The following is a 144,179-nucleotide window of genomic DNA, read 5'->3' on the forward strand; positions in this document are numbered from 1 at the left end:
TTCGGAAATGACTTCATATTAAATATAACTTTAGATATTATTAAAATACATACACACAAAATTATTTTGCATCCAAACTATGTCAACATCTATTATAAAATTTACTTGCATTAAAGTGAACAAATTATGAATCTGGTTTTTTTCTTAAACGAAGCCCTGGATATAATGAAATGTGTTCAGTTTAAATACATGTGTATCTATTATAGAAATCATGCATGACTGTTAATTAAGAAAACAATTGAACATACTTGATATATAGTTGGAAGTTTTAGATAAAATGTTTTAAATAATTTAGAGCCATTAGTATCTTCGTAGGGATCAAAGTGAGTGTCAAATTAGTCTTAAGTAATTCCAAGTAATTAGATTCATGTGTTGACTAGATTTAAATTTAAGCAAAAAAAATGCCTTCTGTGTTGTTAAATACAGTCCCTGAAACGTTCTACTTTCCATTTTTTTTTGTGCGTTCACAGTGCGCTCACCGTGCGTTCACTAGCGCGCCGCTCCGTTCGCACTCACCGTTCACAAAACGCTCACTGTGCGTTCACTTATCGTTCGGTCCGTTTTCATTTATTCTCAATCGGAACTTTAAAATGATAGGGTGGTTCTTTGCTAGTCACAGCAAAATGAGAAAAGAACCCGAGCGAAAAGGTGGAAGGAAACTTACATTAGACATAAAACATCATATTAATAAGATTTTAGTCCGTAGAATTTAATGTCTACATTTCTGAGCAGGCAATGTCCGTTTTTAGTTGTTTTTAATGACTTCAAAAATTAATACCGTTGTGTGTCTTTACATCATCCCTATAAAGAAGTCATTTAATATATGTTTGAAGAAATATGATGCGAATAAATGATAAAATCAAAGTACTGAAGTACTGACTGGATTTGATTTTATCGATTAATATTCATTTTAAAATCAACGACAAGTTACATTGCTTGGCAAGTAGTTTATAAGCTGTCTTTGAATAATGCACATTTTTATAATATGAATTCTCGGACTTTTCCAACCAGAATTTTTAGAAAAACCCCGTATAAATCGTGTTGTGTAATAATTAAAGATAGAATTGATTCCATCAAACTATGTATAAGTAATCGAAATATTCAAAAAATTGTATGGATCCAAGCAATAATGAACTCTAGTCTCGTTTAACCAGATGCTTGGCCGTCTCCGTTAATCTCCAACAAGCTAGAGAATGTGTACACCAGCTCACGTGATAGCTTGATGACGCGACCTCTAAATACAGAATAACATCTGACTATTTTCAAGGTATTCATAAATGAAAGTTATTTAATAACTGTTTTTATGTAAATGAATGAATCATTATTTTACCCATTTTCTGTTATTCCCCGTATTTTACCTCATGTAGTGTGTAACCCTTGATGAGCCCCTATGCATTCCTTGATTTCTGATTGGTCAATAATATCTAGGTATCTTAAGTTATTACATTTTTAGCGTCCTGCATGTAAACACTGCAAAAAGTCGGCGTAGTTTTAAAATACTATCATATTATAATCTTTAATACTCGATCTTTTAATCATAGTCTAAGGATACTCGATACCCGTGCAGAAATCGATTTCGGGCATGGATTAATCCAAGAAGGTAATAATTTGGCATGTGATTAATGTAAGAACTATCTAAGAAAATATTAGTTTAGTTTAAGAAATATTTTATTCAAAAATATACATATAAGTATATAAATGAATCTGGATTGAACAGCAGGCAATAATAGCCTATATTAGTTCTCTCCATCTGAGATTAAGGTATAAATATTTATAATACTAATAGTATATACTTTCCAAAGAATTACATGGACACTTACTAACTTATAAAGAATATAGTAATAAAGGATTTAGATAAATAACAAGATAATGATAAACAAAAAACAAAAGAGGAAATAGAGATATATATACGCATATATAGTACTAGTTATAGTATAATAGGGACAGTAATTAGTTTATGTAAAGTACATTTAGCACAGTGTTACCCATTATTAATTTACATTTTAAAATCTTTTACTGTTTTTTATAAATTGATGAACTTTGATGAACAAAAATTGATATATTTTCTGCTAGAGATAAACAATCATATCCATGTAGTAAAATATTAATATCTTTTGGTATGTCATGATAACTCATGTATCTAAACAGAGTCTCTCTGAGTATTATAAAATTGACAATGAAAGAAAAAATGAAATGAATCTTCATAAGATTACCTACATCTTAAACATTTTCATGATTGTATAAATTATGATTATACAAGTCTGCATTAAGGTTACTTGAAACATTTCTTATCTGGCAATGAAGTATATTTACTTTTCTTTGTCCATGGTTGTATAATTTAGATTTTATTTTATTTACAAGGTTATTGTTTTGCAGGCCTTGCTCAAATTTGGCTACACTTGTTGCAGATTTTAAACTGTTTGGCAAAGTGTTCCATAATTTAACTGTTGAGGGTAAAAAACGATTATAATATGCAACAGTTCTGGTAATTGGAATGTTAAACAAGTTATTATTACGTAATGAATAATTGTGTGAGACTGGGAGACACTGTTCAACAATATCATACACATATTTGGGTGTATAATTATTCAGTATTTTATACATGAGTGTAACCTTGTGTTTTTTCCTTCTATCGCTTAACGAGAAAATATTCTTAGGGGTTGACGCCATGGGCAAAGGTACTCTTCGTTTTTTTATTTATCTATTTGACTACATACATGAGGAATTAATGTTGGAAAGAAGACGTGATTGTGTGATAGTACTGTTTGTAACATTCGCACAAGTCGCTGTCACACAAGTTGCAAAATATTTGAGGAGTTTAGTACAGCCCTAGAATGGATAGCTATTAACAAATTGGGTATTTCTGGGATGGTTTATATATTGGACGAATTTTTTTATATTAGAGAGTTCTAAAACTTTGGCATTATCAAAGTCTAAAGCCTATATCAGTTTGTGATAAGTTTTATCAGTTTGGGGATAGGGGTACCCCTGGCTAATGATTAAACCAAATTCCCCTTACAAGTGATGGATTTTGTAGGAATTACTTTAGATATCCCGAAACAGGAAGCCCGTTTACCTGAGGATAAATTAGTTAAATGCAAAGAGTTGCTTGAAAAGTTCCTAGAAAGGAAAAGATGTTCATTAAAGGAAATGCAGTCCTTGATAGGTGTACTAAATTTTGCCTGTTCGGTTATGCAACCTGGAAGGGCCTTTTTGCGGCGGATGATTAACTTGACTATGCATATATGTAATGTTCAAACACATCTTTTCCTGACCACAGAGGCTAAGGAAGACATGAACATGTGGCTTAGTTTTTTGTCTAATTTTAATGGAAAATGTATTTTCTTGAATGAGGCTTTTCTGTCCAGTTATACTTTAGAGCATTACAATATTTGAGTTATCCCGGTGGCATAAATAAGTTTCTTAAAAGCCAATGCTTCAAGATACATTACATCGAATTTCTCGATTATTTTCAAGAACTAAATCTTGTCAGCAGTGATGATTTGTGCTAAGGTCCAAACACTGTTTCACTTTCGGTTTGCCAGAGAACTGCATAGGAGAGTTGATTGAAATCAACTACCAAAAAGGCAAGAAGAACGTTTTCTTAAATTAATACATTCCTTTTCTCGGGGTGTCAACCTCAACTGTCACACTCCTAAACAGGCATTATTTTCAGGATTTTTGTCGATTTAAAAATGGCGTATGTATGTAGGCAGTTACTGTGAAAATTTTAGGTTACACAATACATGGATAAATGACAACAAAAATATATTTATTGATTCATTTAAGACTTCAGTCGTTTAAAACAGAAGATTTCAATCAACGAACGATTCGATACATATACAAATAGACAAAATTATAAATAAGAAACGGGGCATTGTATTTCTTAACTTTTCACGAGAGGAAAAGGAAAAAAAAATAAGATGAAAAGATATTGTGGCTAAGAATCTTTCAAAAGTGTAGTGACAGCAGAGGTAAAAACAAACAATTATTTTTTAACATTATATAACATTTTACTAAAAGATTTTTTAGCATCGCATTCAGAACTAACTATTAAGGGCTTTATGGTAATTTTATTTATAAAGTATATTTCTACCTAGGGTCAGCAAACGTTATGTAAAAAAAATCGTTTACATTAACACTATCTTCATGTTTGTCCTGTCCCGGAATTAGAATCCCTATCCCGAGGATAATCAAGTTTATAATTGTCATGATTGCTGTATAGTCTGTCTTGATATGTTGTCAGTTTCTAATAAGTGTCAGCAGAAAAAGAACGATTTTTTAAACATTTAATACATGTATGTAGTAAATCATTTTATATCACCATTTTGCCCCTGACGTTAATTATTAACTCTGTACCCAGAAGTCATAAAATGTTATAATTTAAGTATAAAGCTTTATAGTTCTTCTAAATATACTATAGCATTGAATCATGATTTTTAGAAGTATACACTCTCATAACTGCAGCGGTGTGTGCATACAAATTGAGTAACGCGCGTTAGCGCGTTATGAAAATTTGTATGCACACACCGCTGCAGTTATGAGAGTGTATACTTCAAAAAATCATGATTTAATGCTTATATTTACATTTTTTTTTAACTTCTTGCCTTGTCTGCAAATGTGATTCATACCTTAAAATTCCTATCTTATCCTAAGGGTAAGTTAATATTAATGGAAGAGCCACAGTAACAGCCACAAGCGTGAACTTTGATTTTCGCTTGTGACGTTGCAGTTTACAGCGTTCAACGTTTGTGACGTCATAATAAAACTCGTCAATTTGACCTTTGACTACTTATTGCATTTAGAGGCATTTAAACATCACGGAATTTAATGGAAAAACACAGTAGAATGTAAATATAGTCAGTTTCTACTCATTATCAGCACGTGAAAAAAAAGAAGATTTTTTAACATATGCAACAAAACTAAACTAGCATTTTTGCATCAACCTAGAGATAAACCCCTTTCACACATGGAATCTACAATTATGGAATTTACAATTTTGGTAGAAATATTTTAAATATTTTAAAAGAAACGGCCAAGGTGAGTTTTCATTACGAAGTAATAAATGGGCAAAAGTTAACGCGCGACGGGCGTCGCATTAACACGGACGACGACGGTAAAATACGAATTACAATAAGTTATCTGAGTGACTCCAGTGACCTAAAATTGAAATTACTTGATGTACTTTACACCAGTTCCTTAAATTTGAGTGTTTGAAAATTAGATATAATTTCAAATACGTCAGCGTCAATTACAGCTTATAAATTTGTAAAACATTTAAAAATTAGATCTGACTTCTTTAAAAAGAATATAAACGTCACACATTCCTGTATTGATCTAATAATGATATTATATCCTACAAACAGAAGCTCCAACGGACAGTGTATTTCTTTACTCAAATAGAAAAAATAAAGTTGAAATAAAATGACAGTGTTTACAAGTATGAAACTGTATAGATAAGTATGGATTTAGAGAGGTAATGACAAACATAAGACAGGAAGGCAAATACACAGAAATAACAATCAGAGAGTTGATAAACATCAAATTGAATTAAGAGGCGGGAAGAAATAGAGAAACAGAAGAGCAAGGCATTTTTATTGACAGAGAGAGGAAGAGAAATATACATTTACCTTCATTACAGAGTACCCCTGTGAACCATCTGCGCATGTACACGTGAAAGATCCAGCGTTGTTACTGCATGTTCCTCCGTTGTGACAAGGATTGTCCAGACATTCATTGATATCTGAAAGTTAATTATGATTTTTAGCTGTTTATCTCAGCCATAACCTACACTAGAAAAACAATCAAAAAAATACCCAACACAGCAACATCAATACATAAAAATCCATGTAATAGTCCTCGTTCTGAAAGCTGACATGAATTAAAAAAAAACCGCATTATTTCCCTTTAACTCCGACTACCGCAATATTAGTTATGGGTTTTCTGCTTGTCGCTACACACCCCCTATATAAGGCCAAGAGCTCTATTCAACCGTTTTCAGGTATTTCATACACCCGAACACGTTACATTGGACGAAAAGACGTGTAGAAACGCGTGTTGAACAAAATTAATATGACAACCACTAAACTGGCAAGGTATACCCAATGAAAGACGAAACAAAACAGACTGAAACTAAGGCATTGATACTTAAAACACCCTCGATAATTGTAAACCGTTCTCCTGTGTAGTAACTGTTATACCATGCGCAAACCAATGTAGCAGATCGAGCAATGTCAAAAATCGCATGGATTTTAGAAACGGGGCCTTTTTGTAGAAACCGATGGAACGATGTTACGTTTTACTTTAATGGATTAACTATCATTTAGCTATTGTGTTGGATGTAGTGACGCCGGGGTTTTCAAAAGGACGCAGACGTTATGCACTCTGTATGAACGACGTTCGAAGTAAGGGAGCGCATTCTGTGCAAAAAGTACTAATTCTACGGGAGTTCTTTTAAAGAATAAATTAAACTTGTATTTAATTGATTGTTGTTTCCTTTATTCTTAATCACAAACATTTTACTACAATGCGTAGTCCGCGTATTTAGAAGTCCGTGCAACCTGAATGCCTCGATCGGAAAGCAGCCGACCGTATCTTTCTCAACCGGTATATAACCCCGATGGCAGTAGAGGAGCGATCGAAACTAATACTGCGCCCGAATGCTTTTATGAATTCATGTCAGCTTTAAAATATTTCAATTTTTGCAAAAGAGAATTTGGTTTTAAGTTGGATTTGAGAAATTATGCTTATTTTAACGGGAGGGACATTTTAACATTGACAACCTCCACATCTATAAACAAGCTTATTTTGCATTTGATGAAAAAAAAACATAAAAATTTACGCATTTCATTGTCTTTTACCTTCATTACAAATTATCCCGGTCCATCCGGCGTCACATGTACAATTGAATGAGCCGGGTGTGTTCGTACATGTAGCTCCGTTAAGACATGGGTCATTCTGGCACTCATCAGTATCTTGAAATGTATAAAAGGTAAAAAAAAAAAAGAGGGAGATTTATTGTAACCGTATTGTCTCGTTTTAAAGAAAAAGAAACCCTGAAAAAAGTATGGCTGGTAAATAAAAAAATTAAGCCATTTGCATATAAACAAAAAATAAAATGCCTGAACCAGGGTAACATCTCACACCTTTGGCTTGTCAACACACAGAATATGATGTTCTTAGACTGTAACTGGATTTTTTTCCAGACAAGTAATTTTTGTACAATAAATGAAAAATATCCTTTCACTTTCAAAGGATTTTGAATTGATCAACACGAGATTGTTTCAATAAAAGCGGTATATCTAAATTAGAGAGAGGTGAACCATTAACTATAAGTACACCTAAAACCTCAAAACCATTAAGTCGTCGGAAACACGACAGTTTAGTAATGATTTGAGATAAGTTTTAATCATAAAAAATACAGACACAATATACATTTATTGCATGATGGTGAGGAAAATATGAAGCTTTATTCCCCCAAGAAAAATAAGATTTCCCGAGGGCTATGCCCGAGGGAAATATAATTTTTCTGGGGGAATGAATCTTCATATTTTCCTCACCATCATGCAATAAAAGTTTTATTATACCGAACAACAAATGATTATACAACATACGTCGATTTTTGATAGTTTTTCGACAAAAATGTTGTGATTTTTGTTTTTGTTTTTCTGATTTTCTATCTTTGTTTTTATAGATTCAAATCAAAAAAAGTAAAATTTATTTTTGTAGCGTAAAGAGAATTTAAATAAATGATTAAATATTTTTGATTTGATCATATTTGTTAACATCGTATGCTCATATTGGCTTTTTCATACTTTTGGGATGAAAACCCCCCGAGATTTCCGAAAAGGTGAGACATGGTATTTATTCCCCGGGAGACACTACGATTTGTTGCCTGGTCACGTGATTGTCCAGAACTAATCAGATGTCGCGTTATATAGAATAATCATATTGAGGTATAATAAAGTTTATCATTGAGTAAAGATATATCTTCACCATATAAAATACAGCCACGTAGTTTTTATTGAGTTAAGATATATCTTCTATACTTCGCCATAAAGAATACAGACACATAGTTTTATTATGATGCCGTTACCTTGTGACATCAACTTACTGATCTCACACGGTCCTTGAGCTCCTAAGAGTGCTCCATTGTGGCAGTTTTTGTTCTAAAAATAAGAAAAAAACATAATAATTTACAGAAGAACATAACAATATGAACGAATGAGTTCATGACAAATAGAATATTATAAATTGATGATATGGTGACCATATTAAGGGATATACATTAAGCAGAAGCTATTAACAAGTGAAATGGAACTCAGTGGCTTAATTGAGTTTTACTACTATACTAATGTAACTTAGACAAGAAACAATGTAACACAAATCAAATATATTTATTCGTAAATGACATTATTTAAAAAGGCGTAAAATGGGTAAAAAGTTAAATAAAAATCCGTCGAGTAAAATTACATCAAGAATACAATTGAGTTAACTGTAAGAGACAGAAAAACAACTATAGATATCTTTATAATAAATCATCTTAGCTGCAATAATCCATTATTGTGAGAGGTATACACATCCATTAGATGTCCTTGACGCTCAAGTGCGGGAGTGATTTATATTAATTTAATCATAAATAATGACATAGACCTTTGTATTTATTACACAAGCTAAAACAATGTAGCTGTGAAATTTTTAAAAAATATATTAGGAACAGTCCATGTAAAGGTGTTTTTTTTGTGTGCCTCAACATCACGTATTGAATTTGAACGACATATTTATGAATCGAATTAGTCGAACACTCTCCGACAGAGCTCAGAAAACGCCTCCAATGTAATGACATTAACAAATATTAGAATATTTATCATTATACAAAATGGAGTATCTTCCCAGAGTTGAAGAATTCGCTAGGCAATCTTGAAAGTAACACTTATAGTATATTTATCTCCTCGCGCAACTGGTTGTGAAGGGGATATAGCATCACTGCTCTGTGTGTGTGTGTGTGTGTGTGTGTGTGTGTGTGTGTGTGTGTGTGTGTGTGTGTGTGTGTGTGTGTGTGTGTTTGTAAGCACCTGAATACCACTACACGAGTATGAATACACACGTTTTATCCCACTACATTTTTTCTTCCCACTACATGCACCCGTGTAGTGGGAAGTAAAATCGTTCGGAAACGTTATTTCTCATCGTACTTGATTCAAAAAATATAAAATCGTACTATGTTTGGGTTTCCGGTGTGTATGTGGATTTTTTACACGCATCGTGGAGTCCATAAGAGTACTTTACACACTTTCCTCCATTGGATATAAATAGCGCATGCGCAATCGGAACTTCCTACTCGTAGATGGAAATAATTGTTTACAGTAAGTATCATTTTTTCTTCGATATCTAGGGAATTATGTCATTCTATTCCAATAGATAAATCTGGTAAACGACTATAACAAGGTCAGGCATTGTCTTCCCTGTTAAGTTTTTCACTGATAAGAGAACACGAGATCTAATTTTGACATCATGCGAATGCCATATTCATAATCAAAGAAGGGAATGTAACTTATTTAGAATTAAAGTGTGTCTATTTTATTTCAAGATTTATTTAATTATTGAACAGATTATTACTTATATTTTAAGGGATATATCAGTACCTTCTTAGTGGCCGAAATTCGGCCCCATTCCTAATCAGAAATAGGTGATATTTCCTCAATTTAGCGGTATTTTTTCCCAACTGGTTAACACTGAGTCTATATTTAATTCTTTTAAATAAATAATGTGTATTAAAAGCAAAATATGTGATCTTTTAACCTCAATCAGCATAGCTTTTATCATAATGCATGTTTAAAAACATTCTGTAAACATTGCCAACTTTTAATCCTAATTTCCTCTATCTTTCTAAAAATCATAATGCTGTGTTCTGTGGAATCGTTATGCTGTTTCCACATACATGTATTTGATTGATATACCTTTTCAATTGTACAATTTCATTAAAAATACGGATGAATTACGTTACATAATTATATTAATAGAAACATATTGGGATGAGTTTTCTCATGGGGTTAAATTTCAAAATAAATGATATTTACTTAAGCTAATGGTGATTATTTCTTAATATTAGTACGATCTGTGATAAATTTGGGTACAGATAATGATCCAAAAAGATTTAGACGGTTTCCTAAGTGATTAAGTGTACAGATTGATTTTAGAACGTTAAAATGAAAAGTACAGGTTTCCTCATTGGGGTCTAAGTTCAATAGGAAAGGATTTTTACTTAAACTATTGATGATTATTTCTTAACATTAGTATAGTTTAGGATAAATTAGGGTACAAATATTGATTGAAAAAGATTTAGATGGTTTCCTAAGTGAATAAGTATACTGAATTCATAACGTTTAAATTAAAATTATGGGTTTCTTCATGGGAGTCTAAGTTCAATAAGAAAGGATTTTTACTTCAACTAATGGTGATTATTTCTTAGTATTAGTGTAATTTAAGATAAATTAGGGTACACATATTGATTTAAAAAATTTAGGGGGGGGGGGTCCTAAATAAATACTATACTGATTTTAGAACGTTAAAATGAAAATTAAGGGTTTCCTTATGGAAGTCTAAGTTCAATAGGAAAGGATTTTTACTTAAACTAATGATGATTAATTCATAGTACCGGTATTAGTGTAATTTAGGATAAATTAGGGTACAAATATTGATTGAAAAAGATTTAGGGGGTGTCCTAAGTGATCAAGTATACTGATTTTATAACGTTGAAATGAAATGTATGGGTTTCCTCATGGGAGTCTAAATTTAACAGAAAAGGATTTAACCTACACTAATGGTGATTATTTCTTAGTATTAGTGTATTTTAGGATAAATTAGGGTACAAATATTGATTGAAAAAGATTTAGATGGTTTCCTAAGTGATTTAGTATACTGATTTAAGAGCGTTAAAATGAAAATTATTGGTTTCCTCATGGGAGTCTAAGTTCAATAGGAAAGGATTTTTACTTAAACTAATGATGATTATTTCTTAACATTAGTGTAGTTTAGGATAAATTAGTGTACAACTATTGATTGAAAAAGATTTAGATGGTTTCCTAAGTGAATAACAATACTGAATTCATAACGTTTAAATCAAAATTATGGGTTTCTTCATGGGATTCTAAGTTCAATAGGATAGGATTTTTACTTAAACTAATGGCGATTATTTCTTAGTATTAGTGTAATTTAAGATAAATTAGGATACAAATATTGATTGAAAAAATTTAGGGGGGGTTTCCTAAATAAATACTATACTGATTTTAGAACGTTAAAATGAAAATTAAGGGTTTCCTTATGGAAGTCTAAGTTCAAAAGGAAAGGATTTTAACTTAAACTAATGATGATTAATTCATAGTATAAGTGTAATTTAGGATAAATTAGGGTACAAATATTGATTGAAAAAGATTTAGGGGGTGTCCTAAGTAATCAAGTATACTGATTTTATAACGTTAAAATGAAATGTATGGGTTTCCTCATGGGAGTCTAAATTGAACGGAAAAGGATTTAACCTACACTAATGGTGATTATTTCTTAGTATTAGTATAATTTAGGATAAATTAGGGTTCAAATATTGATTGAAAAAGATTTAAGGAGTTTCCTAAGTGATTTAGTATACTGATTTAAGAGCGTTAAAATGAAAAATATAAGTTTCCTCATGGGGGTCTAAGTTCAAAAGGAAAGTATTTTTACTTTAACTAATGATGATTATTTCTTAACATTAGTGTAGTTTAGGATAAATTAGGGTACAAATATTGATTGAAAAGATTTAGATGGTTTCCTAACTAATAACAATACTGAATTCATAACGTTTAAATTAAAATTATGGGTTTCTTCCTGGGATTCTAAGTTCAATAGGAAAGGATTTTTACTTAAACTAATGGCGATTATTTCTTAGTATTAGTGTAATTGAGAATAAATTAAGGTACGAATATTGATTGAAAAAGATTTAAGGGGTTTCCTAAGTGATTTAGTATACTGATTTAAGAGCGTTAAAATGAAAAGTATGAGTTTCCTCATGGGGGTCTAAGTTCAATAGGATAGGATTTTTACTTAAACTAATGATGAATATTTCCTAGTTTTAGTGTAGTTTGGGATAAATTAGGGTACAAATATTGATTGAAGAAGATTTAGGGGGTGTCCTAAGTGATCAAGTATACTGATTTTATAACGTGAAAATGAAAATTATTGGTTTCCTCATGGGAGTCTAAATTTAACAGAAAAGGATTTAACTTACACTAATGGTGATTATTTCTTAGTATTAGTGTAATTTAGGATGAATTAGGGTACAAATATTGATTGAAAAAGATTTAAGGGGTTTCCTAAGTGATTTAGTATACTGATTTAAGAGTGTTAAAATGAAAAATATAAGTTTCCTCATCGGGGTCTACCCAAGTTCAATAGGAGAGGATTTTTACTTAAACTAATGATGATTATTTCTTAACATTAGTGTAGTTTAGGATAAATTAGGGTAAAAATATTGATTGAAAAAGATTTAGACGGTTTCCCAAGTGAATAAGTATACTGAATTCATAACGTTTAAATCAAAATTATGGGTTTCTTCATGGGAGTCTAAGTTCAATAAAAAAGGATTTTTACTTAAACTAATGGTGATTATTTCTTAGTATTAGAGTAATTTAAGATAAATTAGGATACAAATATTGATTTAAAAAATTAAGGGGGGGTTTCCAAAATAAATACTATACTGATTTTAGAACGTTAAAATGAAAATTAAGGGCTTCCTTATGGAAGTCTAAGTTCAATAGGAAAGGATTTTTACTTAAACTAATGATGATTAATTCATAGTTTTAGTGTAATTTAAGAAAAATTAGGGCACAAACATTGATTGAAAAAGATTTAGGGGGTGTCCTAAGTGATCAAGTATACTGATTTTATAACGTTAAAATGAAAATTATGGGTTTCCTCATGGGAGTCTAAATTTAACAGAAAAGGATTTAACTTACACTAATGGCGATTATTTCTTAGTATTAGTGTAATTTAGAATAAATTAAGGTACAAATATTGATTGAAAAAGATTTAAGGGGTTTCCTAAGTGATTTAGTATACTGATTTAAGAGCGTTAAAATGAAAAGTATGAGTTTCCTCATGGGGGTCTAAGTTCAATAGGATAGGATTTTTACTTAAACTAATGATGAATATTTCCTAGTTTTAGTGTAGTTTAGGATAAATAAGGGTACAAATATTGATTGAAAAAGATTTAGGGGGTGTCCTAAGTGATCAAGTATACTGATTTTATAACGTTAAAATGAAAATTATTGGTTTCCTCATGGGAGTCTAAATTTAACAGAAAAGGATTTAACTTACACTAATGGTGATTATTTCTTAGTATTAGTGTAATTTAGGATGAATTAGGGTACAAATATTGATTGAAAAAGATTTAAGGGGTTTCCTAAGTGATTTAGTATACTGATTTAAGAGTGTTACAATGAAAAATATAAGTTTCCTCATCGGGGTCTACCCAAGTTCAATAGGAGAGGATTTTTACTTAAACTAATGATGATTATTTCTTAACATTAGTGTAGTTTAGGATAAATTAGGGTAAAAATATTGATTGAAAAAGATTTAGACGGTTTCCCAAGTGAATAAGTATACTGAATTCATAACGTTTAAATCAAAATTATGGGTTTCTTCATGGGAGTCTAAGTTCAATAAAAAAGGATTTTTACTTAAATTAATGGTTATTATTTCTTAGTATTAGTGTAATTTAAGATAAATTAGGATACAAATATTGATTTAAAAAATTAAGGGGGGGTTTCCAAAATAAATACTATACTGATTTTAGAACGTTAAAATGAAAATTAAGGGCTTCCTTATGGAAGTCTAAGTTCAATAGGAAAGGATTTTTACTTAAACTAATGATGGTTAATTCATAGTTTTAGTGTAATTTAAGATAAATTAGGGCACAAACATTGATTGAAAAAGATTTAGGGGGTGTCCTAAGTGATCAAGTATACTGATTTTATAACGTTAAAATGAAAATTATGGGTTTCCTCATGGGAGTCTAAATTTAACAGAAAAGGATTTAACTTACACTAATGGTGATTATTTCTTAGTATTAGTGTAATTTAAGATAAATTAGGATACAAATATTGATTGAAAAAGATTTAAGGGGTTTCCTAAGTGATTTAGTATACCGGTACTGATTTAAGAGCGTTAAAATGAAAAGTATGAGTTTCCTCATGGGGGTCTAAGTTCAATAGGACAGGATTTTTACTTTAACTAATGATGAATATTTCCTAGTTTTAATGTAGTTTAGGATAAATTAGGGTACAAATATTGATTGAAAAAGATTTAGGGGGTGTCCTAAGTGATCAAGTATACTGATTTTATAACGTTAAAATGAAAATTATTGGTTTCCTCATGGGAGTCTAAATTTAACATAAAAGGATTTAACTTACACTAACGGTGATTATTTCTTAGTATTAGTGTAATTTAGGATGAATTAGGGTACAAATATTGATTGAAAAAGATTTAAGGGGTTTCCTAAGTGATTTAGTATACTGATTTAAGAGTGTTAAAATGAAAAATATAAGTTTCCTCATCAGGGTCTACCCAAGTTCAATAGGAGAGGATTTTTACTTAAACTAATGATGATTATTTCTTAACATTAGTGTAGTTTAGGATAAATTAGGGTAAAAATATTGATTGAAAAAGATTTAGACGGTTTCCCAAGTGAATAAGTATATTGAATTCATAACGTTTAAATCAAAATTATGGGTTTCTTCATTGGAGTCTAAGTTCAATAAAAAAGGATTTTTACTTAAACTAATGGTGATTATTTCTTAGTATTAGTGTAATTTAAGATAAATTAGGATACAAATATTGATTTAAAAAATTAAGGGGGGGGGGGGGGGGGTTTCCAAAATAAATACTATACTGATTTTAGAACGTTAAAATGAAAATTAAGGGCTTCCTTATGGAAGTCTAAGTTCAATAGGAAAGGATTTTTACTTAAACTAATGATGATTAATTCATAGTTTTAGTGTAATTTAAGATAAATTAGGGCACAAACATTGATTGAAAAAGATTTAGGGGGTGTCCTAAGTGATCAAGTATACTGATTTTATAACGTTAAAATGAAAATTATGGGTTTCCTCATGGGAGTCTAAATATAACAGAAAAGGATTTAACTTACACTAATGGTGATTATTTCTTAGTATTAGTGTAATTTAGAATAAATTAAGGTACAAATATTGATTGAAAAAGATTTAAGGGGTTTCCTAAGTGATTTAGTATACTGATTTAAGAGCGTTAAAATGAAAAGTATGAGTTTTCTCATGGGGGTCTAAGTTTAATAGGAAAGGATTTTTACTTAAACTAATGATGATTATTTCCTAGTTTTAGTGTAGTTTAGGATAAATTAGGATACAAATATTGATTGAAGAAGATTTAAGGGGTTTCCTAAGTGAATAAGTATACTGAATTCATAACGTTTATTAATAAATTAAAATTATGGGTTTCCTCATGGGAGTCTAAGTTTAATAGGAAAGAATTTTTATTTATACTAATGATGAATATTTCTTACCATTAGTGTAATTTAGGATAAATTAGAGTACAAATATTGACTGAAGAAAGATTTAAGGGGTTTCCTATGTGAAAACATACTGATTTTAGAACGTTAAAATAAAAAGTATATGGTTTTCCTCAATGGGGTCTAAGTTCAATAGGAAAGAACTTTTACTTAAACTAATGGTGATTATTTCTTAGTGTTAATGTAGTTTAGGATAAATTAGGGTACAAATATTGATTGAGAAAGATTTTAGGGGTTTTCTAAGTGAATAAGCTGTATACTGATTTTAGAACGTTAAAATGAAAATTATGGGTTTCCTCATGGGAGTCCAAGTTCATCAGGAATGGATTTTGACTTAAACCAATGGTTTTTTTTTTTTAGTGTTTATGTAATAAAAAAAGTCATAAAGTATAAAATAGGGAATAAATATTGACTGAAAAATATTTAGGGGGTTTCCGAAGTGAATAAGTATACTGATTTTAGAACGTTGAATGAAAATTATGGGTTTCCTCATGGGAGTCTAAATTTAACAGGAAAGGACTTTACCTAAACTAGTGGTGATAATTTTTTAGTATTAGTGTAATTAAAGATAAATTAGGGTACAAATATTGATTGAAAAAGATTTAAGGGGTTTCCTTTGTGATTAAGTATACTGAGTTTAGAACGTTAAAATGAAAAGTGTGGGTTTCTTCATTGGGGTCTAAGTTCAACAGGAAAGGATTTTTACTTACACTAATGGTTATTTTTTCTTAGTTTTAGTGTAATTTAGATTAATTAGGGTACAAATATTGATTGAAAATGATTTAAGGGGTTTCCTAAGTGATTTAGTTTACTGATTTTATAATGTTAAAATGAAAAGAATGAATTTCCTCATGGGTGTGTAAGTTCAATAGGAAAGGATTTTTACTTAAACTAATGGTAAATATTACATAGTATTTGTGTAATTTAGGATAAATAAGGGTACAAATATTGATTTAAATAAATTTAGGGAGTTTCCTTAGTGATCAAGTATACTGAATTTGTATCGTTAAAATTAAAAGTATAAATTTACTCATGGGGTTCTAAGTTCAACAGGAAAGAATTTTTACTTAAACTAATGGTGAATATTTCTTAGTGTCAATGTAATTTAAGACAAATCAGGGTAGAAGTAAAGATCCAAGAATATTTATGAGGTTTTTGGAGTGAATAAGTAAACTGAATTTTGAACGTTGAAATGAAAAGCATGGGTGTCCTCATGGAGGTCTATTTAGTTCAATAGGAAAGGATTTTTATTTAAACTATAATGGTGATATAGGTTTGTTTTTTTTAATAATCAATTACATGTACATAATGTATACTGATTTTCTCAAGTTAAAAGCAAAAGATATTGGTTTCCTCATGGGGGTCCAATACTTTACAAAAGGATTATTTTATATACTCACGGTGATTATTTCATTGCATTAATGAACTCAACATGTAACCAATATTATTCTTCTTTTTTACATTTTCTTTTAGAGACTCAAAACCAAAAATTTTGTTTGTAAATAGTGACTGATGTGCCTTATGATGTAGATGTTGGATATTGTGCTTTTCCAGGTAATGAACAATTTTTTTCTTACTGTAAACAAACACATGCTTAAGGGAAAAAAAGAAAGAGGGATATAGAAGAGAAAGACGCTTTATTTGTACTTTAGTGTCTATGAGTAATACTTTTACATTTGATCTGAGTGAGCTGAATTAAATTCTTTATATAATTATATATTACTGTATACAATATATATGATTATTAAGAAATTAAGAATGAACAATTAATTGTGAATGATACTATGCATATCTGAAATTTTTCTACATTTTCCTTTAAGAGAAATGGCCCAAAATGGAAAGCATCTGCAGACAATGACTGATATTTTTTTGATGCAGATGTTTAAAAAGATGCTTTTGAAGGTATCAGTATAATTTTTGTTACTTATTGTAAACAACTAACTATTACAAATAATAACAGAAAAAGAAAAATGCTATGTGTGTGTGTGTGCGTGTGAGAGAGAGAAAGAGAGTGAGAGAGAGAGAGAGGGAGAATTAGATTGAAGGGGAGAAATAGTGAGATGACTTAATACAACTAATTTGTATAAATGAAGTAATTTTTCTATTTAGATATTTTACCTGAATGTCACTACATGCGTGTAAATAACTAAATGTGATGTCAGTTTGAAAGAGAGAGAGAGAGAAGTCGATAGACACTAAGTTTGATTTAAAGGAATTAGATTGGAAGGGAGAGAGGAAGAGAGAGAGAGAAGAATTATTGGGAAAAAAATGAAGCATTTTTGCTATTTGGATATAATACATGAATGTCACTACATATGTGTAAATAACTAAATGTAATGTCTATTTGAAAAAAAGTCAGAAAACTTGATAGAAAATAAGAAACAAAGGAATTAGATTGGAAGGGAGAGAGGAAGTGAGAGGACTTAATAAAACTTTTTGTTTTAAGTGAAGCAATTTTTTTCTATGGAGATACTTTACCTGAATGTCACTAAAAGTGTGTAAATAACTAAATGTTATGTCAATTTGAAAAAGAGAGACAGATAACTTAATAGAAAATATGAAAACAGAAATCGGATTGGAAGGGAGAGAAGAAGATAGAGGACATGTTTTTTTGTTCAAATGAAGCAAATTTTTCTTTAAAAATGTTTGCCTGAATGTCACCACATGAGTGTAAATAACTAAATGTGGTGTTAATTTGAGAGAGAGAGAGAGAGAGAGAGAGAGAGAGAGAGAAGTTGAAAGGAAATAAAAGTTGAAGAAATTAGAGTACAGGGATTAAGATAGGAAGTGAGATGGCAAATTTCAACTTTTTGTATAAATAAAGTAATTTTTCTATTTAGATACTTTACCTGAATGTCACTACATGCATGTAAATAACTTAATGTGATGTCAATTTGAGAGAGAGAGAGAGAGAGAGAGAGAGAGAGAGAGAGAGAGAGAGAGAGAGAGAGAGAGAGAGAGAGAGAGAGAATAAGAGAGAAAGAAATCAGTTCGGTAGAGAGAGAGAGAGAGAGGATGTATTAAAACTTTTTATTCAAATGAAGCAATTTTTTTCATTTGACATTTTTAGCTTGAATGTCACTACATGAGTGTAAATTACTAAATGTGATGTCAATTTGAAAGAGAGAGAGAGAGAGGTTGATAGACACTAAGTTAGATTTAAAGGAATTAGATCAAAAGGGAGAGAGGAAGGGAGAGGAATTATTAACATTTTGTTTAAATAAAGCATGTTTTTCAATTTAGATATTTGACCTGAATGTCACTACATGTGTGTAAATAACTAAATGTAATGTCTTTTTGAAAAAAGTCAGAGAAATAGATATAAATTTAGAGATAAAGGAATTAGATCGAACGGGAGAGAGGAAGTGAGAGGACTTATTACAACTTTTTCTTCAAAGGAGGTAATTTTTTGTTGTTAATTGAGATACTTTAACTGAATGTCAGTACATGTGTGTTTATAACTAAATGTAATGTCAATTGGAAAATAGAGAGAGAATTTAATAGAAAATAAGAGAGAAAGAAATCAGTTCGGTAGAAAAAGAGAAAGATAGAGGAAGTATTAAAACTTTTTGTTCAAATGAAGCAATTTTTTCTTTTGAATTTTTTTGCCTGAATATCACTACATGAGTGTAAATTACTAAATGTGATGTTAATATGAGAGAGAGAGAGAGAGAGAGAGAGAGAGAGAGAGAGAGAGAGAGAGAGAGAGAGAGAGATAAGATAAAGAAATCAGAGTGGAGGAAAGATAGTAGGTGAGACTTAATACAACTGTTTTGTATAAATGAAGTATTTTTTCTATTTAGATACTTTACCTGAATGTCACTACACGCGTGTAAATAGCTAAATTTGATGTCAATTTGAGAGAGAATGAGAGAGAGAGAGAGAGAGAGAGAGAGAGAGAGAGACTAAGTTAGATTTAAGGGAATTATATCAAAAGGGAGAGAGGAAGAGAGAGGAATTATTAACATTTTGTTTAAGTAAAACATGTTTTTCAATTTAGATATTTGACCTGAATGTCACTACATGTGTGTAAATAACTAAATGTAATGTCTTTTTGAAAAAAGTCAGAGAAATAGATATAAATTTAGAGATAAAGGAATTAGATCAAAAGGGAGAGAGGAAGTGAGAGGACTTATTACAACTTTTTCTTCAAAGGAGGTAATTTTTTGTTGTTAATTGAGATACTTTTACTGAATGTTAGTACATGTGTGTTTATAACTAAATGTAATGTCAATTGGAAAATAGAGAGATAATTTAATAGAAAATAAGAGAGAAAGAAATCAGTTCGGTAGAAAAAGTGAAAGATAGAGGAAGTATTAAAACTTTTTGTTCAAAAGAAGCAATTTTTTCTATTGAATTTTTTTGCCTGAATGTCACTACATGAGTGTAAATTACTAAATGTGATGTTAATATGAGAGAGAGAGAGAGAGAGAGAGAGAGAGAGAGAGAGAGAGAGAGAGAGAGAGAGAGGAAATATAAGATAAAGAAATCAGAGTGGAGGAAAGATAGTAAGTGAGACTTAATACAACTGTTTTGTATAAATGAAGTATTTTTTCAATTTAGATACTTTACCTGAATGTCACTACATATGTGTAAATAACTAAATTTGATGTCAATTTGAGAGAGAGAGAGAGAGAGAGAGAGAGAGAGAGAGAGAGAGAGAGAGAGAGAGAGAGACTAAGTTAGATTTAAAGGAATTATATCAAAAGGGAGAGAGGAAGAGAGAGGAATTATTAACATTTTGTTTAAGTAAAACATGTTTTTCAATTTAGATATTTGACCTGAATGTCACTACATGAGTGTTAATAACGAAATGTGATGTCTGTTTGAAAAAGTCAGAGAAATTGATAGAAATTAAGAGATAAAATAATTAGATTGAAAGGGAGAGAGGAAGTGAGAGGCCTTTTTACAGCTTTTTCTTCAAAGGAGCTGAGGTAATTTTTTTTTTATTTATTGAGATACTTAACCTGAATTTCACTATGAGTGTAGATAATCAAAAGTAATGTTCATTTAAAAGAGAGAAAGAAGTTGATAGAAAATAAGTTAAAGATAAAGAAATTAAAGCGGAAGAGAGAGAGGAAGTTAGAGGACTTATTAAAACATTTTGTTTAAATCAAGGGATTTTTGTTCTATTGAGATACTTTACCTGAATGTCACTACATGTGTGTAAATAACTAAATGTGATGGCAATTAGAGAGAGAGAGAGAGAGAGAGAGAGAGAGAGAGAGAGAGAGAGAGAGAGAGAGAGAGAGAGAGAGAGCGAGAGAGAGAGAGAGTCAGTGAAATTGAAACAAAGTTAGAGACAAAGACATTTTGCAGAAGGTAGAGAGGGAGTTAGAGGACTTTTAAAAGAAATGTGTTCAAATGAGAGAGAGAGAGAGAGAGAGAGAGAGAGAGAGAGAGAGAGAGAGAGAGAGAGAGAGAGAGATCATGTAGAACATAACCACAGCAGCAATATTTGAACACTTTTATGAAGGTCAATTATACATTTCTAAAAACTTCCTTGTATAACAAAACATAGCCTTTTTTATAAGAGTAAAACAAAGTAAACAAAATATTTTTTTATGTTTATTGTTGTCTTATGCTTTCAGGAAAAATATCCAAGCTAAATGAGGTTTCCTGAGAAAAGTGTTTGTCTCACATGGAAAAGTTATTGTCTAAGATTATACATATTAAGGTAAATGTATAAATTAAATGTTATTTCTTAAAAAGAAATAAGCATGAGAGAGAGAGAGAGAGAGAGAGAGAGAGAGAGAGAGAGAGAGAGAAAATAAATAAATAAAGAGAGATGAATAGAGAGGGGAGAAATAAAAAACAAGAGAAAGAGAATACAGAGAAAACTGCTTTTAGTTTTCATCAATATGAAGTTAATTCATCATTGATACACTTTTCCTGAATGTCACTAGATGTGTGTAAAAAAGGGATAACAGCATTAAACTGAAATAAGGCATTAAAAAAAATTGAGAGACAGGGAAAAGTTAAAATAGACAGAGAGGGAGATAGTGTGTGAATTTAAAGTGTAAAGTGAATTTTAAACTTAATGCCTCTACATGTGTTTTTCATTGATAGTTATGAGAGAGAGAGAGAGAGAGACAGAGAGAGAGAGGAAGACAGAGATACAGAGAGACAGAGAGAGAGAATGAGTAGTGATACCTTTTAGTATTGCATAAAATCTGAAAAAAGTACATTTAAAAGTCTTGCTTTACAGAGATGAAACACATTCTCAGAATTTATATTTTGACAAGTATTTTTGTGTTGCAGCACCAGTGTTCAGACATAGGTTAACTTCCTAGATAGACGATTGAGGACCAGTAGTGTCAACGGAAAAAAATCTACGCCATGAATATTGCTTTAATCAATACTGGTTTAGAAATGATAATGAAACTCTGGTACATTTTTTATTGATCGTGTGGTTTTCATGTATTCTCCCAAAAATGAAGATATGAGAGAATTAATACACTTTTTACGTGTACATGTACGTGTAAATTCAGTAGCATTGAAAGTTTGGTTATACAATGTACATATTTTGCTGTTTTAATGTTCCTAAACGATCATATTGCCTTGTTCATATTAATATTTAAATGTTTTAGTAATACTCAATAAAAAGTCAGAGTCTAATGTAATGTCTTAATTACTTTCATAATCATTGATATTCATTTTAATTTTAATGTATCAACATCACTACGTCAAAAAATACATGCGCGGATCCAAAAAGAATTCAAGGGGGGTCGAACGGTTATTTGAGTTTGTCGGGGGGGGGGGGGGGGGTACGAGGCATATTTTTGGTAATTTTATAATGTAATTTAAAGAAATTTTAATTTTGCAAGGGGGGGGGGGTTCAGACCCCCCTGACCTCCCTCTAGATCCTAGCATGAAATAAGCTTAGCTAATGCATGATCTTGTTTTTGTATATGCCTTGCAATATTATGTAGAAATAATCAATGTGAATTTTTATATCATAATCTGTAATTTCACCATTAAAACTAGTGCTCTACTCAGAAGTTGTGCCGTCATTCTGTCTTTAAATAACCATACAGCTTTGGCTGAAAATGAAAGATGATGGATGCTTGTATATGCGTGTGATATACATGTACATGTAGGTAGAAGGGGCCTGTGATAGTTTTTCTCTTTCAATAACTAAACTGCCACGGTCCATTAGTTGTTCTAATAACAACATTCGGTTTTAGCTATTCAAAAATCAAAAAAATAATTGAAAAACAAATAATTGGGTTTATTCAAAGATTTATAGGTTTGTTACATGCACTTTGAAATATTTCGCACTTTGAAAAAAATTCAAAGTGTGTTACTAGTAGTTTTGGAACCAGTTAAACGCGCTTTTATTTTTTTTTCAAAGTACGTTGATATCGTCGATATTATTAAAAACTGTCCAGAATTTGGTCCAAATAATTGATACTTTTATTGACATACAATAACTGATTGTTTTAACCTTGGTTTGATATTGTTTAGCTCAACGGGATATATTTAAAAAAAAAAAAAGAATCCAATGCATTCTCAGCTTACTTTATAAACAGTTTCTCGATTAGAATTTTTTTCTCATAAGCTTACGTAGTTTGACAATTTACACAAGAACAAATCAGGAGTTTTAAATTATCCAAATATGACATAAACTGCATAGCGTAGCAATTGCCCTTTTCCTTTTTATTGTCTATGCAGCAAAATTAATGTACTTCTTATCTGATACATTGGGCTATGTCAGAAACGTTTACTTCAAGTTGCTGAATATCATACGTTTTGGATAGAAAGATAAGGGGTAGGCAACCTTCTTCCTGAAATCAATTACTAGTAAATGATGCACTGGTAATTGACCTGTATGATTGGTTAACCCACACCCACCCCGTTCTTAAAGACGGTTAATGAGATTTACTAGTGTTAACAATTCATCATACAATCAGCAAATTAGAAATTCAATTCCAGATTTTTCTATTTAAAAACATATTTTTTTTAAAGTGCGTTAAGTGTTTCGATAATAAAAAATGTTGAAGTTCCTTCATAACGCACTTTGAATTTTTTATTCAAACTGCGTTAGCTTAGTCCTAAGTTTAACGCGTTTTATTTTTTTTAAGTGTGTAATTTTCGCAAAGTGCGTTGCCACATACGTTATTTAAAATCCACTATAAATCACAAAACTTGTGTGCTATAATTCTTTAGAAAACTGTACAAAGAATGTATGGTGTATCAAATCATTTGATAATGAGAAGATGGGATAAATAAGTAAAATTAATGTAAGTAGTCAGTTTCATGTGTGTATTTCAAACCTGACAATGTAGTGAGAATCATGTGTGTCTAACTGGTGGGTCACGTGGTCTGATGTAGTGGAGTTCAGGGGAAAACCCAAATTTTTAATATAATGAATTTACGAATTATCAGCCCCCTAGGCTAATAAGAGTAGACAGTCTTTTATAAATTTGCTCAAATTTTTTCTTCACGACCCTTAGAAAATAGTGTAGTGACTCTCTGGTGAGAAGTCATGTGTAGTGAGTTTCATGTCTTTACGAGTATGTGTGTGTGTGTGTGTGTGTGTGTGTGTGTGTGTGTGTGTGTGTGTCCTTTTCAGTATTTTAAGCAAAATTTAAATATAACTCTCGCATGTATATTTATCAATGTTGTACACTTTATTAGCAGGGTGTAAGGACAAACTCTGTCCATTTGCAAGTAATTATGTGAAGAAATAATTTTGTATGTACAACTTTTTTTTTTTTTTTTTTTTTTTTTTTTTTTTTTATTTTACTCTCAAGAAACATAATAAATAAATTCAATACAGTTTTTTTTAAATATTCTTTCACGCATGCTCACTCTCTCACACTCAATCTAATTGGTAGAGGCTGCTTAAATTGAAAAAATACCAAAAGAATTAAACCAAAAAAAAAAAAAACAAAAACAAAAACAAAAAACAAAACAAAAACAAAAACAAAAAAATCATATGGTATCAAAGGTGAACAGAAAAATATAAACTAAAGTGAAATGATCAAAATATTGAAAACAATCTACGCAGCCACTTACCAATACTAGATGCATCCAAAAAACACGTAATTTAATTGTAAAGGACGAACACTCTCTCTCACACTCACATAACTTCCACGCATGTAAACAAACAACACAAAACATTGAACCCGAATGTCAATCGTTGAATCCCGATCCCGAGGTCAAAACCTTACAGTTACTCCGCGTTCAAAACTGAAAAGTTAGCATGGTTAGCGCCGGTGCTTAAGTTTCTCGCTGACATTATCTAGGATGTCGAATTTATGTCTCTTGCCGTCATTATCGAGAGCGAACACTTTACCATTGAAGTGCCATGCTGAGTGGATCCTGGGGTCGTCTTTGAGGTCGCGCATAAGCTTAGCGTTCATCGGGGTTAAATGATCAAACATTATAAAATGTTTTTTGAGCTTGTCCTGCGAACGGTTCTTTATCACCTTGACCTTTGTTTCCGTGTCGCGGAATTTCGCTATCACTGGCCTTGGACCGTCCCTGGCACCTCCTGGGACCCTATGAATCGCAATGACGTCTGCAGGTGCGAGATCAATGTTGATGGTTGATTTCAGTATGTGACATAAGTCATCTCACAGGTTTTCGGTCTGCTTTTCTTCCCATTTCAGAAATTTGATATTATTTTTTTGTGAGTATTGTTGATTTTGGTTAGCTAAAGTTAGTGCATTTTCTGATGTATGTTGAATGTATTTCAGATTGTCCATCATGCTTCTCAGCTCTCGTGCCTGGTTGCTGAACTTTTCCCTAAGAGTTTCGAAGTCGAGATTGAAACCGTCGGAAATATCTTTGACATGGCTTTCATATTCGTTTGTTTGTATGTACAACTTGACATTAAATATTTCCGCTTCACGAAAGAAAACACTTCAAATCAACAACTTTATATTTTATTGGATTTAGGCCTTGTAAAGGTAAGAAACAAATGCTTTATAAAAATGGGGAGTTAGAAAGATGTCCAAAGAGAAAAAACTGAAGTCAGAGTAGAATATTAAGTTTTTTTGAATTGATTCAAAACAAGCAGCCGTTTGAGTCGAATTTTGGACTGTATTTCCCGAATTACTAGAGAAAAGAACAGGTTTATAATTCAGAAGACAATTTGACAAATTTCGTCAAAATTATTAACCGTGGATAACTTTCATGTTTATCACTGTAGGTGTGTTACTCTTTTAAAACAACTGGAGTTAAAATTCGGACATACTTACTCGAATTTTTCCATAAGACATACTTCAAATCGCTTTATCTTAGCTGTGTTTCATATTCATAATGGAACTTAAATTAGCCTATACTTATTGTCTGAATGCCTAATGTATGTCACTGAATAAACCGAATAAAATAACTACCTAAGTTTAAAACATTTATTATGTGTTTTCACTAGTAATGGGAGAATTTGTACAATTACGTTAATGACCCTCTCCCCTTCCATGGATACAATACAGTGTAAATATATATGGTCTCTTTAATTACATCAATAAGTTATCCTAAATAATGTATCCCCCTCCCCACAAAATTTCATTTCGCGAGGGGATGCTCAGCTTTGCAGTGTTCGTGATAAGTTTAAATCAATGAGTTTAGTTGTAGTTCAGACACCAACATACGATACATTGCCATGAAATTTATATTAAAATAAAAACATTTTTTAAAAGAATAGAAGTAGTCACATAAATGCTTTCGATATGCATAAGAGGTCGTTTTCCGAGCTCTGCAGGAAGGCCCAGGAAAGTGCGATTGAACTTTATTGATTTCCCTCAAATAATTCAGTGAAAATTTAGGAGTGTATGTTAAAGGGGCATGGGCACGATTTTGGTCAAATTTTTTTTTATCCGTGCTTAATGTTCACAATGCTTTAGTAAGTCATTTGTATTGGTTGACCAAAATTTGAGTGTCAGTCTTCGTGTTATAAGTGAGATACAGCGCTTACAATTCTTTGCTATGTAAACAAAGCTCTTTTGTTTACATTTTTAATGTTGAAGTGTAAATTCCAGTTTTATACTAAAAATAATGTGTTAAACGTTAGGGAATTTCTATTTATGCTTTAAATGAATAAGAAGATATACAAATCAGTTTGAAAAAAGATTTTTTACTGGTATATTGAACCCATGTAAACAAAAACAGAACACGAGCCTTGTTTACATGACAAAGAATTGTGAGCCCTGTATCTTGCTCATATCTCTACGACGAACTCTCAAGATTCATTTAATCATTAGAAATGCTTTCAAAAAGCATTGTAAATAATAAAAACAGAAAAATAAAATTTGACCGAAATCGTGGCCATGCCCCTTTAAAGGGCATGGTCACAATTTTGGTCAAATTTTATTTTTATGTTTTTATTATATACAATGCTTTAGGAATGCCTTTCTAACGATCAAATGAAATTTGGGTGCCAGTCGATAAGTTTTAAGCAAGATACAGGGCTCACTATTCTTCATCAGCTAAACAAGGCTCGTGTCCAGTAAAAAATATTTTTCAAGCTGATTCTGTATCTTCTCATTCATTTTAAGCATAAAAAATGGTTCCTAAAAATTAACACATTCATTTCAGGACTAAAACTGGAATATTTACTTCAACTTCAAAATGTACAAAGCTTTGTATAGGGAAGAATATTTTAAGCTCTGTAACTCGCTTATAACTCAACAAATGACACTCAAATTTTGATTGCCTATTAAAAATACATTACCGGAGCATTGTAAACGTTAAAATCGAAAAAAATTATTTTTGACCAAAATTTTAAACTTAGTATAGTTTTTCCATTTTTCAAAAATTAGAACGAAAAATTCTTTATACAGAGCATATATATTTTTTTTTACTATGGATTACATTTCAATGGCGGTTGTGATGCCAATAAATTGAATACACTTGATTTTTTCGTGCAAATGTACGCTTACGTTAAACACAATAATACGATATGTATTATATCCAGAGGTAAAGAAAGACACTTATTTATCCCCATTTGGTAAGATTTAGGTTTATTTAATTTATAATTTATCACCCGTTATAATCTTTAAAATATAACATACTGTATTTGGTAACATTGTCTTTTAAGATATAAAAAAACTTACAAGAGATATCATTTCCATTTTTTCTGTCACTCCTTCCCCCTTTCGAACAAGGTTTGACAAGGATATCAAACTTAACCAGTTTGTTTTCCCCTTTAAAACTTATGAGTAAGGTAATAAAAATCATTTGTCAATGAATATTCTTAAATGACCAAAAATTATTTATTTAGTTACTTTACCCTGAAAGAAAATTATTTGTTCAAATTTTGAAGCAGGATTCTGCCTGCTCGTTTAATATTTAAAAAAAAAATGTTACAAGTTCTAAAGTTCGTAAAAAGCTGTACTTACAGTTGTATTTTCGAAAAGTTCACATCGTGTAGTGGTATTTGAAGGGTTTGCGTGTCCACTGCGGAATCGACACGTGTAATAACCGTCAAAGGTACAAAGGTCAAAAGCATTACAAAGTAAACTCATTCCACACTGCAATGCACACTCTACAATAGACGGAATTTCGAGTTTGTGAACCGCGAAAACGCCCAGATCAGTGGTTTCGGAAACATGCCCTTGTTTAATGAAGTACGAAGAAGAAAGTAAATATTGTCCGGAAGAATATATCAATGTTAAACAATGAATACATAAAATCACTGCCAAGAATTTCATTTTAGGTCCTCGTCATCTACATTTACATAATGGCTACTCATACATTGATAAGGTATTTAACATTAACTTAGAATTTATACAACAGTTCAAACATTCATTCGTAAGGATTAACCAATCAGTAAACATTTGCCCTATTCATATCAATATGTTTTAAAAATTTATTATACAAAATCGATGGTCCATTTATTCGCTTTCATTGCTTATGTAAATTCGGTTTCATACAGGACTAATATCAAAGCAAGAAAACAATATCACTTAATATTATAAATCTTTACATACAGGTAATAAGTGAAACAACTTCTTTTTCATTTAATGATAATTTTTTCCCTATACATCCTTAGTATGATGTTTCTACTCAAATTTTAAGTAAGAATTTAAAATATATCTCAATAAACTTAAATATAATATTTTGGCACTGTTAAAACATACACAGACGATCTTTTTTCAGTCTGACATCCTTGAGCTGTTTCTTATCTACTCACGAGTTAGCTTGTAGATACTAGTGATAATAAAAGAGGCATAATTATTTGTATTGGGTTTTTTTCAGCTTCTGACGAACTAATCACAGCCTTGATTATTTCAAAACAACACTGTTATTATTTTTCATCTTGAACTTTTTGTAAAGATGAAAGGATGTTAAGTTATAAGAGGAAGTAAAATATAGATAAACAGTTGAAGTTCGGTTCTATTGTCTATAGAGTATTATTAGTTAGATCGTTGTAATATAAAAACGCTTCCACCTAAATCGACGTATAAAAGTTTCATTCCACCACGTAAATATAGTATAGGGACAAAAAAGTTAAAATTATTTTTATTGGGAACGCCTATGACTGGGGCCGGTGACAACCAGTGTGTAAATATAGGGATGGTGTGATGTCAAAAATAGTAGGTATTAAGACTACTTAAATAGTGTGAAATCATTAGATTTTATGGTGGCTCAATTTTCGTAGAATCAGGGGTACCTCTCATCCACATTAACATCTCCCATGAATTAATAGATTAGGGTTTCAAAGTCATGTCTCTTTACGTTGGTATAAGTTAATACACGAAATGTCGTCCCCATGAACCTGTAATATTTTAGTAATCAACAAAAAAATGGCCCCCATGAATTCAAACGAATCAACAATATCATGGAGAATATGAGCAATACATCCAAAGGATTGATATATCTTCGTATTGAAGACAACGTTGGTGCTAGCTTTCATATTTATCATTGACAAATTATAGCATAAAACTTCTTAAAATACTTGATATCGATTTTTCTGATTATTTATTTTCTGCTAAGATATCAAAGATGAAGTTTTGATATTATTTGCTTCTTACAAAGTTATTAGGCAATATCCAATTGATTTTGTTTTGTTTACAGGTAAACCAAACTAAATTGTTTTGCCTCGGACTAGAATGTCTCGACGTCATTAGATGAATGGCGTTAGGTGGTTGCCTCATAAATTTCTTTACATGGCAAGCGTCAAAATGTAAACGGCAACATGGTGGACGTAACGTTTTTTGAGCTGATTTTTTACACAAACGATCAACCGTACCTTTAATTTTTAAGCCCCAAAATATTTAGAGTGGACCCCCTTTGCCTGTGACGTAATATTATGATCCTACAATAGTATCGAGGTTTGCACAAACAACTGACGAGGAAGGTAAAAAATTAGAGAATTAAGCTATGAATTTAATCGTTTTATATTATCTTTTGTTTGTTTACATATCAAGCTGTAGGTCCTTGACAAAACAAAACACTTATTAGGTTCGTTACTGACTGTTTACAGAAATTTGTGGTGTCGGTAAAGTCCATAGAAGGCTCGGCTCCGCCTCGCCTTCTATGGACTTTACCGACCCCACAAATCTCTGTAAACAGTCAGTAACGAACCTAATAAGTAATAATATATAGTCTATGTTCTACTACATTAGTAACATCCTACTACAGTTTTACACTATATGAATCACGAATTCGTTCGTTTTTAAATGATTGGCTTAGCCTAGCAAAGCGACAATAGTAGCTTACCTGACCGAATAATTTAAAAAAAATAAGTAAATCTACAGAGTATCATAAAATAAGGTCTTTAAGTAAAAAACTAGCGCAATGCTATTTGCGCCATAAAATGCAAGGCGTAAGTTTTATTTTTTCTGCTTTAATTGGACCACGTTTTTTTTTTTTTATACTTTTTGTGATGTAACTTTGATCGTTCTAAATATTTCAGTTATGACAGTTCACTAATTGAAATATCATAATTATCGAAAAGTATTGTTATCGGAACCATTTCAAGATTTACAATCGTACGTTTCATTTTCTTGTCTAAACTATTTAATTGTCAGTGAAATTGTTCTATTTTGAGTGTTAAGGCATAATAAATGTGAGACGTTTACCATGTTTCAAAAGTAAAGTATCTTCTTTATACTCATTCAACAGTCAATATTGCTCATTAGTTCCTTCCTAGCTTTATTTATTTTATCATGAACAACTGTTAGCTTTTGAAAAAAAAGTAAAAGAAAAAAACCCTTAAACTCAACTGCCCCTAATGTTACAATACAAGTGACTCTGTATCGGATCAGATCAGATCTGAGAGGACGCATCATATTTAAACCATCCTGATTAGGTTTGGCTTGATTAAATTGTCGGAAATTGATTTTGGTTTGTGAAACTACTGAATTGGTGAACAATTTATACATTTTTAATCTTAATTCTAGTATAAAACAAAACATCAATAACACACATTTAATTTTTAATATTTCGTGGAAATTTACGATATTGATCCCGATAATTTTGACAAAAGTAGAGCTAAAGTCGTTGTGAAGCAACGAGTATGTTTTCAGCTGCAGATGAGAGTTGAAAAACAAGTTGTAATGAATTAATAACATAAGTGGTTCTACTTTTACAATTAATAAAACGAGCTTATCCTAAAAAGCAAATTGCTTTATGTTAACTACAACAGCGCACGATATTAAATTGAAGACGTAAATAACATGAGGATATAATTACCTAGTATATTATATAAAAGTTCGTTAACTATTGTATGCTGGCTACTTTATAAAATACACCTTAGTACTTTAACTATTTATTTGCACGCATGACTGAGTAGCGTAATGGAGTTAAATCGTGTACTTTTGATTTCTGGGTCTCTTTGGTTTTTTTCCCCATTCAAATTATCTTTCGTATGAGTGACTTCTGTTATATAAACAGCATACATTCCAATAAACGTTTAAAGGTAATAATGTTCAATATAAAAAAACCACAAAGATAGCAAATCTTTTCTGGATGGTCGTGGGCATTGTTGTTCTGTACAACTCTTCTTGTAAAGATACGTACAACTCTTCTTGTAAAGATAAGTACAACTCTTCTTGTAAAGATAAGTACAACTCTTCTTGTAAAGATACGTACAACTCTTCTTGTAAAGATACGTACAACTCTTCTTGTAAAGATAAGTACAACTCTTCTTGTAAAGATAAGTACAACTCTTCTTGTAAAGATACGTACAACTCTTCTTGTAAAGATACGTACAACTCTTCTTGTAAAGATAAGTACAACTCTTCTTGTAAAGATAAGTACAACTCTTCTTGTGAAGATAAGTACAACTCTTCTTGTAAAGATAAGTACAACTCTTCTTGTAAAGATAAGTACAACTCTTCTTGTAAAGATACGTACAACTCTTCTTGTAAAGATAAGTACAACTCTTCTTGTAAAGATACGTACAACTCTTCTTGTAAAGATACGTACAACTCTTCTTGTAAAGATACGTACAACTCTTCTTGTAAAGATACGTACAACTCTTCTTGTAAAGATACGTACAACTCTTCTTGTAAAGATAAGTACAACTCTTCTTGTAAAGATACGTACAACTCTTCTTGTAAAGATAAGTACAACTCCTCTTGTAAAGATAAGTACAACTCTTCTTGTAAAGATACGTACAACTCTTCTTGTAAAGATACGTACAACTCTTCTTGTAAAGATACGTACAACTCTTCTTGTAAAGATACGTAAATCGATAAAGGACAACATTCAAATTCTGGAGTATATTATGTTTTTTGTACTGAATATATGTACATGTAATACTAATTGCTTATTAAGTAATTTCTAAAAAAGATAATAAAAGGTAAATATAATGGTTAATTTGTTTCACACCAGTCCTCCTTAATTTGTCGTTTGATGAATTATAATAAGGCTTTGAAAACTCGTTCTATGCTTTGCTTCCAAGTGCGCTGTTACGATACGTTCATACAAAATAAAATCATAAATAACCGAGGACTTCAAAGAGTAATTGTTTAAAGATTTCTACTGCTTTTTCGGATTCACATGTACTGCTTTCATGAAATTCAAATGCCAGGTTTTAATCAACTTTGACGAGGTCAAGTGTGATACATGCACATTATGAAATATATATATATATATATATATATATATATATATATATATATATATATATATATATATATATATATATATATATATATATTATTTCCCTCGTGTCAAGTGATATAGCAAGTGCCGCATACAAATCAGTTGACATCACTAAAATAACAAGAAATCAGGAAGCTGATGTTAAATACCTTAACATGTACCTTGTTGAACTTCTTAAACAAATTATGATGTTAAATCACTAAGTTCTACATATAATGAAGTGATTTTCTTTATAAAGATATACAAATAAATATGTAATGTGAAAATAACTGCAGAGTGTTCCATTATAGGTTATTTATTGTCCTTCAAGAGCCTTACTTTCACACAAGCAAATTTGTATTGATTAAAATTATTGGACATGTTTCTCTTCAAACATAATTTACTTATCAAATATTCATTTTAATAATCCAATGGATATTGATTACCCATTACGAAATAAATTCATAATGTGAATTACAAGACCCAGTAAAAACATACTAGTACGGTTTACATTATTATTTATCAGTGCACAATTCAAGTTGTTCAAGGTAAAAAAAAAGATTTTCGTGAAATTTGTTTGTATAGAACAATATAATGCTTCTTAATAAATATAAACATAATAAAAATAATAATAAAAATGCGATTTATGTATTGATCAAGGTTTTAAAATATTTGACTTATGTAACAATAGATACATGTGAGATTGATAAAAGACGTAAAAAATTATCTTTAATGTTTGACCTATGTATTAAACGTGCATCAAGTACGATCCCTATGATATTAATACTCTAACTTTCGGTCTTTACATTTAAAGAAACACCAGTTACACATGCCTGTCTGATAGAAAGCTAAATCGCACAAAAACATATTTTTTTTAAATTCAAATTACTACAATGTTTTATGCCTTAAGAAAATGAAGGAAATGTTTAAAGAAAGAACTGAACATAACCATTACAAAGAATTATGCTGATATTTTGTGTATTTGAAAAGAATTGAAAAATAAATACATTACAAAGTATTTCGTACATGTACCTTATAAAAAAATCACTCCGTCACAATGAGAGAGAGATGAGAGAGAGAGAAAGAGAGAGAGAGAGGAAAAAAATGTAATATTAACTGAAAAATATTATATGAGGTAATTAATAGTTTTTCAAGATTTTATGTTTAACCTTAGCAAAGGTAGATCGATTAAAATTGATGAACAGTTAAGTGTTTATTGATTGCACATTATTCAATAAATCAAATCTTTAAAATCTTTAAAATACAAACTCAATATAAAATACAAACTCAAACGGTATTGAAAAGTATTACTCTAAAGTGCGCATTCGCACTGTTCAAGGTTGTATAAACTGTATCTTTCTACAGTACAATGTTGCTATTCCAAATCTTCCGGAGCCCTTGGGTTTTAATTAGCGTCCTTTTGTCGTGTTATTGCAGCTTACAACCGGGCTTCTCTAAACTTCAGCGAGGACACAGACTGGACGGGAAACTGATCCAGTCATTCACAGAACTCAGTTACATGTGATAGAATGTATAACAACACCAGGGTGTAAATCTGTCAACTATTACAAAGGGGCTAACTACTGTGAAATCAATTACGAAAATAAGACGACAGCAGAGACTAGGTACATGGAGAGTGCTGGATGGGTATACAGTGAAAAGGAACACTGGCCAAAGGAAGATGTATTAGAATCCATATTAACTATCTATGCTCTATCCCAAGACAAGATATAAATGCAGCACATTTTTAAATGGCTATTTACTATTTATATGGTCTCTGACAATGCTATCGAATCCTTTTTATATTATTTGAATTTCAAGACAATTATTGTGATTTGTACTTTTTTCCTGATTAATCACTATACCTATTTTGTTTTAAAAATCAGGATTGTATTTTTAATTCTTTTTCTTAAATCTGCAAAAAAATGTAAGTGTTTTAAACAGTGTTTTACTCAAAATGGTTGGCAAACACGCTAAGATATATTTTTGCAAATCATTTGATAAATTTCAATCCCATTTTTATCATTTTTTTCTTCAAAGAAAAACCAGTATTTTGCTTGATTCAAGTGTTTTTGTAGTAAAAAAGAAACTAGTAAGATTACACAATATGATTATATCTGCTATGATAAAAGAGATCGTTAATAAAAATTCGATGCTTTTGTAAATGCGCTTTATAGGCTTAGCATTCTCAAACTTTATATAGTGAAGAAAAACAGTTTAATTAAACATTTAATTCAACTTTAAGTAGGGGTACTATTGCAATGTATGGTTAGGTTTTTAAAAAAGCATTTAATAATATTTTAAAAATAGAACGGAACAGTGATAAATAAATACATTACTCTTTTTTCATATCTTGCATTCCTAATTAAACAGAAATAAACGACACAAGACTAGACAATTGAAACGTTTCTGAGTTTTTCATCACCATGTAATATGTAAATTATATGTTGCGATTGTTTTCATTTGTTCTAGCTTTGTTCGTAAATTATAAGTGTGTAATAGAATGTACCTAAATGTTTATGAAACGTCTTCACTGCAACAGAGAAAAAGAACACCAAAGTAATAAAATGTTACGTTTTACCTTAGTGTTATCTGTACAGTACCGATCAGACCCAACATAGCAGAAAGTAAACTCCAATTAAACACTGGGTTTACTTCTGGGTTAACTCCAGAGTAAACTCCAAGTAAACACAAAAAGTGAATCCCGGGTTTAGTCGACGTTTAATTTGGTGATAGGCTTGGTCTGATCGGTACTGCAGGTTAACATTCAGTTAGAATTATTAATTGACGAGTTACCTTTTTAATGATTACAAAGTGGAGGATAACTGTTTATATTTCTGTTTTATCAAATAGAATAGAAGTGAAAAATACGGCGAGTGTTCGGCTAGTTCCCGAATTATCGCCGATAAGAAAAGTGTCCAATTCGGTACAAACATTGTGATTTTATCGTATTGGGCTTCGACTGCTCTGTTTTAGCAATATAGTGTATCAAATAGCCCATTTTCTAAACCACTGATTTAATTAGAATATATTTAAATTTTGCTGTGTTGTGCGTAACAATAGCCGCATGCGTTGTTCAAAGAAACCCGTCGCTCCATAACGTCAACGTACTAACTAGGTCAAACAATCAGTTCATGTTAATATCATTATACACGTAAAGGGAGTTCCTCCATAACTATCATATTTCATATCTAATAAATTGCACGTTTGATCATTAAAATTTTACTGTGATTTTAAGGGATTGATTCTCTTTTGACATTTAGGAGCTGACTGGAGCTTGTTCGAACTCAACGTGTGAAATCAACCAGACATGTAAACACAAGAGATATTCCGAGGATAAATTCTTTGAATGTGTTTTGTCAGGTAAAACCATCCGGTAACTTGCTTTAATGCAAATAAATACTATCAAAAATCTATATGTTTCATCTACCTTATTGGATTTTCTTATGCATATTGACAAAAACTCGAGTGTCAAAGAAAGCTAATTTTTTTTCAACATAAGAATTCGTCTAAACGAAATTCATACAAGCCCGTTTGTCGACACGTATTATGTTTTAATTGTAAACAAAATACTTTAATACTTCCAAGAATTTAAATTGTTAGACTTAAATATTTATTAAACTAACTGTCAGTTGAAGAAAATAACATAATAAACTAGAGAAATTGACAACATTGTCGTTCCATTTTGTAAAAGTAAAATTTATCCTCTTATCCTAGGTATTGATCATATTAATTTTAGTGTAAAATTTCATTGTTTATTATGTGCCTTTATTCATAAGATTGATTTTCAACACGCCTCGTGTTCTGACGGATACTCCCAGTCTGGTTCAGGTGAATATGATATGTGAGGATGTAAATTATTCATGCTTTAGTATTGAAAAACAGATGGTGTTTTAAATGCATGTAAAAAAAACCAATATTATCAATAATGCAACAAGTAAAATGAAACCGGTTTATTATTTTTTTTCGATATCACGAGTACTGAGCCACGTTTACGGCACCAGCAATGCTAACAGTTTAGAACAACGCATTGAAAGTGTTATTTTGCATGATGTTTGAAAATAGTTATATTTAGCAAACAAATTGATTGACAATTGAAATGTTCCTATGAACATAAAATAAAACACGTACAACTGTGCAAACAACATAACCCACTAAAGCGGGTATAGCATTTTTAAAGGGCTAATTGTTGTTAATGAGAGACATAAACCATTGAAAAAGCAATGCCTTCATACATGTATCTATCGAATATTTCAGTATTTTTTTTCCTGTACTTTTTACAATGTTTTTTTCTTGGAAATGGAATGGAATGGAAATGCGTTCATCCATGCTAGAATCTGCCATGTTTTTACAACCGTTAGCTCAAAAACATACTTCTCAGCAAGGACTTAGGGATGTTGACATATTTTGAACACCGATTAATGGAATCCCTTCGCATTGATCTTGTGATAGACAATTGACCCAGTCAATTGGGTTTTTTATGCCATGAAACGTATATTTTTCTTCTCAGTGACCTGTGAGATCTGTCACTTTTGCCCTGGCTTTAAGGATGACGTGGTCTTCCTCGTATGCCTTCTTATCTTATATCTCTGACCAAGGTTTTCAAAATTGCCTTTAACTTCATTTCCGTTGTATCATTGAATGATTTTTAGTAAACCATCTTCAATAAAGATTGTTTACAGTCAAATAATCATGTACCTGAAGTGGACTACAACAACTGTTAGCTTAAAGTTGTCTTCGAACATTAACTAAATTGTTACGTCGTTCCTACATACAACATTCATATATATTAAATAAAGTACAACTACATTAACTTGTACACATACCCTGACCCTACAGGACTATTCCAGTATTCGACACTACCATATGGAGCAAGTTCTGCCAGTCGGTAATGGATCAGGTGCTGAGAGAAAGTGACTTGCGACTGTAGAAGAGGTGAAAGTGAACTTAAATACGGAATTATTACTAACAATTGTAAAGAAACTGGACAAGATATCAACTGCAAACCTTGAGGAAAAGGAAGAGATGTTCAAGTACTTGATATTACTCCCCCCCCCACATCAAAAGATGAGCTTATTCAAGCTGATGAATATGCATGTATATCACCAATATATCAGAGATTGTAAAATTGATAACATATTTAAAAAAAAGACAGCTTTTTTCATAAACAATGGTGATTGAATTAAGCAATTTTTTAAAAATTAGATTTAGGAATTGACTCCCTATTACTTGCGCCTGCATCTTTTAAAAAGAGTAAATTTATAGTTGTAATTCTTTTATACTAAGGTGAAATCATAAGAGGAGAACATATGAAGTTGTCAGTCAGACAGCTTCTTATTAACATTATAACAATCAACCTGGCCCAGGAGATCAATTTGTAAGGAAAGGAGAAAAACTAGCCTTCTCCAAGTTAAACTTAAATATTGCCTTGAAAGGTAAACAAAGCAAAACAAGAGGCCCATGGGCCACATCGCTCACCTGAGGAACAATAGGTATGATAAAATCCGCTCAATGGAGTCATAATACAAACTATCTGGACAATGTACAATAATTCATATAAATCCTGTATAAATCAAATACATTTTCCCTGGATATTCTTATGTTTATAATCATTAGTCCCTTTTCTAACAGGATGATTTTATTGTCATATCATATGTTGAGTATTGCAGTTCTGAAAAAGATCCCTAACAATAGTTTATATATGGGATATAAACGTACATCAAACTCTGAACCTTCTCGTGAGGCCAAAGAATTGTACTGGGGCCAAAGTCTTAACAATTATAAAGAATCATCTGGCTGATTAGTTTCTGAGAAGAGTTTTAAAGATTTACCTTAAATATTCATATGTTAAACTTTGACCCCCCCCCATTGTGGCCCCACCCTACCCCCGGGGGTCATGATATTCACAACTTTGAATTTACACTACCTGAGAATGCTTCCACACAAGTTCAAGCTTTGCCGGCCAATTAGTTTCTGAGAAGAAGATTTTTAAAGATTTACTGTATATATTCCTATAATAAACTTCGATCCCCCATTGTGGCCCCACCCTACCCACGGGGGTCATGATTTTCACAACTTTGAATTAAAACTACCTGAAAATGCTTCCACACAAGTTCCAGCTTTGCCGGCCAATTAGTTTCTGAGAAGAAGATTTTTAAAGATTTACTGTATATATTCCTATTTTAAACTTCGATCCCCCATTGTGGCCCCACCCTACCCCCGGGGGTAATGATTTTCACAACTTTGAATTTACACTACCTGAGGATGCATCCACACAAGTGTCAGCTTTCCTGGCTGATTAGTTTCTGAGAAGAAGATTTTTAAAGATTTACTGTATATATTCCTATGTAAAACGTCGATCCCCCATTGTGGCTCCACCCTACCCCCGGGGGTCATGATTTTCACAAATTTGAATCTTCACTACGTAAGGATGCATCCACACACGTGTCAGCTTTCCCGGCCGATTAGTTTCTGAGAAGAAGATTTTTAAAGATTTACTTTTTATATTCATATGTTAAACTTTGACCCTCCATTGTGGCCCCACCCTACCCCCAGGGGTCATGATTTTCACATCTTTGAATCTACACTACCTGAGGATGCTTCCACACATGTTTCAGCTTTCCTGGCCGATTAGTTTCTGAGAAGAAGATTTCTATAGATTTACTCTATATATTCATTTGTTCAACTTCGACCCCCCCCCCCCCCCCCCCATTGTGGCCCCATCCTCAGGTGAGCTAAATAGGTTAAGTTTACAATTCAATAAGTTGGTTTCTGGAAGAACAGATTTTGAAAATTTTCGTAATAAATATTGACAATTTTTTTTACTTTTTTAATCTTTAGCTTTTAAGATCTGTGTACAAACATAGACTTGTGAGCAAATCTCTGTATCTTGCTTATAATTCGAAGCTTAACACTCAAATATGGTTAGTACATAGAAATTGTAAACAATTAAACACAAGAAACATGCACTACATGTACAACAAATAAAGAACACAATTTATTTTTTCGAAATGAATCATATATATACATGTATATACCTACATATTTCCGTAAGCGATATCAATCTCTATTTAAACTGAATAAACTAGAGAAAATACCGAGCATCTCAAGAAAACCTATTGCATTGCATGCCGAATTACCGATAGAATGAATTGTATTTCAGTACCCCTACATCAGATTTTGCTTAATTTGCGCAAGTAAACAGTTAACGTAACTGTTTGATTAACCGAAGTCTCTGTTTGATTTGATACGTAAAAATCACGAAATACAGACGATAGTTTCCAGGTTACAAAGCATAATTAATGAAAACGAAACGAAAATCAGAACAAGCTAACACCAACGTCATGTGTGAAAACTGTCAACGCATTGAAATATTTAGCCTCAATTTACTTCACAAAATCGGCACCAATATATTTTTCATGTTTCAAAATTTCCCTTCATACGCGAACTGTTGCACAAGCAAATTCATCATAGTCAGATCGACCCTTTTTCGTATAATGTCATGGCTGCTTAAAACAAAGAACCTCGTTTTAGAAGTATGGAATACGAGTCTTGGTAAAATGGGTATGCAAACCCGGGCCGTGGCAAAATAAATGCCGGGGCAGATCGGCAATCGTCAATTCCAAATCCGCATTATTTTGCAGCAATATCTACAGCGAATACAAATATACTAGTCCATCAAATATCCTGAAAGTTTAATGAGATTGGCAGATTAATAACTGCCAATCTTTTGTTTTGCCCAGGCCAAGTCTTGCCTACCCATTTTACCGAATGCCGAGCCCGAAGCTATTAAACTGATTGAAACACGCCTTTCCTTTATTATTATTTTCGAAATAACTTAGATTTGAAACCAAATTACCCCTTAATTTTTGCAATTTATATTTTCCTTCCCATAATTTATAGGATTTAAAGGATAATTTATGCTACACTACGTTGAATTTGCCTCGGTAGTTAAAAAAAAGATTTTTTTTAAAAATGCACCCCCCCCCCTTTTTCTACAGTTTCAAGGTTTTCTCCGCTTTGAATACAGATCGGACTTTTATTTTTGCAATTTATATTTGCCCTCCCATAAGGATGCTTTGTGCCATATTTGGTTGAAATTAGATAAGCAATTTTAGAGAAGAAGTTCAAAATGTAAACAGTTTACAGACGGACAGACAGACGGACGACGGACAAAATGTGATCAGAATAGCTCACTTGAGCTTCCAGCTCAGGTGAGCTATAAACGATTGCTTGTGTTATTTTTGTTCATATAATAAATTGTTTAAATTGTCCAACAGTTAGATAAGGAAATAAACAAGTGAAAAGCTGTCAATGTGACAGCAAACCGGGTTTTCTTTTATGTAAACTGTATCCATAATCCATGTCAACCCTTATCCAGTGAAATGGAGTACCCTACATGTTTATGCAACATTTTGCAAAAAAATGACTAAGTTCAAAAGCTAGTATTTTTTTCATAAATTATCGGAAATCAAAATCCTAGCAATATGCACACCTCTGATATATGTACAATTGATCTGCAAAAGAACAACTTCCTATCTTGAGAACTGTAGGAGGAGTTATCCGTACAATGAGGGTACCCTATATGCAATATTTTGCCAAAAAATGACTAAGTTCAAAAGCTGGTATTTTTTCATAAATTATCGGAAATCAAAATCCTAGCAATATGCACACCTCTGATATATGTACAATTGATCTGCAAAAGAACAACTTCCTATCTTGAGAACTGTAGGAGGAGTTATCCGTACAATGACGGTATCCTATATGCAATATTTTGCCAAAAAATGACTAAGTTCAAAAGCTGGTATTTTTTCGATAAATTATCGGAAATCAAAATCCTAGCAATATGCACCCCTCTGATATATGTACAATTGATCTGCAAAAGAACAACTTCCTATCTTGAAAACTGTAGGAGGAGTTATCCGTACAATGAGGGTACCCTTTTGGCAGCCGCCCGCCCGCCCGCCCGCCCGCCATTTTAATAACCGGATTTTTCCGTTGGAAAACCCGGTTAAAAATATAGTAGTTTTCATATACTGTAAAACGAAAAAAATTGACGCATACGTATTTTAGCGCAAACGCAAGTGTCAGTACATTAGCGCAATTATATTTTAGCGCATGCATCTTTTCTTTATAAAAGAATACGAAAAAATATTGTTGTTTGATAAACGATCACGCCCAAAATTTAGTTCGGTGTTCACTCAAGCACGTGAACACAACGACTTTAATTTCTATCTCGCATGCACGAGATGCACGAGCTGTCGTTGAGAACAATACACTTACTTTTGTGTAAATCGTCAGTAGATAGATATGAAAACTTCATTTAATGGCGATGATGTGTAATTTTTGTTGGTAAATTCATTTGAATTATCGGACTTTGAATTTAACGTGTCGACTTGGATAACACTAGAAGAGTCCCGAAACTAAAAGTGACATTTACTATGAGTTTCGATCACCATGAGAAAATCTTTTTTCACAGTAATTTTACATTAAAGAAACCCACAAAAATAGGTATCGTCATGTTATATTTATATCCACTAATCAGAGATCAAAGATATTAAGATCAATCATGTATTGTCAGCGTTAACGATCGCCACGCTTAATCACATTTTCACCTCGAGGCGTTAATGGCATGGGGAGAACCCCAATTTTCAAGGTGCTAATGAGAGATATTAAAAAGCAATTAAAACTGAATTAACTAATCCATGTTTAGGCACTTATTACCGATAACCCATACCGTTTACCAACTGTGAAACTTTGGTCAGCAAACAATGCAGACGTTTTCCCTGAAAAGTTAGATCACTCCACCGTCGAAAGGATCACTGACGAACTATTACATTTAAAGACATCAAATACTGTGAATGAGGAAAATATTAAAAAGGTGATGACAAAATTGTGTAAATTATTCATTACAACGGCAGAACAATCTTTTGGGAAAAAACATAGTGCTCCTGTAAATTCCAAGGATAAACCATGGTTTAACTCCAAATGTAAGACAGCAAGGAAGAACTTTCATTTAGCGAAGCGTATGCACAGCCGCAATCAATCTACAGAAAATAAGGCCACCTTAAAGTTAACAAGTAAACATTATAAAGCAGTTTTGGACGAATCCTTAAATACAAAAAGGACTTATCAAATAAACTGCAGAATCTACGTGCGTCGAATACTGGAACATTCTTAACAATTCAAATAAGACAAAAAAAATGTTCTGCGGATATTGATACATTGTAAAAAAAATTTTAAGTATTGAATGAAAATGAAGGCGCTGAAACATGTGATAATATTATTGATCAATCGGATACGGTGAATGAATTACTTAATGGCCCTATCACTAGGGAAGAGATTCTGAATTCAATTAATAGTTTAAAAAACAACAAAGCCCCTGGCTATGACAATGTTATGAACGAACACATTAAAACTACAATGTCGAATTTTTTACCACTGTATGAAAACTTGTTCAACATTATTTTTGATACTGGTATTGTCCCAGAGGAATGGTTAATAGGCATTATTAGACCAATATATAAAAATAAGGGTGACCCATCTAATCCAGAAAATTATAGACCAATCACTTTATTAAGTTGCTTAGGGAAAGTATTTACTAATATTTTAGGAACACGCATTGAACATTTTGCAGATGATATTTCACTTATTAAAGAAAGTCAGGCGGGATTTAGGAAAGGGTTTTCCACACTTGACAATATTCTAGTTTTGCAGTTTTTAACACACACACTGATCAACAGTAAAAAGAAATTATTCTGTGCATTTGTAGATTTCAAACCAGCTTTTGATACAGTATGGAGGGATGGGCTCTGGTACAAACTTCTTAAAAGTGGAATAAATGGTAAATGTTTTACATACATCAAAAACATGTACAAAGGTATAAAATCAAAAATATGTATTAATGGTTTTTCGTCTGATCTTTTTACTTGTAATGTCGGTGTACGACAAGGAGAAAGTTTATTTCCATTCTTGTTTTTCTTGTATATAAATGATCTAGAAGATTACTTGTTAGATAAAAACATAACTGGACTGTCTACAATTACTGAGGAAATTGAAAAGGAACTTTTTTTATATTTAAAAATGTGTATCCTGTTTTATGCAGGCGATACTGTTATTTTAGCTGAGTCTGCAAACGATTTACAGTTTGCCCTTAATGAATTCTATAAATACTGTGATACTTGAAAACTTACTGTTAATATTTGTAAAACAAAAATTGTTGTATTTTCTAAAGGTCGTCAACCCAAATATGTCTTTTCATATAATGGTTTACCTATTGAAATAGTTAAGGAATTTATTTATCTCGGTGTAATTTTCTCAGGAACAGGTTCCTTTTTCAAAGCAAAAAAACGGCTATGTGAGCAAGCACAGAAATCAATGTACGGAGTTATAAGGAAGATAAGAACTTTTAATTTACCTATTGATTGTCAATTAGATTTATTTGATAAAATTGTTGTACCAGTTTTATTGTATGCATGCGAAGCTTGGGGTTATGAAAATATTGAGATTATTGAACGTGTCCATTTAAAATATTTGAAACATACTTAATCTGAAAAGTTGTACACCTAGCTACATGGTATATGGTGAAACTGGACGATTTCCTCTGTATATAACCATTTTTACTAGAATGATATCATTCTGGGCCAACATAATCAATAGCAGTGAAAACAAGTTAAGCAAAATCATATATATGTATTTACGTATTCTTTTTGATAAGGGACAAATATTAAATCCATGGCTATGCTCTTTAAAAAATGTTTTAGATAAATGCGGGCTTTCAAATTTATGATGTGATCATGAATCGTACCATTATAACTCCAGTTGGATTAAGACAACTATTAACCAAAGGTTAAGAGATCAATTTTTACAAAAATGGCATAACGATATTCAGGAATCGACTAAGGGTGTTATATATAGAATTTATAAAACAAATTTTGAATGTGAACGCTACTTACTCTTGTTACCCAGTAAATTAAGAAAAATATTAGTTAAGTTTAGAACTACAAATCATCATCTTCCGGTTGAAATAGGAAGGTGGGGTATTGTTGAAAGAAGTAAACGTTATTGTAATTTGTGTAATTGTAACAAAATTGGTGATGAATTTCATGTTATATTAGAATGCAAGGCATTAAGTAAATTACGAAGTCAATTTTTAGATACATATTACTGTTCTTCTCCTTATACTAAAAAGTTTTATGAAATCATGTCTTCAGTCGATTATATCACATTAAGAAAACTGTGTTTCTTTATTTCAAAAATTAATCATATTGTTCGTTCACCCCACTTACTTTCTTGAACTTTACAACTATATTGTATATATGTAAATATGTTTGTTCTTCTTATGTACCTCTTGTACCATTATATGGTGTTGAGTGAAATAAACTGAACTGAACAAAATTACCTGTGTAATTGTTTAAACAAACATAACCGACAGCATCTGTTATTTAAATGAACACTTCTATATAGCCTAAAAATGGACTGACGTAATTGTTTTGCAACTTGAAGAAATTTAATACATATGGAGAATTGTTGGCGTACTATTAATTTCAGCGCTCAGAGGCAGTTGCGCCAAAGGCGCTAAAATTTGAATTGCGCCATATTTTCTCGTTTTACAGTATATATATATATATATATATATATATATATATATATATATATATATATATATATATATATATATTTATTTATATATATTATAGATTATGGACACAATCTTTTCGCTTTTTGAGTCAGAGGACGCCCTCCGCGATTTGTTCATCAACCCACCCATGTTGAACATGCCGGACACCGCCACAGTAGCAAATGGGATAAGGATTTCCCTTTATAAACTTATAATATTGCATTATATTATTATACGTACAACGTTTGGCATCCTCAGGTCGGGGAGGCGGCAACTACGTCCTACGGGACCCGGCGGAGAGAGCTCCATCTCTTCTATGAGTGTACTAACTTCCGGGGAGACAAAACCATCAATTTCACCCTTAGAAATGATGTGCTATACACCATAAGATGCATTGTCCCGACGAAATGTCTTAATCTATAAATTATAGATTTAGGAAAACTACTGCAATATCTCTTTTTATACAAGTACTTAGTATAACCATTTTTAAAACCATTCAGAAAATTTGTTATAAAATTGGATCAAGCAGCTCTAAACTTTTATTTTTAAGTTTTAAAGGGAACTAATTTTCCTGGTAGCTGCATGCTTTTCTTGAAAGTCATTTCGTTCCACTTCCAATAAAATAATTGTTAAATTCTTCGTTTTTTGGTCTTTCCACAACCTCTTCTTTACTTACTGTGGGTTTTTTTTAATTATTTTTCTCCAGCTCTCTGATTATCTAAATGTCATGCAGATATATATATATATATATATATATATATATATATATATATATATATATATATATATATATATATATATAGTCACATTCAGGAATACACTAATTTAAATCTACACCATCCTGTTCAAAAACTAATTTCCGCCAAATATCGTACAGGCCAAATATAACACGTTTACAGTAATTGTAAAGTTCTGTGTACAAAATGATTTTTATTGCTATTCCTCTGAAACCAGAAAAGTTTTCAGATATCAATTTATATTTACATTTAACTTTTTAGCTCTTTTTTTACAGTTATAATGGAAGATATCAAGAAGTCACTTAATTACTTAGAAACAATTGAGCTTCAGATACTTGGGGGGCTTCACAAACCAAAACAAGGTGATAAAAATGAAGGGGAACATGATATAAAAAAGTTAATAGAAAATGCAAGGCAAACTGTAAATCAATGCAAATTAAATTAGAATCTGTACAAAAATTGATGAACGTTTTGAAAGTTGAGAATGAAAAATTGAGGGAGAAAAATCAACATGTGAAGTCTGAAAAAAATTATCTCGAAGAAGAATTACTAACACTGAAAGAGGAAAAACAAAAATAGAAGTTGTCTTTAACAAGTCCCAGACTATTATGACATCTTTCTTTTCAAATTGTTTGGAGGATGAAATCTTTGCCAAAGATCTATGTAATCACAGTGCAGATGAATCTGATGCTTGTGAGGCAAACGGCGGCGAAGATATTTCTCAAACCCCATCAAAGAAAGTCGGTAGAGAATTAAAATAAGCTAAATTCAGTTCAATGCACCTGTGACATAAGCCTACCGCAGTATATTTTCTTTTTCTTTTATAAAAAAAATTTCAAAAAACTTTTTCGAAGAGAATAAATTTATAACAAAGCTATTTTTTCTATATTAATACGTAGAATATATTTTAAACTTTTGAAAATATACATTTGAATGTTGTTCATATTTGATATGTTCAATCACGTGTCTCAAAAGAGCTGGAGTGAGCATTTAAATAACCTTAATATAGAATTTCAATATTTGTTTGCTTACAAATTAATTAAATGTAACCAGTTATATAATTTGTATATTAAATTACAGTGCTAGCGTGTTTGATTGGTATACGTGTTTAGAGTGGGTGATTATGTACGAGAGTTTAATATATGTAACGTGGACAATGACAAGACTGGACAATAGGGTCACATGACTAACTCTGCATGCAAACTTCCCCGCCAAAATCTTATACCGGACTGGCACTCTCCGCCTAGCCCTTGAACGGGTCAGAACTGTACATTGTATAGCAATATACTTAAGTCTTAGGATTGTTTGTCCCAGTTTATTATGTATTAATAAATATTTAACAACGACCCAAGCTTGGCTTTTTTTACCACTGGCTACAAATGGCGCCCACGTAATTTTCCAACGGACCGGGACAACATCCATTCCATTTTCCTTCAATCCCCAGGGGACGGCTTATCAAGTCCTGAACGAGTAGCAGCTGCATAACAAGGACCGTGGCAGAAGCCTCAGGACCGACAGGAGTCAGGTACTTTCATTCTGAAAATCAGTGTTTGTGTCTGCGATTTGTCTATTATACGTTAACTGTCTTGTCTTGATTGTCTTTCGTTTTTGTTGTCAAAGTCAATCTGTGTACGACTTAACATTCTTATTAGCAAGAACTCCCAGGTTTTTAATTTTAGAACTTCCGGAAACTATAAACAGCTGATCATTTTGTTTGAAGTTTGTTTATTAATCAAATCCTGTTAGTATTAACACTATTCTATTTAGAAATTGTTTAGTTTTTTTGTTAAAGAAAAGGATCTTATTTATCTGTCAATCTATTGATTTATTTTAAAGGTTTAAAATTTTTGTTTACGTATAAAACAAAATACATAGGCCTATATCTGCAGATCTAGATTTTGTTTTTCTAATTTTTTTATTCATTGTGTTTACCGGGACTTGGTAAACGTTTGATGTGTCTCATTTGAAGTAAACTTAAGTATAGATAATCATTCATTTGCCCTTTAAACTATTCCCCTTGCATGAACTTCTACCAATCACACAAATTCGACAATTTTGACAGACATTTAGCAGTTGAGGTGGAACACAAGTGTTATTTTGTTTGAATGTCTGTGTGTGAGTAAATTATTTCATTGAATATTTCTATTATTGACGTGAAACATGCGCTGCGTTTTAATTAAGTGAATTTACAGTGCTTTAAGATATGAGCAGCATATACACCCTTATAGAGGTGGAGGTATAGGTGATGACGTAATTATTAGGGTCTCCTAGAGGGTATTTTTAGAACAGTGCATTTATAGAGGTCGTTTCTGATTGGTTGTTTTAGAGAGGTTGTATTTTAGAGGTGATTTTTCATCACTATTTTTAGTAAAGGTAGCAATATACAGGTCGTGTTCTCATTGGAGGATTGAATATAAAGGTGATGACGTAGTTACTATTGAGGCCGTGTAGAGGGGGACTTTTTAGAACAGTAAATTTATAGAGGTCGTGTTTTCATTGGTTGCTTTTAGAAAGAGAGATTGAATAAACAAATTTAGCGAGCATGCGTAAAAAAGTAGGACGTTTTAGGTTATGACGAAATCATAAGATGATTCTATGGTTTGAGAGCATGCGCTGTAGTATCGATAACGTAAAATAGATGGTATTAAGCAATACGTGAATTTTATTTAGAAAAAATAGATGGATTTGGATGACCTATTTTGAGCAAACAGTGAAAATAAGGTATACTTAGCTGTGCACAGAGAGAGATATTTTATTTAAAAAATACACGGAAAATGCGGTGATGTAGCATGCGCACTTGAACATTAAAAAAGGGTGTATATTAAAAAAAGTTTAGGGTATATTTTAAAGAGTAGTTACAATTTTTTATCATTTTTCAAAATGCCCTTAACACCAAACGAAGCGTCTTCCTCTGCAGTAAACGGACAGGATACTGCTTTTCTAGTCCCTGAGCATGAAGACTGGGATTGGGAAATAGAGATGGATCCCTATCCTACCGGGCGGTTGAGGGAAATCAATGGTCAATTAATATATATGTTCGATCATGATTACGGACAATATATTATTAGCCAAGAAGAAGAAAAAAAAGAAGAAGAGAAGAAAGAAGAAAAAGAGAAGAGAAGAAGAAAAGAAGGAAGAACAGTAGCTTCTTTTGAAGTATAATTCGAATACAGTAGGTAAAAAGGTTTTTTTTTCACCTAATGTACTTTATAATGAAAGACTTTTCTTGACAACCAACAGTTAGTTTTTTCATATGCTTAATCAGTAAGTTTGTGATAATTAACTGTAGGAAGCAAGAATAATGACGGGTATTATAATATGTTTCTATAAAAAAACAAAGTAAAAATATGTTCAATTTTTTTCTTAAAATAACATCAGTATTATAAGAATATGCTTTATATATAGGACATACTCGCTATCATTTGTAATAATGTCTAAAAAAAATAGTGAATGGTATTGCATAAACGTGATGAACTTATACGTATTTTTTACAAAGAATATTTTTAGAAGTGATAAATACAGACATGTATATAAGGCAAAAAAAAATGTTTTATGAGATAAAGGCATTTTTTCATTTCACATCTAGACATCAGTGAAAAGGTAAGTTTTTTTTAATCATGATAAACTACTTAATGATGAGAAAAGAGAGGTAACTCTACAAACTATACATGCACTGCTAAAATTTCCGTTAATCCATTAAATACATGATATCCTCAAGTTCTTCTTCAATGTTATCAAATCTCGACTGAAAGTCTGTTAAGCGTCTTTCAATTTCTTCTTTCTCTTCTTTCAACTCTTCTTGTCTTTGAATCATCTTCAATAAACTATTGTCAATGCAAATCTCCATTTCTTCTTGCTCTTCTGATAATTCCTCTTCTTCTTCATTTCTGTCTTCTTCATCTACTTCTTCCTCATCTCTTATCTGCTCTAGGTCTTCACAAGAAGTACCCGCTTCTTTGGTAGATTTTAAGGGGAGCTTGGGATAACTGTAATTTTATTAAAAGAAGTTTTTTTTAAAAAAAGGAAGGGAGTTACAATGATACATGATTTTATATTTTGTGTTTAAAAATTAGTGAAAATTAAAACAAGGATAAACATTTGGTAGACAAAATGTTTATGCTTTTATTGGAGGAGAATGGTCTAGATTTGTATAAAAAAGTTTTTTTTTCTATTTTTTCTCTACAGTAAATTATTTTTTTTAAATTTGCTTTAAATAAAACACCATACCTGAATGTGAGATGTAGACTGTTATTTTCTGTGAATTGAACCGAAAGACTGCTATTTTCTGTCAAGTTACTTCTAAAAAAAAAAATGAAGAAATGAATATTTAAAAATAAATTAATAGGTTAAATAAAGACAAAAATAAATAAAATAAAATGTGCACAGATGTAAAAGAAAAAAACTACTTACATAATAATTACTTTTTGGAGGGTAAAATGAAATTGTTCAGATCTGGTGAAAAAAATGAACTTGTCCTATCAGATCCGTAAGTTTCGGCGGGGGGATAAGTATGTCAACTTGGCAACACTGGTAAAAAAAATGAGGAAAGTATCCCTTTTTCAGGGAGTCGAGCTGAAATGCTTTTAGCAGTTTCCCGAGGGCCATGGGCAGAAAATTGAACGAGTTCAAGACTCTGATGTTCAGTTTACCGACGTTGAACATCTGAATCTTACTGCCTCTGTAGACGGGCAAATGGTCTGCGAAATCAGGTATTGAATGAGAAAGCAGCCGTCATAAGAAAGGTTGTGGAAGAAGACCGTAAACCCCTTGTGCGTGTCACTGAACATTCAGATCCCCAGATCGTGCAAGGTCTCGAAGACTCGTTCGCGTCTCCCACATGTGTTGGTACAGGGAGGTTTAAGGTACTTCTTGATCTTCTTATCGATCTTGGAACAAGCGGAGCATCGATTTTCCTCCTTGCATTCCGAACATGCGGTCTGACACACAGCAAGAACGAACGAATGTCTGGCTTGCCCGCAGTGTGATTTCTGACAGTGCTGACAGAGGCGACAACTCGCACAGGAGCGGTCTTGACAGCGGACACAGTCAGGGTCGGGTGAGGGAGCGTACCCAAATTAGCACTGCACGATCTCGTCTCGCTTGGAGGATTCGATGTCGGCAAAGATGTATCGTCGTGGCTCTGGCTGGGAGACCGCGTGAGCTCTGGCGTAACAGAGGTGTTCGGGTTCGATATACTGATGACAGGACTTGCACGTGTAATGTCCGCAGCGATGATCTTCTGGCATTCTGTCGGAGATGTGAAAGGTCTGCAGACAAACGGGACACTTGTATGCGGTCTGACAAGGAACGAACCCCTTGTCAGTGAGTGTTTTGTGTCTTTGGTAACACGCCTGGGAGCGACAGGTCCGGTGACATTCGGACAGGGTTCTCGACCCTTGCGGCAGTCATACGACTGACACACGCCACAGTAATTCACGCAGTGGTGACGGTAAGGTTTCTTAAATGGCACGAGACAGTGCTGACAAAAGTAAGAACTGGTGGAAAATCCAGTGATGTTAGGAATGGCGTGAAAGTGCTCCTTGTCGTTTATGTCTTCGTGGTACAGAAAAACTTTCTTGCGTTCTTGATTGTGGTGGGCGCTGATGTACGAAAACTTATCCCCCATACTTGCACTGATGACATATAAGTTTATATTCAGGAATTCTTCCAGGCGAGGGATGCAGGCATAAGTCAAGGGTTCGTCCGCGACAATCCCTAGGGCCTCGCAGACTCGAATCGTCAAGAGGTCTTGTGCCCGCTGATGATTGGCGCGTAGATCGTTATAATACCAGATTGGACACACCCCAAAATGAATGAGCATTTCTCCGGCAGTGAATGTTGGCTGTCGCATCTGGCATTTGCGGAACTCATCTGGATGAGACTTACAGGCGCCGGCGAGGGCAACAAGAGTAGCCCGAACAAGACAGATGTTGTCGTTGTTGTAGATCGCCACAATCGAACGCTTTTTGGCAATCTTAAGAGCCAAAGTCGACATCTTGCGCCCTTTGCCCCCTCGGATAGCTCCTACATCGACCCGACATGAGGAATCAAAAGCCACATCCTCATTACTATTAAGAACGTGGGTCAAGGTTTCCAGCAAGGTGTCCGTATTCATGTTTTCCATTGGACGGAAGGGAACGAACACCGGTAGGTCAAGTCCTTCGTTGTGAATGGCCACACGGACAATATCTCCAGGACGAAGGTCTCTTTTGACTCGATCTATCATTTTCTGGAAGGCTTCCCTGAGAAGGTCGAACACCTCGTTCATTTTGTTCTGCTCACCAAAGAGGCGGTCGTTGAAAGTCAGTTCGTATGAGACTTCTTTGACCCCCATTGTCTTGAGAGCCTTTTCCTTAAGCAGACGGATGTTGAAATCTTCCCTCTCGCCTCCATTTTGCACTGTCGAGTCCCGAGCGAAGGAAGGTCCTGGTAACTCTGTAAAGTCGAAGGTATCCAAGTTTTCTAGAAGTGATTGATCTCCGTGAAACGAGGACTCCGCGATGTCATGAAAGTGGACCGCATCTAGCAAGTCATCACCTTCGGCAAGAGTCACCTCGCTCCAGTCCATGTCTTCCAGATCTGTGAACAGGTCTTGTTCCTGGACATCTGATCTAAAAAAAACAAACAAACAAACATAACATTTCTATTGATTATCTATAAAACTAAATCAGCTGTATAATGAATATTTAAATAAAATATCTAGGATGTAAAAAAAAAAATGATAAGTTGAACTGAAAATTAGCCTGTCACTGAATTAAGTGTACATAAAAATTAGTCTGTGACTGAACTAAACATTTTTTTTTCCCCTCCCATTTCATTTTAGAACAATTTTAATTCTTGTTTTATCTTTAATATGAATTACTTGGTATTATATTTTGGTAGGAAGTTTTATTTATTTAATAATTTTCTTTTTTTGATTATGTGTTTACTATTTTTAATGACAAAAAATACGTGTATTTTTTTTTACATATTTTCATTTTTTTTTAAATAAATTTAAATTTAGGAATTGAAGACCTAATCGATACAACGCAACAAGTACTGTTCTAGTTTGTCGTTGCAAAAAGCACTACTCTAGTCTATTTGGAAAGTCCTAGTCGTTACAGTGCAAAAACCACTGCTTTAGTTCTTTTTAAAAGTCCTAGTCGTTACAGTTCAACAAGCACTGCTCTAGATTTTATTTCATAAAGAACTCGCGTTGTAGTGCAACACAGTGTTACCGATTCTTTTAAAGAAATGATAATGCAGTCAATCTTAAGAAATGTTTCGATTACAAATTTTGCATAAAAAGAAAACGAAATTCTCCGGAGAGGGTAAAAAACTACAAACAAAGAATACAAAATGTAAACAATCTCAATATGAAACAGACACAAAAAATATGACAAGAGTGGGTTTCCATGGTTTTAAATTTTAACACATCTCAAAGAACAGCTTACTCCATCGAAATCATTTCCATGATTTAATAAACAGACATTAAAATAGTGTATCCCTAGCATGTTTGCAGATACAATAATCAATCAATTGCTGCGAACAAAATGAACGACCAAAACAAAGACAGGCAAAACCGCGCCCAATTCTCATCGACTCAATATGACAGTCAAAAAATCATATATGACTAGAAAACGAGTGTTATGCATTGGCCACACATCGTAATAATGAGAAGACACAAGACTTACTACATAGGTGGCTTTAAAGACGATAAAATAAGCAGGGTTCTGGAACCCACGAGGTTGGCACTGATGTCATCGATCACATCCGGAATACAGTCAATAGATGTAAAGTGAAAACCAACAAATCCGGAAAGAATAGTTTCGGGACACTACACAATTTTATATATTTATTTGTTTATTGTTATATATTGAATTATTACAAAGAAAAGTAAAGCCAATGTGTCTAATCGTCATGTGTATCGAATCCTACGCATTACCTTTCGTTGACCAGTACACTCCTTAAAGTGTTCAATATCAAATCTCTCTCTCTCTCTCCCTCTCTCTCTCTCTCTCTCTCTCTCTCTCTCTCTCTCTCTCTCTCTCTCTCTCAGGTAAACAGTAATGATGTTTGTAAGATCTTGAACATTACAAATGCGTATCGACCTGTGTCGTGATCTTAAATAGACTAAACGTTTTTATTCATTATTTTATATATTCATTTATTTATTGAGATATGATGAATTATTACAAAGAGAAGGAAAGACAAAGTGTCTAATCGTCATGTGTATCGAATCCTACGCATTACCTCCCGCTGACCAGAACATTTCTTTATTTGGTCTCTCTCTCTCTCTCTCTCTCTCTCTCTCTCTCTCTCTCTTAATAATTACTACGGTATATGTAGTTTTTCGTAATCCTATTTAATATTTTTCATTAATTATTTATTCATTTGGCGATATAACTGATCATTTCAAAGGAAAGAAAATACGGCCTATGTTTTGTGTCCGAAGTTCGATTGTCTCCCTTTAACCAGTGATTTTACCAGAGGAAAAAGGGGGGGGGGGCAATTATTTCATTTAAATTGATCTAACAATACCTATACATATTTAATTTGCGTGTCTGTTGCATTACTAAATTTTAAAAAATATGTATTATATACGTTCCTACCTTTGTGGTAAGTATTCCTTCTCATGAGTTTTTTCGTGATGATACATGGTTTGATAATCCGAGAAAATCAAGTGACAATATCCACATTGAAACATTTTGAATTTTCTACGGTAATAACGTCTTTACTAGTCAAAGTTTAAGCTCGATATGATATGTACCGGTAACACAGTGATTTTTTTAAACTCATTATTCTTGATTTTTCAATAATGATTGGTGAAAAGCGATCATGTGTAAAAAAACATTGGCTCTACATTTTTTTTCCAAAACCATACATAATCTACTCATGTGTATTAAACATCGTCATTGTATTTTTCCACGTCACAAATTCACTCAAGAAATTATTGAGGCAATTACATAGAATATCGTTTATGAATAACAATAGGGGATCTGGAATACCCGAAGACGCCAATGGAAACTCCCCTCCCCCCCCCCCCAGTCTTTAACTAATAATTTAAAAACTCAATTAATGTTTGTTTAAATAGAAACAAGTTTAAAAAAAAATTAAAGTTGTAAATATTTGATAGAGTTATTGTTTGTGGAAACAGCAACGAGATAAATCAATCATTATATTTGATGAGAAAAAAATCAGAAGTACCCAAGGGCGTCATCGGAAATACCGGACACAATGATAAACGGTATTTGTACACATTGTCTTCTGTACATTTTCGTCCAAGAGATAGTTATATTAAAAAAAATGCCTCTTTTTTCTTAAACGCAAACTTTAATGTTACTTTCTTGAATATATTGAAAACTTTTTTTTCCCAATGTGCTTGGAAATATGAGTCATCACCCCAAAGCAGAATTTTTTTTATTAATCAATCCATTGCTCAGTCTCCAGATTTCTGGAACTATAGATACCAGTTTTTTTTTCTTTCAAGCAATTCAATTGCAATATACACAACTAACAATGCAAACACTTTTAAAAAATATTTATTAATTTTAAAACATGTCCATTTTCTCCTCTGTTAATCTGAAATTAAATCAAACAAAATATTGCTAAATTCAAAGGAAAAAGAATACATTTGATTTATTAGTTTTTTTTTCATTTATGTATTTGAAATATTTGTTTGTTTATTTAAGTTAAGAAATTTATTCAAACAAAACACTGTTAAAGTCATGACAAAAAAAATACATTTTTTTTTTTGAAGTTATATTCAATTTTTTTGTTTGTTAATTTTATCTAAGAAATTTAATCAAAGAAAATACTGTTAAATTCATGACAAAATATTTTTTTTCATTTAATTTTTTTTTAAATTATATTCAAAATATTCATTTGTAAAGTTTATTTCAGTGCATTCATTTTATTTTCAATCATCAATATAGACTTACTTTTCCAATTATTTCTCGGGCTCCTCGGGCTCCTCTTGCTCCATCGCCGCGGTGGAGGTGCTGGCCGAGGCCGTGCTTGTATTTCCCTCAAGAGATCTGAAATTTATTGTACACAAACCTCATCATTAAGTTAGAGAAATTTTTATCTAATTCATTAACATTTATATATATATATTTGTGACAATAATATTCCCATTATATCTATCTTATTTTCAACCTTAAATATAAACTAACCCAAATACAGTGTCATTCCTATGTTAAAAAAAAATAAATTAATATAAACCAAATAAAAAATAATTAAATATAGAATTAACTAGAGCAGAGCTCGTGGCAAAGCCACGAGTAGGTCTTCCGTTGTTGCTGCGAGTTGAAAATGTATGTGATATGGTGTCAATAATTTATAATGACTAAACTTTCAGTTCTGCTTTTGTTATACAAATGTGTTGTGATTGAAAGCCTGTATATAAAACGTGTTTTGAAAAAGAAAGAAAGAAAATGTTATAGGAAAACTATCTGTCGAACACAGTTTATGTAATCGTTTCAAATATTCTTTAAAAAATGAGATGTTTAATGGCGAGTTAAATTTTCAGAGGGTAGCAAGCATTGTTACATGTACTCATGATTCATGTGAGGAATTGTGTTTTTTGGGAGTTGATTTTAATCAACTCTCCTATGCAGTTACTCTAGCATACCGAAACTGAAACTGTGTTTGCACCTAAGCACAAATCATCGCCGCTGACAAGACTTAGTTCTTGAAAATAATGAAGCATTTTTTTAAAGGAAACTTTTTTATAAATACCTTGGAAATAGTCAGATTTTTAATGGTACGAACAATTTGAAGTTTTTTTAGTTGTGTATATTCCTACGCTAGTTCAATATATAGTCTCGTCCAACCATCGGCTGTCTCCTTACATCTCCGGCAAGTAGAGAGTCAGTCTATATTTAGAGGTCGCATCATCAAGCTATCACGTGACCTGGTATCTCTTACTTGTCGGAGATTAACGGAGACAGCCAAGCATCTGGTTGAACGAGACTAGAGTTCATTATTGGTTGGATCCATACAATTTTTGAAATATTTGGAATACCAAAACATAGTTTGATGAAATCAATTCTATTTTAAAATATTACACAACATGATTCATTAGAGGTTTTCTCGAAGTTCTAGACGGAAAAGTTAGAGAATTCATATCATAAAAATGTGCATAATTCAAATGCAGATTATAAACTACTTGCCAAGCAAACAAGCATATCGTTGATTTTAAAATAAATAATATTCGATAAAATCAACTCTCGTCAGTACATCAGTACTTTGATTTAAAAACCGAACCCGCCTACAAAACACGTAACCTTTTCTCTAAGATAACTTCTTTATTTAAAAATATTTTTAAATTTTTGAAAACTATGTGCAAGTTTAGAATTGTTGCGTGATGACAAAATTTACAGACCCTGCAACGTACTACTATACCAAAAAACGTGCGACTTACGTGCGAGAAACGTTTCGTGTAAACCGTTTAGCGTTTCGTGTGATTGTGAAGCGTTTCGTGTAAACCATTTAGCGTTTCGGGCAAAGCGTGTAAATCGTTTCGGACAAAGCGTGCGAGAACCGCGTGAAACATTCATCAGATTTCATTCGGAACTCACTGACACTTCAATTCACTTTCAATTGATGAAAGGGAATATATCCAAGATATCTTCATTGAACAATTTTCACTCATAAAATTTCACAGGAACGAAAACAATTTTCTTACGGAGATTTATAATGGGAAATGTTTACATCTTTTCTCCATTCGGAAGTACTCGGGATACCTCGCGCAATTTTTTAACGTTATCACCTGGGCTTATTAATGGCTGATGCAATGCAAAATCCTCGTAGACTTTCAATATTGGGATGTGTATTGAAACCTGAAGCGGTAGAGGGGGCGTTTCAACACATATAATCTGGACATTTTTTCATATAAGTGGATGAACGTAGTTTGAGCACAAAGGTATTTACTATTATTGAAATATCAAGCAAAAAGTGGTGGAAGAAAAAACTCGGGACATAGTATATCTTATAAATTTATGAAACTTTGAAGTGTTTTGAAATTCTTTAACCAGGGAACAACGATGTCTATATATAGATCAGTAATAGGATAAGGTAATTTCAAACATCGAAGACTGTACGAATATTTAATAAACTGTTTTTATTACAAGTGTTACCGTTAATAATTAAATCAAAGTTTGCCGAATCTTCCTGGAATTAAACATAGGTTGAAAATTTACTATGTATAAAAACTTTCTTCATGGTTCCTCAGTGTGAAACATTCTTTACCTTAGACGTTTTACTTTTCCACTAAGCATCCGCCTCCGTTGCCTTTCCTTTACACTACATCTAAATTCATCATGTTCATAAGTGATTATTCGCTCGCATTTTAAAATATTTAATGTCCGTATTCTCGGACTCCATGCTAGGAAATTTAGTTGAATATAAGCTACGTCATTCTTATTCATGTGCATGTTGTCGACGGCGCGCGGCCAAAGAAATTTTCACAATCGTTCTTTAAAAAGCTTTAAAGTTATACAATATAGGATATACATGTAATTTTTATATACAGACCTTAATTAATTTGTTTGCAAGTTTATAACTAATGATTATTCCTTTATCGGCACCACTTATAATTTACTCAACTCTCTCTCTCTCTCTTTTCTTTCTCTCATTAAAGTCACGAGCGGCAATGTCTTAACTCCGCCCAGCTACGATCTGATTGGACAAAGATCAGTGAAAACATTAGGTAGAAACTTTTCTGGAGTAAACCCCTATTAAACGCTTCAATGTACTTCGCTGTAACTTAAACGATCATGTTTTGATAAGCATGTATATTTTTTTATTTATTTACATCGATAACTCTTACTGAGACCATTCGACTTTGTACAAGCAGCACACATAACCTCGGACATCGGGTGTCTCCTGCACCTGGTTGAACCTGTCAATCAACCTCTGTGTATTTGTTTTCATTGGATGGTCAAGCGTCTCTTTTTTTGTCAATAGCCAATGGAAAATTAATGACTTCAAGGAAATCGGAATCAGTATTTGATGAAGCATACACATTTTATTAACACACAGGGATTTGCTTACAATATACACAGTCATGCAATTACTAGTAATTATTATGGGAATCTTTACGCATGGTACTTAATTCGAACAGATCATAATAATCTATACACTGTACGCCGTTACACATGTACGAAGCGCCGGTAATATATACGAACATTGAGTCAAAAATTTAAATCATTTTTATTTCTTGTTCTATTCAATACAATGTGAAATTACTTTCAGAAAAAAATTCCGAAATACTAATTACAACTTTCTTTTTTGTGTAATCATTTGAATTTTCTGGGTTCATGTATATATATGTACAGAACATACTTATTTACGCGTGAATGATACGACATAGGAAAAAAATAATCGGTTGTTCGTAGAACATTTTTTTCTTACGAATGTGACTAATTTAATTTTAAATATTTTTCAACATTATCAATGTAAATAATATCAGGTGTATTTACTGTTTGTGTTTTTACATCGTAATCTCTGAAACCAATAAAATACTAATGTTAGCAGAAAAATCAAATCCCGCCGAATACTGAAAAACCGATTTCAGTTAGCAATCATACGGATTTTATTTTTGGTATTCACTATTGAGTTACGGTAACTTTTTTTCTGGATGATTTTATTATTTATTATTTTATGTAAAAGCACCATTCCAACAGTTACTCAATTATATAACAATTGATGACCTGGGGCTATATATGTTCCGAGCTGTGTGCGCTGAAGCGACACAAGATTCTCGGTCGCATGTGGCGATTGAATTTACACAGACTGGCCGAATAAACAAACGGGTGGGAAAGTGAAACAAAATGTTACACATGAGAAGAAGCCACCAAAAATGATTTTCGATAGATCTTGATATCGTTTTGACAATTAAAAAAGTCCAGCGCGAGCTCCTGTCAGCGGGGCGGGAGGGGGCAGCAATGAGTTCGCTTCTACAAAGAAACGAACGACCATGTAGAAAAACTACAGAAGTGATTAATATGTGACTGATAGAATCTAATCTAAAGTTGTTTAAAATTCATGTGATTTTATTTTTTTAAATCATCGATTGCCTCAATTCAGGACATTTTTTATCGTGCTAGCACCTACTGCAAACATGTTACATGGAACTTTGATTATAATTTGATTTTTAAACTACCTTGTATGCTATCTATAAATCAATGCTTAATCAACTGTACAAGTATAATGAATTTATCCTTTCATCTTAAACGAATATAATAGTTGAAAACATAATAAAATATAGTTGTGTCCGTGCAAAATATGAAACATGAACGTGCGATAAGGCACATATAGAAGAACACGAACCGACCCCGGATTACTTGTCCACTCGCGCCGGTTCTCCTCAGCCATGTGCGAGGGATGATCATCATTTAAAGGTTTACTATTTGGATGTGTGTGTGTGGGGGGGGGGGGGTTGATTTAAAACATTATTTGTGCAGTTTCTAAAATATTTTACATAAACAAACTAACCATTAATTTATGTCTTACATGTACGATGTTTACGATTTGGAGTAATATCGCTCATTAATATTCATTTACACTCAAATGTTCAATTGAATAAATACAAGATGGACAAACTTTTATAGGAATAAATTAAAACAGTTCCTGTTTTTACGGCTATATTAACTCAAACACGTTCACATGAATGTAAGTGTGCGTCGCGGTGTGAGAATCTTGTGTATTAAATACCCGCTTAATTACCGCTAGGTAGTGCAGCCGTGGCTGATCTCATCGGCCGTTGGCGAAGGATATATTACGTAAAGGTACATGTACAACGCACAGACAGGCACAGTTCAGAACCCAGGAAGATTTGAAAAGTTTGCAGTATAATGACCATACTCTATCAAATCGAAGTTATTTATTTTAAACTTAAAACCCACAATTGATCTGTGTCTATTATTGCTTTAGATTGAGAATGACATTGCTTTTATTAATTAACTGAACGATTTCTTAATTGACACCCAATCGTTTAATCCATAAAAAAATTATGTGTAATCAAAATTAAACGAAACCAATCATCGAGTTCGCGGCTAAATAAACTCATACATGTATATGAGAGACACAGCTCTCGTGTATTAGATAACCGCTGACCGCTACAGCCGCGAGCATGGTGACCGATTTTCTCGGCCGCGGGCGAGGGAGAGCTTACGTAATGGTACACACATACACAGCTCTGATTCAAGGTAGATTTTAAATGCATGGAGTTAATAAATAAAATGTAATGCATACAGTTTTTTAATTCCATATTTTGTGGTTAAATAGAAAAGAAAAAGAATGTTTTGTTTTCCAATTGCCGTTTTTAATGATTGTGCACTATAAGAACTTAACAACAATGACTTAAACTCCTAAAAAAAAAGCATGTACTCCAACAAAAAAAAAAATTCTTATAAATTAATGCCTCCTGTATAAACCAGCATACTTTCTGCGGCAACTTTATGCCAGTTGTACGCACAAAGACTTTCGTTAACTTGTCAAATGAAAACAGGTACATGTCAACATGTAAAGCTTTTTACACTCATACTACACAAATCACTTACAAAATAATATTGTTACGACCTTTATGAGATCCCAACAAACAACTTTTCCAGCGACATCTATATCAAAATCCTAACCGTTTTTGAGTTATTAAGCAAAAACTTTTAGGGGCTATTGGCCCTTAATTTAAGGGGCCAGCCCTTTTTTATTGGTGTCAAATGAAAGCCCTTGATATTCTGCACAACTTTTATTCTACATGTCTTAACAAAATATTTTTCGTTAAAAAGATATAAAGGAAAATATGTCTAATTTTTTGCACTTTTTGGAATCCTGATTTTTGACCCCCTACCTTTTCCTAAATAAGGAACGTAATCCAAAAACAAAAACCGATGTATACAACTTCAATGTCTTTGTTATTCAAATTCGTTGGATTCCCATTCCCTGCTATCATAGTCTCGGAGCCTTTGTCTGGAAACCAAAGGCCCTAAAAATTTTTAAAAGGGGAATAACTCATTAACGGAAAGGGAATTCTAACTTTTATGAATTGATGAAGATAGTGTTTTGTAAAGTCCATTAGCCCTGAAAATTTGAGCAAAAACCGTTCAGAAATGAGCACGATATGAAGCCTCAAAGTTCGCGTCTAGGAAGAAAAAAAAAAAAAAGAAAAATAAGAATAATCTTAACCCGCACAATAATAGAAAGGTCTTCCGTTGGAAACGGAAGACCTTAATAAATAAATGAAAGAAAAAAAAAGAATAAAAATAGACTATCTAATGAAATAATGAATAAATATTTGTTAACAAATAACTGTATTTCATAGTTCTTAATTTACATACACGTAAAAATTTATCTTTAATTTTCTCTTTCTTTTTTTTTTAATGAAATCGTTATTATATAAAATAATTACTCACAGCAGTTGTCTCTCGAAACTAAAATAAAATGATTAAAAGACAGTGTAAAGAAAATGTGAAAAATTGGTTAGATAATGTTATACATAAAAGCATGAATAAATAACGTAAACATCCAAAACCATGACAATTAAAAATAACATAAATATCATACAGTTAGTATTTAATATAACAGATATTCTATGGTGATTAAAAAAGACATACATACCTACTGTTCAGAAGGCAGTAACTCTCCGTGGTTGAACTACGGTAAAAGGAGATAAATTTGAAACTAAAAAAATCTATATATATTTAAATTTAAACTAAATGAAACATGTAAATTTGTTACGTAACTTACTCATTACTCATTGAGATGATTTCGATCTTTTTCCTGTTAAGGTATCCGATGTACAATTGAGCCTGAGAGCTCGGGATTTTACGGGATGAGCTCGGTAGATTACGGAGCTTGAAATAAATTTTCAAAAAGTCGCACTATTTTTGATGTAACATAATAAACAATAAAGAATAAACAATTGATGCATGAAGTCAAGCAATATTTTTTTTCTTAATTTTAAAACGAGTTATTTTAACTTTTCCCCCTTACGCTGACTGTGACGTTGTAGCAGCCTTACGTCATTTGCCGTTGTATAACGTTATTTTTTCCCGCGGCGCTCTTGCAATAACGTGAAGAAAAAAACCCTAATTTATCGAGTAAAGTTTGCAGTGCACAAGTCACGTATTTCGTCGAAAAATACTTAGAAGGTCGTTTTTAATCATTGATTTTGTAGATATTGTAACTGTGCATAACTTGAATTGGCATGGGGGGTAATCTTGTAATTGTATGGCCCTATTCAATTTGTTCAATTTTTGTATACCTAATTTCATTATACATACAGAGTGTTTCGGACCTAACATTGTATAACGGCGTATTTGCTACTAACTATTTTAATAAGTACCATGCATACGGATTTCCTGGTTGAAATGCTTGTACACGTTAATTGTAATTATTGTGTTTAAACATATCCTTGTTATTTTCCGTAAATCAAGTTAACAAGAATAATGAAGTCATATAATAAAATCTCTAATCACTGATTATATTTCTTCTCTCGCATTTCAAATTACATGTGTATGCATGAACGGTACATTTTTCACCCTTCAAATCGCTGGAATCTATATCAATCAAATAATACTATTAGATACTGATTCCGACTGCTTTAAGGTCAATTCGTTTCATTTAGCTGTTTACATAAAAGAGGCGCGTCACCATCCAATAAAATCAAATACTCAAAATTTGATTGACAGCTTCCGCCAGATAGCCGTTGTCCGATGTTATGTGTGGTATTTGTACACAATCTTATCGTGTAAAAAATGCATGTTTATTACAACATCACCGAGTCATTTATGGTTGATTCATATATTGTTATAACTGTGTAAAGCATGTAAATGTATTGTGCATTCCACAATTGTACCGGTACGGAAACATCGTAGTCAGACTTTATCGGCAGTCTCCATTTTAAAATTGACTTAATCTTTTTGGTTGAAAAAGAATACAATTTTGAGTAAAAGATAATACAATGTATACTGTTTTCTACGAGTTAAAGGTTTGGAATGAATTTTAATAAAATATTTCACACGGTTCTCCAACGCTTTGTTCGTAACGCTTTACACATCTGATGTGACCCGCAATTCACCACTTCGTTGTATTAGTAACAATATTTTTTGTGCAAACATTTTGCTGAATGAAAAAAAACCCTCAACAATTTAGATTTTTTATTCTAAAATTACAAATTCTCAATCGTAAAGGAATAGAAATTTCCAAATAACGGGAATATGCGTTGGATTATGAATGCGACGGCTGACGTGGGGTGGGGGGGGGGGGGGGTAAAACATTCTCAAAAAAAAAACAAATAAAAATATTGATAAAGGTACTCAATTTATTTTAAAACTTTATTTTTATTGAAATATGTTTGCAATTTTTATTTGATAAATATTATTAATGTCGATATGATTACACATGTTTTCGTCAAAGAAAAGTAGTATTTTACCGTGCGTGATTTCCCGCGCTAGAGTTACTTCCCCGTTGTGATTAAGGGGGGAAAAAATATCTATTTTTAGAAACTACATACCTTTACCTATCAAATGAGTTCATAGAATATATACCTTACCACGCATCATTATTTGGTCAATTGTACATCGGATACCTTAAATAAAGAAAAATTGTGTGATTATTTGTATTCATTGGAGCAAAAAATTTTTTTTTACATATATAACCATTCAAACATTTAAAAAAAATAACTCTGTGAAAAAAATATTTCAATTTAATAAAAAAGAATCATACTAACGTTGGACGAATCGGCGCATTAGGGGGGGGGTACTCTAAATGAACATGAGAATTAAGGGTAACATTATATTTACTGCATACCACAATGTATAAATTACGAAATCAATATTTAAAAGGATAAAATCAAAATTAATTTACTGACCCAATCGGCTCCGACGGAGTGGAGGGACTAAAGTTAAGAATATATGAAAAAATTAATATAAACGTATATTTCTAAGATCATTTCCTAGAAATTGTGTTTCATTAAATATAAAATGTACTAACAGGTTTCCCCTCCTCTTCTTTGACACCGGTGTGCTATATATGTACGGACAGAATATGAAATGCTATTAATTTTGAGTGAAAGTTGAGTGTAGAATTTATTATTTCTGAACAATAAAACAATTGAATTCGAAACTTTTAATTTTGGGAAAAAGAATACTAACCCTGACGAACATCCCGGTGAGGAGCTGTACGTCCTCTTTCTGGATGCTAGTGGAGTACTTTACATATGGGGGAAAATGATGATCAATTTTATTGTTTTTAAGTGTAAATCATGAAGAAAAATTTGGTTTAAGTAAACAGAACGGAGATTAAAATCAAATACACTGGAGAGTACGTTTTATTTCTAAAAACAACACATCCGACACTTACGAAGAAAGAATTGGAGTGGCACACTGCTCCATACTTAAACCAAAAAAAATATGAAAAGACTAATTTACAAATTCGTTCTACATTCTAAAAAGATATTTTCACACAAAGTTGCTTCATATTTCAAGTTATCCTTAAATTTACTTTTTTACTTTACATTTGTCTGGCTGAAGTTCTCATTGTAATGTGTGTTTTAAAAAACAATGAATCACTTGTAGCTAACTTTTTAAATTAAATCGTGTTATTTTTTTTTCTATTATCAATTACTCACGGACATGGTAGGTCGTCCAAGTCGCTAATCGCTTGCGCGAGATTTCTCATTACTTGACGCACTTCCCTGCAAGTACAGCGACTTAAACTAATATTTAAGAGAAATAAATAATTTTATCGTTATTTTTCTTGTGCGGAATTTTATTTCTGAAACAAAAAAAAATGAAGCAGAAACCATAGGTAAAAAAAATACTTACATTGTCATGTTTTAATCCTTGTGAATATATTCCAAAGACAATTTTATTGAGCGTTTTCTTCGGTTTAATACAGCTTTGAAAATTCACGTGATCATTATAATTTTAAAGAAATTTAGAAAAATATTTTAATATTTTTGTTCATTTTTTTTTGGTAATTATATTTGGTACTCCTGCTGTCAAATTTCGTCGGAATTTGATATATATTATCACTATCTTAAAACTTCATCGTGAGAAAGAGATGACAGAGATCGTTAGGTACTTGTCTCCTTAGAAATTGTCTAAATTACTTTTTGAAAAATGATATGTTTGCAAACATAAAACCGTCAAACACGGCCACTAGGTTAATCACGCGTGACATTAATTCCCTTTCGCACCCTCCCAACTGGTTTTGCCTACAATTATTAACAGGGAATTTCAAACCAAATCAATTGTCGTTAAAATTAAAACAATTCATAAAACTTAAAATTATCGAAAAAGCGACTTTTTGTGTAATCAGTATCCTCATCAGGTACTGAATGACCAAATAAGCAAATGTTGATGGACACAAATGTATGTCATAATGCTCAGACGATATACACAATACAGTGATTGTCTGTATACAGAGTCCAATAAAAATTGGTTATCATCACTTTTTAATTGTTCGGGATCACCCTAACCCGCACTGTTAACGGGTGTTAATGACTGATCAAAATATCACGTGAAAGGGTACACTTTAATTTCATGATTAAAAGTTCAGAATTAGTGCATTTCAGTTTTTCAATAACAATGCTACATAAAAGATCAGATTTTATTATCTCCTTAAAATGCATATTGTGATTCTTTTCTCTGTCTGTATGCTTTTTGGAGGGACATCGGGATGTGATACGTGTAAAATTCATTTTGGCAATTTTGCAACGTGCACGGGTGAGGATGTTTGTCCCCTTTATGCATCATACGTAGAGGTAGAATGTTTCATTCGAAATATAACTACCTTAGTCCCGATCGTACAATTAAGAATTCGGGGTTATTGTACAGTATGTAGATTTATGCCAAGAGACCCAGATCAAAGACATAGTCATGCTGGACTCGACGGAGAAAAACCACAGGTGTAGAGGTAATTATTTTTTTTTTATTTCCTTTACACGGGTCTCTGCGCTCACACTTCTAAGGTTAGACCGATCATAAGAAAACACCGATCGTGAGAAAACTCCGCCCCCTGTCACTTTTATCCAATGAATAAGTACAATTATTTGCCGATAGCATCACCTTTTGTCATTCGCAATGGCTTGCAGATTTTTCAACGGACGGCCTGTTTGCCCTGGTAATAATCTTTAAACATTTTTTTAATCAAAATAAGGGAAGCGGAAAATACACATATCTTTAAAGTTATTAGCTATTGTTAATAATGGGTTGTTTTTTCTCCCGATAGACGACGCAACCACCGCGACGATGCCGGCAATGTGTAAGTATGTGCATGATTGAAGTTATTAATCTTGTTTTATTTTTAATTTGTTGAATATTTTCTCGGGTGCAGATACACCTAGAAATTGATTTTTGTTTTTTGATATTCAATTTTTAGCAGAGACTTCCTCTGTTCAACCCTCCTTAAGTCAACATGTCTCAGACCAGTCGACCGTACAACACACAATTTCAACACGTACATACTCTCAAACTGTCACAGCGACCCCATTTACCAACATTGATTCCACACTTACAATCCATATCAGTACCCCGCATACTTTGACATCAAACATCACTACATCACATCATACGGGCACCGCAGACAGCAGTACACTGTCTACTCGACCCACCATTCTCTGGCCACACAGTGTATAGTACACGCAGACTATTGTGACCGCGTGGATTTAACGGTGCTAGAGAATTCTTCTGGGTCTGCATCGGTCGTGTGCAGTACGAACCGGGTGAGGGAATGTTGGCGTAAAGGGTATAAGGTTGTGGCGCGCTGTAGGCCGTAAGGTAAACATGAAGGGTAGGTTTGCCGTATTCCCGAAGGTCCACCAGTATACAGTTCCAGAGAAATAAACAGGCAATTGATGCAGGATTCCGATTTTATTGGTCGAGACTCAACGAGGGCAACATTACAATAATTTAACAGGCAGACATATTACAAACAAGTCGGATATGGCCAGTAGTGGCCTCCGGACTCAAGGCTCTGCATGGGCGAGTCGGACGTGGCCGATGCTGGCCGCCGTATTCCAGACTGGCGATTGACAATTGTACATAACTATTTATAAGAATCTGAACAATAAGTATAAATTGATGATGACATAAGTAAGCTGAGTGAAAGGTTTACAGATATAAAATAATTAAATAAACTCAATGAGTCTTTGATGTCCACGAAATGAAAAACTGACAATTGCACAATGTTGGTGTAAGAGATTAACAGTCCTTGAGACATGACACTCTGTCTCTTTGAAATCACATTAAGAGTCCGAAAAGTGTCAATCACTAAAAAAATAAGTAACTTTGTAAGAAATAAACTGTGAGAAAATATTACGAAACAGATGTTGAATTTTAAAAGAAAAGTCCAAATTAAAGTTTTAATTAAACAGTGAATTTTGCACGGTGATACTATCATCATTTCTACTTTAATTACTAACATTTTTAATACATCACATTCCGTCAACATCAATACTGATAGTCACATAGAACATACTCCGACGACAGAGGACGTAACAGATACCACCCTGCCAGGTACATGTACAACGATCCACCAGAAAAGAGACAACGACACAATCCGTAAAAAAGTACACAATTTGACAAACTTTACTTCTTCTGGTTGTTGACATTCTTTCCTTTTGTATCAGCATGCGTGTGGTTTTATAAAATCAAGAGAAATCAAAAGAAAGCTAGAGAAAACCTAATGCGTATGTCTGATGACGATAGCTTGGACGCTTATTCGCCGACTAATTCTCATGAAGAAACTTATCTCTGACGAATTTGTTTTTCTGTATTAATTCCATGAAATAAATTGGTTTCAAAATTTTCGCAACGATTTCTTAGATTACAATATTCACAACAAGGAAAGGGTTCAAATCAATCGTCATAATGCTAGATTGCATGTTTTCTTTTCGTACAGTGCATGATTTATAAACTGTTTATTTTTTTTTTTATATCATTACTGCATGAGGTGAAGTTGCATGATCCGGTAGTTCATATTCATGTAAGTAGATGTGTGAGGTATTCTTGTAAAATAAAAAATAAAAAAAAAGGGGGGGGGGGGGGGTGATTAATCAGAGAAATGGCAATATTAGAGAATACAGAATATATAGTGATTTATTTATAAAGAAATAGTCATTTCAAACAATACTTGCATTTAAATAATAAATTAACTCTTAAATTAAAAAATAAAAAGAAGGCACTTACAATATCTTTTTATTAAATTAAAAAAACCCCAAATTTTACTCTTTAAACATTGTTTTATTTGATATATTTTTAGTAACTGAAGCTTATAACATGGGCGTCGTGGCGCTCGCCCATGTAGTGCTGTTGGTCTTGGGGTGCGCACTGCGCGCACTCCTCAAACACTTCCATGTGCAGTGCCGGACCCCATTGCGGAGGCGTCCGCGGACCAAGCAAGAGATGTGCGTACTGGAGGAGGGGTCCCGGATCTTCCAAAAACCCACCAGCGGCGGAGGAGGCCTGAAGGTAAATTATATTTTAATTAAAATTCATTAGATAGTTATATATCTTACTTTCCCACCTGATCATACATTATGTCAATATCAGTAGAAAAGGTACATGTATGATGTTATATTTATGGTTATAAAACATAGAATATATGATTGAATATTGTTTTAGATCGAAGAGGTGGAAATTAGTGAGACAAGTGCCCCGGAGGAGAAGGACGACCCCCCCCCCCACTAGCGCAAACATGCGCTCCCAGAAGTCGTACAGAAAGTACTTTAAACCATTAATATTACAACTTAGTGTCTACGTTAGATTTGTTGGGGAATTTTCTTTTTATTTATTTATTATTTTTTTTGCATATCGGACCCTTGCTAAAAGTAATTCTTCTGATTTTATTTCATTTGATGCTTTCACTATACTACATGTATTATTCTGATTAAATTTTTCAATTTTCTTTTTCAGATTACCAGGGATATGTAGTGTGAACAAATATATATTAGATAACAAAATTTTGAAAAAAAAACCTTTCTTGTTTTGTTTTCATTTAGGAATATTCAAAGGAAACCTAAGTGTAAAAAAGGTCAGATGTTTCAATGATGGGGCTAACTGGTGTGTAAACAGGTTTTAAAATGTGTCAATGATACCATCTCTTCATACGTTAGACACAGATGGATTCGTCAATGAATACCAGGGTAGTATACATTAAAAACGGATATGACAGATTAGTGGGGATCACTGCTGCGTATAAGTTTTTTTTAAACCAAACAGAAAAATGAGTTGTAAACCTATCGCCTCGTCCCCTAGTCTTACCTAAGTACACGGTTGAAAGATTTATTTAAAAAGCCATTAATGGATTCACGGGACTATTTGGAATCCGGTGCAGACAGCTTAAACAATTTTGTGTGATATTGTATAACTTTTATTGCAAATTGTTTAACTAACCGTTTTGAATTAGAATCTACGATGAATGAATAGGTAACATTGTATCTGAGTGGATCTATCGCCCATAATAATTTTGATTTAACGGTGATGATAACAATATAGTTATTTCTATACACCTTTTCAATAGTCATTGCTTGATTGACTCTGAAATGCTTCGATGAATGACCTTGTCTGCTTTGATCTTCGATCCATTGAATATGATCTTCGATACACATTTCAATGTCAAATGTTTTGAGGGGGTTTGAACAATAGGTCTTTTTTATACACCTTTTCAACAGTCATTGCTTGATTGACTCTGAAATGCTTCGATGAATGACCTTGTCTGCTTTGATCTTCGATCCATTGAATATGATCTTCGATCCATTGAATATTACTACCTCTTATCTTCGATCTATTAATTAGCATAACAATATGATCTTCGATCCATTGAATATAATTACCTTTGATCTTCGATCCCTTAATTAACATAACAATAGAAATACCCCCATTAAGTAGGTCAAGGTTGACTTCCATTGTTCTCGAGAACAATAGCTCTATTGTTTTGCCCCCCTATACAGACACCTACTGTAGTATACTACTGACATGTGTTTGCAGAGAAGTATGAGGCAAATACGGAGGTACGGGGAACCAAGAGGAACGGTTCTGTTGTAGAAATGCAAGTTATCAAGATGAATTTGGTACAACATTTTGAAATATATATAAATTTTTCATTGAAATAATTATTGGGGTTTTTTTCAGCACCAGTGTATAAAGACAAGAAGTCGAATAAAAAAATAAAACGTAAAAAATATTGGTTTTAATAACCCCCAATTGAAAACCTTAACAATCAAAGTACTGAAGAACTGACGGGAGTTGATTTTGTCGATGTTTTTTATTTATTTTAAAATCAATAATATGTTATTTTGCATGACAAGTACATGTAGTTTCTAATTTGTATTTGAATTATGCACATTTTTATAATATGATTTTTTGGACTTATATGACCTATATGAATCATGTTAAATGATATTTAAAGATAAAATTAATTCAATCAAACTATGTATCAGTAATAAAACAATTTCTCGAAAATTATATGGATCCAAGTAATATTGAATTCTAGTCTCGTTTAACCAAACGCTCGGTTGACACCGTAAATCTCCGACAAGCAAGAGAGATAATATGCTTGTCGGAGATTTACGGAGACAGCCGAGCGTCGAGTTGAACGAGACTATATTGAACTCTGGCGTAGGAATACATACGACTACAAAAAATATCTAAATTGTTCGTACCATTTAAGACCTGACTATTTTCAATGTATTTATAAATAAGTTTCCTTGAAAAACAATGCTTTAGCATACATTACATCGAGTGTAGCAATTATTTTCAAGAACTAAGTCTTGTCAGCAGCGATGATTTGTGCTGAGGTCCAAACACTGTTTCACTTTCGGTTTGTCTGAGTAACTGCATAGGAGAGTTAATTAAAATCAACTCCCAAAAATGGATTTCGAGCTACCATATCATTACCAGAAATATTCAATACATAAAATTAACTTTCAATCTTGAACAAATCATTTCAGATTCAAGGTGCACAACAGAAAATTTATGTGCTGAAAACATCGGAGAAAAGACAAAAGCCTGGAGATGGGACCGAATATGGAATCACAAATGTGCTGTCAAGCACAACAAATTTCACCATGAGCTGTATGTGTCTTTATAACACCTCGCAAAATTCCAAAACAAAATGCCGATTGCTGTGAGGCTTCAGCCAACGTGACAGTGACAAAAGTATCAGGATAACTAATACTGTAATTACTGATCTTAAAATTATTAAATAGACAAACAAATGAAAATATATCCTGATAAAACTATTTAAACATATAATTTCGTCTTGTACCAACTTAAAAAAGACACATCTGCATATATGCTATATAAGTAAAGTAATGTGTATCAGTAATACAAAATGCACAACATCAGCCGAAGCCGGTTTTTGATAATGTTTGAACTAAACGAACTTTCTGCATGAAAATTTGCTAAGTTTTGTTCATAGATGCAATTATACATTGTCTGTGTATCTGGATGGTTTACAAGCATTAGTATTCTTAAAAATAGTACTTTTAGGGTTTTTTAAGGTAAAATGAGTAGATAAAAATGTGTTTTAAAGTAAGAAGGCAAACTTCTTTGTAAGTTGTTGATAGTTTGCAAAAATATGACACTATTAGTTTGCTTCGGTAATCGTAGAGTCCGTGGCGCAGAAGGTTAGGTCGTTCTACTTTTGAACGTTACATTTTGTTATCGAGTGTTCAAATCCCCGCGACATCGCATTTTGTTTTCTTCAGTAGCATTTTAAATTTATTTCTTCCTTTAATATATTTGGTTTAACTATAAATATAACAAATATGAAATATTTACCAACATTTTTTTTTAGTCAGGAAAATAAAATGTGAATCTTTTTGCACATTAATTTATATGTCAAAATTTAAAAAAAAACCCAATTAAACAAGCGTTGGGGAAAGAAATCATAAGTAACGGATTTAATATGTGTATATTCTTAATGTAATAAGGGCAAAAACCAGTTTATTATATGTACTTAATGTTCGCAGTTTTCTACTCTCTGAGTATTAATTATAATTGTTAAGTTAGTCAATTTTATCACGACAACCCACAATTATTTAGTATCGACATACACCAAAAAAAAAAATTAACATTCTAGGGTTTGCGTTTTTCATTAAATGTTACAGTGAGATTATTGTTTTCTTATTGGTGTAAAATATTTTATTTTCATTTTATTTTCAGGAGCTAGAGAATTTCAGCACTTTGGATTGACTCCAAACAGCACTCCTGCAGCTTCCCAGGTCACTGATCATGAAGATTCATCAGATGACGCGGACGACGATGGACCGGCTGATGAGATTATTGATTTAGATCGACGGGTAATGCAGTTTCTTGATGATGCTGTCTTGTCGGATCCAAATTCAGATGATGGAAATGAATATGAATGCCAGGGAAGCTCAGGGTCCATTGAGAATGTACCTCTACTCCATGATGATCCTGATCTGTTCAAAATCAGAGAGGCAAAGATTCGTGGCTGCGGCTGTAAGAACAAGTGCGTTTCTATCTTCAGCGATGATACTTTGTACTCGCACATCCTAAACATGAGAGAAATGTCAAAGGAAGAAAAAGACATGTACATCATGGGATCGCTTGTGGACAGCTGCAAAGAAACGACAAAACGGGAAAAGAAAAGAATACGTTCCAGGCAGACTTTCATGTTTTCCGGGGAATGGGTTTGCAGAAATACGTTCCTGCTTGTCTATGATATAGGAAAGCACTTTCTTCATAATATTATCACCCATAAGAATACACATGGAGTAACACCACGCAAGCATGGGAACCTAAGAAGAAACCTAGTCATTCGAAACAATATGATGCTATGAAGTTAGTTGTACAGTTCATCTCTAGTTATGCAGATTACTTTGGGTTACCACAACCAGCTGCCTCAAGAGGAAGAGATGACACTCCTCCCATATACATTCCATCCGATACAACGAAGAAGGACGTCCACAAGAAATATGTTGAAAGCTCTCCGAACGACCGACATGTGCGGTATTCCACATTTTGCAACATCTGGTACCAGTGTCTTCCGCATATAAGAATAGCCAAACCAAGGGACGATGTATGTGCCACTTGTGAAAAACTTCGAAAAAGTGTGTTAGATGCAGTTTCAGAGGAGGAAATGTTGGAGGCAGCAAGAAAGATGCAGGAACACATCACAAATGCACAGGCTGAAAGGAAAGTGTACAACGATTGTGTGAAAAGGTCCCGAGACAGACAGATTCGTCCATTACTCGTTTGACTTCAAACAGAATGTATGCATTCCTCATCATTCGCGGCAAATGGGCCCCCTGTACTTTCAGACACTTCGAAAAGTCCATACATTTGGTGTCCGCTTCGATGGAGAACCAAAACAACTTAACTTTCTTATAAACGAAATTGAAACTATCGGACCAGATGGAACCAAAGTGCATGGACCAGATTCTGTGATTTCTATGTTGGACTGGGCCTTACAAAACCACAACAATTACTATTTTTTCTGTTCTGGCTGCTGGACGCAAGAAATGTTCATGAACTTTGTTTAATCTTATTCTTTGTGATCTCCACTATACCCAATCTACGAACGTGATATCTTGGATTACAGGAGGAATTTCAATGCGTAGAAGGTATAGGTCATCCATATTATATACCTATCTGCTTAAAAATGGTTTATCGAGTACTAATTGTGGGTCACTCTTTTATCCATCGTTTAGAGTCATTTCAATTTCAAAATCGTAGGTCGGGTTGGTACAATTTAGGCTTTGATGGTACAGAAATTCAGGTTCAATTTGCCGGTTTAGGTGGGGGAACATTGCGCCCGGGTCCAAAATCCATTCAATCGGAACGATTAATGCAGGTTTTTCATTCATATCAACCAAATTCAGTTTTCCTTCAGATTGGTGGAAATGATTTGTGTCGAGAAGAAAATGTGGAAAAATTAGCGCGTGATATAAGATCGTTTGCAGAATTCTTACTAGTTGCGCATAATGTTTCTCATGTTATAGTTGGTCAGTTACTGCCGATGTATTCCGATGGGATAAATCCTCGTTACAATGTCAAGGTCATTGAAGCTAACAAACAATTGTCAACTTTGTTCAAAGATAGAGACAATATTTCCTTCTGGAAGCATCGAGGATTATGGAAAAACACGGAGTCCTTGTTAACGGATAAAGTTCATCTTAATGATGATGGTATGCAGAAATATGCGAAAAGTATTCGTGCAGCAGTCGGTTCGTTCAAAAGAAGGTAGAACAAATTCGGGTTAGAGTGTTGTATCGACTTCATGCTTCATTCATGTTTCATCATATGTTCAGTTCCTATGTGTTTCGTACGGTAGTCCATTATTAGTTACATAGTTGGTCAGCCTCATGTTTAAATACAGAGCGACAAATATTTTTCGGTTACAATCAATCATGACACTGTCTGAATCATTTGTCCATGGTTTTACTGTTTACATGGTCAACAGATACATGATACATTTGTTTGCATCATTATGCACCTGGTTTATTTATGGTTGAAGGACAACATAATATCCTATCATACACGACGGTTGTGCTTTTACAATTTTATTCTGCTATTCATTTTAGTAGGGGCATATGTGTTGTCATCTATATTTAATGGTCACACTCATTATAGTGTGTTTATATATCATAATACACGGTACAACATGTACCTGGTTTTGCATCATTATGCATATATGGTTTATTTATAGTTGACTACATATAAGCCTATCATACACATTCAATTGTGTATTTACATTTTATTCTTTTATCAGGGGCATATATGTGGTCTTCTATACTTAATGGTCACACTCATTAGTGTGTTTGTATGTACATACATGGTACAACATGTACCTGGTTTTGCATCATTATGCATATGGTTTATTTAAAGTCGACAACATATAAGCCTATCATACACATTCATTTGTGTATTTACATTTTAAATTTTTATCAGGGCTTCTATAATTAATGGTCACACTCATTAGTGTGTTTGTATGTACATACATGGTACAACATGTACCTGGTTTTGCATCATTATGCATATGGTTTATTTATAGATGACAACATATAAGCCACAAGACACATTTACCAGTACATTTGTATCATCACAGGATGAATGACCATCTTTAAGTTCTCCTTAAAGATAGCTTAAAGGTGTTTAAAGGTAGCTTAAAGACGATCTTTAAGCCACCCTTAAGCTACCTTTAAGCTATATGTGTTGCTTAAAGATGGCTTAAAGAAAGCGTAAAGATGGCTTAAAGGCAGCTTAAAGACTACATATGTATCTTTAAGCCACCTTTAAGCCACCTTTAAGGACAACCTATAGGTCCTTAATGTCCAAACTTCTTTAAGCCACCTTTAAGCTACCTTTAAGCCACCTTTAAGCCATTAAAAATTTTTTATTTCAATATTGTGCTTAATTTCCAACAAAATGTATTAACTTTATGAAAGAAAAGGTATTAAAACGGTTTTTGTTCTAGAAAGAAAAATGAAAAAAAAAAACACAAAAAAAAAACCGGCCACGGCGAGAATTGAACCCGGGACCCTTAGTGTACTAGCATCACCACACTTCCTCTGCACCACGGCAACTTATTTATATATGAGCGTTTTTATATCCTATATATCAGTGGATATTGAATCACTGTATTGAATGTGTTTACTTGAAAAGATTTTGACAAACCATTCAGTTTGTAACAATCAATTATATCTAATTTATAAATTACATGCATGCGTGTATTTAGAATGAAATACGGAACTTGGTCTTCAGTGAACAGAAATATATTATACCTAAATGGAAACCGTTAGGTTCACTATAGAAGGCTTTCTTAGTTAATAAATTTAAACCGAGTAGATATACGTTCATCTAATTTATAGCTATAAAAATGTAAGAAAGAAAATGAAATCATTTCTTTTATGAAATGCATTGATACTATTAGGGTATTTGTTCAATTTCCCGCAATTTCCCGGTTTTCATGATCGCGGCGCCGTTCCAATATGTTTAAATATTTACATGTAATTGTATGTACATGATTTTTAAACTATCAATTCTATAACAAACAAAATTACCAATTACCGGTGACGTATTTACTGCATGTGGCAATTGCAAATGACTTGTATATACAATTGTATGATGTGCCAGGCCGGGTATATTTGACATATTTACCCTTATACATATATTTAAATAATCAACCCCTATTTATGACCACCGGTACATTAATTAATTAGCCTCAAGATTTTACTCTTACATACATGTATCGTTAATTTGTAGACGTAACATCTTTGAAACCCAGAGCTAGGAAATAATACTTTGAAAATGAATTACAAATGTAAATTAACTTTTATTCACTTGACTTGTCGTATACTCGTACATAATAAGATTCAACGCCTTTAGAAACCCTGACGTGCACCTGGGCACACGACACACCTGTTGTGTATATCTTGTATATTCTGTGTTAGTTCCAGGGGTTTTCTTAAGTTGGACAAACAATAGACTTTAATTAGATATACACAAACATGCACCTGGGCACGCGACACAACTGTTGTGTATATCTTGTATATTCTGTGTTAGTTCCAGGGGTTTTCTTAAGTTGGACAAACAATAGACTCTAATTAGATATACACAAACGAACAAAACTATGTCTAGACAAACAAAGCAGTAATATCCTGCCCGATATAACAAAGGCAGTTGAGAGTCTTTTCATCTTTTAACATGTATCTAGCAGATCTAGAATTAGAAATAATGAAAATTGAAAAAAAAAAATACAAACCTTAAACCGATTACCAAATTAAATCATGCATTTTTGGTTCATTATCTTTATTTTGTTTAATAACCGGAGGAACAGAGAGAGAGAGAGAGAGAGAGAGAGAGATAGAGAGAGAGAGCGATTTTTTTCACCGATTAATTTATAATAGGAAACAAACATACTTTAATTAGTTTTTTGCACATATTAAGATACAGAGACTGCGCTCATCCCTACAATAATTTTGAAACCCCCAAAAAATTATAAAGAATTTTATAACGGCAATCTGTGTCCAGCGGAGCGGTGCTGATGATAGCGATCTGTGTTTAATGGAGCGACGATTAAAACCGCCTGGAACACCCCCCCCCCCCTTCCTTGGAAATTATATTATCACTCGGATGACCCCCTTCCATCTCTATAAAAGAGCTTTTGCATTTAATATATGTTTTTATTGTTCAGCTTGATCAATATTGACTTAAAGGCCACTTAAAGACAGTGTAAAGGCAGTGTAAAGAGAGCGTAAATGCCACTTAAAGATGCTTAAAGATGGTTTAAAGGTGGCTTAAAGGTGGCTTAAAGAAGTTTGGACATTAAGGACCTATAAGCACTTGCTTAAAGGTGACTTAAAGGCGGCTTAAAGGTTGTATAGCCTTTAAGCTCCTTTAAGTCACCTTTAAGCCACCTTTAAGGACTTGCTTAAAGATGGTTTTTCGCCCTGTGCATTCTCTTCAAGGCTATCATTCATATATAGCGTTTCAAATCCTCACTTAAGGCATCCTTACACAAAGTATTTCAATTTAATGGTTGTTGCGCACATTTTGATTATGGTTCATTAATGCTAATATCATATACGTTTCGTATGGTTAAGTTTTAGTTTGTGGTCGAGGTCAATCATTATGCTCTATAACTTCTTCACAATTTTGAAAAACAAGTTCATCGGTTTAGTTCTTTCATAAGACACTATGCACACCATTTCATAGTACAAATATATTGGTATTTGACTGACATTATGGTCTTTGCTAGTTATAATGGTACATGTATTAATTAATGTGTTACTGTTCAAGCATCATTATTGCAGGATTATACAATGGTGTCTTGTCAGATAGAAATAAGACACTGATATGTTAAAACCGTATATCCTTGCATCTATTTATTAGTGCATAATTCAATAATCAGGTATGGCATTTAGCATTTATTGTTCATTTATATCCCTATTTGTAGTTAATTGAAAGAAACATGCCAAAACAAAGGAAGAAAGCTAGAGACTCCACTGCGAAAGACTCCAACACGTCGGTCGACACCAAAGAGAGCAAACTCAAGCCCTAATCAACCCCTGACTATACAGAATGACGTCCTTTCTCTGACAACACAAAATGAAGCCCAACGAGTACCGTCAGCAAATGAAATCGCGTCATCAATCATTTCGCAGCTAAGAGGAGCCACTGATGTAGGACAACTTCCAGCATCAACTTCTTTGCAAGAAGTCATTAACTTGGTACCGGGATCAACTGCAAATATTCCTTCCTCATCAACAGTGGCAGCAGAAAAGCCAGAGTTTCTAGGTATTGACAATTCACCACTAGGTGATGCAACAACCTACTTATTGAATAACTCTTTGCCTCTTGGTTTTAATGTAAGTGAAAAAGCAAGAAGAGATATTTGGGCTGACAACTATGTAGATTTGACACATTTGTTGCCAAATTTTAATGATCAACATGAAGATGAAATTTTGTTTAAATCACAAACAGTGAAAATTTCAACAAATGTCAAATCTAAACAGTTTTTCTCCATTTAGCAATGGACAGCAGCTTTTGACATCTTTATGTCATTGTTTATTGTGAAATCTCCAGAGTCGTCCTTAGGGTTGATTAAGTATGCTTACAACATACGAGCAATGTCAAAACAATTTGGTTTTCCCATGGCTAAGTCTTATGACGAAAATTTTCGAAAGGTGCGCAAAATGATGAGGTTTGATTGGTCTATAATTTATGATGAATTATGGCGCTCTGCATTTTATCAGAATGTCAATGCTACCCCCAATCCAGGTGGTATCCCTCAAAAAACAAACAAACTAAATTCAATCTCTCCCTTTCAAAAGCGGGCCCAGCAATACCAAAATCAATTCCCTTCCGGATTCTGCTGGGCCTACTGCAGAACGGGGGCTTGCCAAAATCTCTCAGATTGTAAACTCAAACACCAGTGTGTCAAATGTGGAAAAGGGCATGCCACTTACACATGCAGAGGATGGCAGCGAAACAAAGCTACCTACACCAATAAAAGTAGATAAGTTGGAATATTTCCTGTATGGTTACGACCCTCATCTCAGACAAAAACTTGTTCAAGGCTTTACATTTGGTTTTAAGATTAATTCAACCATTTGCAGAGAAAGCCGCAAAGTCTCAAAAAACCATAGAAGTGCTATGGAAAACACACAGGTTGTTGCGGAAAAAATTCAGAAAGAAATTTTAAAGGGTAGAATTAGAGGCCCATTTTTAAGACCACCATTTGATAATTTCATTTGCTCTCCCTTGGGTCTCATTCCTAAGAAAGAGAAGGTTCTTTTCGGCTGATACATGACTTATCCTTCCCAAAAGGGGACTCTGTAAATTCCTGGACTCCGCCTGAATACACAATGGTCTCTTATCAAAATATAAAAACAGTCATTGAATTAGTTCAAAATTTCGGTTTCAATTGCCTGATGAGCAAAGCGGATATTGAAGATGCCTTTCGTCTCATACCCATACATGCCTCTGAATATCCACTCCTGGGGTTTGAATGGAATGGGCAATTCTACTATGATGCTGCTTTACCAATGGGCGCATCAGAATCTTGTCAATTATTTGAGTCCTTTTCAACATCCTTGCAGTGGATTCTGAATACAAAGTTTGGCATTAGAGGAATATCACACCTGCTTGATGATTTCTTTTTTGTTGGGAAGGCGGATACTAATGAGTGTTCAAATGCCTTGAATACATTTTTAGAGTTAGCAAATTCCTTGGGTGTTCCCATAAAATCAGAAAAAAACACAGGCCCCTACTACATGTATTGTTATTTATGGGATAAAAATTGATTCTCGAAAAATGGTGGCACGTTTACCAGAGGAAAAAATTGATAAAATTGTCGGGTTGCTTGGTGAGTTTAAAGTAAAGAAAAAGGTCACGTTGCGAGAATTACAATCGCTGATTGGTTTACTGAACTTTGCATGCAGTGTAATTGTTCCAGGTCGGGCTTTCCTGCGACGACTTCATGATTTAACAAAAGGTCACAGTTGTCCAAAATTCAGAATTACTCTCAACTCAGAAGCTAGGGCTGATTTACAAGCCTGGTTCAATTTTTAACCGGGTTTTCCAACGGAAAAATCCGGTTATTAAAATGGTGAAAATGGCGGGCGGGTGGGCGGGCGGCTGCCAAAAGGGTACCCTCATTGTACGGATAACTCCTCCTACAGTTTTTAAGATAGGAAGTTGTTCTTTTGCAGATCAATTGTACATATATCAGAGGTGAGCATATTGCAAGGATTTTGATTTCCGATAATTTATCGAAAAAATACCAGGTTTTGAACTTAGTCATTTTTTGGCAAAATATTGCATATAGGGTACCCTCATTGTACGGATAACTCCTCCTACAGTTCTCAAGATTGGAAGTTGTTCTTTTGCAGATCAATTGTACATATATCAGAGGTGTGCATATTGCTAGGATTTTGATTTCTGATAATTTATGAAAAAAATACCAGCTTTTGAACTTAGTCATTTTTTGGCAAAATATTGCATATAGGGTACCCTCATTGTACGGATAACTCCTCCTACAGTTCTCAAGATTGGTAGTTGTTCTTTTGCAGATCAATTGTACATATATCAGAGGTGTGCATTTTGCTAGGATTTTGATTTCTGATAATTTATGAAAAAAATACCAGCTTTTGAACTTAGTCATTTTTTGGCAAAATATTGCATATAGGGTACCCTCATTGTACGGATAACTCCTCCTACAGTTTTTAAGATAGGAAGTTGTTCTTTTGCAGATCAATTGTTCATATATCAGAGGTGTGCATATTGCTAGGATTTTGATTTCTGATAATTTATGAAAAAAATACCAGCTTTTGAACTTAGTCATTTTTTGGCAAAATGTTGCATATAGGGTACTCCATTTCACTGGATACGTGTTGATAGGATTATAGATACAGTTCACATAAAAGAAAACCCGGTTTGCTGTCACATTGACAGCTTTTCTCTTGTGTTAGTAACTACAATGGAAAATCCTGCTTCCTATTTCAAAAATGGATTTCTTCAGATGTTCTACAATTGTATTCAGATGCAGCTGGAGTTCATAAGGGCTTTGCAGCTGTTTTTGGGTCAAAATGGTTTGTAAGTGAATGGCCTCCAGACATGAAGGATTTACATATAACAATATCCTATTGAAATTTGGGGCAAGACTCTAGAAAACCACAAAGTTTTGTTAATGACAGACAATGAAGCAGTGGTAGGAATTATCAATTCAACTACTTCTAAAGACAAGGTTTTGATGAAGCTAGTTCGCAGATTAGTTTTGGCATCAATAAAATTCAATATATATTTTAGAGCAAAACACATGGCAGGAAAATCAAATGTGGTTGCTGATTTCCTGTCTCGATTTTCCTTTCAGAAGGCTCGGCAGGTTGCTTCATGGTTAAGCCAAACACCAGTCTCAGTTCCGGAACATCTCTTGAGTCTGTAATGAACACACTTCGACAGTCAGCTTTGTCTAAGTCAACAAGAGCATCATACACTCGTATGCTTAGCTCTTATGACCAGTTTTGTAAAGAACATTTTCCATCTTCACCTGCATTGCCATCCAACCATATTATGATAGCTCATTTTATCTCATTTTTGTTTATCAAAAATTACCAACCATCAACAATAGCCTCATATGTATCAGCTATCAGTTACATGCACAAGATAAACTTATATTCAGACCCAACAGATTCATTTTTGGTCAAAAAGGTCATGAAAGGGGCACAGAATTTAAGAGGTTCAGTAGATAACAGGTTACCAATAACATAACAAATTTTGTCCAGACTCATGACAGCAGTACCTTCTGTAATTCAAAGTCACTTTAATCAATTTTTGTTAAAAGCTATGATGTCCCTGGCTTTCTATTGTTTTCTTCGAGTCGGCGAAATGGCGCTTAAGTCTGGAAGTGAAAAGGGCAAAGTTCTTCAGGTGCAGGATGTTGTGGTTAATTATGAAAGCAAAAGGCGACAGGCATGACAGTGAAAATTACACATTATAAACACAGTGACATGCAGACAAAATCCATATTTATAAAAACAAATCAACAAAATCCACTCTGTCCAGTAAATGCTATCACAAAGTACCTTACATTATCAAACCACAAAGCGGGCCCACTATTTCAATTTACATGTGGTACACCAGTTCCCTTTTTTTTTCAGCTCATCATTAAAATCACTTTTGACATTCATTGGTTTAAATACTCAAATATACAAAGGTTATAGTTTTAGAATAGGGGCGGCAACGAGTGCTGCAGCTGAAGGCATACCCCAAACAGTAATCCAACATATGGGTAGATGGAAATCTAATGCATTTAAAAACTACATCCGTATGAACAATTTTTAACAGGGAGGTGTTCACATTTATTTTCTCAGAATATCCCTATACATGCCATAGCAATAGGATAGAGGTCAACAAGGCTTGCTCTATCAAAAATTCTATGTCATTTCAGTTTGCGAAAAAGGTAAACAAGGCTTGCTTTGTATTAGAATTTTAGAGGTAATTTGAATTAATGTTTTGACTTTTTTATTCGGAATTTTTGCTTGAGTTCAATAGGGCTTGCTCTACCAGAAATTTCACTGTACAACTTAATCACGTATATTGTATTGATTAGAGGTCAACAAGGCTTGCTCTAACTTAATTTTCAATGTTATGATTATAAAGTTATCAATATTGTATTTAGATTTTATGTATGGATAACGTATACGGGTTAGCTCTACTTTATTATCTTCAATTGTTTATATTTGGCGCACCTTACGAACGATAGGTTAAAGCAAAATTTCTGTTATGTGTGTTTGTTTAATATTTTTCTTTCATTTTTTTATTTTTTTATTCTCTTTTTTCCTCCAATGAGTCCTCGGGTGGGGGTATTTCGGTCATGGCGGTTTTTAACCCCACCTTTGCAAAATTATTGTCATTTATTCAATGATTTTTTATTATTTACTCTGTTGTTTTTATTTTAAAACAATACAAATGTAATTCATTGAATAAACGACCTTTAATGCAATAACTTGTTCAATTGTCTTTGCAAATAAACTTGGACTCATTGGATTATGATAATGTACAGGTTTTTCTGGTGTATGGTGGATTCCCATTACTGGAAAAATTTGGTTGTCAAAAAACTAATTTTATTGTAAATAAAAACATTTTTGGGAACAGATTTTGTAATTATTCATGGGATGTATGTGTCAACTTTATATCTCTTTGTAAATCAAGCTGGCATTATAAATGTATATTATAAATATAAAAGGAGATGTACGCATGCAGGGGGTATATCCATTAACACCCCATGGTCAGGTTACCCAGGTTGTTTGATAGTCTACAACAGGGTCACCGAGTGTTAGGTGTCAAGTATGTTTTCACCATAGTTCAATTAACACGTCCAGCATCTATTATCTTTATGTAATTATTGTCGTAATATATCATGTCTGATGTGAATATTATCTCATTACTATTTTTTCTGTTCTGGCTGCTGGACGCAAGAAATTTCCATGAACCTTAGCTTGCATATTTACCATACAACTTCCTTAAGACTTGGTTTTAATGTAGTTAATATTTTGTTTGGTGAACTTCCAATGTCTAAAAACAACAAAGTTAATAATTTTATTATTCTATGTTCGAAACAATATTTGTTTAGTTGTTTAAAAAAAAAACAAAACTGCCATGCCTTTCTGGTCTTTTATCTTATTCATTTAACAAATACAAGGTTGAAAAATATATAGCTTGTAAAAATTTTGAAATGCAAAAATGTGTCAATATCTGGCAACCCTGGTGTTCTATCTGAGACACTATAATTTTATCTTAGTCATGTTATTTGTCTTAATTAATTAACACTTTGTTCATTAATTACCAATTTATGTGCTTTCATCCGTTCTAATATTCTTACTCTTTTATATTTACCTTATTATTATTTTTTTTGGGGTGGGGGGGGGGGGTGGGGTAATTCTTTTGTTATTTTTTTTTAATTTAAGCAGTCTCTACCAATTAGATTGAGTGTGAGAGAGTGAGCACGCGTGAAAGAATATTTAAAAAACTGTATTGAATTTATTTATTATGTTTCTTGAGAGTAAAAAAAAAAATATATTTCATTAGCATTGCTACACGAGGCCAAATCAAGCATGTATTTTACTGTTTAACATGTTGTTGTTTTTTATCTTCTAAAACATACAGTCACTGTTGCTGGCAGGAAATCTTTAAAATCGAACGGTAATATAGGGATTGATTTTGTCTCTACCATGATTTGTAGTGAACCTTTGGAATTGTATTGGTTTGAGACCTTCATTCAAAACGGAGAAAAAATGATATTATGTACGGGTTAACAAATCTGCAGACCTTCGCAAAATGTTAATTTATACCTTAGAACATTATTCACGTTTATCAAAATGAATCAAACACATACGACCTAGAATCATATAAGTAATTTGACATTATAAACACTATCCGTCTTAATTTTATGAGCTAAAAATTGATAATTTTTCATTATAGTGGAAAAAAATACAAGCGACCTAATTAGGATAGAATTAACAATTTGTGGATGTTTAACTACTTTTCGAACTTTTCTGGCAACGTTTTTATTTCCGAATTATTTTTAGGTATTATCAATTCATTGTGTATGTTTTGTTTTCTCTATTGTTTATGATGTATATTGATCAGTAAGTTTTAAAAAAGTATCCCTGAATGCTTATATAATGGTAGAAGGTTTCATTTAAGGTAGAGTAATCCTTCTAGCGCCTCTCTCACAGGTGAATGAAACGTGACACCTGTATTCTGATTGTTATCTATAAACTTATTTGAATTCGTTATTCATTCATAAAATCATTTTTTAAAGTCTCGAAATCACTTGGTGGGCATGTTTGTTTAACAATGAATCCCAGGGTGTATATTTATAAGGGCGTTCACAATTCGTAACAGAAAAAAATTTATCTTTCTTTATAAATTGAAAAAACGCATTTTGTACAAAAAATATCTAAGGGTTGAACTTCCGATATACTTACGTTGGGATAACTGTCTTACGGGAAAGTTTGTTTTGTACATCAAAAAGCGAGTATGCTAAAATCATATTGACAAACGGTTAATAGTACGATTTCCTAGTAGAGAAGTTTTGATGATGTATAACATAAATGCAATTTATTAAAAACCACTAATGTTTCATCGTCATTAGTTCTGAATTAAATTGTTCAACACATAAGCACAATTAAGGTGAAAACCCCCTTAGAAAATACTATGTTTTTTTATATTTTAAAAACACCGTTTGGAGACAATAATGACAAAGAAGTAGTTGATTTCCTTTTTGTCCCTCATTCATTTATCTGGAGTGTTGTATCCAGCAGTACAGGGGTGTTGCTAAAACGCGGAACGGAAAACGGAACGGAAAACGGAACGGAACGGAAAACGGAATTTTTTTTGTACCAGAACGGTGTATAAAATGACATCTTAAAACAAGATACTGAATGTAAATAAAAGAATAATCTGTCAATGCTATTGCTAATAAAAGATTGACAGTTAACTACTTTGATCTGGTAATTCATCGTTATCAATACATTATTTTTTGCCGAGACGTTAAAATAAATTCTATTAAAGAATTGTGTATTTGTTGACAAATTTAACTTATTTTTTACTTAACGACTCTTTGTTTATTAAATTGTTGCTTTTAAATTTTTATAATCATACAATTATAACAATTGGACGGGAACCCCTCTTTATATCAGGTTTAACTCGCGCATGACCTCTGTACGAAACGTTATGGATCCAGAATGATTTTTCATTCCACCCTCACCTCCGCTCGAATTCCGTATACATTATATTCAAGTACAAAAACATTCTCAGAGTCTAAATTTGTGATTTCGTTTCAAAAGATAAAAAAACTAACCAAATGTGTATTTATACGTTATTATTATTATCATTATTTATGAGTTATTATTTTTTAATATCATATACATCTATTTGAAATTAATGAAAACAGGATGGCAGTATTCATTAAAACATTAAATAGAAAAAAACAATAAACTTTTCCAGTTTCCCAAGCTTTAATATTTACACTGTCATATTGTGTCCTTTTATCTTTCGGCCTGGTTGAAACACCAAGTCATTGCAATTAAACAAAGCAGCAAAGGGGATCGGGGCAGTTTTTTCGTGATGACAGCAGTGGTATCAAACATGTCGGCTCTTTTGAAAATCGACGACTTCGGATTAGACCATGGGAACTTCGTCCTCATTCGACTCGCCAACATAGAATCATGTGGGAGGAAAATTTCAGACAGTTTTTGAAGAATAGGTAATGTATTATTTTTTCAGTTATTTTTATGCTTTTCCAAACCCCATTATATTCCTATTAGGTACGAAGGGGCATTCAAAACATTTGATGTTCTAAAAAGGGGTGTATGTGGGGATCCGGACCCTTACAGGCTAGAAATTGATTCACATAGCAAAGATACCGAAAACAGGCCTTGGACCGTCTTCCCTGGCAATTAAACATCCATCTGAGACCCCATCCTTATAGGGGAAAATTTCTGGATCCGCGCATCAGAGAATTGAAAGAAAATATACATTGAACACCTAACATCGAAATAGGTTTTAACAATTGAAATCAATATCAATGTCGAATTTTTATTAATAGCTACAAACCGAACCCCGGCAATTATTCTGGATTTAAACCCGAAAAATACGATACGAATATTTTCATTCAACAATAATTGTTAAAATTAAGGTCGAATTTCCGTGAATCAACTTATCTTTCTTTGCAAACCCGCAGCTATCAGCTCAATTTAATATTAATGAAAATCATTAATATTGATTATGAATTAAAGGTACATGTATTAATCAGGCATTGTATATAAATTATGATATATATCTTTTTAGATCTGACTCCGAATTATCAGACTCTTCGTCGAATATCAGCTTGCCATCTCTTGAAGAATTATCAACTTGTGCAAACGATGAAGACGCTCCGATTTCAATTTCCAGTACAGATTCCTTTAAAGAAACCAAAAGTTTTCATCTGTCATCACAAGATGATTCCATTGTTATTTTGTCGAGCCCAGAATCTGTCTCAAATTCACCAACATCGAAAGCCTACCAAGATTTGTCCGATTCGAGCAGTAGTTCTGGACATGATTTTGATCAAAGGTATGCCTGTGATAATAGAAGTTCAGTCACGTAGCATCGGTTTTGAAAGGGGGTAGAGAGTAACTCCAAATCTTCACATGCATAAAAAATTCACCCGTCTACAAATTCTTACTCCGTGGGGAGTGACAAACCAAAAATATCAACATATGGCCAATCCTCAAAGGGGGGGGGGGGGGTAACGTGCTTAAATCATCCATTATAATGTTTTGGTGAATTTCACCTACATATTACCTGTATATTCATTGACATGCTCCTAAAAATGTGTGTGTGCGTGGGGGGGGGGGGTGTTCCTTCAACATTCATACAATTTTCTATACATTTATGTTGTACATATGAAGAAAAAATATCCTTTTGGAGAAAAAGAGAGGGAACATCCTCCCTCCCCCCTCATGCACTGATACTGCGTGTCTGCGGTATATTTTAGAAAAACTAAAAATGTGGTGAAATACGCGTTTAGCTTTGTTCATTTTGTTTTAATGGCAGAATACGGGATGGGCATGTGTGTTGTTTTAGTGTTGCATGTGAATGGGTGGTGACTGCTGTGTTGATTGATCTAGACCTGAGTTTATGTTCAAAACCTGATAACACTCAGTGTCATTCTTTAGTGGGTAATGATGCATTATTATTTAATCCCTGTAAACGCCTTAACACTCCATATACTAATTTTCTTGTTGTTAAGAGATATCGGTCAATATTAAAACATTTTAAGATCATATTTATGATTTTTTATTTTTGTTTATTCCTTATCGATCCTATCAGATTATATGTATTAATTTGTTCTTACATATACACATACTAGATGTTCCTCTAAATTCGTTGAGCTAAACCTTGCTTCGCCAGCTCCAATCTGATGTTGATCAGATAATTGATGAATTTCTCATCAAGAATTAGTTTAGTGTTTAAAAGCGTCCTTAATGCCCGCAAAGGTCAAGTCAACAACCCATACGTCATACGTTTTAGCAGCTTGTTGCAATGAGAGATCAAATAGGAAGTACAATGAAATTAATACTCGCCCCCCCCCCCTGCCGCCCCCCCCCCCCCTTCAACCCGTGCCGAATCGTCCTTGAATTTAAATCGTAACATACATGTATGTCACATTTGATGTATCAATAGTCTTTCATTATGAAGCTACACAAGTTTCATATCAAGGCTGCTCACCCTTTTAATATCTAAATGGGACTAATGACTGTTTAAAGATTTCTCCCTCAAGACACCCATCACTTGTTTAAGTTATAAACACGTTACAAACTATTAAGATTTCGCAATTTTCTGCATTTTCGACAGTCCATTATTATTTCCCGTTGCATATAAAGTTTCAGTGATAATACATAATTCTAAAAAAGAAGACATGGTAGGAATCCGTGACTTTCTCGAGGGGGTACACCGTTACCACCCAACCCATGCGTGGATGTAGAATTTTTTTTCCCGGGAAGGGAGTGGGGTGTGGTGGTTTATTTTGTTTGTTCGGGGGGGGGGGGGGGGTTCCTATGCCTATATTCTATTTCTGTCCCATCTAAATTGTAGATCCGCGCGCATGGAGCCAGTATAAAAATGACAGCTGAAAAAAGTTTAAACGGGCAATGAAAAGCGTAATATTTTCCGGAAAGCGAAATCCGGGGGGGGGGGGGGGGGTGCTTTTCCATTTTGCACAAGGGGAAATGTCTCTGTCAATCCCTGCGAGTTCAATGTCTATTTCTGAAAAACTTTACTGAATAACTTTATATCCTATGGAACTCTCATTAATGAAATCCACAAATGAATTAATAAATTTGGACGAGTCTATAGTTCCGGAAAACAAGATTTAATTTCTGCATGATCTACCAAAATATTTCTAAATGAAAAACGGAAGTAGATATCGAATATGCATTGTTTATTCGACATTTTTCATTTAATGCTTGATTTAACATGGTTTTATTTTCTTTAGGTCGTTCGGGCATCAGACCAAGTCATCTGATCAACCGCTGGAGTACTTTGAGGATAACAAACACATGCCGATTTATTCGTCGTCTGATAAGGGATTTTCAGTAAAAGATGCCGTTTCGATAATAATAAATACAAAGGATAAATTGGCATCCAAAGTACCGTTCAGTTGCAAAGAAACCAAAATATTTGTTGTAGACACAAGCAAGTTAGAACATATTGATGATATACGGTCTCATGAACTTGGTGCAATGAAAAATGAGAGAGTTCAGAGAGATTACGTTTCAGTTGCTGAAGATGAAAAAGTAATCAAAGTTTTGAAAAAAAATCCCAATGTCATGAGAAAAGGAATTTACATGCTAAAAAGGTCTTACTACTCTTTGAAAGGCGACACAAGTTTTAAGAGAAGAATATATGAACTATCTGATTGGAAAGGCGATCAACACAAAGTAGTCATTTTGCAGTTTGTTTTCCACGGTAATGCTCCTCCACCAAAGCCAAGACCGCATGGAAATAGCAAATCAGGGGGCATGTATGTTAGGACAACAAAGTCAACGCTTGAAAAGGTGAAGGAGAAGTTGAAACCAAAAGATGCTTTTGAGGATGCGTTCGAATCTGTTGGCGGCATGGAAGCAGAAAGCATGTGTTCCATCCCCAGAAACGTAAAGCAGATTTACAACATGAAACAATCGAAGTCCAAGCAAGAAATAGGGTCCAAAGAAAAAGACGATTTGTTTTCGATAATACAACAATGCAAATCTGAACAATCTCTGACCAACCCCTTTATCAGATCAATTCAAGCTGCGCCCGAACCCATGTGCGTCTGTGTAACTGACAGACAGCTATCGGAAATGCAAAAATTCCTAACTAACCCCTCAGAAGCATCCATATTAGGTATTGACCCTACTTTTAATTTAGGCCAGTTTCTGGTAACGGTTGGAACGTACAAACACTTGCAACTTCGACATCGGCGAACCGGAAACTCCCCTACGATGATTGGTCCGGTGCTCATTCACCAACAGAAGCTCCCAATGTCATATTCCTATTTGGCAAGCACATGCACTTCTCTCAGACCATCTCTAAAAGAAATTCTTTTCATAGGAACTGACGATGAAAAGGCCATTTTTAACGGTGTTAAAACCTTCTTCCCCCATAGCTTAAACATTCAATGTTTTAGGCATATGCGAAACAACATTTCAAGAAAACTCCAAGGGCTAGGTGTTTCTGAAACCGCTGCAGGCGAATACCTGAGGGACATATTTGGTGTTAAACGCAATTCCGAGGTAGAATATGGATTGGTGGATGCAACATCAGATTCTGAGTTCGATACAGAGTTGAAAAATTATGAAATAATCTGGAATGAAAGGGAAATCGAAGACCGCAAAACAAACGATCCACTTTTCCACAAATGGTTCCTTAAGGAAAAAGCAGATACTTTTAAAAAGCATCTTCTGTTACCGTTGAGAATATCTGCAGGTCTTGGATTTGCTGAGTACACCACAAATGCTAATGAGTCTATTAACAAGAAGCTGAAAGAAAAAGTTGACTACAAAGAATCTCAGTTAGGAGAATTTTGTTCCAAACTGTTCTCTTTAGTTGACAGCCAGAATAAAGATGTTGAAAAATCCCTCATTGGAGTCGGACCTTACGAACTGCGACCTGAATATAAGCAATTTGAAATATGTCAAACGGATTGGTTTAAGCTCTCAAACAGTACAAGACAAAGCCATCTAAAAAACTTTCTTAAGGCCCCTTTGAAGCCGTCTCGTCAACGTTTTGACAACGAGGGTGCTTCCACTTCCAGTACAAACAAATGCCAAAGCCTAAGTATTAACTTTGAAGAAACTGGATTGTCAGAAAACGTTTATAAACATGTTTGGGAGAAAGCTGTTGAGATTTTGGATAAGGACAGTAATATTGTACATGCCCCTGGAGAAAACACAGCCATGCTTGTTATCAGTAAATCAAAAAAAATGCCTCATTATGTTGAAATTTTCAAAAGCGGAAAAATCGAATGCCCATGTGATGGATATAAGGCCAAACAAATGTGTTCTCATGCTTTGGCAGTAGCAGAGAAAAGGGGAGTTCTTGAAAATTATCTTTGTTGGTATGAAAAATGCAGGGGTCTCAGCATTTCAGCGATATGCAGAGAAAAAATGCCACAAAAACCTCAAAAGAAACCAGGCCATAAAGATAGATCGTCAAAAAGAAAATCTACTACTCGTTTTGAATACGATGATGCACTTCCCACGAAACGTAGATCGCGCTACAACCCGACAGAAAGTAATGTAACTGCAGCCGATGATATTGAGTCCAATTACTTTCTGAAATCATTAAATGGAACAAAGATACGGGTATGTTATGGGTGTTCAAAGGCAATCAGAATCCCGCCACACGTTCCTGCGCCCCCTTACGATGTGGTTATATGCAGAAAGGAATATCGCGCCTATTCCTTGGACGGGATATCAAAACTCACGCTCACGCCTCAAAATGTCCATTATCATTTACGGAAGGCATGCCTCACAATGAAAAACCCCGAATTTGACGAGGATACTCTCATCATTTGCCCTCCTGATGTCGGTCAGCAGCTAACAGACGTTCACAAGAATTATTTGAAATGTTTTAATGTGAAGTACTAAAATCTCTTAAGATGTTTCTTGTAAAAACGGGAGTGGAGTGTAAACGTTAAACTATTGGGATTCATGTGTTTCACAATTGAATAAATCTCAAAATGTAATTAATGAGTTATGTTTATGTAATTGGTTTTCCATAGAAATGACGTTAAAAATTATAATCATGATCAGTGCCTGACTGAATTCTGCGCGAACTCGCGGGGCAAATATAACAGACTAAAAACAGATCGAAAAATTACAAAGTGCAACGATTGGTTGCCCTCACCAGACAAACTTGAAAGTGCCCCCGTTTATTGACGATCAATTTAGAAAAGCGTCGTGTCCTACCTTTTGCTTTTTAAATTTATAAACGGTTCATTTGATTGTTTTCATTATGTAAGTCACATTTTATTATACTAAAGGGTCGAGTTATAGCCAAGCTGTTTGTAGCCTTTTTTCAATAGTAAATATTAATGGGCCGTTTTTCATTCATAAACAAATGGGTCGTAGAAAAACCGTGAAATGACGATAATGAGTTGCCACAGCTGGTGAGGATAGACATTTATCAAAAGTACACTGAAATAACAGATATTAAACCTAGAGGTTATCGTACTGATTGTGTTTTCATTAGATGGGACGTATTTAATTTTTCAAAAAATAATCATGATATTTGATGGTGCCCCAACGCACTACTGTCGGAATAACCGCAATTTTGTACCTAGCCAACAATGAAACTAATATATATACTGTTACACTAACTTAAATGCTCGCTTACTATAGTGTATATAAAACATATAAATATATGAATAGTCAATTCAATTCCGAATAAATTTCTTGATTTAAAAGCCAAAAATGCATACAAATGATCTTTAATATATGTTCATTTGATATAATATATGTATATTTGATGTAATCATGATAGTAATGTGTTTGTATTTTCTTTCCGTTTTCCGTTCCGTTCCGTTTTCCGTTCCGTTTTCCGTTCCGCGTTTTAGCAACACCCGCAGTACAGCGATTTGTCCCCCTTGTCTGCTTTCTACATTCATCCCGTCGCGTTTCTGCGTGTCGGGTTTGCTAGACTGGTGGAAATCCATTCTTCTGGTGGTCTACATTGAAATATCTGAAGTTTTTCTGGCTTTTTAAAACAATTTTGATATTTTTGTCCCCCGCCGCAACGCGGAGCGGGGACATAGAAATGCCGGGCGTCCGTCCGTCCGTGTGTTCGTGCGTCCGTCCGTCACACTTTTTTGTAAGCGCTCTCATGCCTACAAATTTTGACGGATTTTCATTAAATTTATACCAAATGTTTATACCACTATTACCTTGGTCAAGCTCGAAAATCAGCTTTGGTCGATACTTTTTGTTGGAGTTATGGGACTTTGACTGCAAAAATGACTCCGTTTTATCCAAAAATTGACCTTGTAAGCGCTCTCATGCCTACAAATTTTGACAGATTTTCATTAAATTTATACCAAATGTTTATACCACTATTACCTTGGTCAATTTCGAAAATCAGCTTTGGTCGATACTTTTTGTTGGAGTTATGGGACTTTGACTGCAATAATGACTCCGTTTTATCCAAAAATTGACCTTGTAAGCGCTCTCATGCCTACAAATTTTGACAGATTTTCATTAAATTTATACCAAATGTTTATACCACTATTACCTTGGTCAAGTTCAAAAATCAGCTTTAGTCGATACTTTTTGTTGGCGTTATGGGACTTTGACCACAATCATGACTCCGTTTTATCCAAAAATTGACCTTGTAAGCGCTCTCATGCCTACTAATTTTGACGGATTTTCATTAAATTTATACCAAATGTGTATACCACTATTACCTTGGTCAAGTTCGAAAATCAACGTTAGTCGTTACTTTTTGTTGGCGTTATGGGACTTTGACCACAATCATGACTCCGTTTTATCCAAAAATTGACCTTGTAAGCGCTCTCATGCCTACAAATTTTGACGGATTTTCATTAAATTTATATCAAATGTTTATATCACTATTACCTTGGTCAAGTTCGAAAATCAGCGTTAGTCGATACTTTTTGTTGGCGTTATGGGACTTTGACCACAATCATGACTCCGTTTTATCCAAACATTGACCTTGTAAGCGCTCTCATGCCTACAAATTTTGACGAATTTTCATTAGATTTATACCAAATGTTTATACCACTATTACCTTGGTCAAGTTCGAAAATCAGCGTTAGTCGATACTTTTTGTTGGCGTTATGGGACTTTGACCACAATAATGACTCCGTTTTATCCAAAAATTGACCTTGTAAGCGCTCTCATGCCTACAAATTTTGACGGATTTACATTAAATTTATACCAAATGTTTATACCACTAATACTTTGGTCAAGTTTAAAAATCAGCTTTGGTCGATACTTTTTGTTGGAGTTATTGGGACTTTGACCACAATCATGACTCCGTTTTTTTTTCCAAAAATTGATCTTGTAAGCGCGCTCATGCCTACAAATTTTGACGGATTTTCATTAAATTTATACCAAATGTTTATACCACTAATACCTTGGTCAAGTTCCTAAATCAGCCTTGGTTGATAGACTCGATACTAGTATACTGCTTGACCGGCGGGGGACCCTGGAATTCTATTCTTGTTTGTGCAAGAAAAACGGAAGAACCAGCGCTACTACGATAACTGTGAATTCGCCGCCTCGAACTGGAAGCGGCATTCTAGATTCATATATATATAATGTGATAAACACACACAGAAAACAACAGTGTTGTTTACCTATTTCTCGCGAGATGTCTAAAATGCACCAACTTATAACAAATGTCATCAGTTCCGTAAAATGTATTCAACAGTCTGTTTGAATAAATGTTTCTGTTTGAATGGAATGAAGGGAACCATAATAGCGATATTAGTGAGCAGTAAAGTCCTCGTTTTATTAATTAGTTGTGAATGAAACATTTTATTCAACTTGTAAATATTTAAAATCGATCGGAGAATGTTGCCTCCAGTTTGAGGCGACGAATTTCCAGTTCTATAATGGCGCCTGTTCTGGCGTTTTCCTGGCATCATTAATGTAAATTTATTTGCAAACCCATCAATTATGACAAGAAAAGTTTTAAGAAATTTTTTAAAACATTGTTTAAAAACATACAATTTGAAACAATTTTTTACTAAACATAATTACATATTAATGTCAGTGAACACAAATAATCTTTGAGCACACTCAAGGTATATTTTTTCATAATTTAATATTTAAGTAGTTTGACGTGGAAATTGAACTTGGCAAAAATCCATTTGATTCTGGTTTCTTAGGAATTCTTGCAAAACGCAATCTCTTTTATTCGTCACAAACCTTTTTGTCGACTTCAGGCACCAGTTTCCTGAGAGATTCCGAGGGTCGAACTGACATTTACAACGGTTAGTAGTTTTTTAGCGCTATACCTTTATTAGTTACGTAGTCTGTTCAATCTTTCTTCTTCTTTGTTTCATCCCGATTTTGCAATACCCTCCTAATTTTTTTTATAAAAAATATCAATAACGATTTTTCCATATGTAAAAAAAATGTATTATTTAAAATACCTATTTTTTCAAAGTTACAAAAAGATATTAATCAAAGGAACGACCACAAAGGCGTCGAGCTGACATTTTCTTTTATATATTTTCTTTTAAATATAGAATGATATCAATAATTTTAATTTCTTTACTAATAGTCGTATATCAAATAATATTAGAATAAAAAAGTAAATGAATTATGTTTTGTATTGCTTTAAAAACAAAAATGAATATAGTTTCTTATAAAATAAGTAGTGATGGGTTTTTAATACAATAAATCTTCATGGTTACAAAAATCGAAAAAATTTCAAAGATCTAAAATAGATTGTCTTTCTGCTTAAACAGTCTTTTAACAATTTTCACAGGTTCATAATTTAAATACATTGACAGTGTGTTATAATAATAAATCATACTTTTATTTATTTCAATTCACTCAAGACATTATTGAAGAAATAACATAGAATATCGTTTATGAAAAAAATATGGGATCTAGAATATCCGAAGACGATAATGGAAAAAATCCCCCCGTCTTTTACTAATAATATAATAATTCAATAGATGTTTGTTAAAGTAAAAAAACATTTTTTTGAAATAAAGTTGTAAATATTTGATATAATTATTTTTTGCGGAAACAAAAATGAGATAAATCAATCATCATATTTGAAAAGAAAAAAAATCAGAAGTACCCAAGGGCGTCATCGGAAATATCGGACACAGTGATAAACGGTTTTAGTACACATTGTCTTCTGTACATTTTCGTCCAAGAGATAGTTATATAGAAAAAATGCCTTTTTTCCTAAACGCAAACTTTAATGTTACTTTCTTGAATATATTGAAAACTTTTTTTTCCAATGTGCTTGGAAATATGAGTCATCACCCCAAAGCAGAATTTTTTTTTTAAATCAATCAATCCATTGCTCAGTCTCCAGATTTCTGAAACTATAGATACCAGGTTTTTTCTTTCAAGTAATTCAATTGCAATATACACAACTAACAATGCAAACACTTTTAAAAAAAATATTTATTAATTTTAAAACATGTCCATTTTCTCCTCCTGTCTGGGGGGAAGGGGACCTCTGTTAATCTGAAATTAAATCAAACAAAATATTGCTAAATTCATAGGAAAAAAAATACATTTTATTTATTTGGTTTTTTTTTTCATTTATGTCTTTGAAATATTTGTTTGTTTATTTAAGTTTAGAAATTTATTCAAACAAAACACTTGTTAAAGTCATGACAAAAAAAAAATTTTTTTTTTTGGAAGTTATATTTAATTTTTTTGTTTGTTAATTTTATGTAAGAAATTTAATCAAAGACAATACTGTTAAATTCATGACCCCAAAAAAAAATTTTCATTTAATTTTTTTTTTTTATTAACATTCAAAATATTCATTTGTTAATTTTATTTCAGTGCATTCATTTTATTTTCAATCATCAACATATACTTACTTTTCTAATCATTTCTCGGGCTCCTCGGGCTCCATCGCCGCGGTGGAGGTGCTGGCCGAGGCCATGCTTGCGTTTCCCTCAAGCGATCTGAAATTTATTGTACACAAACCTCATCATTTAGTTAGAGAAATTTTTATCTAATTCATTAAAATAAATAAATATAGAATTAATAAATAAATGAAAGAAAAAAAGAATAAAAATAGACTATCTAATGAAATACTGAATAAATATTTGCTAACAAATAACTGTATTTCATAGTTCTTAATTTACATACACGTAAAAATTTATCATTAATTTTCTCTTTCTTTCTTTTTTTTTTTAAATGAAATCGTTATTATATAAAAAAATAACTCACAGCAGTTGTCTCTCGAGACTAAAATAAAATGATTAAAAGACAGTTTAAAGAAAATGCACAAAATTGGTTAGATGTTATACATAAAAGCATGAATAAATAACGTAAACATTCAAAACCATCACAATTAAAAATGACATAAATATCATACAGTTAGTATTTGATATAACAGATATTCTATGGTGATTAAAAAAGACATACATACCTACTGTCCAGAAGGCAGTAACTCTCCGTGGTTGAACTACGGGAAAAAGAAGGTAAAGTTTGGAACTATAAAAAATCTATATATATTTAAATTAAACCAAATGAAACATGTGAATTTGTTACGTAACTTACTCGTCGCTAATTGTGACGATTTCGATCCTTTTCCTGTTAAATAAAGAAAAATTGTGTGATTATTTGTATTCATTCGAGCAAAAAAATTTTTTTTACATATATAACCATTCAAACATTTAAAAAAAAACATAACTCAGTGACAAAAATATTTTCATTTAATAAAAAAGAATCATACTAACGTTGGACGAATCGGCGCATTGGGGGGTAATCTAAATGAACATGAGAATTTAGGGTCACATTATATTTACTGCATACCACAATGTATAAATTACGAATTTAATATTTAAAAGGATAAAATCAAAATTAATTTACTGACCCAATCGGCACCGACGGAGTGGAGGGACTAAAGTTAAAAATATATGGAAAAATTAATATATACGTATATTTCTAAGATCATTTACAAGAAATTGTGTTTCATTAAATATAAAATGTACTAACAGGTTTCCCCTTCTCTTCTTTGACATCGGCGTGCTATATATGTACGGACAGAATATGAAATACTATTAATTTTGAGTGAAAGTTGAGTGTAGAATTTATTTTTCTGAACAATAAAACAATTGAAACCTTAATTTTGGGGGAAAAATACTAACCCTGACGAACATCCCGGTGAGGAGCTGTACGTCCTCTTTCTGGATGCTAGTGGAGTACTTTACATATGGGGGAAAAATGATGATCAATTTTATTTTTTTAAGTGTAAATCATAAAGAATAAAAATTTGGTTAAAGTAAACAGAACGGAGATTAAAATCATATACACTGGAGAGTACGTTTTATTTCTAAAAACAACACAAACGACACTTACGAAGAAAGAAGTGGAGTGGCACACTGCTCCATACTAAAACCAAAAAAAAAAAACAAAATGAAAAGACTAATTTACAACTTCGTTCTACATTCTATTACAAAAGATATTTTCACACAAAGTTGCTTCATAATTCAAGTTATCCTTAAATTTACTTTTTTTACTTTACAGTTGTGAAGTTCTCATTGTAATGTGTGTTTTAAAAAAAATTGACTCACTTGTAGCTAACTTTTTCAGTAGAATCGTGTTATTTTTTTTTTCTATTATCAATTACTCACGGACATGGCAGGTCGTTTAAGTCGCTAATCGCTTGCACTAGATTTCTCATTACTTGACGCACTTCCCCGCAAGTACAGCGACTTAAAATTATATTTAAGAGAAATAAATAATTTTATCGCTATTTTTCTTGTGCAGAATTTACTAGTTGTATTTCTGAAATAAAAAAAAATGAAACAAAAATCATAGGTAAAAAAAACCCACAAAAAACCTTACATTGCCATGTTTGAATCCTTGTGAATATATTCCAAAGACAATTTTATTGAGCGTTTTCTTCGGTTTTAATACAGCTTTGAAAATTCTCGTGCTCATTATAATTTTAAAGAAATTTAGAAAAATATTATAAATCAAATTTCGAGGCAATTTGGGTTTAGGAAAAAAAGATGGAGGGGCCCATTATGCTTTCTTATCTATTCTGAAACTCATCCGTGCATTTTTTATGTTACTTTGATTTTTTATTCTTTTGTTCATTTTTTTTTTTGGTAATTATATTTGGTACTCCTGCTGTCAAATTTCGTCGGAATTTGATATATATTATCACTATCTTAAAACTTCATCGTGAGAAAGGGATGAAGGAGATCGGTAGGTACTTTTCTCCTTAGAAATTGTCTAAATGACTTTTTGAAAAATGACATGTTTGCAAACTTAAAACCGTCAAACACGGCCACTAGGTTAATCACGAGTTCGAACGCGTGACATTAATTCCTTTACGCACCCTCCTAACTGGTTTGGCCTACAATTATTAAAAGGGAATTTCAAATCAAATCAATTGTCGTTAAAATTAAAACAATTCATAAAACTTAAAATTATCGAAAAAGCGACTTTTTGTGTAATCAGTATCCTCGTCAGGTACAGAATGACCAAATAAGCAAATTTTGATAGACACAAATGTATGTCATAATGGTCAGACGATATACACAATACAGTGATTGTCTGTATACAGAGTAAAAAAAAAATTGGTTATCATCACTTTTTATTTGTTCGGGATCACCCTAACCCGCACTGTTAACGGGTGTTAATGACTGATCAAAATATCACGTGAAAGGGTAAACTTTAATTTCATGATTAAAAGTTCAGAATTAGTACATTTCAGTTATTCAATAACACTGCTACATAAAAGATCAGATTTTATTACCTCCTTAAAATGCATTTTGTGATTCTTTTCTCTGTCTGTATACTATTTGGAGGGGCATCGGGATGTGATATGTGTAATTGATTTTGGCAATTTTGCAACGTGCACTGGTGAGGAGGTTTGTCCCTTTTATGCATCATACGTAGAGGTAGAATGTTTCATTCGAAATATAACCACCTTAGTTCCGATCGTACAATTAAGAATTCGGGGTAAATTGCGGATCTATTGTACAGTATGTACATTTATGCAAAGAGACCCAGATCAAAGACATAGTCATGCTGGACTCGACATAGAAAAACCACAGGTGCAGAGGTAATTATTTTTTTATTTCCTTAAACGGGTCTCTGCGCTCACACTTCTAAGGTTAGACCGATCATAAGAAAACACCGATCGTGAGAAAACTCCGCCCCCTGTTACTTTTATCCAATGAATAAGCACAATTAATTGCCGATTGCATCACATTTCGCAATGGCTTGCCGTTTCGTTAATGGAAGGCCTTTGTGCCCTGGTAATAATTTTTTTTTACTCCAAAAAAAGGATAGCGGAGAAATCTATTTTTAATGTTATTAGCTAATGTAAATAGTGTTTTTCCCTCCCGATAGACGACGCAACCACCGCAACAATGCCGCCAATGTGTAAGTATGTGCATGATTGAAGATGTTGATTTTGTTTTATTTTTTATTTGTTGAATAATTTCTCGGGTGCAGATACACTTTGATATTGCTTTTTAAAGAAAACTGAACTTTATTTATTTTACAACGATTGATAAGCAAGTTCTACAACTTATATTAATATCTCTCGTTGGCACGGATGTTAGCGCGAGGGGGTCATTGGTGTGGGAAGAAGCCGGAGTACCCGGAGAGAACCCACGTGTCCAAGCGGGCGACCGCCATACCCTATCACATACAACCACTGTCGATCACGGGTATCGAACTCGGGTCGCAGCGGTGACAAGCGAGTGCGTTGTCCACTACGCTACTTGGACACCTACTACGCTACTTGGATATTGCTTTTTTGCTTTTTGATATTCAAATTTTAGCAGACACTTCCTCTGTTCAACCCTCCTTAAATCAAATATGTCGCAGACCAGTCGACCGTACAACACACAATTTCAACACGTACATACTCTCAAACTGTCACAGCGACCCCATTTACCAACATTGATTCCACACTTACAATCCATATCAGTACCCGCATACTTTGACAACAGACATCACTACATCACATCATACGCGCACCACAGACAGCAGTACACTGTCTACTCGACCCACCATTCTCTGGCCGCACAGTGTATAGTACACGCAAACTATCATCATTTCTACTTTAATTACTATCATTTTTAATACATCACTTTTAATACATCAAATTCTATCAACATCAATACTGATAGAAACATAGAAGAAACTCCGACGACAGAGGAGGTCACGGCACAGGGGCATCGGCAACGACTTACCGGGACAGTGACAGCGACACAATCTGTAAAAAAGTACACAATCTGACTAACGTTCCTTCTTGTGATTGGCATTATTATCCCCTCGCGCAACTTGTTATAGCGTCGCTGCTGTGCATGTGTGCGCTTCATTTCTGTGAAACCAACATATTCTTATAATACTTATGGTTTTTTTTAAAAAGTTATATAAAAAATATTGAATATAATTTTACTTTGTTTGTTTTTCCCCTTATTTTTTTTATTTTATTGCTTCCTACAGTTAATTATCACAAACTTGACTAGTTAAGCATATGAAAAAACCAACCGTAGGCTGTCCAGAAAAGTCTTTCATCATCAAGTACATTAGGTGGGAAAAAACCTGTTCACCTACTGTATTTGATTAATGCTTTTTCCCCCAGTTTCATTGTATGAGATACATGTTTTCGAAAAATTTGGTGGGCGTTAAAACGACCGTTGAAACATTTCAGCTTCAAAGAAGCTACTGTTCTTTTCTCTTGTCTTCTTCCTTCTTCTCCTTTACTTCTTCTTTATCTTCTTCTTTTTGGTCTTCTAGATTTTGTAAGTACTGTTCGTACTTATAATCAAACATATATACCAGTCTGCCATCAATGTCCCTTAACCTCCCAGAAGGATAGGGGTCCATTGCTATTTCCCAAACCCAGTCTTCATGCTCAGGGATTGGTAAAGCAGTATCCAGCCCGTTTACCGCAGCCGAAGGAGTTGAATCGTTTGGTGTTAAAGGCATTTTGAAAAATGATAAAAAATTGTAACTACTTTTTAAAATATACCCTAAACTTTTTTAATATACACCCTTTTTTAATGTTCAAGTGCGCATGCTACATCACCGCATTTTTTCATGTAATTTTTTAAATTAAAATATCTCTCTCTGTGCACAGGTAAGTATACCTTATTTTCACTGTTTGCTCAAAATAGGTCATCTAAATCGACCTATTATTTCTAAATTAAATTCACGTATTGCTTAACATCATCTATTTTACGTTATCGATACTACAGCGCATGCTCTCAAACCATAGAATCATCTTATGGTTTCGTCATAACCTAAAACCTCCTACTTTTTTTACGCATGCTCACTAAATCGGTATATTCAACCTTCCTTTCTAAAAGCAACCAATGAGAACACGACCTCTATAAATTTACTGTTCTAAAAAGTCCCCCTCTATAGGGCCTCAGTAGTAACTACGTCACCACCTCTATATTCAATCCTCCAATGAAAACACGACCTCTATATTGCTACCTTTTCTAAAAATAGTGATGAAAAATCACCTCTATAATACAACCTCTCTAAAACAGCCAATCAGAAACGACCTCTATAAATGCAATTACGTCATCACCTATACCTCCACCTCTATATCACTATATATGCTGCTATTAAACAAAATTTTACCCCTCTTTCTGGCAAGGGGGTAGAATGTTGAGCCATGGCGAGCGAAGATGCCACCAGGGCAAAAATAGCAAAGTTCCCTAGAGAGACGCACATGGTTTCGGCAACTGCAACTTGGGTATATGATATCCGGGGTTGCATGCACGTGCCATCTGACCGTCGGACACTGGCTAGTAAGACTGAGGTTAAGAGGTCGCCGCGCGCATTATTCTGACATGGTGTTGACACATGATTGTTTTAACATTTCATTGCAGACATGACAAAATTTTGACCCGTTAAAATATAGGTTAAGATGCCTAATTCTTTTAATTAGTATAAATAATCAAATCGGAGGAAAAGGGTGTCACTTCATGGTCCACAGCAAGCATTAATACATTTATTATAATTACGCATTAATAAAATGACAATTAAATCAGTGTACCCCAGTTTGATGCACACATAATGTAGATTGAGTCACCATTCATAATACAAGAATACATGAGACCAGTTTACATCAATTCAATCAAAATATATTCCAGGTAAACACATCAGTTATGATAAAGTTATTTTTTCTATTTATTATATGTATACCTGACGAAATAAATACTCAGGGGTACCATGATAACAGTGAAAACAGTACCTTGTGTATTATTAGGTAGGGTTAATAGTAAAACAATTAACGTCAGGTACCTGTGTCAAACGTATATAACAAGGGCGGATCTAGAGAGGGTCGGGGGGAGACACCCCCCCCCCCCCCATGGAATTTCCAAAAATTTTGCATTTTATCATAAAACCATGGGAATTCCAAAGTCTCCTGGGGCTTCGCCAGACTTTCAATCTTTTGGACACCTCCTGATTTAAAAAGCTGGATCCGCGTCTGCTATATAGGACATCTTGTACCTATATCTATGATAACGCTTACAAGTATAATAACGAGCTCTTTTCCAGTCTGCATTTACCATAATGAGGTTAAATAAATAACTATCTCTTATCGCGTTTTAATGAAGGCTAGCAAGGGTGTCGAAAACGTGACTTTAAGTTTTGGCGCAATTTCTGCAAAAAGCGCTTTTTGGACCTGGCGCGAAATATTTTTTGCTAGCGTCTGTGCTTTTCCCCAAACTTTTGACCTTTTTGAAACAAACATTTTTGAATCGTCAGAAAATCGGAACAAACTTATATCGAAAATTATTAAAGACGCCCAAAAAGAACTATATATAAAGGGAGTCAATTAATACATATCATCTGTCCACCATACCTTCTAGATCTTAAATTTTGTGACATCTTCATTTTTACAATGGCCAGGTCGAATCAAGTAAAGTAAGTAATTCTACTTAAAGTAAAAAATGTATTTGTTTGGAATTATGTTTAGACTTTTTAAAAAGTTTAAAAGGTTTGTGCATTTTTTTATAAAATTTTTATTTTTTTCTTTCCTGTTTTCTCTATTAATATACATATCACAGTAATCAACGGTACCTCCTTTCCTTCAAAATTCTTGAATATATTCGATGATTATTTATTCCAAACAAGTACATGTATTCGTGATTTTTTTCTTCTTAAAAATGAATTCAATGTGTTTTCGTTTAAATTCAAAAATTCAATTAGATATCTTTTAAAAAACGGATCACAATATCTCTGTACATTTTAAGACTATATAGGTTTCTGAAGAATTTTAAAAAATGATAATGATTGGATTGCTTTAAGCTAGAGATTACAACTTAATGATTATCATTGTCAATGTAAAAAAAATATAACGGTAAAAAAAAATTACGTTTATTTCCAAATATTTTTATAGAAATTTTGTAAAAGATGAAGATATTAATGAATATTCCCCCATATTTGACGAATTCACAACAGATTGGATCGGTGATCAAGAATTCTCGGTTGCCTCCTTTAATGAAGGGTAATTAATGACACATTCAATGCCTCATAAATGAGAGTTGATTTCCAGGAATAAAAAGATGGGACTTACACTTGATATATTAATTAATGTTGTAGAGATTTTATGGGTAAGGAGGGCACAAACAGAAAAAGAAAGCTAGAAGTGGACTTTTCCTGTGAAGGACAAAGGTATGATGATGTATATTGTATAATTTATATACACTGTTTTCAAATACATGAATTATAATAAACTGATTAAAATATTAATTTTGATAAGGTATACATATATTTTTTTAAGTAAAGATTTCCTAATAAGTCAAACTGTAAATATTATTGTTTTTTACTATCTTAGAATTATTATTATGATGAAAAAAATAATTTTAAGTTATAGTGTCTCTATAAAACAACTGCTTTTTTATTGTAAATTTTATACATTGACATATTACTTATTTAACCCTGTTGTTTTTTTCAGTCAAACAAAGAAACCGAGATTTAGCGAGGAGAACCTTATCCTCTCCACATTCAGTTATATAGAGATATGTGTGTGTGTGAGTGGGTTAAGGGTGTGAGTGTGTGTGTATGTGTGTGTTATTGACCATAATTACTTAGTTTTTTTAATTTTTTAAAAAATAGTTATGGTTATGTTTTGGGAGTTTATTAAAGTTAACAAGCTCATTAAAGAAAATCATAGTCCTATGAGATAAATTTTCTGCTATAGAGTTCCATTGTACCACAGGAGAAATTGGAGAAAAATTGAAACAACTAATTGCATCTATCAAGACCAGGGATGGGGTCAATTACAATGGAAAGTTATTAATTAAATTACAATTACTTGCTAAAGTTCTTCAATTAAATTACCATTACAAGAGTTTTCAAAAGTAATTAATTAAATTACAATTACTTTACAGATGTAATTAATTAAATTACAAATTACATTTTGAAATTCATAAAAATTTAATAAAACTATGATTCATAAAAATTTAATAAAACTATGATTTAACTACAACACATAAATAGTTAAGGAGGAATGTCTATAAGGTGAAAAAAAATTCGTCATAATCAAAATACTTTCACTGTTTGAGAATTTGCTAACTATTTTGATAAGTAACACTTTTTGGAAAGAAAAAAAATAAGTTTGGTTTTATTGTGTATTTCAAAACGCATGTACCGGTAGTAACAATATGGAGGTGCCCCATACCACCTTAATACTGAATAAACATTTAAAAGTCATATTCATTAACATACACCTATCATGTCAATTAGTATTTCCTGCATGCACAACTATTAAATGAAAACTTTTTCCATTGCAATTTTAAACACTATTTTTTTTTCTTTTTAAATACAATGCCAAAGTACAGGTTAATCTCGGGTAGAGCACAAACTATAACACAAACCACGAATGTAAGCAAGACTAGAGACAGTCCCAAGTTGCCTTTAAATTCATAACTTCTCATAAAATTCTTGAGTTGTTCCACTATCTATCAATTCTTTTTTATTAACGGTTCCAACAGCTCTCCCAAAAATATCTGATAATATATGATTGGTTGCAACCTCTCTGGTTCTAAAGTCATTCTTCCACTTTCTTTGAATATTGTCCTTTTTTTAGTAGAGCACAGAAGTTTTGGTGCATCCTGAAAGCAAATTATAGAAGCAGCCCAGAACGCTTAATAACCATCGCTACCTAATGCTTGTATAGTCTTCAGATTTGGGTTCATCCTCAACAAAGAACAGAAAAAAAACTAACTATTGTTTGCTCTTTTCTGTGTGAATGAAAGTAGGTCCTATTACATATGAAAGTCGACCCCTGTATCTACCATCTGCATGTGCAATTTTGAAATTTTGGAAGCAAGTACTTGAAACATAGAAATTTCCCACAATGCAAGTCGAATCGATTGAAAACATGGAGAACTTCAAAGGGTGTGTATAGAAATGCTTCAGATCCTTCTGATCTGTTTTTACTAGTCCACAGTCATGAAGTCGGGAGCTTCTGATCTTATTTTACTAGTCGCCGATCATAAAGTCAGGGGCTTCTGTCTGATCTTGTGTTTACTATTTTCCGGACCAAAAAAAATAGCATTGTTAGCCTTATAGGGTTGCTCCTATTTTTTTTTAATTAGCTATTCCAATTCTTTATGTAAATCTAATTTCTTCAAATGCATGATACATTCATAATTTATTGTGCTGGATGGTGCGGATAACCCCCCCCCCCTTTTGTGTTATATTCAGGGGTTATGATCGGTGTCCGATGGCGCCTCATCTTAAACAAATGTATTTGATTATAGCTTTGTATTATAACATGTAACATACTTGTAATGTAAATTGAAAAATGTTTTTTTTTTAAATTATGTGTTATACTTTGTAAAACTGAGCTCATATGTGTCAAACCGAGCACAGGCTTCTATAAATTATATTTGTTCACATGCAGCACTATTTAATGAAGTACTGAGACGCAACTATAAACAACCCAACATTTAAGACATTCATTTGTAGTATATCGCTGGAACGTCAATCGCAGACATATAAAACGTACGAATTCTTTAATAAGGATCGGCCTGCTTAACGTCAGTTATTCCTGAAAATGTAGCTTGCTGGTCTTCTCAATGTGAACCATTCTGTAGGAGTTCTGCTCCTGTTAGTTAGGGGATTCATTCTCAGGTACTGTGCATGCAGTTCTCGGGCGGAGTTGCATGGTGGAACCACATCATTCAGAATGCATTTCCTTTGTTGCGTACATGTATTCTAATTAGGGCCCCGCAAGGATTTGCGGGTGCCCTATAGTAATCACTGTCCGTCCGTCCTTCTGTCCGTCCGTCCGTCTGTCACTCTTCCGTCCACAAATTTCCTGTTTTTTTCTAATAACTTTTTTTATGGTTGCCCAATCAAGTTCAAATTTGGTATGGTAGTTCAGTAGGCAGAAATACATATTTTGATGCTAAGTTTGGTTCTCTATGTCTTCTGGTTTGGAGCTGGGGTGGTGGGGTAGATTTATAACTATGCATAAGAAGAATGGGCAAAGAGAGATAACTGCTGAGAATGAATGGGCAAAGAGAGATAACTGCTGAGAATGTTACCATTGTATACATGGAAGGCTGTGCAATATTTGTCCTTTGGGATTAATTAACCTTCCACAGGAAGAAAATCCTAAGCTTTATCTTTATCTGTCACATTGAGATTAATTACTGCACTGCCTGTGTCTGCAAATGAACTTTGTTTTGAAGTTAAGGTCAATTTTGAATGATGTGTAGTATTGTGTACATTCTTTGAAATATGGATTTGAAATATAATATTCATATTTTTTGGGGTTAAAATACCGTACACAATGATTTATGATAGTTTTATTGAATAGAGGCAAAGCCTAGGTATCATTGCATTGGTATCAATTCTTTGTTTTTTTAACAAATTTTATTTCATCCCATGTTAACCCACTTTATCCCGTGGATATGACTCATTGGATATTTTTTTGATATTCCAGAGTTGTGACTTACAATGGGATTTGCCTAGGCATAATGAAGTAAAAATAATGTAGAGTTTTATAAACAGTGTAAACATTGATTGCGGTGTATAAAATATGGGATAAATAGAATATCATGATTTGTAGTATAATATGATTTTTATCCAACTTGTGTGTTTTATCCCCTCACTAAGGCTCAAGAAAAAAACACTTTAATTGTTGGATGAAAATCATATCCAACTACAAATCACGAGATCCTATATATTCCAGTTCTTAACATCTTCTGCCGGGCATTTATTTTTCATCATTGTTAATATAAAGAGGATGGAATTCAAAGTTTTTTTCACTTCTCTATATTAATTGTCATAGCGGGGCCCTTCCTGACTGGTCAGTTTTCTAGTTTAATTTGCAAATACTTTGAGGGCTGCCCCGTTTTTACCTGCTCCTTTTTGCCCAGAGCCTCTGCAACGGCAATTTTTTACTTTGAAATGCGCACTCTTATTTTGCTCTGTCCCTTCATATTTTTAATTGCTTAATACTCAGAAGAATATATTCTGGTAAGGCATTCAGCAACTTTTAACTCATGTTACCTATTGCTATCTGTTTTCGTCCGTCGTTGTCAGCCGTGCGTTAACAATTTTACACCTTTAACCTCTTAAAAACTACAAGGCTGATTGTTACTATTTTTGGTGTGAGGCATCTCTATGGTAATCTAAATTGTGACATTCATGGCACTACCATCCCCTGGGCGCCACATGTGGGGCCAGATATAAAAAAAGCCAAATTTTTAAAAATCGTCTTCTCTACTCCTACACATATGAGAAAAAAACTAGTTGCATAGTTATGATGTCCATGAAGCCATGAAAACAACAAATGCCTGGAAGAAATTTTCGCATCTTAGCAGTTAACACCATTCTACATATACATCAAACTTTTTTCTCCCATTTTTTGGCCAGTATATAGATGGAGCATTAGTCATCCAGCTGGAATTAAGTGAGGTCCTCTTGCTTTTCTTTAAAGAGAAAAGGAATGCTTGCTAGAGTTAGGCAGTCTTCTGCGTCTACAAATTAAATTAAGCATTTACCTTCAGAATTTTTTTTTTAAGATTATGTGTAGTTTATTAGTTAATTATTTTCATGAATTCTTTATTTAAATAAAAAGTTCATTCTAAAGTATGTATAACTAATCACTAAATGTGTTTTTGTTAGAACTGATTGTGGGCAACAAGAATAATGTTTGTATATTGCTTCGTCCAATCAATAAATGTGAAGCTTCCTTAGTTGTCTTACTGAGAAATTGATGTACATTCTTGTACATGATATTGTCTCTGATCGCTAATCCATTCACACTTGTAGCAGAAGCAGAGATGGGTTTCGTTGTAGGAGTGACATACTAATAAAGTACTTGATCATTAATACAGTAGCAATACTATTTAAAAACGTACACTGTAAAAAATGTGTTTAGCTCCGAAAGATTTTTCTAAACACCAACCATGTTAGAGATTTTTTATGTGTTTAATTTTTAAACATGTTCTTAACATATTTACAAAAGTGCTTAAAATCTAAACATGTTACTCATGTTAAGCGATTAGGTTATAAACACATGAAATTTCAGGTGGTTGAAATCTAAACACATTTATTCAATGGTTCTAAGGCATACTCAAAATATTTCACAAGGGATACATATTTTTTTAGATGGCTATTTCGTATATTTTGATAGAAAAATATGAAATGAGACTGGAATATAAATTTCGAACTTTTATTAAATAATCTTTCAATTTTTCGTAAATGTACAGATAATTTTAAAAACTCATGTATTCAAATTTCAATTGTCTTTTCTACAGTTCCGACTACAAACGAAAAGAATGTTTACTACTTTATTTTCGGACATATGACAATCTAATTACTCATTGGCTAGCTCATCATCAACCTTTCTGGAAAACTTGAGGTAGCTGGTCGACATGAAGAAGTAATTCTTTCTGTCCTGAAGTACATAGTGTTGAAGGAATCCCACCAACTGATATTGTTTAGGATATGTCATATCTAGCGCATAGTACGGAAAGATTAAAATGTTCAACGCTTCCTTTATGTTCTGCTCCACATCCATACTGACACCATCACCAACTACGATACAAGTTGATACAGATTCATCTCCATTAGTGACAACAACAAGCCTTGGTGCCTCAGATTTTTCCCCAGTCAGTACCATGTTGGAAGACTGTATAATGAAATATCGTTATATAAAGATAAGTCAGTCGTGTAATTTTCTTTCTCAAATGTGTATTTTCAGGATAAAAATTATTTGCATTAATTCCTTGAGTAGAAATCACATATCTTGCAAATTTATGGATTTATAATATCGGCACATGGAAAGACCTAACGACACACTGGTCAATTAGGCAGTAATGCTACATGTATACCCCCTATAATTTCCAACATAATAGAAGGAATACATGTAATATAGAAATGTATAAATTTCATGTGTGGATTAAAAGGGGATTGGGTTTTGGTAAGGACCCCCTTCCTGATTTTCAGCTATTAAATTTATGTAATACATTTATCAAAAAGAAGCTAGTTAACTTGTTACTACACGGCTGATTTCCATACCTTGCATTTTCAAATCAGTGGCACCATTGCTTTTCCCTTTGACTTAAGGTATTTAATTTGCTGTGATACTGCTTCCATGCAACTAAGGATGCCCAGCTCACTCTCCTTAACATATTTTCACGTAATTAAAATTTTATGTGCATTGTCAAACATTCAGCAAAATATTCTGATCACTTTTTTTCTAGTGGTAACATGTACAGTAAAATTTGTTCATAATGAATTCTCAGGTATAAGAATTTTGATAATTGCATGTTATTGGTCACTGTTATATGCTTTCTTAAAGCTCTACTGAAGTCATTTAAACGACAGGCCACTGTCAGCCATATTAGTTTCTATAGCCCTAATATCTGCCAAACAGGTACTACCCAGGTGAATGGTCACACACGAATGATTTTGTTGAGATTGTCAACGTGTTCGAGTCGCATCGGCTTATACAAAAGGCATACTAAAGAAAATGATTTCCGGCGTATGAAAAATACGACAAATCGCAAAGGTTTCGGAAATGCCCCGAGTTCAGAAATAAAATAAAATACATGTACTTTACAACTCATTCTTGACGTTGAAGAACTGCTGGCAACACACGGGATCCTAGCGCACGGAAAGGAAAATTTCTACTTCGAATACCAATATCGGTTCTTTATTTCAAAAGTTCAGGTAAGAATTTTTTTTTTAAAGCGTATCGGCCTAAACTGTACATGCACCTTTATATGCATTCAATTGAAAAATAAAATAACGACAACATGACATTGTAAAAGTGTTAGAGAAATTCAACACGGACCGAGTAAAACCACGCGTTTACCTCCAGCACGGACTGTTCACGATATGCTTTGCTCATGCGCAGAGCGGTACCTGAAAATTAAAGTACATGTAAAACGTGTAACCACAAGGGAGAAATTATTAGTTATTGCTTCAAGAATACGAACGCTTACTAGGATAGACACAATTGGAAACAAGTTTTATAGAAACAAAAATGTTGCTTTGGATGGCATTTTAGACTCTATTTTGTATTGTAGCAGTGCAATAAATATGGATTTTGACAGAGATGGTGACGATAATGTTGATCATATCCATGGTGAAGACGAAGAAATTGAAGAACAGTATGTAACTGTAAGTAACATAGATATGGCAAGGTTATATGTACACCCAAATACTTATTTCAAATTGAAGAACAGTATGTTAATAACATAGTAGTTCGACATATATGACATTTCACTTGCCTTTTTATGATTTTTATATCAGGCATGTTTTTCTGCAATGTAAAATATCAAACAAAATATCAAAGAACTAGGTACGATTGTAATAGTACACAGGCCTAAAAATTCGGACAATTTTTATGTTGCTTACAAGAAGAAAACTCTTATGTAATAACAATAAAGAAGTCAAGTGCAAACTTTTTATCCGGATAAATTACCTTGCGAGCCGTTGCTAAGCAACGGTAACTTTACCTATATGCACCTTATTTACCGGAAATTCACATTTTCCTAATAAATTTGAGCATAAAACTTCAAATAAAATACAGAGCGCAGGCCTCGAGCAAAATCAAACATGATTTAAACAAATATACTAATAAAGAGAAACAAATTAAACATATATTCATTTTGCTCGAGGCCTGCGCTGGTAGTACAATTTCCCGTTTTGTGACGAGTTTTTGGGGCGGATTCAGTCGGGGTGTACCACGAGATGCAGTTTTATTAGCCAAGTAATGATATATCGAGGAAGAAATCTTGTCCAGGTAAGATAAATGTATCTCCAGTATTTTTCACAAGTTTGTATAACATTTTTGGCAAAAATAATCATGATTATAATCATTTAAATATAACATTAACACTGATTAATATGCACGTCTTGATAACATATAATAATAATGCAACTGATACTATAGCAAACATGAATTGATTAAAACTGTTTTAATAAGCGTGTTCGAAGTACATGAATACATCCTATTAATTAAGGTGTAAATATGTAGCAATGATAGACTCTTTTGCAGGCAAAATATGTGCAGCTTTCAGAAAATAATTAATCGTCTGCACCGATTGATGGTTTTGTCATTTACGGATATCAAATTGGAAGTTTATACATAGAAATCTATAAATATATTATAATTATGGTGCTTTATTCCTAAAAATTATAAAATTGGTGAAAATAAGCAGCGTGTGACCGTCTGCTGAGCCGTATAATGTTTTGTTTATTTATAACTTGGGTTTGACTGGTTCCCATTTTTACATTGCGAACCTACACAACCAGTTTAAGAAAAGACAAATAAAGCTTACATATATCTCCTTAGTCCCTATCAAATTACATAAAACCACACAACTCCTCAAGTATCGATCTAATTTAAAATGTATGGTATTAAAAAAAAAAATATCTATTGTAACCTAAAAATTGGGGGGGGGGTTACCGTAACATCGCTTGATAATAAATGAAGAAATCTCCCAATATAATGCTTTTCATTAGAATATTTTTAATACTTAATACTTAAAGCACAATTTAAAAGTATTGACTTACTAAGCTTACCTCACAGAAGCAGCTAGGTCATTTAGTCCACAGCAGAATCCTTGTTTTTATGTATGTGTACACGACACAAGTACAACACATTATTTCAACACCACAAATCATTGTAAACGGCATAAAACAACAAACTGTTACTTCAACATCATAAATCAGATAGCCTTTCACAAAACTTCTCAGATAATATATCAGAAACACTTAATCCATGTGCAATTTTTTTTAAAATGCATGTGCTTGAAAAGTTTGTTAGCATGACGTCACATATGTCGAGTAAGGCGGAGCAAACTTGTCAGTAATGTTAAGAATTTAGTGCTGTTATGGAATTCAATCAAGTAATGAATTCAGTTTCATTTTTGTGTAAAATGTAAAATAATGTATTAAGGCATTTTATATCCATATATTACCGTACACATATGCACAGAGAGAGAGAGAGAGAGAGAGAGAGAGAGAGAGAGAGAGAGAGAGAGAGAGAGATCAGAGAGAGAGAGAGAGAGAGAGAGAGAGAGAGAGAGAGAGGTATGTTATGGAGTTAAATTAAGGAAATAATTCAATTTAGATTTCAATTCAGAGAGAGAGAGAGAGAGAGAGAGAGAGAGAGAGAGAGAGAGAGAGAGAGATATGTTATGGAGTTAAATTAAGGAAATAATTCAATTTAGATTTCAATTCAGAGAGAGAGAGAGAGAGAGAGAGATGTTATGGAGTCCAATCAAGGAAAGAATTCAATTTAGATTTCAATTCAGAGAGAGAGAGAGAGAGAGAGAGAGAGAGAGAGAGAGAGAATATCTACACTGACTGTCTAGTATATTATCATTAAATATTATTATAAAGAAAATAAGAGAGAGAGAGAGAGAGAGAGAGAGAAAGAGAGAGAGAATTTCCCTTATATGTCTTGATTTTAAACTTTTTCTTAAATACACATGACTGTATTGATTTCTCTAATGCTGAATTATTTCAGAATGAATGAATCCAAACATTATAGTTGTGTACTGTGCAAAAGACGTCATACCCAAAAGGAAAGGAGAAAAGTTAATGATGAAACAAGAAGGCTCTTTGAAAAATATTTTGCAATTTTTGATATCTCGGAATCAGCAGTGATATGTAACAAATGCTCCCATCTTTGCTACAAGAAGAAGCAAAATTTAAACACAATAGCACAAAGTCAAAGATCTGTCTCAGATGTTTATAATCCGCCCGTGAAGGTACCAAGGCCTCAGAATCCAGACAGAAGTCCACCGTCGGTGACACTAGCCATTCCGAGCACAAGTACAAGTCATTCATACTGTTTTATTTGTAAGAAGCCTGGACCGAAGTTAATTGTTGCTTCAACATATGCTAGATTTAGGGCCTATATTCAATGTGAATTATTTGTCCAATCCGGGTCAAGATGCTGTCCATGTCATATTGAAGATGGAATTCTTTCAAGAGATCCCTTAGAAAAAGTAAAAGCCACCAAAAGTTCTTGTCATCTGAACAGAACATCGATACTTGAGCTTCTACAGCAGGCCAGAGAGGAAGTCCTTAAAAAGGAGGGTAAGCGAGTTGACTTCGATGATCCCACATGTTTGAGTGACTCTGACTACCACAACTTAACTGGACTCACTAAGGAGCAGTTTGATGACGTCCTCACTCATGTGAACAACATTAGGCCCACAAAGACGAGGTCAATCCGTACCTGCTTAGCCATCCTTCTGACAAAACTACGCTGTGGAATGGACAACCAAATGCTCGGAACTATCTTTAATATGACAAAATATCAGGTTAACATTTCAATAAAGTTATACATGTATTTGCAAATGGTGATATTTTCTCACAATACTGAGTATACAAATAATGAAAATATGATTTGTATCAATTAAGATAATATTTTGCAGATTCGCAGGGCAGTACAGTCTGCAAGGAAGGCTCTTATGTCAGACTTCGTCCCGAGGAACATTGGATTTCCCCACATCACCAGAGAGGAGATTATTAAGACCCATACAAGGCCACTTGCACAACATCTACTTTCAGACATAACAACTGCCCCCGCAATACTGGTGCTGGACGGAACTTATATATATATATCCAAAAAAGTGGAAAGTACACCTTCTCCAGACGTTCCTTCAGTATGCATAAGCGCCGGCCGCTTTTGAAGCCGATGATGATTGTTTCAACGACAGGATATATCATCAGTGTCCTTGGCCCATACCTAGCGGATCCAAAGAATAATGACTCCTCTATTCTGAACCATTCCATTCTTTTGAATACCGAGGAAATACAAAGATGGATCAAGGAGGACGACATCTTTGTGGTAGATAGAGGATTCCGTGACTCAGAATCAGTTTTAAACGACCTTGGTATTCGGATGGAGATGCCTGCGTTTATCCCGAAAGGCCAAAAACAACTATCAACGGAAGAGGCAAACAACTCCAGGCTCGTTACAAAAGTAAATGAATGAGTAGTCTTAATGTTTTATTCCTATCATTATTATTTTTTCTTTTACTATCACTATTATAATATTATACAAATACTTACAATGTACATACCGGGTATGTTGAAAGATTATATCGATATGAGCATAAGATTTTGTTTCACAGGGAAAAACATTGAAATGCTTAACTAGAGTTTGTTTATTATAGGTCAGATGGGTTGTTGAATCTGTTAACGGTCGGGTGAAAACATGGAAATATCTTGGCAAGACGCTTCCAAACAGTCAAATTCCATATATCGGAGACTACGTCAGGATTGTTTGCAGTCTTTGCAACAAATATCGGCCTCCGATCACCTCAGGAACATTTGACGCTGATATTGCAGTCGCTTCTAAAATGACAATGTTGGCCAAGAAAACAAACGAACTCCAACAGTTTGTTCTTGAAAATGGTATGTTGAAAAATATATACATATATGTGCGGGGTTTTTTCTTATACTTGCAAATACTTATTTATACATGTAAGACATGTATACATGTATATACTATATACAGATATGTTCATATGCGTTTTGAAGATCGAAACATTTGAATACTGTAGGGCTGGATAAAAGATCCATGAAATGGACTTCCATCGATGCCGACAGCAACATCGTAAAGGATTTCCCTAGACTTGCTGAAGAGGACATTAGAGAACTCACCATCGGCGTGTATCAGTTAAAAACGGCGAAGTCTTATGCAGCAGAGCACCTCACAGATGATGGAATGTTTGAAATTCTGGTGAGCAATGACGTTCCCAATATCGTTTGTGCTAAAATTCAAAGCCGCCACACATCAGCCAAAAAGTACTCACTGTGGATTAAATACTGTGAAACTATCGTGTCCTGGTACTGTACTTGTAAAAATGGAGCACGAGTCGTTGGAATGTGTGGGCACATATCCTGCATTATTTGGTACCTGGCCTTTGCCAGACATCTTAGTAATGCAGGAGATGAGTCTCTTGGTATTCGGGATTGGACAGAGGATGTGGATGATGCAGCTCGAGCCATTGACAGCTCCGAAGATGAAGACGCTCTGGATAATCAGGGTCAGGAAGAGTAGCTAGCAGACTTACACGTAGTTTGTGCGGTATATGTAATGTTTACAGTATGAACCTGAACAGATTTATGAAAGAAAATACGTTTCCATCAATTAAACTTAATTTAATAATTCAACTAAAAATGTAAATGCATGATTTAGATGATTTGATTTTGCTGATTTATTGATGTTGTGTTTATTTAAGACTTGTTTGTTTTTTGAATTAGAATGGATTTCCTTATTAATCTTTTCAGAAAAAATACGAAATATTAGGACTTTTATGTACTTTGAATATAAACTAGTATACATATATACATGATTAAATGACATAAATGCCACAATTTTACCTCATTTGGTCTTTAGGTTATTTTTAAAGTTCAATGCAGCCATGGATTACAATTATTAAGTTATACATGTATATAATTCTTTTTTAAAAACCACAAATGACGTTGCACTGGTTCAAACGACGTCACTAAAACGTTATTAAAAGGACCCTACGTTGGAGTAGTGGTACAGATAAAAATAATGGTCTCATTTTCAAAACCATTCTATTTTATGAAATTACATAGTTATGTCTACCTTTTGGTACAATATTGTTTAATTTGGGGATAGGGCCGTTTTTGGTGTTTACCGTACCTAGTTCTTTGTTTAAAAATCCAGGATAACGTCAGATATTTCAGACTAGTAACAAGGATGGGACTAGTTTATAAGTTATCATAGTTCACTCTACCAGTATGTACATGTATGTTAACTTTCAACAAGTACTGTTAGAGTAGTTATTTTACACTGTTGTATAGGGGTAGATAAATCATAAAGTTATATAAAACTTCAATTCATCGTGTTGCCTTTTTAAAGCTTTGATATATCAGCTGATAATTGATATGGGTATTGCACAGGGGATAAAAGAAAATAAAAAATGAAGTTTTTACTAAGAGGAAAAGTATAATTATGTAAAGGGTAGGGATGATCATATTGTAATGGAATGGGAGAAATAATGACGGACCAGACCGGGATTCAAACCCTGGCCCCCTGAATCTCTTGTCAGGTGCTCTACCAACTGAGCTATCTGGCGCCGGTATTCGAACTGGTCTGGCCATCACAATATCATACATATGTTTTAGGCTTGGTATTTGTTCATTGTAACAGTGCTATGTATGGTATAATTACATTGTAACACAGTGCCAAAGACTTTACAACCACACCCATAACAAACATAAAAGCTACCGGTATATTCTTTAGAAAAGGCCCCATTTGAAATACATGCAAACTTTAAAGCTCTTGTGGATTATTTTGATATCATATTTATAATGTCTTTTCAAGTACCGTTGTCTTTCAAATTTATCTATCTACTGTTAAATTGTACAGCTAACCATATATACATACATGTATGATTGCAGTTTTACTCTACCTTATGAAAATATTCATTTTGAATCATCTTACATAAATACCATATTGAAATACAAAAATCTGAACAAAGTCAATTTATACTGTAATTTGTTTACACATCATGCACATGGAATATAATCATGTTATTTATATTATATTACACGTACTACAGGATAATACTGATGAAGTAAAAAATATCATTAAGGAGATTTTTGGATCATCTGATGCTGAACATGATGAAGATGATGGTGGGGGTGATGATGGTGGCAGTGATGATGATGATGATGATGATGATATTGAAGAAGAAGAAAAGGGGAATGAAATGTGGCAAAATATATCCAGGTTTGTAAGCCATGCATACATTGAAAAAAAATGTTAAATTTTTCTACCCTTCATACTCATAAATAATTCACATGTTGATGTACATGTATCATGCATTTTTTAATGACTCTCTCTCTCTCTCTCTCTCTCTCTCATGACAATTGTTAAATAATTGTACACTCTTAACTCTGCAGTGATATCTTATCCTTATACCGTATATCAGGTTTTTTCCGCGTCATGTTTTTTCCGCGAATCAGAACCTAGAACGGTGTATAAAATTTACGCGAATCAAATTTTTACTATTTCAAAGTTACATTGTAAATATAATTCACGATTGCTTAAACCTGCGAGGAAAGAGGGGAAAAATATCGTCGCTCTTTGAAATGAAATACCATTTACACGATTGCCTTATTTAGGGTCTTCCGTCTTCAGCGGAAGACCTTCTTGTTATTTTTCGGTTTCTTTTTATTATTATACTTTTTCTTTTTTTTTTTCTGACTCCTTTTCGGCTTCATAACTCCCGTTTTCACGTTACGTCATTTTTAAAAATTTCAAAAAGTCATTTTGTCCGCGACTTTTTAAAAAAAACGCTTCAAGATAGAAAGTTGAAATTTTTCGAACTTATATAATGATCGTTTTGCCTCTGTAATAAGGCTGGAAATGAAAATCTGTCACTCCCGGTCGAAACCGGAAGTAAATCAAATTTTTCGAAAATTTGAATTTTTTGATCAAATAAAAAAAGTATATGTATTTTGTAGAGCTTAATAAGCTGAATCTAACACTGAAAACCGTGTTTGTGATTTAATACGCATTTTTGCAGTACTGGGACTATAATGCCGCTGAAAAAAACATACGATAGTTACCTTATTGTCTTACTCTATGATGATATATCTGCAACAACCAGCAATAGGAAAGTGTTGCAAAAGTAAAAACGTCTGTGGTATTTGAAAGTAGGTATTTGTATTACTTTCGAGTATAATTGACTCCCATCTTGTGTTAGGAGTTCATCGAGAGTGATTGTAAAATTAACATATATGCCTACGACAGTTTCATACTCTACAAATTTCTAAAGCCTACCGGTTAAATTTATTCTAAGTCTGACATGTAAAATTAAGAAGAAAAGTCATCGTTCAAAATTAATTTTATAATATTTACTTAAAATATTTTATGGCGCAGCGTTACAAATATGCATTTTATTTTATTTAATAATCTCAATACCAAAGTTAACATCTATAAAGACATTAAGTAATATTGCGAACAGGGTGTCGGACTGACAATGTACAAGGCTTCTACAGCTGCAATTGTGACATTCACACCTTTTTTAAATACTGAGTATATATGCATACACTGATACTGCCTTGCTGATGTTCCTGTTAAGTAAAACTTCAATGCATTTGGTGTCCTGACATGTTATATTCGACCTCTTATTTGAAAAAATATGTTTTTTTCAAATATAATTTTTTTCTCATTGTTGAAAAAGTAATATTGATTTGATTTTCGAAAAAATGTTTAATCACATTATTTTATTATTATTGAGTTTACTTTATTGTACGAAGTAAGAGTCATTCAAACTTAAGTTTCGGATTTCAATATCAATCAATGTCCTTTTAAAGAAATAAGTTGCAGAGCTATAGGAGTAGGGGTATTTGGTATTTCAAATATCTTCAGTTTACATACATATTTTTGGAAATATCTAAAGATTTTAAACTCAGAGAACTAGAGCGTTAAGGAATATTGATTTCAAATAATTTAGAAATGTCAAAAATAGTTGTGAATGGAAGTAAGATGAATAATATATCACACCCTGTCGAAGACGTTAATCATTCTTTGATCTCCGGTCGAGTGCTGCCTGATCTAAGATTTCTAATGTTCAAAGACGGCTATTCTAGAGAATCTTTAAATATATATATATATATATATATATATATATATATATATATATATATATATATATATATATATATATATATATATATATATATATATATATTAATCTCGTTAGAAGCTTTTTTAGTAAAGTTCATTGCAAGAAATTCATTTTCAATTTATTTTTTTGCAGCTAAAAAGATAATACGTCGCTGGTATAAATAACAGAGTGTAATTGCTGAAGCAAAGTAACGAAAACTATTAACAATCATTTACCTGTATTCACAAGTTTTAAACGAGCACAGAATGGGTCACTTTTTGATTGGTAAATATTTGAATGAAGTGGCATTTACAACAGCACTGCTGTGTGTTGTATCATTGTACGAGGGAGTGACATCCGCGGTTGTTCCCGGTGAGAGGTATCGTGGTCCCGTTGTCCGGGTGTTGGAGATCATTGGACAACAGCAGTGTGTCCGGGAATGTAAGCACAGATCCAAACTATGTCGGGGAGTCAACTACCGGAAACAGGAACTGCTTTGTGAACTCGTGTCTGCCATCGACAAAACGGAAACCAATTCTGACTACGTTAGAATTGAGCTCGATCAGGTATTGTTTTATCTCTTCTGCGTTTGAATTTTTTTATAATACAAATCGTCAATATTGTGGTTTCATTAATATTCGTAGGCATCAATTTTCGTGGATAAAGTGAAAACCACAGTTTTAAGGATATGTAAATTCGTGTTCAATGGTCCTATCAATACAAAATGTTTATAGAAATTTCACTTCAATGAACATTTAATTTCGTGGATAAACAAAACAACGAAATCCACGAAAACTGGTAATCAACGAATATTGATGAAACCTTTGTACATTTTGTTGAAGATCATTCAATATTGCCTGTTTTATTATGCGTCCTAAGAAATTTAAATTTTTTAAAAAACGGCTCCTCGTTTTGAAGGGGGGAATATTAAAGAATAGTTGTAAATTTACGAGATTTAGGAAAAATATTTTTCAGGATAACGATTTGGCCAAAAAGGATCTAACTTGTGTGTAAGAACCTTCAGATAGTTTAGAGGCTAGTTTGTTCAAATCATTGCGTTATAGATATCGTTATTAATTTTCTCTACATCTTGTAAACAATGTAAGTTATTAGTAAATAGAAAGGTAATGTATATTTTGAAGGAGTGATATATCATAGAAATAAACGAAGTTAAGAAACGCGATTATACGAAATATAAATGAAAAAAACATTTCTCAGGGTTAAAATGCGCTGATTACATGACAACATGGATTCCAGGAATGCTTAGTTACATCACAAATTTGAGACAATTACTGTATACTTCATATATGTAGCTGGCAAATTGAAACATGTAAAAGGAGGAATAAATATATGAAAATTAAATTTTTCTTACTTTTAAATATTGACTTGGTGTGTTTTATCAACAGCAACATAAATACTTTGCAGGAACATCTTCAAATAAAATATAAGCGATTAAAAGTTTATGACTTTCTTATATCAAAGTGATTCTCGATTCATATTTCACCAAGCTTAACTATGATGAGGGCAATGGTTACATCGTATTCGTTTTACTGGCAAGTACCCCATCCCCATCCCCATTGTTTCATGTTTAAGAAATAAAGTACGAGTTTTCGTGAATGTTGCTGAATAACCTCCGAGGTCGAGAAATGTTGTTTTGAAATATAAAAGCCGAGGCGTTAGCCGAGGCTTTTATATTTCAAACAACATTTCGAGACCGAGGAGGTTATTCTGCAACATTCACGATAACAAGAACTTTATTTCTATTCTACTAACAGCCCAGTATTTCTACGGATCGTTTCTCCTATAGAGAGACGATCTAGGTCATTTTGACGGCTGTTCCGTGTAACCCCAATGGTTTTGTTGGTAATGTTTACATGTGTATCGATCAAAGGAATCACATGCAGACGACAGAAATTTCTTTGGTTTTTTAATACTCTTATCTTATTTATAAAATATCTTTGAATCATGTTCCTAATATTATAAAGGCAATTTAATACGATTATTACTACTACACGATATATATTTTATGTAAAAACATGCAGTGAAAAAATGCTAGGGAGGTGCAAGGAACAGCCGCATTGATCTCTTAAAAATAAACATTTGAGGCAATACACATCGTTTTGACTGGAACTAACACGTGAAACTGACATGGTTTTAAAACTTTTTACGGTTTGAAGTTGTACTTTCATAGTCAGTGCGAGACAAATAGGTATTTCTGATCTGATAATTTACTGATGACGTTCGTGGTATATTGGAGAATAATGTCCGCGGCATCTCTTTGATCTCGGTAATAACTGTAGTAGAATGGGTATTCAATTAATCGTATAGTAATTTATATGTTAAAGATGACCAACCTTGGTGACAGACCAAATCAAAAAATTAAAACAAAATATGTCTCAAGGAAAAAAAAATCAGGGTCTATCATTTCCAAAATATTCACAAAAGTAAAATTTGTTATTAGAAAAACAAAAACAAACCCAACAGATAGCCACATATTATGTGCATGTCTATGTTAACCAAAGTAAATAACATGTTTTTATAATCAACCGTGACCGTCTTGTAGACTGTAAATGTACCAGGAATGTCTGGCGTGCTCCTCAGACGATCAGTGTGTGACACTGTCCAGTAAGAAAGTCCATTGTATTCGAGGTGGGTTAAATGTCGATTTTTTATTCATAGACATTACAAATCTGTTTACATTATATTTAATGAAAATGATAGAAAAATGATCCCAATTTCTTAAAATGATCAGTATATTTGTATCATTGATATGTCTCTAGCTGCAACACAAATAATGGGCATGCATATATTATATTTCAAGATCAATGAAAATTAATCTAAATAAGGTTGAAAAGAAACATGCATAAGTCTAGCTTATTACAACAAAAGTCAATAGTTACTTAGGCACCATAGACTATACCAAACTTGTCGAGGAGTCTCATATATACATCAAATTAAGTTTTATCGTCATGATATTGTAATGACGACCACCTTCCTGCAAGAAATATTTCAAAATGAACTATGAGGCCTTTAATTTTAGCAAACGTAAAGACCGTAATGAAGTGCCTGACCTGATATTGAAAAGGTGCAAGACTGCTGAAAACTCACCCATATTTGTTAACTATAAAAATAAAAATTATGAGTATATGCTTTAATAGATAAACTAAACCAAGTGGCTTATTTACATCAACCTGTGATCTCTCCCCCCCCCCCGGGGGATACTCCCACCCCCATCCCAGGGGAGACAGACACTCTCCCTGTGGACATTAAATCTAATGTATAAGCTCTAAATGCTACCATGTGTTACTCACTTCTCCTGTTAAAGGGGCATGATCACGATTTTGTTCAAATTCTATTTTTTCTATTTTTATTATTTACAATGCTTTAGAAATGCATTTCTAATGATAAAATGAAATTTAAGAGCCATTCGTGGAGTTGAAAGCAAGATACAGGGCTCTTAATTCTTTGCCATGTGAACAAGGCTCTTGCCCAGTTTTTGTTTACATTGGTTCAATATGCCAGTAAAAAATCTTTTTCAACCTAATTTGTCTATCGTTTAATTCATTTTAAGCATAATTAAACAGTTCCTTATGTTTAACACATTTATTTTAGGTCTAAAATTAGAATTTTAACTTGAAGATTCAAAATGTAAACAAATGCTTTGTTTACATTGCAAAGAATTTCAAGCTGTATAATTTGCTTTTAACTCAACGAATACCACTAAAATTTTGAATACATATTAAGAATGCCTTACTGAAGCATGGTAAAAATTAAAATCGGAAAAAAAAATTCATTCTGTATAATTTGCTTTTAACTCAACGAATACCGCTAAAATTTTGGATACATATTAAGTATGCCTTACTGAAGCATGGTAAAAATTAAAATCGGAAAAAAATTTTTTGACCAAAATCGTGACCATGCTCCTTTAAAGCATTTGAATATTTAACCTTCATTGACAGATTCACTATCTGGCATTTATACCGATTTTTAAATTTTAAATATACTGCTTATTACTGATTGTGGCCAGCCAATTATTACTTTTCTATTAACATGTCTATTTGTTTATTTAGAAATTACAATAAATTGTTGAATTTTGATCATGTAACTTTATTCATTATATTCAACTAAATATAAACAAGCAAATGAAAAAACTCAATGATCTGGTTATAGTTATAGTCCTCTAACGAAAATATGGGTTCTTTGTTCTATTTGTATCGTACTTTACATTCCAATACATTTACTGTACCGTTGAAGTTTTGCGGTAAGCTATACAAATATTGTTTTAAAAAACCGGAATGTGTGCTTTTGTTCAATACTTTTAACATTAAACTCTAAAATAACAAGATAATATGTTCTTGTTGCTTTTATCACATAATCTCAGTGCTCAGTAATAAGCCATATATACATGTACCTGACATTATTCTTTCTAATTAACACACTTTAAAAATGATAAAAACATTTTTTTTCGTTGCATTTTACAAACTCTAGGGGGTTCCATTTTATAATATAACTGCATGTTTAAGTGGCAAGCTTATAATATCTACACAGAGAGAGTGAGAGAGAGAGAGATGGATGGTAGATTTTGGAAAAACAAAATAGATAATGAGAGAAAAGGGAAAGGGAGTGGGAATGGAAAGCGATATTATTTGTTAGTCTGCTCCACATGATATTCAAAAATACACTTCAAAAGAATAAGGTCTTCATTGTTTAATACTTTTGAGAAACACTTATTAAAGCCGTTGACTTTTTTTTATTAACGTTCAATGTATTGTAGTTCCTTTAAATAATCAATTTATATCTCAATGTTTTGTAATATTGTTGGCAGAGATTACCAACCTTGCGTTGCATAAGCCTGCAAATCAATCATCAACGCATGCATGGGCAGGAGTGGCCTACTCAGCCAATTTGGCAGTTGATGGCAACAACGGTACAAACTTTGTCGTAGACAAGTGTGCCAGCACAGAGGGTGGAGACACGAATCCGTGGTGGTTGGTGGATCTGCAGGCCGTGTATTTCATCAGAATTGTCAGAATATTCAATAGAGGAATGGACGAGTGGGGACAAGGTAAGGGTAAACAGAAACATTGTTAAACGAACTACCGGTCTAGTCTTCAAGTAACGGCATTGTAAAACGACGTAAAATAGTGGTGTACATCTTTGATTACATCAGTGAAAATAAAACGGGGAAAGCCTTTTTATCTTTTACGTTTTTATTTTTAGCAAGGAGAAAAAAAATACAAAATATATAAGAAAAAATCAAATATATGCATGTTTTCGAATTATTAGTTAATAGTTTCACATTAATATATGTTGTTTTTTACTTAGATGTGTCAGGCCGTCTGCGGAATGTCACCGTCACTGAAGGGCTGACAGAATCAGATGTCAACACTCCCTGTGGTTTCTTTGCTGGTCCCGGTACTTTGTCACAGCTGGTCGTCATCGACTGTCCGACATTACCAAAGGGGAGATTCGTAAAGATCTCAATAATCACTGAGTATCTCACTCTTTGTGAAGTTGAAGTGCTTGGATACTCTGTCTAATTATTATTGCCGATGTCTTTTATTTAATGGTTCTCTTTCCGACCAAACAAATACTCTAGATTCCTAATAAGTCCTAAGGATTTATATGGGCATAAAATCACGAGAAACTCCCTTCGCAGATTTTAAAATATTGCTTTAATTTTATGGGAGTTGAGTACTATAAGAATTTGGATAAAAATTCAATTTATATTCCTGCGATTTGATCAAAATGACATGATCGTGGAATTAAGTACTCTCATAAATAATGACTGTACAGTATGTGTATGTTGAGGTGAAGTTTTCAATAGCTTAATGTTCAGTTTTGTGACAAAACTATCTATTTAATGATTGCTTTAAGAGTTTTTATTTATTAAACTGCAAGCAGTTGATAAACACATGTAAAGCGTTTGATAAACTATTATATTTGATATTTGATTAAACATTTAGTAATTAACTTTGAACAGTATGTGTTAAGTTTTATTCTGCTCTTATTTTCTTTTGGGTCAATAAAAAAATCAGCAGTTATGTTGTTTTCCTTTTAAACTGCATGGTCAGACTTTTGCCCATACCTTTATGAATCTATTTTCCACAGAATTTATAATAGAAAATTATAGACTTTCACCTATCAAAACTTGCAGAATCTGTTTCTTTGGAAAGTTAAAAATATTTAAGTTAGGGTTTATTTATCCCGCATGGTATACTGTAAACAAAACAAACATCAATCATAGAACAAAATGTACAGAGGTTGATTTATGACTTGCAAAAACATAATGACCTCTTTTAAAAGCAATATCAAAATCGTAATACAAAGTGCAATTGTTCTCGCCTTAACGTCAGATGTGAATGTGAAATTGAGGCGATATAATGCGATACCTTTTTCAAACAGTCTAGACATACAAACTGTTAGTAGAAACACTCATTATTGATGGGGTTTCAATGATAATTGTTAAAGCTTTTACGACTGTATTGTAAAATGTCACAAAATCAAACAAAATCCTTGGTGGTATACAAGTAATAATAGTAGGTGATTAAAGCTGTTTGGTCCGATTTTTTTGTTATTACTGTATCAATTTTTTTCCCATACAAATCATTTATCTTACAAAGTTATGGACTTTCTCCTATTTACACCGGCAGAATCAGTCTCCTTTCAAAGTTAGAAATATTCAAATTAAATAAAAATAATTTCTATTTGGGGGGCAAACGGAATAACAAACTAAAATGCATCACGGGAATGTTTAGCAAAGGAAACCGCTTGGTTTCGTCCCCCGAATGATTGGGGTTATTCAACCCGCATGCTATGCATCGATTGTAAAGAAAGCAGACTTCAGAAATATTAGCGACCAAAACGAACAAGTTTATTTGTAATTTGTCTGATCATTTTGACCTTTATTTAAAGCGATGTCAAAGTCGTAATGCAACCGTACCCGTTTCGTCGTCAGAGGTGAAATTTAACATGAGGCGAAATAACGCAGTACATTTTAATGTCGTTTGTTTTGTTAGCAAATTTTGTACGTATTTTTCTTCATTGAAATTTAGCATAATTGACTGGAAAAACTACTGCAATATCTATTATTATACTAATACTAAGCATAGCCATCGTTTAAGAGCGTGCATAAAATTTGATATAAAATCGGACCAAGCAGCTTTAAGATTTTCATCAACTTTCTCCCGTTTCGGATTAACTTCATGGCGATTCAGACAAACATTGTTTAATGTTGCCATGGTTTAAATAGTACGGAAGCGTATCAGTGCCACATATACACTTAACATTTTTTTTATTTTCTACACTTAAAAGTGTAAATTATTCACTTTAATTTGTAAAATTTGCACTTTAAACTGTAAAATTCAAATTTATAGTGTAAAATTCACACTTTAATTTGTATATTTTACACTTCAATCTTTAAAATTCACACTTTAAAGTGTATAATTTACACTTTAATCTCTAAAATTTCCACATTAATCTGTAAAATTTACACTTTAATCCGTAAAATTCACACTTTAATCTGTAATATTTACATTTTAATCTGTAAATTTTACACTTTAAAGTGATATTTTTAAAAAAAACCTTGGATTCTTCAAATAGATATGAGTGGTTTTATGCGTCGGCTTTTTTCTACACTTTTTTGATGATTTTACAATAAAAATAACAAATAATGTTGAATAACTGATCATTCAACGATTATACATTATGTATCATTCTGTCCAAACCTCGATTTAGCATATTTAGTTCGTTCAGTATTTTGAGTTGTGTACGTACTACAAAAACTTGATTCAATAAAATTGTACTGAATACAAATGAATAAAATTGATGCTTTAAACTAGTAAAAGTCTTGCATACAAGTAGGCTTGAAGACTGCGTATTTGCAGGGAACAAAAAGTCAAAACCCCAAAACAATGTTACAGATAATTCTACATTTTATGTTGCGACCACCATATGGTTATGTGGTGGCCAGCTGGCCGTAAGATAAATTAGTTGTGATCGCTAGTTTTTAGTCTATTAAATTATCACTTTTTCAGTTTTTGTGAAAATTTTATTCTGATTGAAAGAGACGAGGGAACCGGCTTGCATTATAAAAAGCCCTTAGCGTTGAACATTTTCTGGCCATGTGACACTGATACATTTTGTCTAAGAGAATTTAATCATAACTGTTTCAGTTTTTGAAAAATTGAATACTGTTAATGAGAACTCATTTCTCGATTGCAATGTTTATAATGAAAGCAAGATCAAAGAAATGTGTGGCATTTAAATCATTTAATATTTATTCGTTTGATGAGATATCGGCGCATCTGATTGGTCGAAAAATTTCTTTGATACCTGCATCAATAAAATTTTTGCCGGATCTACTTTTCTCATCTGTTCTGATTTAACACCATTTATAGAACGGGAATTTTCAAAAGAAACACTGTCAACAAAGTGTTAAGTTGTGTCTGTTTAATTGTCATCAAACAAACATTTTAAAAATATAAAACATAAAAACCTTAACCTTCAAATATAAACAATACACATTATTTGATTCACTGAATAGAAAATTAAATGTCTTCTAACGATTTCGTTTGCTTGATATCAATCAACATTTACTGTGAGACTGGCTGTTAATTTTCCAGGAATAATTTTAACGATATATAGGCCTACACACTTTCACGGTATCACTGCTGTTCAAATTTGGTAACGATGAGTTTTAAATTTACAAACGTACACGATCAGTCATCAGCATAAGCATCGTTTAGCAAAGCTACTGTACGAGTAGTGCCTCAACTCCTTCGGCGCATTCCAAGCGGCAGATATCCATTTAAGAACCTCACAACTGTCTAGTTACCACAACGTTTACAAGAGTCGCTTATACATACTATTTTTTGTCGACCTATCAACTTTTTTCGTCCACGATCGCCTCTTCTTGCATGGTTATGCCCAGTTGCATATTCCAGTGATCTATCATGAAAACCAGTTTCAACCATTCTTTCTGCAAATTGAATTATATCACAAGCTATCGCATGTATTTTCCTTTCGTTTTCAATTCAGCTGGTTCAGATTTTAACTCACTATTTGTGTTTAATCCATTAAATTCAGCTCAACAGCATTGCATCAGCTGAAGGCGCATCCATTTTGAATATTGTTTCTGTTGTTGTTTGTATTCATACGCGCCGCTTCATTTACATTATTTACATTTTTGATCAATGACACTTCACATTTTTTAATTTGAAAATGTTTTATTAAATGATAAGAAATGAAGATAATAATTAAAAGTGTGAATTTTACACTAAAAATGTGAATTTTACAGATTAAAGTGTAAATTTTACACTGTAAGGTGTGAATTTTGCACTTTAAAGTGTGAAATTTACAGATTAAATTGTGAATTTTACACTTTAAAGTGTGGATTTTACAAATTAAAGTGAAAAATGTACAGATTAGAGTGTAAAATTTACACTTAAAGTGTGAATTTTACAGATTAAAGTGTAAAATTTACAGATTAAAGTGTGAATTTTACACTTTAAAGTGTAAATTTACAGATTTAACGTAGCTCGCGGGTTTGCTGACGTCATAATAGGAATCGACGTAAAGAGTTGACCGTCATAGTAAACTTAAAATGACAAATGAGATATTTAGAAGCATAAAAGAAAATATTTTAAAAAACTTATATGCGGTTTATGACTGTTTATACAAAGATTTGTAATATCAAGTGCTGAAAATTTAAAGATGTCACATGCATTGTCACATTTTGTTCTATAACGATAAAGAATGAGTGTGCGTTAGAACTCTTCCATTTAAAGTCATGTTTTAAAATAGAATGTATACATGCATTAACTTCACTTTTTTTTTTTACAATTATAACTTCCGTAATATGTACTGCCGATTAAATTCTTAAATTTCTTTTGGTTTGAGATAACTGTTTTATTCGATTACTTACTTATAATGTCAGTAGTTGCCTGGCATTTTATTTTTGCATTGATTGACTCAGAGTTTCATAAAAACAAAAATAGCAATTTTCTGTATCTTTACAGCCTTACATTAATTGCATTTGATAACATTCACAATAATGTCTAATAAGCATTTACATGTTCTTGTCAATAAATGCATTTCAATTTTGGTGTTCTAAGAAGTAAGGAAATGATGACGTCAGGCTAACGTCGTAATGAAAATATAAGGTTTTGAGAAATCTTTTAAATCTTTAAAGTTTTTTTGCCAAAAATTGCCGAGAACACATACTGATATTTTTTTATGAATTGATTCATAATTATCTCCTCTGTTTTTATGTTGAGTATGATTTATTTCGTCTGAATCGTTTAAAAGTTTGGAGCATAGTTTTGTAATGCGTTTCTCGGTTAAAATGTGCATTTTACTATATATTTCATTGAAATGGCGTTGCTTAATTTTATTAATGACACTGTATTTGAAACACGATAACATTATTACTGCGCAGACGAATCTTAAATAAATTTTAGAAATAAAACTATAAAACCTATGGATCACGTGGACAAATTTTCAAGGTAGGTTTTCTCACAAGCAGGTAAACCCGCGAGCTACCTTAAGTGTATATTTTACAGAATAAAGTGTGAATTTTACACTTTAAAATGTGAAATTTACAGATTAACGTGTAAAATTTCCACATTAAAATGTGAATTTAACAGATTAAAGTGTGAATTTTACAGATTAAAGCGTGATTTTTACATACTAAAATGTAAAATTTACATATTAAAGTGTGATTAAAGTGTAAAATTTATAGATTAAAGTGTAAAAGTAATAGATTTAAATGAATTTTACACTTTAAAGGGTGAATTTTAGAGATTAAAGTGTGAATTTTACACTTTAATCTGTGAAATTTACACTTTAATCTGTGAAAGAACTATATATGATAAGCGTTAAATTTGGCCCCCATAATTCATCATTTTTTAAAAGTGTTTCGGGAACAATAAAATGTAATGTTACAATTTAGAAGAGTTGATATAAAATGTATTTTTCACATATTTGTTTGATTTATTTGCAGTCACTTGCAGTAAATGACGTCAGAAGTGACGCTATTTGTATAATTCAATCAAAATCAGTCGAAAATAGACATTTTTCTCATCTTTTTACGAATGGGAAATATAGAGCGCATGCTTGAACCAGGACAAATTTTTTGTCACGTATTAGACTTGGCTAGATACGTCTCTGATTAAAATATTTTGTTGGTTCAAACATGCGCTCTATGTTTCTTGAAAGAAAAACTGCTTGAAAACAAGCTTTTTTATGCTAAATTGCAAAAATGGCGGGAAAAGGTTGACTTTACAATGCCGTATTTCTAAATAGTGGGCACTTGAATAAAAATGAACATTAAGTAAAAACATCACATGTATATATGTACAAAGAAAACAAAGAATTACAGTAAAATAATGATATTCCTTTTAGGGGGCCATTTTAGGCCCATACCATATATAGTCCTTTACAAATTAAAGACTAAATTTACAGATTAAAGTGTAAAATTTACAGATGAAAGTGTAAAATATACAGACGAAAGTGTAAAATGTACAGACGAAAGTGATAAAAGTGTGAAATTTAAAGATTAAAGTGAAAAATTTACACTTTATAAAGTGTAGAAAATAAAAAAAAATGTGAAGTGTCTATCTGGCACTAATATGCTTCCGTAATTTTCTACACTTTAATGTGTAAATTTTACACTTAATCTGTAAATTTAACACTTTCATCTTTAAAAGTGTAAAATTCACACTATAATCTGTAAATTTTACACTTTAATCTGTAAATTTTACACTTTAATCTATAAATTTTACACTTTAATCTGTAAAATTTACACTTTAATTTGTAAATTTTACACATTAATTTGTAAATTTTACACTTTAATCATAAAAAAATCACAATTTAATCATAAAAAGATCACACTTTAAGCTGTAAATTTTACATTTTAATCGAACATTTTACACTTTAATTTCGTAATTTTACAATTTAAAGTGTTAAATTTACACTTAAAAGTGTAAGATTCACACTTACAAGTGTGAAATTCACACTTTAAAGTGTAAAATTCACACTTTAATCTGTAAATTTTTCACTTTAATATGTAAAGCGAATTTTACACTTTTAAGTGTTAAGTTTACAGATTAAAGTGTGAATTTGACAGATTAAAGTGTGAATTTTATATTTTAAAATGTGAATTTTACACTTTAAAATGTGAATTTTACAGATTAAAGTGTAAAATTTACAGATTAAAGTGTAAAATGTTCACTTTAAAGGGAGAAGTTTACAGATTAAAGTGTAACACTTTGATCTGTAAATTTTACACATTTATCTGTAAAAATTACACATTAATCTGTAAAATACTATGTCAACATCACATTTCTATTTTAATTCAATGTCCGACATTTCTTTGAGCTTGCTTTAATAATAAACATTGCAATCGAGAAATGAGTTTTCATTAACAATATTCAATTTTTCAAAATCTGAAACAGTTATGATTAAATGTTTCAGTGTCACATGGCCAAAACATGTTCAACGCTAAGGGCTTTTTATAATGCAAGCAAGTTCCCTCGTCTCTTTCAATGAGATTAAAATTGTCACAAAAACTGAAAAAAGTGATAATTTAATGGACTAAAAACTAGCGATCACCGCTAATTTATCTTACGGCCAGCTGGCCAGCTGGCCACCACATAATTATATGTTGCCCGCAACATAAAATGTAGAATTATCTGTAACAATGTTTTGGGGTTTAGACCTTTTGTTCACTTTTATGCAAATACGCAGTCTTCAAGCCTGTTAAATGTTTAGAAGACTTTTACTAGTTTAAAGCATCAATCTTATTCATTTGTATTCAGTACACTTTTATTTAATCAAGCTTTTGTAGTACGTACACAACTAAAAGTACTGAACGTACTTTTGCTAAATCAAGGTTTGAACAGAATGATACATAATGTATATTCTTTGAATGATCAGTAACTCAACACTATTTGTTATTTTTATTGTAAAATCATCAAAAAAAGTGTAGAAAAAAGCCGAGGCATAAAACTACTTACAACTATTTTTTTTTTTTAAATGTCACTGTATTTAAGACAAAGTCTGAAATATTTACTAATTAAAATATTTCAGTCCATAATGCTTCGATAAAACCATCGGAAATAATACTGTCCAATGTATGTGTATATATGAACCAATTACACTTTAATAACATATTTGATAACATATTTACAGATTAAAGTGTACAATTTACAGATTAAAGTGTAAATTTTACACATTAAAGAGTAAAAATTACAGATTAAAGTGTGAATTTTACAGACAAAAGTGTGAATTTTACAGATTAAAGTGTGAATTTTACACTTTAAAGTGTAAAATTAACACTTTAAAGTATAAAATGTACAGATGAAAGTGAAAAATTTACAGATTATAGTGTGAATTTTACACTTTAAAGTGTGAAATTTACACTTTAAAGTGTAAAATTCACAGATTAAAATGTAAAATTTACAGATTAAAGTGTGAATTTTAGATTAAAATGTGAATTTTACAGATTTAAGTGTGAATTTTACAGATTTAAGTCTAAAATTTACAGATTAAAGTAAAATATTCAGTGTAAAATTTACAGATAAAAGTTTGAATTTTACACTTTAAAGTGTGAGTTTTACACTTTAAAATGTGAATGTTACAGATTAAAGTGTAAAATTTACAGATTAAAGTGTGAATTTTAGATTAAAATGTGAATTTTACAGATATAAGTGTGAATTTTACAGATTAAAGTCTAAAATTTACAGATTAAAGTAAAATTTTCAGGGTAAAATTTACAGATAAAAGTTTGAATTTTACACTTTAAAGTGTGAATTTTACACTTTAAAGTGTGAATTTTACACTTTAAAATGTGAATTTTACAGATTAAATTGTAGAATTTACAGATTGAGGTGTAAAATTTAGAGATTAAAGTGTGAATTTTAAAGATTAAAGTGTGGATTTTACAGATCAAAGTGTAAATTTTACAGATTTAAGTGTGAATTTTACACTTTAAAGTGTGAATTTTACAGATTAAAGTGTAAAATTTACAGATTTAAGTGCGAATTTTACAGATGAAAGTTGTTTGTCTGAATCGCCAGAGAGTTAATTCGAAACGGGAGAAAGTTGATGAAAATCTTAAAGCTGCTTGGTCCAATTTTATATCAAATTTTATGCAGGCTATTAATCGATGGCTATGCTTAGTATAAGTATAATAATAGACATTGCAGTAGTTTTTCCAGTCAATTATGCTAAATTTCAATGAAGAAAAATACGTACAAAATTTGCTAACAAAACAAACGACATTAAAAGGTACTGCGTTATTTCGCCTTATGTTAAATTTCACCCCTGACGACGAGACGGGTACGGTTGCATTACGACTTTGACATCGCTTTAAATAAAGGTCGAAATGATCAGACAAATTACAAATAAACGTGTTCGTTTTGTTCGATAATATTTCTGAAGGCCGCTTTTTTTTACAATCGATGCATAGCATGCGGGTTGAATAACCCCATTTATTCGAGGGACGAAACCAAGCGGTTTCCTTTGTTAAACATTCCCGTGATGCATTTTGGTTTGTTTTTCAGTTTGCCCAAATAGAAATTATTTTAATTTCATTTGAATATTTCTAACTTTGAAAGGAGACTGATTCTGCTGGTGTAAATAGGAGAAAGTCCATATCTTTGCAAGATAAATGATTTGTATGGAAAAAAATTATACTGTTATAACCAAAAAATCGGACCAAGCAGCTTTAATCACCTACTAATATTACTTGTATACCACCAAGGATTTTGTTTGATTTTGGGACATTTTTACATAAATGGTGGACTTGTCGTAAAAGCTTTAACAATTATCATTGAAACCCCATCATCTGACGTTGAGGCGGGGACAATTGCACTTTGTATTACGATTTTAATATTGCTTATAAAAGAGGTCATTATGGTCTTGCAAGTCATAATTCAACCTCTGTACGTTTTGTTCTATGATTTATGTTTGTTTTCTTTACAGTTAATGTATACCATGCGGGCTAAATAAACCCTAACCTAAATATTTTAAACTTTCACAAAAAACAGATTCTGCAAGTGTTAATAGGTGAAAGTCTATAATTTTCTATTATAAATTCTGAAAATAGATTCATAAAGTTATGGACAAAAGTCTGACCATGCAGTTTAAAAAGGAAAACAACATAACTGCAGATTTTTTTTATTGACCTAAAAGAAAATAGAGCAGAATACAACTTAACACATACTGTTCAAAGTTAATTACTAAATGTTTAATCAAATATCAAATATAATAGTTTATCAAACGCTTTACATGTGTATATCAACTGCTTGCAGTTTAATAAATAAAAACTCTTAAAGCAATCATTAAATAGATAGTTTTGTCACAAAACTGAACATTAAGCTATTGAAAACTTCACCTCAACATACACATACTGTACAGTCATTATTTTATGAGAGTACTTAATTCCACGATCCCGTCATTTTGATCAAATCGCAGGAATATAAAATCGCAAACATTGAATTTTTATCCTAATTTTTATAGTACTCAACTCCCATAAAATTAAAGCAAGATTTTAAAATCTGCGAAGGGAGTTTCTCGTGATTTTACGCCGATATAAATCCTTAGGATTAATTAGGAATCTAGAGTTTTTGTTTGGTCGGAAATAGAATCATTAAATAAAAGACATCGGAAATAATAATTAGACAGAGTATCCAAGCACTTCAACTTCACAAAGAGTGAGATATTCAGTGATTATTGAGATCTTTACGAATCTCCCCTTTGGTAATGTCGGACAGTCGATGACGACCAGTTGTGACAAAGTACCGGGACCAGCAAAGAAACCACAGGGAGTGTTGACATCGGATTCTGTCAACCCTACAGTGACGGTGACATTCCGCAGACGGTCAGACACATCTAAGTAAAAAATACAACATATATTAATGTGAAACTATTAACTAATAATTCGAAAACATGCATAGCTTTCATTTTTTCTTATATATTTTGTATTTTTTTTTATCCTCGATAAAAATTAAAACGTAAAAGATAAAGGGGTTTTCCCCGTTTTATTTTCACTGATGGAATCAAAGCTGTACTTCACTATTTTACGTCGTTTTACAATGCCGTTACTTGAAGACTATACCGGTAGTTCGTTTAACAATGTTTCTGTTTACCCTTACCTTGTCCCCACTTGTCCATTCCTCTAATGAATATTCTGACAGATCTGATTGAATACACAGCCTGCAAATCCACCAACCACCACGGATTCGTGTCTCCACCCTCTGTGCTGTTACACTTGTCTACGACAAAGTCTGTACCGTTGTTGCCATCAACTGCCAAGTTGGCAGAGTAGGCCACTCCTGCCCATGCATGCGTCGATGATTGATTTGCAGGCTTATGCAAAGCAAGGTTGGAAACAGCTGTCAATAATATTACAAAAATGCAGATATAAATTGAATAAAGGAAATACAATACATTGACCGTAAATAAAAAAATTCAACGGCTTTAATAAGTGTTTCTCAAAAGTACTAAACTATGAAGACCTTATTCTTTTGATGTGTACGTATTTTTGACAATCATGTGGAGCAGACTTAGAAATAATATCGCTTTCCCTTCCCCTTCTTTTTTTCTCTATCTCTATTTCGTTCTTCCAAAATCTACCATCCTCTCTCTCTCTCTCTCTTTCTCTCTCTTACTCTCTCTCTCTCTCTCTGTAGATCTGTAGATATTTTAAGTATACCATTTAACATGCAGTTATATTATATAAATAGTGCTGTTTGGGAGGGTATTTGTTGAAATTGTCAACCGACGCGAAGCGGAGTTGACAATGGTTTTTGAGGGGTGTCAATTTCAACAGTTACCCTCCTAAACAGGCACTATTTATTTTATTATGTCTTAATTTTAAAGAAACTTTTACTGCTTTTATACAGAAAAAAAGTGAATTCTGCGGCGAACCGTACGCGCATAATTTACGCGCATGTAATAATTCGTTGTGTTACCCGTTGCCAAGTGTGTTGCTAACGCTGAGGGTAATAGAACAGATTACCAACTGTGTTTAAACCAATCAGATTTCATTATTAAATATGAAAGTATAATAATATAAATTGGAACCCCCTACAGTTTGTAAAATGCAAAGAAATTTTTTTTTGATCATTTATAAAGTTTGTTAATTAAAAAGAATAATTTCAGGTACATACATAGCTTATTACCGAGCACTAAGATTATGTGATAAAAGAACATATTATCTTGTTATTTTAGAGTTTAATGTTAAAAGCATTAAGCAAAGGGCAAACATTCCGGTTTTTTAATTTTAATTTTTTATAGCATACCGTAAAATTTCAACTGTGCAGTAAATATATTGGAATGTTAAGTTCGATGCAAATAAAACAAAAACCCATATTTTTTCGCTAGATAACTATAACTATAAACATATCATTGAGTTGTCTTCATTTGTCTGTTCATATTTAGTTCTTAATCATTGAATATAATAAATAAGGAAGTTCTACGATCAAAATTCAACAATTTATTGTAATTTCTAAATAAACAAATAGATTTATTAATAGAAAAGTATTAATTGGCTTACCACAATCAGTAATAATGAGAACATTAAAAATGGTTTTGGTGTAAATGCCAGATGAGGAATCTGACAATGAAGGTTAAATATTAAAAAGCCTTAACTGGAGAAGTGTGTAACACATGCTAGCATTTAGAGCTTATTATTTAGTTTATATCCCCACAGGGAGAGTGTTTGTTCCCCAAGGGATTGGAGATGGCAGGTTGTTGTATATTAGCCATCTTGTTTTAGTTTATCTATAAAAGCATATACACAAAAAGTTATTGAAAGTTAACAAATATGGGGATATAATTTTCACCAGTCTTGCACCTTCTCAATATCAGGTCATACACTTCATTACGGACTTTACGTTTTTCGCTAAAATTGTAGGCCTCATAGTCCCTGTTGAAATATTTGTTGCAGGGAGGTGGTAGTCATTACAACATTTTGATTTTTCTACTCAATCATGAAACTTAATTTAATACATATATGATACTCCTCGACAATTTTTTTTGTAAGCTATGACACTTAAGTGACTATTGGCTTTTTCTTTTGAAAAGCTAGACTCATGCATGTTTCTTTTAAACTTAATGGGGATTTATTTTCATTGATCTTGAAAAAAAATACATGTAAATGGATGCGCCGATTCTTTGTGTTGCAGCAAAAGACATATCAATGAAACAAATATATTGATCATTTTAAGAAATCGGGATTACTGTTTTATCACTTATATTTACATTTTACTGTGTTTTTTCATTAAATTCTGTGATTTTCAAATGCCTCTAAATGCAACAAGTAGTCAAAGTTCAAATTGACGAGTTTTATTATGACGTCACAAACGTTGAACGCTGTAAACTGCAACGTCACAAGCGAAAATCAAAGTTCACGCTTGTGGCTGTTACTGTGGCTCTTCCATTAATATCAACTTACCCCTAGGATAAGATAGGAATTTTAAGGTATGAATCACATTTGCAGACAAGGCAAGAAGTTAAAAATTGTAAATATAAGCATTAAATCATGATTTAACGCGCTTTACTCAATTTGTATGCACACGTGGCTGCAGTTATGAGAGTGTATACTTCAAACAATCATGATTCAATGCTATAATAGACATATGTAGTCTTTTTCATTATATATCATGTGAACAGATTTGCAAAAAAATCTACATTTAACCCACCTCGAATACAATGGGCTTTCTTACTGGACAGCGTCACACAATGATCGTTTGAGGAGCACGCCAGACATTCCTGGTTCATTTCTGGTAAATTAACAGTCTACAAGATGGTCACAGTTGATTATAAAAGCGTGTTATTTACTTTGGTTAACATAGACATGCACATTATATGTGGCTATCTATTGGGTTTGTTTTTGTTTTAATAACAAATTGCGATTCTCAATCGCTTAATTTTTTTTTATAATGTGTTCCTGCCATGTATTTTATGTTGCTGTTGATAAAACACACCCAGTCAATATTCAAAAGTAAGAAAATATTCTCATTTATTTATTCCTCCATTTACTGGCTTTAACTTGCAAGCTATGAACTATAAAGAACATGTATGTCTCAAATTGGTATTGTAACTAGGCGTACCTAGGATTTTGGATAATCGGTGCATTTTTACCCCGAGAAATCCTTTTTGGGAGTTGATTTTTTTGGGAGTTGATTTTAATCAACTCTCCTATGCAGTTACTCAGACAAACCGAAAGTGAAACAGAGTTTGGACCTCAGCACAAATCATTGCTGTTGACAAGACTTAGTTCTTGAAAATAATTGATAAATTCGATGTAATGTATGCTAAAGCATTGTTTTTCAAGGAAACTTATTTATAAATACCTTGAAAATAGTCAGATTTTAAATGGTACGAACAATTTAAATATTTTTTGTAGTCGTATGTATTCCTACGCCAGAGTTCAATATGGTCTCCTTCTCGGCTGTCTCCGTAAATCCTTCTCAGCTATGTTAAGGGCGTCCTTAAAAAAATAGCGATATTTATCACATGAAATGTTAGCCTTTGAACAATCTTGGTATTTTACTCCAAAAAATTGTTAAACAAAGTGATATTTTATCGATTATACAAATTAAATAATTTGTTATCGCATGAGCAATTTTTGAGTCTCTTAGGAATACCCTGTCACGTGATACTGCTAAAAATAGATGAACCAGGAATAATACGAAAAAATGCAAAGTGCAAGGGCATAACATAAACAAATATAGTTATTTCTGTTTCTAACTTGTAAAATGAACCTTCAAAATTTCGAAAAGTGCTGGGAGCTTAAAATATTCAAGTAAGAACAATTATTAAATTCAATATTAACAGTGTATGAACAGCAATTTACAGGGATTTCCCGCAATTAACGCTTATTTATATCAAATGCGTAGCGATTTCATACAGCTCCCAGCACTTTTTGATATAATGGGGATACAATGGTAAGACATGCAAATTTTCAATATATTTGGGCAAGTGTATGCCCTTGCACTACTGCATTTTATCTGACCCATTTCACTTTCAGCGTCATTTGCGTGAAATTCAAACGCAACACTGACTAAGATCATGATTTTAATTTTAATTCTTAAAATAATTAAACGCTGTGAAATTCACTAAAATAATGTTAAAATGTTGTTTCTGTTCACACCAATCATCATTACAAAATTGTTGAAATTGGAAAAAAATAACTTCATCAGTTGCCTTTATTTGGGGGGGGGGTGTAAGTGATGACTTTTGTAATTTACACATTTATGTATCATAATAATTTATGTTACTAAGCTGGTGAATAAATTCTTTTAATGTATAATCAGGTTTACTTGTATTATAATTGATATTTTAGTACTAATTAAAGAAAGCAAGAAGAAACAATTTATCAACATAATCAAGAATTTATTTTAATAATTAATCAACTTTATAAATACTATAGAGATTGCTTTTCTGTGACAAACTGTTCAACAAGACTAGTGTTTTCTGATTTTTAGTATTTTTCAGTCATAATGTGGAATTTATGGAAATTGACAATTCTTCTTGCACACTACATGTTCTTCTCTTCTGTCTTTTTGATATTAGGAGGTAGTCCAGTTGATCAGAAAACCAATACCTGAAATGATGAATATATATTAATTTCAAATTTCATTTCAATAGATTAGATATCAATGCAAATTATTATAATAGGTTAAATTAGTATCATTATCAAAATTATATCTAAAAACAACAAACTATACATGAAGTTGAAGTTAGTGAGTAAAAGAAATATTTATATAGTACCTACTTTTTATCAACATCCCAACAAGTGTTTTCAGTGGACCATCTACTGCCTAAGTAACCCTGAAAATGAATAATGTGTCATAAATAGCTAGCTGTTGTGTTAAAGATAACATGAAAATGAAACATTACTCTATTATTGGGCTTGTTAATGGCGGTTTCAATTTCAGTGATATTACAACAGGCATAATCAAATGTTTATTCTTTAAAATGTGTGGAAATTCAGTTTGAACACACTTTAATTTTGTCTTAAATATTTTAATAAAATTAATTGGATCTTTATAAAAGAAGGCTGAATAAAATAACACATTTCGATTTACTTAAACAACATTACAATCTTGTCTATAATCATCATATTATCATTCCAGATCCTCACAGTAATCTTTGTAGTGCTAGCACATACAGTGTTTGGCCATGGACTTTTTATTGTGTACTTTGAACATGGAGGAAATGCGATGTAAAATTATCGCGATATGAGACCAGTAAGAAGCTACAATGAGCCTCAATGCTCTTTATGATCAAAACTAGCGAAACGCAGAACAATTACTTTGACTGACTGAGTCACCAAACTGATGTTTGAACACAATATTACAGGAAAAACAAATGTAAACAAGTAAACAAAATCGAAGCCGAGGAATTTCACTTCGTTTCCGTTCCATCCAACAATATTAAATAATATAAAACAATATCTAGGGGAAGTACAGATAAATCCTACCTTGTTCAGTTGAATCATATGCCGATATCTGTCCACGCTGGTTGTAAACGAGTTAAATTCCGAGATATATCACTGAATTCCACATGTTTATTCTGATCACAGCTGCAAGCGCCGGTGTGACGTAGTCAGCCTCGATACGTCATCAGACGACTTAGGATTTTCATGATTTCGCGAGATATAAAGAATAGTTCATGATTTTATTTCAGTACACCTTTCTTGAACCATTCAAACCCAATAATTAATCATATTCATTTTGGTAGATGTTTGTTAATTACCGAAATACCCATATCTCGTAAAATCTCATGAATAAGGGGCGGGGCTTATGCAAATTTTTCTAAATCACACGTGGTAGAATTCTTAGACCTTCCTTAACATAGCTGAGTTGTCGGAGATGTACGGTGTCAGCCGAGCGTTTGGTTGAACGAGACTAGAGTTCAATATTGCTTGGATCCATACAATATTTGATAAATATTTTTATTACTGATACATAGTTTGATTGAATTAATTTTATCTTTAAATATTATTTAACATGATTCATATGTGGGTTTCTTTACAATCTTGTCGAAAAAGTCCAAAAATTCATATCATAAAAATATGCGAAATTCAAATTAGAAACTACATGTACTTGTCATGCAAAATAACATATCATTGATTTCAAAATAAATTAACATCGACAAAATCAACTCCTGTCAGTTCTTCAGTACTTTGATTAATTTTTATTTTGCAAACTCGCGTTTCTTAAGTTCTTTTTTTCTATGATATATCTCTCATTCAATTTATACATTACAATTCTAACTACTTATAACCTACATTGTTTAAAAGGTGCAGAACAAAAATGTATAATGGGTATTTAAAACGCCATGATTTGAAGAAATTAGTCTCTGAACCATTTGATGGTTCTTGCACACAAGTTACAGCTTTTCGAAGAATATTTTTTCTATATATCTTAACTTTTTTTCTATGATATATCTTTTATTCAATTTAAACATTACCATTCTACCTACTAAAAACTTACATTGTTTACAAGATGCAGAAAAAAAATTACAATGGGTATCCAAAACGCTATGATTTACACAAATTAGCCTCTTAACCATTTGAAGGTTCTTGCACACAATTTACAGCTTTGTTTAAAAGAATATTTTTCTATATCTTGTAAATCTACAAGAATTCTTTATTACCCCCCCCCCCCCCCCCCCTTAAATTTAAAGAGCCCGTTTGTTAACAAACTCTTATTCCTCAGGACATATGATAGATAAAACAAGCAATATTAAAAATGTATGATCTTAAAAAAATGTCATTGATTCTTCGTATCATCAGCATTTCTTACGTATTATTGACTAGTCAAAAAAAGAAGAGGTGAAACAATACCTGATTGAGTTCAATTCTAATATAGTCGGGATTGGTTTCCTTTTTGTCGATGGCCGACACGAGTTCACACAACAGTTCCTGTTTCCGGTAGTTGACTCCCCGACATAGCTTGGGTCTGTGTCTACATTCCCGGACACACTGCTGTTGTCCAATGATCTCCAACACCCGGATAACGGGACCACGATACCTCTCACCGGGAACAACCGCAGATGTCACTCCCTCGTACAATGATACAACACAGAGCAGTACTGTTGTAAATGTCACTTCATTCAAATATTTACCAATCAAAAGGTGAACCATTCTGTGCTTGTTTCAGACTTGTGTATACAGTTAAATGACTGTTTTTAGTTCTCTTTGCTTAAACAATTATCTTAAACAATTACACTTAGTAATATATACCAGCAGCCTATTATGTGTATCTTTTTGGCAGTAAAGATATAAATTAAAAATGAATTTCTACCAATGAACTTTCCTTGAAAAGCTTTTAACGATATTAAT

At 32.7% G+C, this 144,179-nt stretch overlaps 3 protein-coding genes, 3 long non-coding RNA genes and 2 other non-coding genes across 9 annotated transcripts; 4 read left to right on the forward strand and 4 right to left on the reverse strand.

The window, feature by feature from the left end:
* Positions 1–5,655: 5,655 nt before the first annotated feature.
* Positions 5,656–28,290, reverse strand: LOC109617185 (uncharacterized). Its single transcript, XR_010709180.1, has 4 exons — positions 27,925–28,290; positions 8,114–8,168; positions 6,861–6,974; positions 5,656–5,743 (listed from the first exon to the last, which is right to left on the reverse strand). It is a non-coding gene; the product is annotated as an uncharacterized protein (transcript).
* Positions 9,018–22,578, forward strand: LOC117685618 (uncharacterized). The gene is made up of 5 exons (XR_010709178.1): positions 9,018–9,365; positions 17,051–17,131; positions 17,398–17,479; positions 21,169–21,254; positions 21,839–22,578. It is a non-coding gene; the product is annotated as an uncharacterized lncRNA (long non-coding RNA).
* A 20,454-nt stretch (positions 28,291–48,744) lies between the features above and the next one.
* LOC117685215 (uncharacterized) lies at positions 48,745–54,709 on the reverse strand. Of its 2 annotated transcripts, none has more exons than XM_066070919.1 (4): positions 54,565–54,709; positions 50,384–52,584; positions 50,201–50,272; positions 48,745–49,959 (listed from the first exon to the last, which is right to left on the reverse strand). In XM_066070919.1, exons 1-2 carry the CDS (start codon positions 54,657–54,659, stop codon positions 50,679–50,681), a joined length of 2,001 nt encoding a protein of 666 aa, XP_065926991.1. In that variant the 5' UTR covers positions 54,660–54,709; the 3' UTR covers positions 48,745–49,959; positions 50,201–50,272; positions 50,384–50,678. The 2 variants fall into 2 exon arrangements, with proteins under 2 accessions (XP_065926991.1, XP_034315409.2); XM_034459518.2 differs by lacking the exon at positions 54,565–54,709 and adding an exon at positions 53,647–53,749 and having other exon boundaries at positions 48,747–49,959.
* A 1,184-nt stretch (positions 54,710–55,893) lies between these two features.
* LOC117685180 (uncharacterized) lies at positions 55,894–63,745 on the reverse strand. The gene is made up of 4 exons (XR_010709191.1): positions 62,702–63,745; positions 62,573–62,608; positions 62,368–62,385; positions 55,894–55,989 (listed from the first exon to the last, which is right to left on the reverse strand). It is a non-coding gene; the product is annotated as an uncharacterized lncRNA (long non-coding RNA).
* A 22,547-nt stretch (positions 63,746–86,292) lies between these two features.
* LOC105332054 (uncharacterized) lies at positions 86,293–93,499 on the forward strand. Its single transcript, XM_034476516.2, has 3 exons — positions 86,293–87,199; positions 87,784–88,050; positions 89,975–93,499. Exons 1-3 carry the CDS (start codon positions 87,162–87,164, stop codon positions 92,607–92,609), a joined length of 2,940 nt encoding a protein of 979 aa, XP_034332407.2. The 5' UTR covers positions 86,293–87,161; the 3' UTR covers positions 92,610–93,499.
* A 19,003-nt stretch (positions 93,500–112,502) lies between these two features.
* On the forward strand, positions 112,503–117,430 carry LOC117686988 (uncharacterized). Its single transcript, XR_010709192.1, has 5 exons — positions 112,503–112,950; positions 114,682–115,483; positions 115,598–116,148; positions 116,342–116,582; positions 116,732–117,430. It is a non-coding gene; the product is annotated as an uncharacterized protein (transcript).
* Positions 117,431–123,390: 5,960 nt separating this feature from the next.
* LOC117685204 (fucolectin-like) lies at positions 123,391–126,466 on the forward strand. Its single transcript, XM_066086771.1, has 3 exons — positions 123,391–123,469; positions 125,646–125,885; positions 126,146–126,466. Exons 1-3 carry the CDS (start codon positions 123,391–123,393, stop codon positions 126,358–126,360), a joined length of 534 nt encoding a protein of 177 aa, XP_065942843.1. The 3' UTR covers positions 126,361–126,466.
* A 14,780-nt stretch (positions 126,467–141,246) lies between these two features.
* Positions 141,247–142,694, reverse strand: LOC109618335 (uncharacterized). The gene is made up of 3 exons (XR_010712149.1): positions 142,314–142,694; positions 141,606–141,661; positions 141,247–141,434 (listed from the first exon to the last, which is right to left on the reverse strand). It is a non-coding gene; the product is annotated as an uncharacterized lncRNA (long non-coding RNA).
* Between the last annotated feature and the right edge of the window lie 1,485 nt (positions 142,695–144,179).

Source organism: Magallana gigas, chromosome 1 (genome assembly GCF_963853765.1).
Source record: "Magallana gigas chromosome 1, xbMagGiga1.1, whole genome shotgun sequence".
NCBI lineage: Eukaryota > Metazoa > Mollusca > Bivalvia > Ostreida > Ostreidae > Magallana > Magallana gigas.

Bases quoted from the DNA above. Each gene is read 5' to 3' on its own strand.
- LOC117685204 (XM_066086771.1), top strand. From the start codon at position 123,391: ATGTACCAGGAATGTCTGGCGTGCTCCTCAGACGATCAGTGTGTGACA. The intron at 123,470-125,645 runs GTGGGTTAAATG...TATTGTTGGCAG, and splicing joins GAAAGTCCATTGTATTCGAG to AGATTACCAACCTTGCGTTG. The intron at 125,886-126,145 runs GTAAGGGTAAAC...TTTTTTACTTAG, and splicing joins AATGGACGAGTGGGGACAAG to ATGTGTCAGGCCGTCTGCGG.
- LOC105332054 (XM_034476516.2), top strand. From the start codon at position 87,162: ATGTGGGAGGAAAATTTCAGACAGTTTTTGAAGAATAG. The intron at 87,200-87,783 runs GTAATGTATTAT...ATATCTTTTTAG, and splicing joins AGACAGTTTTTGAAGAATAG to ATCTGACTCCGAATTATCAG. The intron at 88,051-89,974 runs GTATGCCTGTGA...TATTTTCTTTAG, and splicing joins GGACATGATTTTGATCAAAG to GTCGTTCGGGCATCAGACCA.
- LOC117685215 (XM_066070919.1), bottom strand. From the start codon at position 54,659: ATGTTTCAATGTGGATATTGTCACTTGATTTTCTCGGATTATCAAACC. The intron at 52,585-54,564 runs GTAGGAACGTAT...TGTTTTTTTTAG, and splicing joins AAGGAATACTTACCACAAAG to ATCAGATGTCCAGGAACAAG.